At 38.7% G+C, this 144179-nt stretch overlaps 3 protein-coding genes and 1 pseudogene across 8 annotated transcripts in view; all 4 read left to right on the top strand.

Annotated features, from left to right (window-relative positions):
- Positions 1-39873: 39873 nt before the first annotated feature.
- On the top strand, positions 39874-63658 carry NMU (neuromedin U). Its single transcript, XM_040238240.1, has 9 exons — positions 39874-39928; positions 47477-47524; positions 51336-51395; positions 52794-52823; positions 52914-52964; positions 54753-54827; positions 57851-57904; positions 58647-58686; positions 63465-63658. The coding sequence occupies exons 2-8, from the start codon at positions 47507-47509 to the stop codon at positions 58680-58682; spliced, it is 324 nt and encodes a 107-aa protein (XP_040094174.1). The 5' UTR covers positions 39874-39928; positions 47477-47506; the 3' UTR covers positions 58683-58686; positions 63465-63658.
- A 6223-nt stretch (positions 63659-69881) lies between these two features.
- LOC120862137 lies at positions 69882-70360 on the top strand (annotated as a pseudogene).
- A 457-nt stretch (positions 70361-70817) lies between these two features.
- PDCL2 (phosducin like 2) lies at positions 70818-113817 on the top strand. Its single transcript, XM_040237313.1, has 6 exons — positions 70818-70880; positions 82317-82437; positions 83056-83146; positions 90471-90614; positions 99248-99456; positions 113660-113817. The coding sequence occupies exons 1-6, from the start codon at positions 70818-70820 to the stop codon at positions 113815-113817; spliced, it is 786 nt and encodes a 261-aa protein (XP_040093247.1).
- A 9110-nt stretch (positions 113818-122927) lies between these two features.
- Positions 122928-144179, top strand: part of CLOCK (clock circadian regulator) — a 125586-nt gene continuing 104334 nt past the window's right edge. For 3 of the 6 annotated variants that reach the window (XM_040238238.1, XM_040238234.1, XM_040238235.1), the window contains exons 1-2: positions 123366-123574; positions 124527-124601. The gene's annotated coding sequence lies outside the window, so the exon portion shown is untranslated. Of the gene's footprint in view, positions 123275-123365; positions 123575-124045; positions 124388-124526; positions 124602-144179 lie in introns of those variants that run through there. The other 3 variants (XM_040238237.1, XM_040238233.1, XM_040238236.1) reach the window with 2 other exon arrangements.

The following is a 144179-nucleotide window of genomic DNA, read 5'->3' as shown; positions in this document are numbered from 1 at the left end:
GTGGCTATTCAGGTTCTTAATACATTTTTCTTTTTCCCTTTGAGGTATACTCTCCTAAATCCTATCTGCTGACTTCTTTATTAACTTGATTTTTAAATGTCTTTATATTTATCTGGCTTCTCCATGACTGAAGGCCATGCTCTTCACGTGACGTTTGTGCTCATCCTGTTTTGACTAGAACATTTAAAAAATTTCTTGATGTATAGTGAATATTCACCTATTCCTTGAAGTTATAGCCTCATCTATAGTGCAAAGTCCTGGTACCAATTTATACTAGATTTTATCCGTGAGTTCAGTCTCATATTACTTTTAGGCTTCCAATCACCTATGTTCTTTAATGCTAAAGACAGGGAATTTGGGTTGTGTTTTAGGCGTTATGAAATTCTAGTATCAAGTGAGAATCACTGGAAATCTTCCAAAATTCTAACGCATATTCTTCCTCTACAAGCCTGGAGGATTCTTTTTCTTTTTAATTTTAATACTATTTTTTAAAGTTATACTCCATTTATAGTTATTGTAAAATATTGGCAATATTCCCCATGATATATACTATATCCTTGTAGCCTATCTTACATCCAATAATTTGCACCTCTCACTTCCCCCTAGTCTAGTAAACACTAGTCTGCTTTCTATATATGTGAGTCTGCTTCTTTTTCGTTATATACACTAAATTGTTTTTTTTTTAGATTCCATATATAAGTGATATATAGACTTTCTGTCTAACTTATTTCACTTAGCATAATGCCCTGCAAGTCCATCCATGTTGCAGCAAATAGAAAATTTGTTTTTATTTTAATGGCCAAGTAGTATTCCATTGGGTTTCCCTGGTGGCTCAGATAATAAAGAATCTACCTGCAATTCAGGAGCCCTGGGTTCGATCTCTGGGTCAGGAAGAGCACCTGGAGAAGAGAATAGCTCCCCACTCCAGTATTCTTGCCTGGAGAATTCCATGAGCAGAGGAGCCTGGCAGGCTACAGTCCATGGGGCCGAGAAGAGTAGGACACCCCTGAGCCACTAACACTTTCATTTTCAGTACCATTATATATATAATGGAAGATGGATCTTTATCCATTCATCTATTGATGGACACAGGTTACTTAACATGTCTTAGAAATTGTAAATGATGCTGCTAGGAACCCTGGGATGCATTTATCTTTTTGAATTTGTTTTGTTTTGGATATATACCTAGGAGTAGAATTGCTGGGTCATGTGGTACTTCTTTTAGTTTTTTGAGAAAGCTTCATACTGTTTTGCACAGCGGCTGTACTGATTTACATTCCTACCAACAGGGTACAAGAGTTCCCTTTTCTCTACGTCTCAACCCCAGAGTATTTCAGAATGGCTTCCTAGCGGATGCTGTCAGTGCCTCACCCAGATTCCTTCCTGCCACTCCAGCACGCGCCAGCCCGCTTCCAACTGCCAAGATCTGCACCTGCTTGCCTGAGGGCTTTTCCAGAGCCATGGGCTTTCCTTAGACATGAAGGGTGGGCTAGAAGGAAGGAGTGGGGAATTCATATCCCTGAGCACCCTCAACCAAGAACTGATGGGACTGTGTGCTTAGTCACTCAATTGTGTCTGACTCTTAGTGACCCCATGAACTGTAGCCCACCAGGGTGCTCTGTCCATGGGGATTCTCCAGGCCAGAATACTGGAGTGGGTTGCCATGACTTCCTCCAGGGGATTTTCCCAACCCAGGGATGGAACCCAGGTCTCCTGCATTGTGGTAGATACTTTACTATCTGAGGCACCAGGGAAGCCTGACATGGACTACAAATATCCAGCAACCCTTCCTCGAGTTTGAGATATGTTTTACACCGTTTCCCCACATTTCTAGCACACTAAGCTCCATTTGCCAATATGCCAGCAAATTCGGAAAACTCAGCAGTGGCCACAGGACTGGAAAAGATCAGTTTTCATTTCAATCCCAAAGAAAGGCAATGCCAAAGAATGCTCAAACTACCACACAATTGCACTCATCTCACATGCTAGTAAAGTCATGCTCAAAATTCTCCAAGCCAGGCTTCAGCAATACGTGAACCATGAACTTTCAGATGTTCAAGGTGGTTTTAGAAAAAGCAGAGGAACCAGAGATCAAATTGCCAGCATCTGCTGGATCATCGAAAAAGCAAGAGAGTTCCAGAAAAACATCTATTGCTGCTTTCTTGACTATGCCAAAGCCTTTGACTGTGTGGATCACAATCAACTGTGGAAAATTCCGAAAGAGATGGGAATCCCAGACCACCTGACCTGCCTCTTGAGAAGCCTGTATGCAGGTCAGGAAGCAACAGTTAGAACTGGACATGGAACAACAGACTGGTTCCAAATAGGAAAAGGAGTACATCAAGGCTGTATATTGTCACCCTGCTTATTTAACTTCTGTGCAGAGTACATCATGAGAAATGCTGGACTGGAAGAAGCACAAGCTGGAATCAAGATTGCCAGGAGAAACATCAATAATGTCAGATATGCAGATGAAACCACTCTTATGGCAGACAGTGAAGAAGAACTAAAGAGCCTCTTGATGAAAGTGAAAGAGGAGAGTGATAAGGTTGGCTTATCAGTATTCGGAAAACTAAGATCATGGCATCCAGTCCCATCACTTCATAGCAAATAGATGGGGAAACAGTGGACACAGTGGCTGAGTTTATTTTTCTGGGCTCCAAAATCACTGCAGATGGAGATTGCAGCCATGAAATTAAAAGACACTTGCTCTTTGGAAGGAAAGTTATGACCAACCTAGTTCAGTTCAGTTCAGTCGCTCAGTCGTGTCCGACTCTTTGCGACCCCATGAATTGCAGCATGCCAGGCCTCCCTGTCCATCACCAACTCCCGGAGTTCGCTCAGACTCATGTCCATCGAGTCGGTGATGCCATCTAGCCATCTCATCCTCTGTTGTCCCCTTCTCCTCCTGCCTCCAATCCCTCCCAGCAGCAGAGTCTTTTCCAGTGAGTCAACTCTTTGCATGAGGTGGACAAAGTACTGGAGTTTCAGCTTTAGCATCATTCCTTCCAAAGAAATCCCAGGGCTGATCTCCTTCAGAATGGACTGGTTGGATCTCCTTGCAGCCCAAGAGAGTCTCAAGAGACTTCTCCAGCACAACAGTCCAAAAGCATCAATTCTTCGGCACTCAGCCTTCTTCACAGTCCAACTCTCACATCCATACATGACCACTGGAAAAACCATTGTCTTGATGAGACAGACCTTAGTCAGCAAAGTAATGTCTCTGATTTTGAATATACTATCTAGGTTGGTCATAACTTTTATTCCAAGGAATAAGCGTCTTTTAATTTAATGGCTGCAGTCACCATCTCCAGTGATTTTGGAGCCCAAAAACATAAAGTCTGACACTGTTTCCACTGTTTCCCCATCTATTTCCCATGAAGTGATGGGACCGGATGCCATGATCTTCGTTTTCTGAATACTGAGCTTTAGGCCAACTTTTTCACTCTCTACTTTCACTTTCATCAAGAGGCTTTTTAGTTCCTCTTCACTTTTTGCCATAAGGGTGGTATCATCTGCATATCTGACATTATTGATGTTTCTCCTGGCAATCTTGATTCCAGCTTGTGCTTCTTCCAGTCCAGCATTTCTCATGATGTACTCTGCATAGAAGTTAAATAAGCAGGGTGACAATATACAGCCTTGACGTACTCCTTTTCCTATTTGGAACCAGTCTGTTGTTCCATGTCCAGTTCTAACTGTTGCTTCCTGACCTGCATACAGATTTCTCAAGAGGCAGGTCAAGTGGTCTGGTATTCCCATCTCTTTCAGAATTTTCCACAGTTGTGATCCACACAGTCAAAGGCTTTGGCATAGTCAAGAAAGCAGCAATAGATGTTTTTCTGGAACTCTCTTGCTTTTTCCATGACCCAGCAGATGCTGGCAATTTGATCTCTGGTTCCTCTGCTTTTTCTAAAACCAGCTTGAACATCTGGAAGTTCACGGTTCACGTATTGCTGAAGCCCTACTTGAAGAATTTTGAGCATTACTTTACTAGCATGTGAGATGAGTGCAATTGTGTGGTAGTTTGAGCATTCTTTGGCATTGCCTTTCTTTGGGATTGGAATGAAAACTGACCTTTTCCAGTCCTGTGGCCACTGCTGAGTTTTCCAAATTTGCTGGCATATTGAGTGCAGCACTTTAACAGCATCATATTTCAGGATTTTAGACAGCATATTAAAAAGCAGAGACATTACTTTGCCAACAAAGGTCCATCTAGTCAAAGGTATGGTTTTTCCAGTGGTCATGTATGGATGTGAGAGTTGGACTATAAAGAAGGCTGAGCACCCAAGAATTGATTCTTTTGAATTGTGGTGTTGGAGAAGACTCTTGAGAGTCCCTTGAACTGCATGGAGAACCAACCAGTCCATCCTAAAGGAGATCAGTCCTGGGTGTTCATTAGAAGGACTGATGTTGAAGCTGAAACTCCAATACTTTGGCCACCTGGTGAGAAGAGCTGGAGATGGGGACAACAGAGGATGAGATGGTTAGATGGCATCACCAACTCAATGGACATGAGTTTGGGTGGACTCCAGGAGTTGGTGATGGACAGGGAGGCCTGGCATGCTGTGGTTCATGGGATCGCAAAGAGTCGGACACGACTGAGTGACTAAACTGAACTGAAGCTCCATTGGCCCATGATGATGACTGGCTTGATAACTCACTCTTTATGTCTTTCTTTCTTTCCCTGCCATTTTCTCATCCCCTGCCAGTGCTTCCTATATCTCACAAATAAACTACGTTCATTGCAATCCTCAACTCATTTGTTCCTGCGCCCACGTTAAGGTGTGAGATATAATGTCAAAGAGGAAACCTCCTAGCCAAAGGATCAATCAAATCAGGATGCAGAAGTTACAGCCGATGAACTATAATGGACATAGGGCCTGATACTTAATAGTTGTTCTACAAATGCTTTTCAAATAATCATTGCTTGTGGCCCTCCTCTTAAGGAGTGCCCAATCCAATGGGAGAGGCAGGCATATAAAGCATGAGACTCTAGTATTACATAGTCAGTGGTACAGGGAGATGTGAGAAACTTCCTATGGGAGAAGATGTAAGTGGTTCAGCAGGATGGGGTTAGTAGTGAAAGAGAGGGTTCAGGAGAAGTTTTATTGATGGGGTGATAGGACGTAGGGAAGGTTGATAGGAGCACTTCAAAAGGAGAAGCACGAACACAGAGAGATTTGAAGAAGCCAGAAATACTGCCATGGTGAGGGAACAATGGGCTGGAACATGGGGTGTCGGGGAGCAGTGACTGGGATGAGATGGTGAGAAGCTTCAAATGCTAGTCTAAATAGAGTTGGCCTCATCCTACAAGTGATGAGTAACATGATCATATTTATATATTAGAAAATCTTGTTTCCAGATATGTATGGAGTAACTATGGGCTACTTGAGGCTTTCTCCGAGCTCAGTTTACAGAGATGGGGCTATAGAATGTGAACGTGTGGGGTGCCTCTATTTGAATCCCAACCCTGCCATTTACTAATTGTGTTATTAAAATAAGTAGCATTTTTTAAATTATTGAAATATATTTGGCATGGTGGTGGTAATTTAATTGCTAAACCACTGACACTTGCAGCTCCATGGACTGTAGCCCACCAGGCTCCTCTGTCCGTGGAATTCTCCAGACAAGAATACTGGAGTGGGTTGCTGTTTCCTTCTCCAGGGGATCTTCCCAACCCAAGGATTGAACCTGCCTCCTACATTGCAGGCAGATTCTTTACCAACAAAGCCACCAGGGAAACCCATATTAGGCATACAGTATTATATTAGTTTCAGCTGTACAACATAATGACATAATGATACAACATTTGTGTACATTGCAAAATGATCATCACGATAAGTCTAGTTACCATCTGTCACCATACAAAGTTCATACAATATTATTGACCGTATTACCCATGTTGTTTTACAACCGTAAGTTTGTACCTCTTGATCCCTTTCACCCATTTGTCCCCCTCCCCTCCCCTCTGCTCTAGCAATTCACCAATCTGTGTTCTGTATGAGTCTGCATTATGTTTTGTTTTTCTTTTTAGAATCCACATATAATTGAAATCAGGTGGTATTTTTCTTTCTCTGTCTGACCTATTCACTTAGCATGGTAGCCTCAAGATTTGTTCACATTGTAAATGGCAAGATTTCGTTCTTTTTTTTGACGGAGTAGAATTTTTTCTCCCTCTCCACCCCCCCATATTTTCTTTATCCATTTACCTATCAATGGATACTTCAGTTGTTTTCATATCTTGATTATAGTGCTATACTAAACATAGGATTGCGTATATCTTTTTGAACTAATGTTTTTGTTTTCTCCAAATAGATACCAAGAAATGGAATTGCTGTATTGTACAGTAGTTATGCTTTTAATTTTTTGAGGAAACTTCATGCTCTTTTTCATAGTAGTTGCACAGTTGGACCAACAGTGCATGAAGATTCCCCTTGCTCCACATCCTACCAACATTTGTGATTTTTTGTCTTTTTGATAATATCTATCCTGAAGAACATTCCATGGGCACTTGAAAAGAATGTGTATTCTGCTACTTTTGGATGGAATATTCTGCATATATCAATTAAGTTCATTTGACCTAATGTATTGTTTAAGGCCAATGTTTCCTTATTGATTTTCTGTCTAGATGATCTATCCATTGATGTAAGTGAGGTGTTAAATTCCCTACTATTATTCCTGTCAATTTAGTCCTTTAAATCTGATCATATTTGATGCTCTCATGTTGGGTGCATGTACGTTTATAAGTATTATATCTTCTTGCTGGATTGATCCCTGTGTCATTATATAATGCCCTTTGTCTTTTATTACAGTCTTTGTTTGAAAGTCTATTTTGTCTGAAATGAATATACCTACCCCAGCTCTCTGTTTATTTGCATGCGACATCTTTCTCCAGCCCTGCTCTTTCAGTCTGTGTGTGTCTTTACTTCTGAAGTCAGTCTCTTGTAGGCTGCATATAGATGTTTTGCTTGTTTGTTTTTATTCATTCAGCCACTCAATGAATTTTATTGGAGAATTTTATCTAGTTACATTTAAGGTAATTATTGATAGGTATGAACTTATTGCCATTTTATTAATTGTTTTCTGAATGTTTTTTATAATTCTTCTCTCTTCCTTCCTTCTTCCTTTCTCCCTTCTCTTGTGCTTTGGTGACTTTATTGAAAAATAGGTAAGATTTTTTGTCTGCTGTGTGACTGGCATAGTTTTAAGTGCTTTTTACATGTTCTCAATTATTAAGTCACTTGCCCTGTCATTTTACATCCAGAAGATAGTACTTTGTGACAATATTTTATGGAGCTGCCCTGAAGGATAGCTTGTATAAACGTCTTGTAATGGTGTCTTATACACAGGAGGTGGCAGGTGCTGGATAAATGCTATTGTCATCATTATCCTGTCCCTCTGCTTTCAGAAGAGCTCATATGAGGTAGAATCGATGGATTTGCCTAATTTCCGTACATCTGAGTTCAGACATTACTAAACAGCATCTCTAGAAGGCACTTGCCCTTGTTGAAGGACAGATAGGAGCTGATATGGTACAATACTCCATAACCTTCCTTTCCTTTTACAGCCTTAAGAATTTTCATCCACCGAGAAAGCTGCTCAACCAAGACCAGAGCCTGTAGAGAGCTGTCCTTTGGTGGAGGTGCTGAAGGAGTTAGGATAAGTTGTTCAGCTGTCAAGGCACCTGAGCAGTGTTCTTAGAATATAGGAGAACAAAACAAAACAAAGAGCGTAAAGCCAGCAGTGAGTTTCAGGATCGGGGCTTGGAGCAGCTCCTGTCTGATGTACCTGGCTCCCAGGAAGTTCTGCTCTCCTACCTGTAGGACTGTCTGCGGAGCCTCCAGTGAGCACAGCAGGGAGAAGGTTCACACAGCTTTGGATTGCCTGTGAAAAGGGCTGCTGAGTTTCCTTCCTGAAAGCCCTTCCTCCTGAAGCTTCAAGTTCTAGTTCTGAATGTCACAAGTGAAGCTATGACAACCTGAGGGACAGTGGGGACTGTGGAATAAAAAGTTGCTGAGCTTCTTGTCCAGGTATATGATGAAATTGCAGGTGCAGAATTGGGAATGTGGGCTATAGGCATCCATGACAATTTTGGATTAGAATTCAACTTTCATGTTTCTGGAAACAAATGAGGTCTGGAAAGAGCAGTGCACTGATATTGTGATTTAATTTTATATTAAAAAATTAAAATAATTGTAACTTTTTTTCAGAAAAGCTTTGCATGACTGTGCTGTTTGCTTCTGTGTATCCTCCCAGATTTTTGTCCTTTTCACTGAGTCTTCTACTCTGAGGCAAGCAGAAAAGGTGGAACTCAACTTTCTCAATAAAACACGATGAACTTGAGTCTTAAGAACTTCATGTTCACAAGGAACTGCTGGGCTCTTTTCCAGTTACTTTAAAACGGTAGTAGCAAGAAGACTACCTACCATTTGTTGTGCCCATGTATGACTATTGATAATCTCAGGACACATTCTTATCTCCTTCTTGTGAGTGTGTGTTTATATGTCTGTCTGTACTGTTGACATCAAATTATATATGCTGGCCTGAAAACTATTTTCCTTTGTGAATGATACATCATCTTATAAAAATGCCTTTGACATTTACCTCACTTTAAAATTTAAAAAGATAGGTGGAGATGCCATTTTTCAATTTGTGCTCCCTTGTGCATTGTAGGCACTAAATGATATTTTTGATTTACATTCTGTAGCCAACTTGTCAAACCCAAGGTTCAGCATCTTTTCAAAATAATATATATAAAACATTTTTATTGGTTGTTTCACTATGGCAGACTGCAATAAAAGAGAATTCACTTGTGTCTACAGTCTGGAAATTAAATTACTATTTTTCACTATCCATTTGGTTAATGTGTTAATTATTTTAGGTAAAATCTGAAACATCAAGCAGGTTAAGTATCAACCAAGGAAATAACATTAGTAACTGTTATTATCAGTGAGGTAAAAAAACATACTTTAGAATACCTTCATGCTAAACTTATCAGTGATACCAAATTGCAAGAGTAAAAGAAAGTTTCAGATTCTCAGCAGGGAGCATTGGAGAGCATTGACTCTCTCTTTGCCCCTCTGGGAGCATGTCTAAGTCCTACAAACAATTAGATAAGAGTAGCCTCACAGACTTTTAAAGTGAGACTGTGATTTTATGCATTTATATATATATAACATAATTATTACATATATAGAATTACATATATAATACATATATGTATGGGCTTCCCAGGTGTCACTAGTGGTAAAGAATCCACCTGCCAATCCAGGAGACATAAGAGAAGTGGGTTTGATCCCTGGGTTGGGAAGATTCCCTGGAGGAGGGCATCACAATCCACTCCAGTATTCTTGCCTGGAGAATTCCATGGACAGAGGAGCCTTGTGGGCTACATAGTCCATCACGTTGCACAGAGCACAGAGTTGAACAAAACTGAAGTGACGTAGCAGCACTTTTTTTTTTTTTTTTTGCTACTCAAAGTGTGGACCCTGGACTAGCAACATTGACATTATCTTGGAGCTTGTTAGAAATGTAAAATCTTGGGCCCTACTGTAGATATTCGGAATCAGAATCTGCATTAAAAAAATACCCTTGATTCATGTTGCATTGGAGAGAGAAAATAATGCTGAAGGAAGATTTTGAAGTCTGCATCTATGTAATCATTTGTACCCGTGGTGGATTCATGTCAATGTATGGCAAAACCAATACAGAAGTTAAAAAAAAAAAAAAAAAAGAACTAAGAAATACTCCCCAAATGAGCAAAAGACTCGAAGGGTCCCTTTCCCTTTTTGATTCTGTATTGTTTCTCCATATAGTGAGGTCTACTGCTTTGTGTTGGAGGCTGCCTTGGTTTGAATCCTGCTTTACCATTTGCATAACTTCTCTTTATCTTGGTTTCCCCACCTGTACAAAAGGAAAAATAACAGTGTATCAAATAGTTGTGAGGATTAAATGAATTAATACTTTTCAGGCTCTTAGTGCTTAGCGCATAGCATGTGTTTAAAATGATTCCTTACCATCATTATCAAGGTCTGTTTTATAAGCCATTATCTTAAAACCTCAAATCTTCCTCTAAGGCTGCTGCTGGCAGAATGGTCCAGAGACAAGGCTGGTTAACTCAGAGCACCTGGGCTGGATGGATTTGGCTAAAATTCCTTTAAAGCAGGTCTAGGCCTGGCGTGCTGCAGTCCATGAGGTCACAAAGAGTTGGACATGACTGGGCTCCTGAACAACAGCAAGGCCTGGCATAGGACTGCCATGTGGTAGCTTCTGCCCAAGTGTAATGACCATGGGCAATTTCTCTTTCCCCAAATTCCACTCATTAAAAGTCACGGTAGATTTTTAGCCAATTCCCTGAACGTTATTATTTTTACTTTGTGAAATAAGCCTCTTGAGTATAGTGGAAACCCGCTCCTAATATATCTCCTTTTTACATAAGCTGATATCATTGATGGACTAGATTCTGCCACCTTCTCATTCTTCTCTTTACCCCCTGCAGATAACTGTAAGTAAAGTTAAGATGATAGATTGAGTGATACTGAAATGGAAGGAACCTGTTTCCATCCTTCACCAACTATCCTTCTTCAACCACAGGAAGAAATGTACCAGACAGAGGAATACTTCCCAGCTAGAGGTTTCATCTCTGTTTCCAGTGTGGGGCCCTGGGAAACAAGGAGGAGTCTCGTTGCCTAGGTCAGTGCTTCTGAAATTCTAAATATTCTAGTGTTACCTATTTTATTGAAATGCAGATGCTGAGTTCATCAAGCTGAGTAGGACCTGAGATTCTGCATTTCTAACAAGCTCACAGCTAGTATCAATGTTGCTGATCCATGAACCCCAATTTTAGTGAAGCCTAGGCTGGAACCAGCCTAAGTGGGTCAGAAAGGATTCTTCTGCACCTGCTCGCCTGAGCCATCACCTGGATCTTGGCACTCTGTGCAACTGGTTCTCGGCCCTAGCTTCACGTTACAATTGCCGGGAGTTCCTGGTCCCAAACTCCAGATATTCTGATGTAATTGGTTTGGAGTTTATGGAAGAGAGCCAAAAAGAAAGGATCAGAAAGAAATGATTCTGGGAGGTCTTGGACGTTTCACTCCTCTATATTAGCAATGAAATTCCTTCTTGGCACTGTGATCCAACAAAATAAACTTGCCCTTGATCCTGATCCAGATTTGGAATAGAAAGTCAAAAAGAATGGGGATCCTTGAGCTTTTCATGGTGACAAATTAAAAAAAAATTATTTATTTATGGCTGCACTGGGTCTTTGATATGGTGCACAGGCTCCTTGTTGCTGTGAGCAAGCTTTCTCTAGTTTCGGTGAGTGGGAGCTACTCTCTTGTTGTGATGCACAGGCTTCTCATCGCGTTAGCTTCTCTAGCTGTGGAGCATGGGTGTGCAGGCCTCAGTAGCTGTGGCACATGGGCTTAGTTGACCTGTGGCATGTGGGATCCTAGTTCCCAGGCCAGGGATTGAACCTGTGTCCCTTGCATTGGCAGGTGGATCCTTAACCACTGCACTGCCAGGGTAGTACCCATGGTGGTAAATTATAATTGCATGTAATCAATGTGGGGGCTTCCCAGGTGGTGCTAGTGATAAAGAACCTGCGTGCCTGTGCAGGAGACATAGGAGACATGAGTTCGATCCCTGGGTCGGGAAGATCCCCTGGAGAGGGAAATGGCAACCCACTCCAGTATTCTTGCCTGGAGAATCCCATGGATAGAGGAGCCTGGGGTACTACAGTCCATGGGGTCACAAAGAGTCGGACACGACTGAAGCAACTGAGCATGCACACATGTTATCAACGGGTGTCAAAGCATTTTTATAGAGCAATTCCAGAGTATTTTTCAAATGTAATGCTAAAACATATTTTTAAGGGAAAGCTAAGTTCAGGAATTTTGAAATGCTGATTTCCTCTGACTTTGGCAAAGATATAGTCAAGGGGGTATTGGCTTCAGGTAAAACTGTATAAATATATGATCCTTTTCTTTGAGGACCTTATACTCTAGTTAGGAAGATAAGACCAATACAAGGGTGTGGTAAAAGGCTAACTCAGCAGGTCTGGGGTTCCTAAAACTTGTACATTCCAAAGAAAGCCTTTCACTATAGGACTGGCCTGTGGCTAGTTCCTAGGAGTTACCTCTGATCCCTTAGAATATCTTGCTTGATAAGTGTATTTTTATATGCTTGAGCCCCAGTCCTACACTGAGTCCAAACATAGCTCTCAAGATGGTGGCTGGCCACAATCTCTACAAAAGACTCAAATCAGAACAGTTAATGGAACAAGCCACAGTGCCTTACTGTTGTAAATGATCTCAAGGTTATGTTGTAGTTATTTAGTCACTAAGTCATGTCAGACTCTGTGACCCCTATGGACTGTAGCCCCCCAGGCTCCTTTGTCCATGGGAATTCTCAGGCAAGAATACTGGAGAAGGTAGCCATCCCTTCTCCAGGGGATCGTCCCGACCCATGGATTGAACCTGTATCTCCCTCATTGCAGGCAGATTCTTTACCACTGAGCCACCTGGGAATCCTCCTTCAGGCTACAGTTGATATTTATTATCTACTTCCTTTGTCACCCATTCCAGATTCCCCTCACCCTAGACCTGCTACCTAAGGCAGCAAAATGCAGTCTGTAAGAAATTAGCATCTAGAACATATAAAAGGAAACATATTAAATGTGTTGAATGTTTAATAAAACTCAAACTGATATACTATATGGGTCTGCTGGACTCCAGGTATGGGAATTATTGCTGGCTGTGTAATTGATACTTTGTGGATTGCTGTTGTGGAAGGGACTATGCTGTATTTCTGTGTTTTGAGGCAGAAAAGGAGATTGAAAACTACTGATCTAGAAAACAGCTAATATTTGAAAACTTGGTTTAAATTTAAAATTGTCTACAGAGTGAAGAAGTATCTTGATTGAATATGTACAACTGATCATCCATAATTTATGAGACAAAGAAACATTTTTTATACTAACATGAGAATTATATCCTATCATTTCCTTAGCATCTGCTGAAATCCTATTTCACAACACTGGTCACTAAACCTCTTAATTTATTACTGTGGTCAAAAACCATACAATTAAATAAAAATGTAGTGTCATTCCTCTTCAAGTAAAGTCACCAGAGAGGCTTATATTTAAGAAAAGCTTAGAAAAAAGAAACATACACACAGTAGCATTCTCTATTTCTGATTCAAATTAATTTCTGTTTCAAGAAGTCAAAAGTCAGTTTGATGTCAGGTCTCCATTTGATCAAGAGACTTCATGGCATCAAGAGTTTAGTCCTGTGTTTTCTTCCCTCTAAAGAGATAATCAGGGCAAAATTTATTCAAAGTAATTAGGAAATTTTCACATTATAATGACAAATGCAATAAATATGTATGAAATTATTTTATAAAAATTAAAGATGAGATGAACTATAAAACTCAACTTTTACTATCATTGTTATTGTTGCTGCTGTTATTCAGATTTCTTATTCCTTGCCTAAATCTCTTGGAGCTGTGTGTCAGAATTCAGGATTTTTTTTGTTTTTGAAAAATAATACCATATGTTTACTATCTATTACAAAGTACTTCCATTTTGCCTGAGGAAGAACTCTGTAATGAACAGATAAATATTTATGCCTCAAAATGTTGAATATTCAAAGTAAATGGTATAAATAAGGGCTATGAAAAGTCTTTACATTTTAGGCCAAGTTTTGCCATCAGATTAGTTCAGGTCATGTCAGACTTCACTGCCAAATGAGTTATAAAACCTAGTTTTGGTTTTTGTGATTTAAAATTGCAGTTATGTGTTTGTAGACTCTATTATTATCACTACAAAATCAAAGTTGGATGAAAAAGGGCAAATATTATCTGTACCCAGAATGTTTGCTCAATGTCACTGCTTAGAAGGTGCTATTCATGGTGGAAGGAAATAGGCTTTCTTGTTAGACAGACCTGGGTTTGAATTAAACTTGAGAAAATTACTTACTGTCCTTGAACTTTCTTTTTCTCATCTATAAAATATGTACAATAACTGTGAACTCTTGGCTTCCTCCCAGGATATATCTTGAGAGCTTATGAAGCTACAAACTTAAGTATCTCTAGATAATATAAATTTTCTCTCAAAGTTTAGTATATTTTTACTAAACCCAGTTGCTTATCCTCTAGTTAATCTGTCGGAACTCACAGTAGTGAGAAGGTCTGGATGGTAGAGCTCCCATGTATGCTGTGTTTCTCAGTAGTGTCTGACTCTTTGTGACCATTTGGACTGTAGCTCACCAGATTCCACTGTCCATGGGATTTTTCAGGCAAGAATACTACAATGGGTTGCCATGCCCTCCTCCAGGGGATCTTCCTGACCCAGGAATCGAACCCATGTCTCCTGTGTCTCCTACATTGCAGGCAGATTCTTTACCCACTGAACCATGGGGAAAGCCCATGGTGGAGTTCATAAGAAATGATTTTTCAAATAGCAGTTGTAACAAAAATGACTTGTTGGTTTGTTTGGTTGCCGCAAATACAACATCTGTTCATCACTTATATGGATACATACTTTGTTTTTTATGTGCCACTAAATCTTGCCTTGGGCATGACACATCCATGAGAAACATCCAAACATGAAAAGAGAATAGGCTTAACCTGGAATTTCTTTTATAATTATGAAAGAAAATGCTCTTTCAAGGTCTCTACTTGAAACACATGTGCAAGGAAAGTGTTGAAAAGAGTAGTCATTTACATTGGATAACTCAATAATTTGAGCTGGAAGCTTCTCCAAGAGATTGAGTAAAAATAGTAAATGTATTTTTGATAATGGGTGCTAAAGCTAAGGCACTTTAAATACTTAAATTGGCAGAAAGTTTGTTCATAAAACAAACTTTTATGAACTTCAAATTTTTACTTTTCTGTTACTTGCATGTCTATACAAAAGAAGACTTTTGGAAACAGACATTTGCTGATGTTATTTTTAATGCATGAAAGGCATATAATTTTCAGGTACTTTTGTGATGTTTAAGAATCCTTCACTTGGGACTTCCGTGGAGGTCCAGTGGTTGAGACTTTGCCTTCCAGTTCAGAGAGTGTGGGTTTGAAGCCTGGTCAGAGAGCTAGGATCCCACATGCCTTGCAGCCAAGGGACCAAAACACAGAAGCAGAAGAAATATTGTAACAGATTCAATAAAGACTTTAAAAACATGGTCCACATGAAAAAAATATTTAAAAAACAGATTCCTTCATTTGAGGAGACATGGGATTTAGAGCCATTTTACATTTACCATAATCACTTACAATCCTGTCGAGCTTAAGTATGATTCATGAATCTAGACTCGTACAGGATAAAGTTAAATAATTCAGGATGCCTGGAGTGTGTCCCTTTTTGGTATATAAGATTCAAAAGTGAGTCAAATGAATTTTAAGATTTCCCAATTAATAACAAAAAAATAACACTTCAGTTCTATCTTTGGGAATTAAAGGACTCTCATGAAATCATATCCTCACAGAGTAGGAAGTCACAGAATGAAATCATCAATCAAAACTTGGAGAAGAAAGCAGACGTTATCCACTTGATCTCTTTATAAGTTCTAAATGAGTGCTACGTGTGCTTGGAAATGAAAGTCTGGCTGTCAAAGCTACTGACAGGCAATGGGAGACTTCTTGCTCTGTCCTGAGAGAATATTAATGCTTAGGGATGATGTTTAGAATGAGCTGTTTTCTCTGAGCTGTCCTTTGACATAGAGTGATCAGTTATTTTGTGTGACTAGATCTAGATGGTATGTTTTTTTGGAATGTCTGTACTGCATTAAAAAAAAATGGCAACCTCTATAAATGAGAATGCTAATGTTTGGTGGTTTTTACATCACCAATAAATATAACAACTAACTTTTAACAAATAAGAACAAAAATAATACATTAGAAATCTATATCCAAAGATAATATCCTATCACCTGGGATAAATCATAAAGGAAAAAATGTTAAAAAAGACTGTATAAAAAATTCATGGATTAGAACATTGATAATCCATGGGCACTAAAATTATAAAAAGAACTGCAGACAGACATTAGAAATATTCTCACTAAAATGATCTTACCAAGTTTCTTGTTTAACAAGACAGAAATACAAAAGACGAGTGCTAAAAGGTATCATGAGGCTTAAGTGAGTAAAATTCAGATAATGGTAATAACTACCTGATTTGTTCAACAAAATCTTGCAAGAAAGTAAAAAATCATAGATGAGGCTAAGAATTATAGTCCGTAGCATTCATTTTATTGTATGTAAATTATATATTCATTTGAATCATAACATAATTCCCTTAATACTATAAAATATCCAGTTCTGAATCCTCTTTTTGCTGCTGCTAAGTCGCTTCAGTCGTGTCCGACTCTGTGCGACCCCACAGATGGCAGCCACCAGGCTCCCCCATCCCTGGGGATGAATACTGTATTCTAGGCAAGAATACTGGAGTGGGTTGCCATTTCCTTCTCCAATGCATGAAGGTGAAAAGTGAAAGTGAAGTCGCTCAGTCGTTTCCGACTCTTCGCGACCCCATGGACTGCAGCCTACCAGGCTCCTCCATCCATGGGATTTTCCAGGCAAGAGTACTGGAGTGGGGTGCCATTGCCTTCTCCAGAATCCTCTTTTTATTTGTGTATAATTGATTTGTTTGCATTAGTATCTAAACAAATTCCATACATTGCCCTTAATTAGTATACTTCTAAATTCTTTCTTTTCTCCTCAAAAAAATAAAATTTATAGTGTGTTTTGCATATGCATTTCCTTCACACCATTTTCCAGTACTTTTTTGAGAATATATATATAATAAAATTCAAAGTGTTCAGTATATAGCTTGATGACCTTTTGAATATGAACATATATTTCTAATTTAAAAGGGAATTTAACCACATTGTAAAACATGTGAAAATGAGAGAATATGAAAATAATCACAATCACAATTTTGGTATATTTCTTTTTATCTCTTTTGCAGCTGCCTCAATGAAACATACCTGTGAATTTATATATTGTTGTTGTTGTTCAGTCACTCAGTCATGTCTGATTCTTCGTGACCCCATGGACTGCAGAAGGCCAGGCTTCCCGTCCTTCACCATCTCCCGAAGCTTATTCAAACTCATGTCCATTGAGTCAGTGATGCCATCCAATTATCTCACCCTCTGTCATCACCTTCTCCTCCTGCCTTCAATCTTTCCCAGCATCAGGGTCTTTTCTAGTGAGTCAGCTCTTCATATCAGGTGGTCAGAGTATTGGAGCTTCAGCTTCAGCATCAGTCCTTCCAATGAATATTCAAGGTTGATTTCCTTCAGGATTGACTAGTGTGATCTCCTTGCAGTCCAAGGGACTCTCAAGAGTCTTCTCCAACACCACAATTCGAAAGCATCAATTCTTTGGTGCTCCGCCTTCTTTATGGTCCAGTTCTCACATCCATACATGACTACTGGAAAAACCATAGCCTTGACTAGACAGACTTAGTTGGCAAAGTGATATCTCTGTTTTTTAATATGCTGTCTAGTTTTGTCATAGCTTTTCTTCCAAGGAGCAAGCATCTTTAAATTTCATGGCTGCAATCACCATCTGCAGTGATTTTGGAGCCCAAGAAAATAAAGTCTGTCACTGGTTCCACTATTTCCCCATCTATTTGCCATGAAGTGATGGGACCTGATGCCATGGTCTTCTTTTTTTGAAGGCTGAGTTTTAAGCCAGCTTCTTCACTCTTTTCTTTCACCTTCATCTAGAGGTTCTTTAGTTCCTCTTCACTTTTCTGCCATAAGGGTGGTGTCATCTGCATATCTAAGGTTATTGATATTTCTCCCGGCAATCTTGATTCTGGCTTGTGCTTCATCCAGCCCAGTGTTTCTCATCATGTACTCTGCATATAAGTTAAATAAGCAGGGTGACAATATACAGCCTTGATGTACTCCTTTCCCAATTTTGAACCAGCCGGTTGTTTCATGTCTGGTTCTAACCTGTGAATAATTCATGGATTTGAGCATTGATAATCTATGGGCACTAACATTACAAAAACAAAGGAAGACAGACATTAGAAATAGTCTCACTAAAATCATTAAATATGAATCTTACCAAGTCTCTTGTTTAACAGGAGAGAAATACAGAGGAAAAATGCTAAAGGATATCATGAGGCTTAAGTGAGTAAAATTCAGATAGTGGTAGTAACAACCTGATTTAAATATAATACATGTATAGTGCTATTATTATTATTATTATTCACCATTAAATATTGCTAAGGAAGTGGTCAAGTTTGCAGCTGTAAATTTTAATAAATTAATCATATTGAATTTAAAGTCCTAAGCATATTATTGCATGTTATTCTATCATGTTCATATCTAAGCCTGGGTAGGTAAAGGACATAGGTGTGTGTAGCTGCTGCTAAGTCATGTCAGTCGTGTCCGACTCTGTGTGACCACATAGACAGCAGCCCACCAGGCTCCCCCGTCCCTGGGATTCTCCAGGCAGGAACACTGGAGTGGGTTGCCATTTCCTTCTCCAATTCATGAAAGTGACAAGTGAAAGGGAAGTCGCTCAGTGGTGTCTGACCCTCAGCAGTAGTGTGTAATTTGCCTGTCTTCTGATGGAGTGGTTTCTTTCCCTAGGGAATTCTGCACAATCCTGCACAAATTTTCCAGAGAATTGTAAATGTTCTTGTGTTGGATACAGGGAAAAAGACAGTATTATTCCATCCATTCACAGACACATACTCAATTTCCAGTATAGTTTTCAGTTGACAGAAGGGTTACACAGCACTTTCCTTTGACATTTTCAAGTTCTAAACTGTGTATATTTTCTTGAAAATGAAGTCGTGTCCCGGCATATGTTTGGATCTATACTTACCATAAACTGACTTACTCCTTACTTCCCTGGTGGCTCAAATGGTAAAGAATCTGCCTGCAGTGTGGGAGACCTGGGTTTGATCCCTGGATTGGGAAGATACCCTGGAGAAGGGAAAGGCTACCCACTCCCGTATTCTGGCCTGGGGAATTCCATGGACAGAGGAGCCTGGCAGGCTACAGTCTGTGGGGTTGAAAAGAGTCAAACACGACTGAGGGACTTTGACTTTTCAATCCTTACATGGGTTTTCTGAAAACAGTTTTTATGTAATGCTTGAGGTGTTGATTTTTCTTGCAATCTCATTAATTCCCATGTAAATGCCAAATTTTCTTGAGGAAGAAGAAACTATGTTTAATGATGGGAATGTTGGGGCCTGGATATTATTTTTATAAGCAGCATTTTTCTCTAGTCTGGAAAAGGTCACAGCTTTTCTGTTTTGGGGGGGTGGGGGTGGGGGGCTACTGTTCCCTTTCCTGAGTTGTAATGAGATGCAATGGATCTATTAGCAAAAATGGCTTCCAGAAGCTGCAGATACAGTAAAATCAAGTCAAAGCAAACAGGATTATCCTAAAGTAACTTTTTTTAAAAAATAAAAAGTGGTTATCCCACTTTCTAACTGGCTTTTAAAATAATGCCAATAGGATGAAAATGCAATCAAAGATGTTATTACTCTTAAAATTTTTTGAGAACCTTTTCAAAAAATATTGGGGTTTCCCAGGTGCTGAGTGGTAAAGAACCACCTGCCAGTGCAGGAGACATAAGAGACTTGGGTTTGATCCCTTGATCAGGAAGATCCTCTGGAGGAGGGCATGAAAACCCACCACAGTATTCTTGCTGCTGGAGCCATCAGACATTCATAGGCAACAAAAACAAATCAAAACAAAGAACCTTGAGTTATACTTTATGTAAAAATTAACTTTAAAATAATCACAGACTTGGTTACATATAAAAATGCAAACTTTTATATTTGAGAGTAAAACTTCAGAACCCAGGACTGGATGAAAAACTTCCAGACCTGACACCAAAAGCATGATTCATAAAAGGGAAATTGTGATAAATAGGATTTCATCAAAATTAAAAATTTTGCACCATATGATATCACTTGTATCTAAAGAATAAACTAGTGAATATAGCAATAACAACAACAAGACTAGACTCACAGATAGGACTAACTAGTGGTTACCAAGGGGAAAAGAAGAGGGGATGGGCAAAGTGGGGTAGGGGATTATGAGGTACAAACTACTATGTATAAAGTACATAGTACACAGATATATTGTACAGCACAGAGTAGATAGCCAATATTTTATTGTAACTCTAAGTGAGGTATAACCTTTGAAAATTGTGAACCAATAAGTTATATACCTGAACCTTATATAATATTGTCCATCAACTATAAGTCAATAACATTTTTAATAAAAATTAAAATATTCTGCGTGCGTGCTCAATCACTCAGTCATGTCCGACTCTGTGAGACCCCATGGACTGCAGCCTACCAGGCTCCTCTGTCCGTGGGATTCTCCAGGCAAAAAAAAAAAAAAAATGTTTTTGTTTGCTCTTTATGAGAAGGATGAAAAGCCAAGCTCCAAACAAAGAAAATGTTTGTGAATTATGTATTCAATGTATGGCCTTGTATCGAGAATACAAAAAGAGCTCTTAAAACTCAATCTAATTAGAAAATGGTTATGTTAAAAAAGAGAGAGAGAGAGAAAAAACCCTCATGATGCAACAAAGATTCCTATGCCACAGCTAAGACCTGAAACAGCTAAATAAATAATATTTTAAAAACCCTAAAAAAAAAAAAAGGGCATAAGACATTAACATACATTTCCTTGCCAAGAACATACAGATGGCAAATAAGCAAATGAAAAGAAACACAACGTTAATAGCTACTAAAGGAGTGCAAATTAAACCCTCAAGATATCATCATACACCCATCAGAAGGGCTAAGACTAAAAAAGTAATGATAACATCAGATGCTGAAAAGAATACAGAGAAACTGGATCACTATTTGCTGAAGGGAAAGTAATGTAGTACCACCACGCTGGGAAATAGTTTGTCAGTCTCTTATAAAATTAAATAAACACTTACCATATGACTCAGCAATTGCACTCCAAGGCATGTATCCCACAGAAGTGAAAACTTATATCAACACAAAAACTGTACACAAATATTCATAACAGCTTGTTTCACAATAGCCGACACTTGGATGCCCTTCTGCTGGTGAATGTAATATAACGAAAGGGAACAACCTACTGATGCATATGACAATTTGAATGGATCGCAAGGAAATTATGCTGAGTGGGGGGAAAAAAAGTCATTCTCAAAAGGTAACATAGTATATGATTCCATTCATGTAACATTCGTAAAGTAACAAAAGAATAGGAAAAACAGATGACTGCTGGCGTTACAGATGAGGGGGTGAATATGGATAAAAAAGGGTAGAACAGAGAGATTTGTGATGATGGAATTGTTCTGCGTCTTGACTGTGATGGTAGTTACAAGAATCTGTGCATTTGATAAAATTGCATAGAACTACACACACACACACACACACACACACAAAGGCACATAAAACTGATGAAATCTGAATAAGCTCTATGGATCGTACCAATGTCACTTGCCTGATTTTGATATTGATCTATTGGCTTCCCAGGTGGCTCAACAGTAAAGAATCCACCCGCCAATGCAAGAGATACAAGAGACATGGGTTCAATCCCTGGGTCAGGAAGATCTCCTGGAGAAGGGGATGGCAACTCACTCCAGTATTCTTGCCTGGAAAATTCCATGGACAGAGGAGCCTGGCAGGCTGTAGCCCATGGGGTCACAAAGAGTTGGATACAACTGAGCACACACACACATATACATACACTCCTACTACAAGGTACTACTTTTGGGAGAAATAAGCAAAGAACACGTAGCACTTCTCTGTAAATTGGCAACTTCTTGTGAATCTACAATTATTTCAAAATGAAAAAGTTTATGAGAGCTTGAGTTGTATGTTAAGTAAAAAGTCTGGGTGGTAAAACAAACAAACAAACAAACAAACATTGTAATGATAATAATTTGTCCTGTCTCCTCCTTCCACCTTCCTGAAAAATTGGTGGGTCTAGATCTTGGAAGTTTCACGCGTAATTCTTGTGTCTGTTCTTCCTATTCTAGTCATAGCCACTATTCATTATGGAATACACAAAAATGCATTGAAACTTGAAAGTTTTCAAAATTGTCTCTTCTATTAAGTGGTTTTTGTTTCACTTCCACTTGTTAATCATTGCCAGCATAGTAAAACTTCTTGTGCACTTATTTTGTGCCTCTCCTGTTGCAAATGTAAGAATCCCAACTTACTTAACTCCATCAAAGGCTGGACCTGGCTTCAGGCCTAGCCAAATGTCAATATGTATAATAATTTTCATCTCTCTCTCTTCCCCAGCTCTCCACTTCTCATCGCTTTTGTTGTCAGTCTCTCAGTCATGTCTGACTCTTTGAGACCCTGTAGCCTGCAGCATGCCAGGCTTCCCTGTCCTTTACTATCTCCCAGAGTTTGCTCAAACTCATGTCCATTGAGTTGGTGATGACATCCTCTGTCATCCCCTTCTCCTCCTGTTGCCCTCAGCATCAGAGTTGTTTCCAGTCAGTCGACTCTTTGCATCAGGTGGCCAAAGTATTGGAGCTACAGCTTCAGCATCAGTCCTTTCAGTGAATATTCAGGGTTGATTTCCTTTAGGATTGACTGGTTAGATCTCCTTGCAGTCCAAGGGACTCTCAAGAGTCTTCTCCAACACCACAATTCGAAAGCATCAATTCTTTGGCGCTCCACCTTCTTTATGGTCCAGTTCTCACATCCAATTCTCACATGACTACTGGAAAAACCATAGCCTTGACTAGACAGACTTTAGTTGGCAAAGTGATATCTCTGTTTTTTAATATGCTGTCTAGTTTTGTCATAGCTTTTCTTCCAAGGAGCAAGGATCTTTAAATTTCATGGCTGCAGTCACCATCTGCAGTGATTTTGGAGCCCAAGAAAATGAAGTCTGTTTCACTGTTTCCATTGTTTCCCCATCTATTTGCCATGAAGTGATGGGACCGGATGCCATGATCTTAGTTTTCTGAATCTTGAGTTTTAAGCACTCTCATCTTTCATCTTCATCTAGAGGCTCTTTAGTTCCTCTAGATTTTCTGCCATTAGGGTGGTGTCATCTGCATATCTGAGGTTATTCATATTTCTCCCGGCAATCTTGATTCCAACTTGTGCTTCATCCAGCCCAACATTTCTCATGATGTACTCATAAGTTAAATAGGCAAGGTGACAATAAATAGCCTCGACACACTTCTTTCCCAATTTGGAACCAGGCCATTGTTTCATGTCTGGTTCTAACTGTTGCTTCTTGACCTGCATACAGGTTTCTCAGGAGGCAGGTAAGATGGTCTGGTATTCCCATCTCTTGAAGAATTTTCCAGTTTGTTGTGATCCAGTCAAAGGCTTTAGCATAGTCAATGAAGCAAGAGTAGATGTTTTCCTAGAATTTCCTTCCTTTCTCTATGAGACAGCAGAATTTCTCAATTTGATCTCTGGTTCCTCTGCCTTTTCTAAATCCAACTTGTACATCTGGAAGTTCTCAGTTCATGTACTGCTGAAGTCTAACTTGAAGGATTTTGAGCATTACCTTGCTAGCATGTGAAATGAGCACAGTTGTGGGGTAGTTTGAACATTCTTTGGCATTGTCCTTCTTTGGGCTTGGAATGAAAACTGAATAGCTTCTCTGCGTGTGGTAACCCACATGATCCTCATATGTCAGACTCACAGAGAAAGACAGAGCTTTTGCCATAGCTCTGAGGCAAAGGTGGGGATAAATCCTTGAATCATGTGAGATTCTTACAGCAAAAGGAGTGGTTTTCCAAAGGAAGGGACATTATGCATAAAAAAAAATTATACACTCCTATTTTACAGATAGGCTTCCCTTGTGGCTCATCTGGTAAAGAATCTGCCTGCAATGTGGGAGACCTGAGTTCGATCCCTGGGTTGGGAAGATCCCCTGAAGAAGGGAAAGGCTACCCACTCCAGTATTCTGGCCTGGAGAATTCCATGGACTGTATAATCTATTGGGTTGCAAAGAGTCAGAAACAACTGAATGACTTTCACCGCACATTTTACAAATAATCAAAACTGAATCTTTCAAAGGCTGATAATTACCCTATCTTTCAGCTAGTAAGTGGTACTCCCTGACTCAGAGCCAGACTGTCCAGCTCCACTGCTCAAGTTCTCAATCATGAGGTCCTACGCCCCCTAAGAACTCTTGCTCTCCTCGTTAGATAATACCAGTTTTCAACAGCATTTCTATATTTTTATTTTCTACCATATATTTATTGACTCTTTTCTTTATAAATTCCAGATTCTTGAGTCTCCCACACTAACTAGGACAGAATAGGAAATACAACCCAGGAAGGGTCTAAGCAATGCCTTATGCAGAGAAAGATCGCTTTCTCACTCTGATATTGTTATAAGGGTTATCACCGTTTATACCACGTCGAGTGCTGGTAGTTAAACCATTAAACATATAGATGTCGTGATGAGAATATCAGGGTTGATTTGCTTGGGAACACACCAAGTTAAGGCAATGATTGCCCTAATTTTGTTTGGCCTAATTTTCAGTTTTCTCTAAACTTGTCTACTTCTGCGTTTTCCTTTTAAGCTGTTTAGAAGCTCAAATTTGGGCTGAAATTCAAGATTGAAAGTAGCTTACATATTTAATGAGTGAAAATATAGAAAAAAAGACCTGTGATATATTTTTGAGGAAAAGGGTATTTGATCATCTCACAGATGAACAAGGAGAATAAACTACTCAACAATGACTCATTTTATTCTTCTCAGAAATATCTTAAATTTCTCAAAATAATATAATCTAGTATTTAATTTAGAGCAACATGACATACATCCATATACAACTTTGAGAATTTCATATCTCTGTGGTCCGCTTAAAAAATCAGAGCTAAAATTATTTGAGACACTAGAGATAAAATGAGTAGTGACTACTCCTTTTATGATACTAACTGAAATGTCACTTGGTTTTATATTCAGAAACTCATTCCAGGTCTCTTTTGGTTATTTTATTTTAGCATTTTTCAGAAGATCAAATAATATCAATTTTTCTTTTCATTTTTTTCAATTACCTTTGATGAAATGTGGTAAAAAATTAACTTATCTATATAGAGAAATTATGTATTTTTCATAAATATAGATGTCTTTAGAAAATGTAATATTTTGATTCCTTTTAAAATAGATTGAAAAGCCAGTCTATGATAAGAAATGGATGTACAACTTATTGTGTAGAAATAATAAATTTTACTTTAGCTATCCTTGTATTTTTATGGCTGTCATTTACAGTTTCATTTTTATACAGCTTCATATGTCAGGAAATATTTGTTTTGCTGCCAGCTTTGCCATGCTGCGATTCATAAACACATCAAGAAAATCTAATAGATCTTTCATTAGTATGTATTAATATTTTAATTGCAATTTAAGGAACAAAGAATGATTCTGCCTTCCATGGACTGGAATTTTTTTTTAACATCATGTTTCAAATTAGCAATAATGGTGCTGCCTTTCTATAATGGCTTTCCCCTCAGAACACCTATCATGTGAAAATCTAGTCTTGTAGGTGGCAATGTAACTGCAAAAAGTTATGGACTATTTGCTTTTTAAAAAATTCTCTTATAACTTTTCTCAAAAGGAATTTATCTCTAAAGGATCTCTGAGAAAAACCTATGCTACTTTCAGTCTGCATGTCAACCTTCTCTGGCCTGTACTGAGAGAATTCACCAACTGTGTCTCCACCTACATCCTCCTAAATGTAGGAGATAGAAGATATGAAATCTAGCTCCTTTTGCAAAGACATTAGCAAGAATGTCTCTTGGACATACAAAGCTATTATTCACCACTAGTCTACATCACAGTCACTATGTGCATTGGAAGAACCTGAAAAACAACCTTGGGTGAAGGGACTTTTATTAATGTTGCCCATTATTTCTGTAAACTGTTTAAAATAAATTTTATCAAATAATTTGAGAAAAGAAGAAAAGTTTCCCTCCCCTGTAGAGGATCATGTTGTGTTTCTTAAATTTTATGATCTGCTACATCTTTATCAGGGCAAAGTTAATAATCCTACAACAGAAAGTCTTAAGAAATGTGGATGTATTTGATCTGTGGTCCTCCATTTATTGTATTCATTATTCTTTTGTTATCTTTTAGAAGCATGTTTCTTCTGGGTTGATTTCTCAGTACAGTGTTGTTCATTGAAAAGTCACTCTGAATCAGGAGATTTTCCTGAAAGCAGAGAGGTTGATAGCTACCTAGTTTGAAGACATAGATGGGAAAAAGAATAGTTGGGATTATTGGAGTTACCATAAAATCTATGAAATATTATTGTTCAAAGCAAAGGCAAATGCAGTTGTAAACTGGAACTTTCATCCAGATACCAAAGATGTTTGTAGAAAAAGCTGAAAATTGTCCTTGTCACTAAGTAATAGATACTCATCTTCAGAAGCAAACAGATCCCCAGTCCTTTGGTCTGTTTTCCTGCAGTTGCCACAAATGACTCCTCCCTTTGAACCCAAGCTCTGAAGCTCCACAATTGGCCTCTGCCCAGAATTCTACTTAAGAGACCATAGGCTGAACTGAGTCCTTGAAGTATTAATAGCTTGCTTTTCATACGGACCATTTTAAAAGTCTTTATTGAACTTGTTATAATATCGCTTATGATTTATGTTTTGGTGTTTTGGCCTCAAGGCACACAAGATCTTAGGTCCCCAACCAGGGATGGAATCAGCACCACCTATGTTGGAAGGCAAAGTCCTAACCACTGGACCTCCAGGGAAGTCCCTGGAGTAGTTTGCTTTTAACTACTATAATCTCAGCAGATCTTTCCTTTTCGGATTAGATACCCTTAAGCAAAAACTTTTCTTTAAATTTCAAATTTGGAATCAGGGTGGTATTTCTAAATAGATCATCCTGCATGCACATAAGAAATAAATAACAGAAAACTGGGAGGATGCATGACAGGGTACAGGTGGTCTTAGAAGAGCTAAAACAGGATACAGAATTTTTAATATTTTGTTAGTCTATAACTCTTACAGTGGACACTGGCTTAATAAATACTTGCTGAATGAATGAGTGAGTATCCTCCTAATCACTGAGAACAGGTCATCATTATTTCACAAATAGTATCCACTTGCCATTATTTATATAATGATGCTATTCATAGTTAACAGTTATATCAAAGTGACTATAAAGACCAACATTCTCCATCTGGGTTTTATGAAGTATTTTCTGCCCTGAAAGAAGTTATAGTTAGTGACTATAGCATGGTCATTGATACAGACATGTCTTAGGTGAATGGCTTCACAAAGTTTGAGGGGGTGGGTGTCATAGTTATCAAGAACATCCAGGTATTAAATAGCAAATTTTGGATATTTCATGCCAAAAATAGACAAATATTTCCTTTGCTAAATTGCAAAGACTGTCACCAACATTGCTTCTGACCTGGACTTCTTCCTTTTTAAAAAAAAAATTAGATGTAATTAACATACCATAAAATGCACCCTTTTAAAGTATAAATTCAGTGATTTTTAGTATATTCACATCGCCACTGTCTTACTCCAGAACATTTCCATCGTCTTTAAAAGGAAACCTCTTGCAAAAGGAATCCTCCATACTTGTTAGCAGTCCCTCTTTTCTCTCCCCAGCCCCTGGAAACTTGTCTATTTTCTGTCTGTATGGATTTACCTCTTCTGGATATTATGTATAAATGGACTCATACCGTATGTAGCCTTTTGTGTCTTTCTCCACTGAGCATATCCCACTCCAGTACTCTTGCCTGGAAAATCCCATGGATGGAAAAGCCTGGTAGGCTGCAGTCCATGGGGTCGCTAACAGTCGCACACGACTGAGCGACTTCACTTTCACTTTTCACTTTCATGCATTGGAGAAGGAAATGGCAACCCACTCCAGTGTTCTCACCTGGAGAATCCCAGGGACGATGGAGCCTGGTGGGCTGCCAGGGTCGGACACGACTGAAGTGACTTAGCAGCAGCAGCAGCAGCCACTGAGCATAATCTTTTCAGTGTCCATCCATGTTGCAGTACACATCAGAACTGCATCCAGTTTTCTGGCTCTGGTGTGGATTTCTACAGTGTTCTCCCTGCCTCTCCTGGGATCTCCTACAGCCTGTTTTCCAGGAAAGCCAGGATGATGCTCTTTAAATGTAAATCAAATCACCTCACTCCTCTACTTAGAATCCTCTAAAGGCTTTCTATTTTACTTAGAGAACAATTTGAACTCCTTCTCAAGGTCTCCAAACCTTTCACTGATCAGGACCCTACCTTACAGCCCCCCATACTGTACTTACTCTGTAACAGTTCTATACCAGTTCCATTGGCTTCCTTCTGCTCCTGGATCATTTCAGGCTTGGCTTTTCTTTCTGTTTCTGCCTTAGGGCCTTTGCGTGTGATAGTCCCTTTGCCTGGAACTCTTCTTTTCACAGATCGTTCCATGATTGGTTTCTTATCTTTCAGGCCTCCCATATCATCCCCTCAAATGGCTACCCTGTGTCAAGTGTCTTTTTCCCAGCTCCCAGTCACCGTCTATCATATCATTACTCTGTTTTAATTTCTCTGTAGCATTCGCTACCATCTGAAATTGTTTCATTTATTTATTTGCTTATTATCTGCCTCTCTTTGAAAGCCTGTAACTCCATGAAGGCAAAGACTTTAACTTAGCTACCGCTGTATCCCAAGCTTCTAAAATGGAGCCTAGAAGGTGCTCAAATAATATTTGAAGGAATGCATAGCTATTTCACCTAGAACCCCTAAATCTTCCAGATCGTTCCCCTTTTCTCAGCTCCTAAAGCTGGATCTCTTTACCTGTTACTAGACTTTGCCAGCTCCTTCCTGCCTGAGTTTCCATCTGTTGTTGATTCTCCCATTCTTTTCACATTCAGCCATTCTCCCCTTCCTAATGCTCTCCATGATGACTTTTCTAGATACCCCAGTCACAAGCTAGCAGGTCTCAGTAGTTTGTAGGGCTGTAATCTAATCAAACCTTATAGATTATAAACAAAAAGCAAAATCCAGTTGCCAATTTGCAAGAGAGAAATAGGTGAGAGGAATCAGCATGGAACCAAGAATCAAACTTTCAGTCTTGAACAGAGTAAGGAGGAATGCTTTAGATGCTGCACTATACCTGGTGTATATACTGATGTATAAGCTCAATCTAAATACAGATCAGAATGCTAAGAAAATTCTTAAGCCTCTACTGTAGAGATCTGGAATCTAGCTTCTTTGGAATAGTTGCACCAAAGGGGACCTTGGGAATCGGCTTTCTTCCATTTAGTCATTTGTGGAATGCCCCCCAGCCCCCTCCCTGTACCTTTGCTCTTAGGAAAGTGTCTGTTTTCCTTCATTCCCCCATCTATCTTCTCTTATCATCAAAGTCACACATAGCATGTTCATTTGACTACAAGACTTTGTAGTCAAAACAGCATTTCTTCAAAAATAACCAATATATACTGAGCAAAGGAAAAGTCATAAGTAGGAAAGAGTTGCCACACAATTAACCAACAAATACTCCAGATGCATAAAGCATTTCTATAATGGGTAAGAAAAACCTAACAACCCAAAGGGGAAGAATGGAAAAGAGATAAATGACATTTCACTGAAGAGAAAACAATGACAGCCAATACCTTTGTGAAAAGATATTCAACCTCATTAGTAGTGGGAATTGCAAATTAAATCCACAATGAGATGCCACGTCCACCTGTATGGCAAAGGTTTTTACAAGAATGTGCAGCAACGGAAGCTTCATGCACTACCGGTGGGGTGTTGTTCTTGTTCAGTTGCTCAGTCGTGTCCGACTCTTTGCAACCCCATCAACTGCAGCACACCAGGCTTCCCTGTCCTTCACCATCTCCCGGAGCTTGCTCAAACTCATGTCCATTGGGTCAGTGATGCCCCAACCATCTTGTCCTCTTTTGATGTATAAATTGGTACAACACATTGGAAAATAACCCATAGTTTAACTGGACCTATGACCTAATAACACTATTGCTAGGTTATTATTATTATTATTACTATAATTCAGAAATGTCTTGCATACATATACCAAGGGCCATGTATCAGAACATCCAGAGCAGCCTGATTCATGCAGAAAAAACTTGTCATACATGAGTCATTTCTTTTCCTGACCTCTAGAAGTATTGAAAAGCATCAAGCCCACTATTTCAGGCTTCTCTGTTTTCATTGACATCTCACCCACGAAGGCGGCCGAAACTAGTGATCTTTTAGTGTGCTTCCAGGAGATACCAGGAAGGCAGTGGGAAACCAGAGCCCCCTCTACCCACCCACCCACATCCTTACTTCATTTACATCCTCTGTACTCTTAATGCTTTTTCACTACTTTGGGAACAAATAAAAGCACATGCAATCTTAAATCTATTCTCATCCATCTTTGAACCTGGACCAGACCATATAATACGGCTTGCTCACATGTTTCATGGATATAAAGAACTTTAAAGTGTAGGCATTACTTTTTCACTCTATCAGGGTTACTCTCTTGCCTCTCTGTATTTATGACAGAGCATTATCCCATTGGCTTTGTAATACAGCTATTTGAGTATAGATTTGGGGTCCTTTATCAAACTGTAATTTCCTTTAGGAAGACTAGTAAATGTATCCTTAAGGACATGCCTTGCCTGTACTGGACTGTACAGTGTATGTCTGATACATTAAAATCCCTGATTTAGGGGAGAAGCATCTTTACAGAGTAGAATGACCAGTGGCTCCCTCACATGCTAATATCTTATATATATATATATATTTTAAGTCACTTGGTCGTGTCCGACTCTTTGTGACCCCATGGACTATACAGTCCATGGCATTCTCCAGGCCAGAATACTGGAGTGGGTAGCCTTTCCCCTCTCCAGGGGATTTTCCCAACCTAGGGATCGAACCCAGCTCTTCCACATTGCAGACGGATTCTTTACCAGCTGAGCCACAAGGGAAGCCTGATATCCTTGGGTGGATTGTTTAATATCTCTAAGCTCATCAAATGAGAATCATAGTAAAGAACTTTCACATCCCCGAGATGCCATGAATATTAAATGCATAGCATGGTAAGGTGCCTGACATAAAGATGTCCCTTAAGAAATGTTAGTGTATTTCCTTTTCTACCCTTCCCTCAGCGTTCCTTTCAAAAGGAGGTCAAATAAGATCCCTCTTCCTTGTTTCTGGAAGAGGAAATTAAAGCCACACCAGCTAGTGTGCTGGAGAAGGCTGTTTCATGGATATTTCCCCCTAGGAAGGAAACTGTGGAGAGGGATACTAGAAGTCAGGTCACTCTGGAAATCAGAATGCAACTGCTAGGAAGTGACAGCAGGAGAAATGCACAGAAAGGGAGGTGTTACCTTAAGGCTTGCAATTCCACAGTAGAGTCAGAGACCTTCCAGAACTGTTAGAAAGGTCTATGTAGTCAAGCCTCAGCAGTCCTTTTTTTTTTTTCAACTGTCTTTAACAGACAACTGCTTTCCCCTAAAAGATCTCAGACCTGATAGGAAGTTGGGGAACACCATCCTTGGTGCCTTAGAGGGTAAAGAATCTGCCTGCAATGTGGGAGACCTGGGTTCGATCCTTGGGTTGGAAAGATCCCCTGGAGAAGGGAATGGCAACCTACTCCAGTATTCTTGCCTGGAGAATCCCCATGGACAGAGGAGCCTGGTGAGCTACAGTCCATGGGGTCGTAAAGAGTCGTGATTGAACGACTAAGCACAGCACCACCTTCCCTGGTGGCTCAGTCAGTAAACAATCTGCCTGCAGTGCAGGAGGCCCAGTTTCGATCCCTGAGTCGGGAATATCCCCTGGAGAAGGAAATGGCAACCCACTCTAGTATTCTTGTCTGGAAAATTCCAAGGACAGAGGAGACAGGTGGGCTGCAGTCCATGAGGTCGCAAAGATCGGGCACGACTGAGCGACTAACACTATCCACCATGAGCCAGTATTGCTCTAAGATTCCCTGGGCGTGTACCAGGAGCTGGGGATGACCAGGGCAACAGAACAGAGGTGCTTGCACCGAGGTGGCTCCTGGAGCTCTGGACAAGAGGTGCCGCACAGTCGGGTGGGGCAGAGAAGGCTTTCCGGGGAGGATGCAGACGGGTCGTCTCTGGCAGAGCATCGCCACCACCAAGTGTAAAAGCCGGGATACCAGCCTCTGCTGGCCGCCTGGTTTGCATTCCCCTCCGGCTCCCCTTCAGTGCTTCCAAAGTAGGGAATGGACATGCTTCGTTTTAATTCTATTGACCCTCCATTCCAGAGACCCTAGGGCGAGGAGGGTGAAAGATGCGTGGTACCCTGAGTCAGAAACTCGTGCATGGGGTGCGGGGTGGGGCGGGTTGGGAGTGACGCGAGGAAGGCCGGGGGCGGGAGGTGACGCGCGCGCGGGGACCTAGCCGCCTCAGCTCACGTGTCCGCGAGATTTAAAAGTTGGCAGCGCGTGGGGCGGTCTGTCTGGACGCGGAGCCGGGAGAACAGCGCGCCGGGGACGCGGAAGCTCAACCGAAGCACTGATCGGAGCGCGCGGCAAGTGCAGCGCAGGGTCCCGGGATGCTGCGAGCCGCGAGCCGTCGCCCCGAGCCGCCGGCGGGGCATGTGGCCGCCGGGTCCCCGCTCCTGCTGCTGCTACTGCTGTCTTTTTGCGCGGACGACTGCGGAGGTAAGAGGACCCCGCGCCCCCTGGGACACCCGCGCCGCGTCCAGTCCAGTGCCTCTGCTCCCCGCTCCATTCCTCGATCTCTTATCTCCTTTTCCCGTCTTTACTCTTGGCTGGTGGGATTTGCCACCCCCTCGTGCCGCGGCGCACGGGTCGCCACCTCAGGGTAGCCAGGGCGCACGTGTCTGTGGCCCGGCTCGAGCCTGGACCTGGGCCTGGGGGAAACTCCCAAGCCGGGCAGCCCCCTCAGCCTCGGGATGTCCAGCCCGCTTGATTTATGGGTAACGGGAGTTAAAATAGTGAAAATTAAAATGCTTTTCCTTTGATTACAATTACTGGAGGGATTGACAATGAAGCAAAACTAGAGCGGGTGTGATGCGAGGTCAACTTGGAAAGTGCTCACCTTTCTTGGTGAGTGAGCTCCCGGACTGTTCGGGTAACCCTGAGCAGTAACAAGCCCCTTTCTAGCAGAATGGAAAGGGAGAGCGTGGGCTCTGTGCCTCATAGGTTATTCCGCACCGGATCAAGAATGTAGAACTGGAGAAGCAAGTGTGCAAGCCCGCCTTTCCGTCACTGCTGCAGCTAAAGCCATTGAAGGCAGCTACGATTCGATAGTAACAACGACTTCTGTGCCTCGCTTAGAGGAAGTGAAAGTGTTAGTTGCTCGGTCGTGTCCGACTCTTTGAGACCCCACTGAGCATAGCCCGCCAGGCTCCTCAGTCCTTGGGATTCTCCAGGCAAGAATACTGGAGTGGGTTGCCATTTCCTCCTCCAGGGGATCTTCCCAACCCAGGGATTGAACCTGGGTCTCCTGCATTGGCAGGCAGAATTCTTTACCATGTGAACCACCAGTGAAGCCGTGGCTTAGAGGAAAGATGGGGGGGAAGCAAAAGCAAGGTCTGGAAGGGGTGTCCGAAGCTTGGGACTTGGGGGTAGGGTAGATATAACCTGTTCCAGTGGAAAAAATCACTTCCCTGCTCCTTTAAGGTTACCTTTCCAAGTAGCCTGAGGGGACCATCCCTCATCTCCCAGCTTTGAGCTAGGGCCCTCCTGGGCCAGCGGTAGCCCTACTAAGATCTTGAATTTTCTAGATCCGCAAAGGGTCCCCTTAGTTTCCCTCTGCTCTCCTCTCAGTAGTGTAAGGGAGGGCCGTTTCATCAATGTCCGTAATGTTAGGACTTGAAGCGATTAGTGTGGGAACCTTCCCTAACCTGTAGCCCAGCCCCCTTTTAGAGGTGGGGGAACTGACGCATCATTCTTTTCCTAATAGAGCTATTTTTATTGCTGTCCTTTCATTGTTTTCCCCCTTTCCTTGGGGCATTTGAGATTCAGAGAGGTGGGGACTCCTCGGCTTGAAAAGCAGGGTAATTTGGTTGTGAAATGTAAGCAGTAGAAGCTAGGAGACCTAAACCTTCTCCATCGCATATTCAGCAGTGATACAGCATGCCTTTTGCAAAGTCACGTTAATCTTTTTCCGTTTTAAATTTGTTATTGGTAAAATTAGGATGGTCGCTTTTATCTACCTTATTCAGAAAGCAGATGATCACAGTTTAATTTTTTCTCTGCGAAGCAAATACACTTTCCATGCCTGTTAAGTACTATATGCTTGCAGTGAATTTTGCATCAGTGAGAGAGAACTTTTAGCAGGAGGATACAGGGGAATTTTCAGGCTCCTGGTGATTGGGCAGAAACTACAGGAAGCAGCAGCCGTTTTCTAAAAACAGCAAGTCTTGGGTGTTACTTCCAAAAGAGGTATCTGCTGGTGACCAATCATCTCGTAAATATCCCCACTGTTTCTCAAGTTAAGGGATGAGATAGCTCTTTCCCTACACAGAAATCCCCCTAGACTACCCTTTTGCGTCTTCTTTCCCCTTCAGACCTGCTGTTAATACTAAAAAATTAATTTTATCTCTCTAAAAATGTGATGAGAAGGGAATAGGGTGCATTTACCCTCATCTGATCTGCCCTGGTGATCTGCTATATTCCTGAGCCCTGACAGTTAGCACTGAAGGGGAAGCTTGACATACATAAACCAAGCTGGGAGATAATCCACCAGGGTTAATCATTATGCAAGGTGCAAGTGGATGTATCAAAAAACAAAGCAAATGCCACAAAGCCGGGGACGGGGCGGGCCTGGGGTGAGGGGTGGGCGGAACTGTGTTAATAAGTGTAGCATCCTCGGCAAAAATGAGTTAGCAGAGCTGCAATGGCAATAAAAAGGTAAAGGGCCAGCCACAGAGTTGGTGGCGGAAAACAGTTTACCATTCAAAGAACATTAAAATGAAGACAGAAATTTCCTAAAAGAGAGGTACCTTTGGATATCTGCAACAAACTATCTCTTGACACGGCCTCTGACAAGAAGTGATGAAGTGCTCAAGACTAAATTAAGAAATGTCTTTTCCTACTCATGAAATAGTTCTTGAAATTCAGTCAGCAGTAATGATTTCTGACTTCCAAATCCTACACTGGCTAAGTACTAGCAATGAGAAAAGAAAATGGACACTACTTTTAGAATAGCAGGATCTGCTTTTCTTTCTCTTACACATGGTGTATTTACAGATGCACAAGCTGTTGATCCATATTATTTGCATTAGTTATATTGCTCAGTATAAAACTAAAGATTTCCCTTTATGAGATAGTGTTAAGTATAAATATCTTGAAATTGATAAAAATAGTGCAGTTGTTAATACAACATTGTAAGTCAACTGTGTGTGTGCACTTAGTTGTGTCCAACTCTTGGTGACCCCATGGACCATAGCCCACCAGGCTCCTGTCTATGGAATTTTCCAGGCAAGAAAACTAGAGTGGGTTGCCATTTCCTACTCCAGGGGATCTTTTGGACCCAGGGATCAAACCCAACATTGGCAGGCAGATTCTTTACCACTATGCCACCTGGGAAGCTCTACTCTTAATAAAAGCCCTACTTTTAATAAAAATTAAAAGCAAAAACAAAAAAAAAAAAATCCAATGCTGTTTTCAGGATATAGAAGAGAGTGGCACTGTCCTGACAGTATTTGGGAAAGTGTCTAGCACTACTATTTGGTAAATGTAAAGCCCACATCCTGGGTATGTTGAGAGGAGAAGCACATCAACTTTAGTTAACAAATAGACAAAGGGGAATTTTTTTCCCTCTTATGTTTGGATTCAGCCATAGGATATTAATGCTTTTCTACACATTATAGGTAAACATTTAAAAATTCTGGTTTCTCTAACCTTTCTACTCTGAGACTGTGCTTATGTGTTTTGTGTAAGAGCCACAAAGTATCCCTTTTTTATTATATAAATACTTGGGACTAAATTAGACAGTGGCAGTTTTGGTGTGGCCTGGGTCGGCTTGGGGACATGGAAGGAGACAAAGTCTCAAGGGTCTTGGTAAGGCTGTAGGTAGGGGGTGCTTCCACTTTTACTGGAGGGTGGAGGATAGTCAAGCAAAGAAAGAATATGAAATTGTGTTCTTTAAACAGAAATGCCCTGTCAAACAGAGATTAACCCTGGTATGATGAGTGGAGAAATCAAAAGTATAGGCAGGTGAAGACTGCATCCAACAAGTGAAATTCCTTGTGTATTTCCTTGCATCATACTTGACTCTGGTTCTCTTCAATCAAATACTGCTCTCTCCCTTTATCTCCCTTTCTTTCACCTTCCTATTTTTCAAAGTTGTGTACGCTTAGTAACAATAGGTGAGTAATGCACTCAAGCTGTAAGGAATGGTCTGATGGCCTGTTAGATTTTTTTCATGAGAATATTTATATCCCTCTTTTGGAATTATTCAGACTTGTTAAAAAGCTTACACCTAAAACGTTTCTTTGAGCTGCCTAGTTCTGTCAAATAAGAGGCATCTTCTGTTTCTTTCTGCAATGCAGTGCTCACTGCCTCCGGCTGTTCACTGTTATCCATGGACTAGCCACATCAGTTTATCACCAGGAAGCTTGCTAGAAATGCAGACTCTTGGACTTGTACCCAAATCACTGAATCAGAATCTCATTTAGTGAGATCACCAGATGTTTTGTATAAAAATTTGAGAAGCACAGCTTTATCCGTTTCTGAAAACAGAATCAACTTAAGAGTAACAGTCACCAGACAATAGTGACTTTGAGATATACCTTTGGGCTAGGATAAGAAATATATAATTGAGAAGTGTGTAAGACTGTTTGTGTACCTAGAATAGCTGTCCCATGAAAGGGGATTCAAATAAATGAACTCTTGACTAGGGACTACATGATCCATGTTAGTTACTTCTAATGCTGGGTACAGAAAATGTAGTTAAATACTGTTACTTTTATTAGAACTTAGCTTCAATAACAGTATAAAGTTGAGTGACCTCAAAGCAAGACTTGACTGAAAAGTGGTAGAATTAGGGGGAAAAATCTGTTAGGATTTGGAATCGGTCATGCCTGATTTGAGGGCTTCCCAGGTGGCTCAAGTGGTAAAGAATCTGCCTGCCAATTCAGGAGCCACAGGAGACCCAGGTTGGATCCCTGGGTTGGAAAGATCCTCTAGAGGAGGAAATGGCAACTCACTCCAGTATTCTTGCCTGAGAAGCCCCATGTGCAGAGGAGCCTGGTGGGCTGCAGGTCATGAAAAGTCAGACATGACTGAGCCTGCACGCAGACCTGATTTGAAATCTGCTTCTGCTACGTATATATTTTGGTGACCTGAGACAAATTATTTAATCTTTCCTTCCTTCAGTTTCCTCATCTTAAAATGGGAATAAGGAGAATAGCTACCTTAAAAGGCTGGTTTAAAGGTTTAAGGACATGACATGTTTTAATGCTTAACATAGTACCTGTGCATTCCCTGGCGGCTCAAATGCTAAAGAATCCAGCTGCAACGCATGAGACCCGGGCTCCGTCCCTGGATCAGGAGGATCCCCTGGAGAAGGGAATGACAACCCACTCCAGAAGTCTTGCCTGGAGAATTCCATGGACAGAGGAGCCTGCTGGGCTACAGTCCATGGAGTTGCAAAGAGTTGGGCATGACTGAGAGACTAACACTTTCATTTTCACAAAAGGGTATTTTCTTAATTTTAGTAAGAATAAATGTATATATATATATAATAAAAATAATTACATTTAATATTTATAATTTATACAGCATGAATTAGAAAATTAAACCTGTGAAGAAAATATTACTTTAGAGGCTATAAGCTAGTTAACATTTTATTTCAACAATAATTAAGGCCTTAACAAGTAATTCTTTTTTTAAAAGACCTTTATTGAGATACAGTTTATGTACCATAAAATTCATGTTTTAATTATGTAACTCAGTGATTTTTAAGTGGACTTAAAGAGTTGGGCCAGAGAAGGCAATGGCGACCCTCTCTAGTATTCTTGCCTGGGGAATCCCACGGGTGGAGGAGCCTGATAGGCTGCAGTCCATGGGGTCACTAAGAGTTGGACACGACTGAGCGACTTCACTTTCACTCTTCACTTTCACGCATTGGAGAAGGATATGGCAACCCCCTCCAGTGTTCTTGCCTGGAGAATCCCACGGACGGAGGAGCCTGGTGGGCTGCTGTCCATGGGGTCGCACAGAGTCGGACATGACTGAAGCGACTTAGCAGTAGCAAAGAGTTGGGCAGCCATTTGCCTATTCATGTTTCCTTTTTTTCTATTGATTTGAAAGAGTTCTATCCTATAAGGATATCTGCCATCACCTTTTTTTAAATATATTTCATATATTTTGAGAGTTTTTGTTTGTTTTTTAAATTAATTTGTGATTTATAGTATAAATAAGTTTTCATAAAGGTGGTCAAAAGGTACAAACTTCCAGTTATAATAAAGTGTTAGTCACTCAATTGTGTCCAACTCTTTGTGACCCCATGGACTATATAGCCCACCAGGCTCCTCTGTCCATGGAATTCTCCAGGCAAGAATATTGGAGAGGGTAGCCATTCCCTTTTCCAAGGGACGTTCCTGACCCAGGGATTGAACCCTGATCTCCTGCATTGCAGGCAGATTCTTTATCATCTGAGCCACCAGGGAAACCCCACTAGTTATAGCAAGTACTAGTGATTTACATACAAATAAACATAAAGTTTACATAAAGTTGTGCTATAACATTGTATTCATGCATTTACATGGATTTTATGTGATACTTCATCATCTAAGTTCTCTTTCATGATCACATTAGGAATACCCTGGAGGCATTGTCTTACTTGAAAAATGTTATTTCAGTTGGTTGAATATCATTCTTTATAATATTTAGGTCAAGCCAGCATTAAACCCAAACTAAAAAAAAAACATGTGTCTGTAATAAATTTTTCTTCCTGCATTATGATACATAGTGGCATAAGTGACTCTTTAAGCATTCTGAATTAAGTAGAATTGATTTCTTACTTTTTTTGCTCTGTTTTACAAAACTTTTAGTAATTTTACTTCTCCTTAACAAATGAAGTATTGATTCATCTCTACCAAAAAGAAGAGAGAGAGAAAGAAAAGAAAGAGTTGTGTGGCTATCACAACAGAATTTTCCATCACCCTCCAAAGATCTGTTATGTCCATTTGCAGTCAGTCCCCATTCCTATCCTCAGCCCTAAGCAGCCAGTGATCTAGCGCTATAGATTTGCCTTCTCTGGATGTTCCATATTAATGGATACATTTATATGTATGAATATAATCTTTTGCATTTGCTTATTTGATTTAGCACAATCTGTTTGAGATTCATCTCTGTTGCAGCATATGTCAATAGTTCATTCTTTTCAATGGACCACAATTTTCCATTGTATGGATGTACTATATTTTGTTACTTCACCAGGTGATGGACATTTGGAGTGTTTACACTTCGGGGCTATTATGAATAATGCTACTGTGCGTGTTCATGTACAAGTTTTTGTGTGGACATATAAGTCTTTCACTCTTGAGAGTAATGTCTTTGTAATGTTGTTAAAGTTTGTTTTATAATTATGTCTCCTTGGTTGCTGGTGGTTTAGTCGCTAAGTCATGTCTGACTCTTTTGGGACTCCATGGACTGTAGCCCTCCAGGCTCCTTTGTCCATGGGATTTCCCAAGCAAGAATACTGGAGTGGATTGCCATTCTTCTCCAGAGGATCTTCCCCACTCAGGGACTGAACCCCAGTCTCCTGCATTGCAGGGGGATCTTTACCAACTGAAACACCAGGGAATCTTTATACTAAGTCAAATCCGGAGATACCTAATTGAACTAGGAGAATGATGATATACAGTGAAAAATGAGAAATATCATCCAAAAATGAATTATATATAATGTTTAGTTTTAGAAGAAATATTGTAACATTAACTTGTGAGTATAACTTTATTTTTAGGTGCTCCAGTATTGCCTCAAGGATTACAGCCTGAACAAGAATTACGGTTGTGGAATGAGGTAAAGAATTATCATTACACAAATTAGTGGAAATTTACCCTTTTTAAAACTGTCATGGTAAAGTGAAATAATGTAATTGAGCTTTGTGATTTTAGCAACATTCTGAATTCATAATTTTTTAATTAAATGAAAGAAAGAAAGATGAAAAGAAACCAAAAATACTGTAAATGGTGAAGATGGCAGAAATAAAACCTAATAATAGAATAATGAGAATAAATATGAATGTGCTAAAATACATCACTTAAAAGAGATTATCAGACCAGATGTAAAAACAGATTCAGCAATATGGTCTATGTAAAAGTCACACTTGAAGTAGAAAACTAAAAGTGGTTGAGAATGGAAAATGACACACCAAATAAATATGAACTGCACAAAAATTGGAGTAGCAGTCTTAACATCTGATAAAATAGAATTCAAGTACATGAACCATTTTAGCGGATAAACATATGTTGATAAAAGAGCAACAGAGCAAAAAGATACAGCCATCATTAATATGTATTAACAGAAGTGAAAGTGAAAGTGACCCCATGGACTGTAGTCCATGGAATTCTCCAGGTCAAAATACTGGAATGGGTAGCCTTTCCCGTCTCCAGGGGATCTTCCCAACCCAGGGGTCAAACCCAGGTCTCCTGCATTACAGGTGGATTCTTTACCAGCTGAGCTACAAGGGAAGTCCAAGAATACTGGAGTGAGTAGTCCACCCCTTCTCCTGGGATCTTCCCGACCCAGGAATCAAACCAGGGTCTCCTGCATTGCAGATAGATTCTTTACCAACTGAGCTATCAGGGAAGCCTGTATTAACAGAAGAATCTCCACACTTATTTAAGAATTGATAGAAATTCAGGGGAAAATAGATAAGTGAACATTTGTAGTTGGAGATTTTAATATACCTCTCTCAAAACTGATAGTTAAAGGAAATAGCACATAAGTAAATATGTCAAAGACCTAACAACACAATTCATAAATTTGAGCTATTAGAAATATTTTAAAAAACATGTACTAAATAGGATACACATTCTTTTTGAAGATAATAGGGGCATTTAAAAATGTAGTCTGTGTCTTAGAAGACAAGAAAGTTCCCATAAGTTAGAAAGGATCCATTTAAAATGTTTTCCAATTATAATGCAATAAAGTTAGGAACTATTAACAAAGGTATAACTTAAATATCCCATTTGCTTGGAAAATATATGGCATTGGTGAATAGCTCTATATTGAAAAGAATGATATAAAAATATTATAGGTCAAAGTTCATATGCTACAGCTAAAACAGTAGCTAGAAAGAAACTTTAACTTCATATATATTTTTCAGGACAGAATAAAATTTAAAAACAAATCTGCTTAGCATTCGGCTAAAAAATGAAGGGAAAGAACAACAGGGAAAATTCAAATAAACAGGAATGAAGTAAATAATAAAAATAAAGGCAGAAATAGATTTTTAAAAGAGAGAGGAGAAGGAGAACGACAGTAGTAACAAAACCAGTGCTTGCAGTGCTGATTTTAAAAAGGCAGAGGGAAAGATAAAGATAAAAAAGGATGAAGACTGAAAAAGAGTATATCATCAACAAAAATAGAGATTTTATAAATATTTTAAATAAGTACTGTAGGCAATTGACTGGTGAAGTTTGTGCAACTCTATAAATAACACTAAAAACAGTGTAGTGAACTGTACACTCTAAATGGATGAGTTGTATGACATGTAAATTGTGTCTCAATAAGCTGTTACCCACCCCCCCCCAAGTATTATGGACAGTTATATGGTGATAATTTTGAAAACGTAGATGAAATGGATAAATTCCTAGAAACAATACCTTATGCCCAAAAGGTGCAACATTAATACATTAAGTGAAGAAACAATTTCTTCTTTCCTTGTAAAGTGAAAGTGTTAGTCGGTCAGTTGTGTCTGACTCTTTGTGACCCTATGGACTGTAGCCCACCAAGCTCCTCTGTCCATGGAATTCTCCAGGCAAGCATACTGGAGTGGGTTGCCATTCCCTTCTCCAGGGGATCTTCCCAACCCAGCAATCAAACCCAGGTCGCCTGCATTGCAGGCAAATTCTTTACCATCTGAACCACCAGGAAAGCCTCTTCCAAGCAAAGGCCAGAGTCCTCCAGTACTATGTTTACATACAGTAAATGTAGCTAAAGGATCTCCGTAAAGTATAAATTTCCTCTAGAATTCTGTTATATAATGTTCACCTAGTTAAGGAATTTCTCTTCTCCTTTCTTAAGAGTTTTGTTAATCCTAAATAAAATGTGAACTTAATCAAATATTTTACCTGCACCAGCACTGAGATAAGCAACATGCCTATCAACCACAAATTGGCACTTGCGTGGGTGCTTGCCATCTACCTCTACAAGGTTTAAATCGTGTGCAGGTGTAGCTGCTGACCTTCAACACTTCCTGAAAAAATTCAGGGTGGAGAGCAGAAATGAAGCACTCTGTGTTTCAGGAAACTGGCAAGACAAGTCTTCAGATAGTTAGATATTCTCAGGAATTGGTTTTATGATCTGAATTTTTTTATCTCCTCTTCTCTAGAAAAGCACTAAAACCCTTCATGATGACAATTGTCTCTTGTGACTAGCAGAAGCTTCAATAGACCAGCAGAAACTCTCCTCAAAAAAATATGCACTTGATTGCATGTACTTTCTTTTTACCAAAATCACATATAAATTGTCCTTTCCCAGTACCTCTTTGGAGCAGTTTCTCAGAGCTAACTGGGGTGCTGTCTCCCAGGCTACAGTCCTCATGCTGCTGCTGCTGCTGCTGCTAAGTCGCTTCTGTCATGTCCGATGACTCTGTGCGACGACAGAGATGGCAGCCCACCAGGCTCCCCCTTCCCTGGGATTCTCCAGGCAAGCACACTGGAGTGGGTTGCCATTTCCTTCTCCAATGCATGAAAAGTGAAAAGTGAAAATGAAGTCGCTCAGTCGTGTGCGACTGTTAGCGACCCCATGGACTGCAGTCCACCGGGCTCCTCTGTCCATGGGATTTTCCAGGCAAAAGTACTGGAGTGAGTGCCATTGCCTTCTACTGCCCCAAATAAAACTTAACTTGCAGCTTTCACTTTGTGCATTTTTTTAAGTTGACATGCCTTTCTCCTTTAATCTATAATCGTGATGAATTACATTAACGAATTTCTCACTTGAAACTATTAGAGCTAGGATGGGAATTCAGCAGAGTTTTGGATATAATACCAATATACAAGAATCACTAACATTTCTTTTCACTAAGAAAAAGTAATATGAAAATACTACATGATTCACAATGGCAACAAAAGCTATAAGTATTTAGGAATTAACCAAAAATACACAATAGCTTATATGAAAAAATCAAATTTTAATAAAGGAATTAGAAGATAATGCAAATATTTGGAGAGACATTCTTTGCTGTTGGATGGAACAATTAATTTAATGTAAGAAAAATATTGATTCTCCCCAAATAGTTTATGTAAATTCCATAAAATCAATGTAACCCAAATCAGAATTCCATTTAACTTTTGTTTGGAAAATTTATAAATTTAACCTACAATTAATACAGAAAAATAAAGGTCTGCCAGTAGCTAAGGAACTTTCCCTACCAGATATCAAAAAATACTATACTGTACTAATAAAAAAAGCAAAATGAGGGTGTAAGAACAGACAAATGAACTGGTGGAAGTGAGACTAAAGCTTGGAGAGTTTAGCTGACATTGTCAGTATGCTATCATTGTCCTTTGACATTCACCATTCAAGTACACTCAACACTTAGTGTTTCTAACTGCAATCACCTGTGACTCTGCCTCTTTGACCTGTGCTCAGGACAGACCAGAAGTGCCTGGAACCACATGCCTCCAGCACTGAGAACAGCCATCTGGAAAGCCACCTAGATATCCCCATGCTCTAGAATATCCCTCTCCTGGGTATGCAGCCCAAACATATTCTCCTACAGAACCGTATATGGGGACAGACACAAGGAGGTAATGGGGTGGGTGGAGGGAACAGGCTATCCATCACTGGGAAGTAGGTAGGCAACATGAGTTGGGTGGATGTTATAAAGGAGCAACACACTAGAGGCATCCAGGAACAGAGAGTAATCTCATAGTATTAAGAAAAAAAAGTAAGAGAATATTATACACGTACACCAAACAACAGTACAGATTTTATAAGAACATAAACAAACAAAGGATACACATCAAATACATTAGAAGAGTGGCCTATGGGAGGATGGAATGAGAGTAGGCAAGGGAGATATAAAAGAATAAATAAATAAAGCATATCCAATGATGATGGCAAGCTATAAAGTGAGGAGAATATGTTTATACCTAAGCCACCCCTAACAAAATACATGATGGAAAAGGTTGATGGTAAGGACCGAGTACTAAAGAGTCTTAAATAGCATGAGTGAGTGAGTGAGTGAAGTCACTCAGTCGTGTCCAACTCTTTGCTTAAACAGCATAGAAACTCATAAAATCTCTTTTAAGGGCCTCTGCCTTGGTATATTATGATGTATGCTTGTTGTTGTTTAGTTGCTAAGTCATGTCCGACTCTTGTGACCCCATGGACTGTAGCCCACCAGGCTCCTCTGTCCCTGGGATTTCCTAGGCAGGAATACTGGAGTGGGTTGCCATTTCCTTCTCCAGGGGATCTTCCCTACCCAGGGATGGAACCCAAGTCTCCTGGCAGGCAGATTCTTTTCCACTGAGCCACCAGGGAATCCCCAATAACACATGCTAGAAACATATTAATAAGATGACAAATTAGATAATAGATATTAATGTAGAATATAAAAACATGTATTTTAGCTTGAAATTATATTTCTGTGAAAAATCTTTGAAAAAAACTTTTAGATGATAATGCTGGGGGCAAAATCAAATGGAGTTGTAAAACCTCTATAAATTCTTTTATAAAAAATATTTTAAAAAGTAAAATGTTTAGAACATATAGTTAAGCTTTCTACCAGAGGTTTTCAAAATTACAAAGCTATTCAGACACTAGAAATATGTATTTTTCAAACCAAATACAGAGACCTAACCATTTTCAAAGGGATTAATCAATGGACTCAACAGAGTTTTCAAAAGCAATTAGTGGTACTTAAAACCATCAGGCCCATAAACTGAGTAAAATGAACAAGTGCTTACCCAAAGGGAAAGACGGCCGTACAGCTCTGCCTTTTAAAGGAAGGAGTACAAAGACTGAAAAGCTTTGTAATTATCTACTAATTTGATTAACTGGAGTTTTTTCTTATTCTGATGGTTTTATTCAAGCAATATTGATGCACTGATTAGTGAACCCTGAGTTTCAAGGGTCTTTGGACTTGACTACCTCACACAGATGGGCTGCCTGGGCTGGGAGTGGACAGCTCTCTGTTGAGCAAATAACATATTCAGATACCTAAAGATCACTATTTGGGGGAGGGACTACTTCCTCCTACTCTACTAAGGTGGACTTAATTGCGTTTGGGGATGATACACTAAACATTGGTCACAATTCAAAGCTTAAAAAACCTTTTAAAGCTTAAAAACTCTTTTGGTTTTCCTCTCTCAATTAACTTCTTTTTATGTCCTACAAGCTCAATACAATTTAATTAAAGAATATTTATTGATCACTTATTTGAGCACGTTAAATAGCCCCTGACCTCAAGAAGTTTACCGTGTGTGTGTGTGTGTGAGAGAGAGAGAGAGAGAGAGAGAGAGAGAGAAAGATTCTGAAGAAAATCTTCAGAAGCAGGAGCAGGTGACAAATAGAATAAAACAATTCTCCCAATACAAGTTTTGTGAACATAAAAAGGAGACACAAACATATGCTTTTCTGTAATGTTATATGTTACCACATATACTTTCGTTATTCTCTGAGTTAGAGAAGCAGATATTTTAGTTCATGTTTTAGTTTACTTCATGTTTATTGGAAACAATAAGGAGGTTGAGAAATTATTATTGAAGGATATAATTATCCTCCCTTCAGTTAAGTGTGAGAAATTAAATTCAACAAACAATTCTAGAGTTAAAAGGCGACCCCTGAGATGTTATGTCATAAATAGGACTCAACCTAAATCATCTCAGACAGACAAGAATCAGTTCCATTTTTCCACTCCCGTTTTAAAAGGCCACTAAACCACCCTTATGGCAGAAAGTGAAGAGGAGCTAAAAAGCCTCTTGATGAAAGTGAAAGAGGAGAGTGAAAAAGTTGGCTTAAAATTCAACATTCAGAAACGAAGATCATGGCATCTGGTCCCATCACTTCATGGGAAATAGGTGGGGAAACAGTGGAAACAGTGTCAGACTTTATTGTTTGGGGGCTCCAAAATCACTGCAGATGGTGACTGAAGCCATGAAATTAAAAGACGCTTACTCCTTGGAAGGAAAGTTATGACCAACCTAGATAGCTTATTCAAAGGCAGAGACGTTACTTTGCCAACTAAGGTCCGTCTAGTCAAGGCTATGGTTTTTCCAGTGGTCATGTATGAATGTGAGAGTTGGACTGTGAAGAAGGCTGAGCGCCAAAGAATTGATGCTTTTGAACTGTGGTGTTGGAGAAGACTCTTGAGAGTCCCTTGGACTGTAAGGAGATCCAACCAGTCCATTCTGAAGGAGATCAGCCCTGGGATTTCTTTGGAAGGAATGATGCTAAAGCTGAAACTCTAGTACTTTGGCCACCTCCTGGGAAGAGTTGACTCATTGGAAAAGACCCTGATGCTGGGAGGGATTGGAGGCAGGAGGAGAAGGGGACGACAGAGGATGAGATGGCTGGATGGCATCACTGACTCGATGGACATGAGTTTGAGTAAACTCTGGGAGTTGGTGATGGACAGGAAGGCCTGGCATGCTGTGATTCATGGGGTCGCAAAGAGTCGGACACGACTGAGCAACTGAACTGAACTGAAAATAATAAATACCAGTAATTACTCTAGACACCCAGGTTAGTGCTTGACTTATCAGCACAGTTTTTAATGATTAATATAAATCTCTTATACTACAGTTTAAAATCTTTCAAAATTTAAGGATAAAAGCTGAGGACAGCTAGTTGCCAAGCATAGTCAATAAACCTTCATTGTAAAATAGAATCATTTTCTAATGCTGACTTCTTGATAGAAAACTAAAAGATGGCTCGTGTTGTGTAAAAAAAAGTTTTTACTGTATACTCTTTATTGTTTAGCACATATGCTATTTTCCTGTTAGTTTAGATGATGTGATTAGATTTATATGTAGTAAAGAACCACGTAACAGGATGCTCCTTAATTTTGAGGCCATTCTTTAGTCACTACACACATTTCTCAGGCTGAATAACACTAAAAATTTTTCCCCTCAATGTTTGAAGCATCTCTATCTCTGATGATCCCTATGACTAGAAATGGGGATGTATACCCCTGTGCCTGGGGTCAGATCTTGGGGAAATTCCAATTCCAGGACTTCTTTAGATAGTTTAAAAGGCTCCTCCCTCCCAAATCCAGAGTCCTGAATAGTCAGGACTGTTTTAATGTTTTATAGGTAACCTGACTTTATACAATCTGCTTTCTCTTTTTTGCTATCGTCTGTTTCCAGGAGGTAACTGGAATTTTCATCTCTTTTACAGATAAATGATGCTTGTTTGTCTTTGTTATCCATGCATCCACAGCCTCAGGTAATTCCAAATGGAGTTGTTTCAGAGTGATGTAAGCATTTGTGTCATGCTGAAATACTGCATTTCTCCCTCTGGACCTGTCATGATTTTATGGACTTATTAAAACATGTCAACATATTAGAAATTATTATATCATCGGCAGGTAATAATGAGTGACAAGAGTTTATGTAAGGTGCTAGGCTTTATCTCTAAGAAAAATAGATATGCAGATAAAATACCCATATTTAGAAAGTAAAATGCTAATTTCAAAATGAAATTCTGTGTTAAAATGTGTCTATTGCTATATTAAGGGACTAATATGCTGGTCCCTCAATTGAGTTTTCAACCCATGGAGAGATGAACTTACAGAGTCAGATTTAGGAGATAAAAATATCATTGTAACTGAAAAGTCAGTTTGTAAATGGGCCTTAGATACGCTGACCTTGCTAAAACTACCCCCAGAATTAAACTGAGGTTAGTCAGTGACTCAAACCTTCAGCCAGAATCAGGTTTTGTGCCACAGGTCAGTGACAAGGCAAGAACAACGGGCCAGAGAACTGGCTACCTAGGAGGAAAGGGCTGAACAGAAAGTGCCCAGTTTCTTGCTGCCAATCATCAGGTTAACTCATTTCTCTTCCCACAAGAAACACCTAAGAGAGGGCTTGGGAGAGAGGAGTATTAGTCTAGCTCCTATACCTGGAAGTGATACCACCCAGGGTTCCTGGCCTCCCCTAATAAGTAGAAATTGACTAGAGGCCAGGCAAGAAATTCAGACAAAGGTTTTTTGGGGCTCCTGTTGCAGCAGAGGGGCCAAGAACAAGTAAAGGTTCCCTTGCTCGCGCTCCCTGGGTGTTGGGGTGGGGACTGCTTCCTTATATGGAGTGGGCGTAGGGGTGTGTCCAGGGGTTGGGCTGAGGGATGGCTTAGGTGTTTTGCCCACCTCTCTGGTGGTGTCCAGTGCAGACTCAGGACTCCTGCTTTTGCTCCTGGCTCTTCAGAAGTAGCCGTTGGGTTTTTTGGTCTATTGGTATCTTTTTGTCCATAAATTGCCCCAACTGCCCAAACATCAGTTATTTTTAGTCCCATATAGTTTCTTTGTATTTGGTTGCTCAAGGAGAGCTTTGTCCAGGTGCAAGCATTACAGCAAAAGGTCCTGGGTCCCCGCCTATCTCAAAAACATGGGGAGGAGTGGGAAGTAAGTGTGTCCTTACACGTCTCTGCTGGATGCTGCTCCTTCTGTCTTCAGTTCTGTCTCTCAGTGCCGGTGTAGCAGAGTTAGCCTTAGTGTCTTACCTTTCTGAATCAGCATCACAGTCTCCTGATCAGAGGAGAGGGCTCAGCGGAGGCTGTTGGCTCAGCCTCTCTCAGTGCAGTCAGCTGTGTGCCTAGGGTGACGCCACTGCAGGGGCTGGCCAGGGTGCAGTGCCTGTCCTTTATGTAGTCCTTCCAGAATGTCATCCTGGCCGGTGTGGAGTAGCAGCCTTGTAAAGTGCTGCATTTCTGCTGCTGCACTGGTTCCTCAGCCTGCAGAGGACCACTTGCAGCAAGTTACAGGCATTAGGTGGTAAAGAGAAATCGGAATCACAATAGGTTGACGTTTACGAATATTTCAAAGTGCGTGAGGAACCTTGGTGGATATATAACATGGGATGGATATTAGTCAGCGCACAAGCTTTTGCATTATATATAAAATTCAGGAGCACCCTCAGAATTACTTTTATGTCTGCAGAATTAAAAGGATGAATTTTAAAGCACTCATCTAAAAACCATAAAAGTAAACTAGGCTTTTATTGGCTTTGGAGACCGTGTGCCTTTTGAGGAGAGCTTGGTAAATTTACTATGAAATCTTTTACACTAACTGATACCATTAAAAAAAATAATTTTCACATTAGCTATTATGTGTATGATTCTCTGAAGAGTTCTTCAAAACATTTTTACCAAATAGAAAATAAAGGTTCTTTCAAAAGGTCCATGATAGAAAAATAAAATATTAAAAATCCCATATGAGAAAAATCCTTAAACAGTTGCAGCTCAGTGAATATTGGCTTCATGTAAAAAGTTGCTGGAGGAAATATAATTTGTTTGGAAACTTTTTCTGTCAGACTTCAGTCTTGTTGCCACACCTCATCTGACTTAGAAGCTGTTTTCTAAGGAAACACCCATATATCTGAATTTATTCTTCTTTGAGCTGAGACACATGATATCACTAGACTTTTTTATTGTTTTGTATTTTGCAGCATTTCTAGATGGGCCGTAAAAAGAAGTTTCAGGAATTTATTTCTAGATTTTTCTGGGTGACCTGTATACCCAACCATGAAGGGAAAAAGTGAAAGATACATCAGTGTTCACACTCTATTTTTTCTCTCATCTAACTCCTAATCATAGGCTTATCAGTCAATACCAGTGCAAAACTAGGTCAGACAACCTAGCTGTGTGTGGTACTGGGCAAGTAAGTCACAGTCTCTTAGAACCTCACTTGCTTTATATGTGAGAATAACAATTCCCATCCTGTATATATCAAGCTGTGCTTTAAGGACAAAGTGTGGATTATGTGTTTGAAAATGTTTTATAATTTACTGAAATACTATATACATATGAACCATTTAATATAGTTAATAAATATCCCAACAATTTGCACTGGGCAAGCAAACAGAACAAAGCAGGCCTCTGACGTGCTAGGAAGGGTGTTCAGAGAAGCTGCTTCATGACTCCTCTTGTATCCCTAAGCTGTAGCCTACCCTGTTAAACATGTGTGTGCCAAGGGCAAGGGTCTTGGTGGCCCTGAACAGTCCTTCATGACACATCTTCTGAATTAGCAGTAACTGCAGCTGTAAATCAAGCTTTACAGATCACACAGTTTTTTAATGCTACTGCTGTTAACTAATTGCTCTGTCTGTGGCACTGTGCCAAGAGCTTTACCTCATGTAATCCTTCCAAGAATTCTGCATTGATGTTGCCATCCTTGATTTGTGATGGCAGGAACTGAAGTTGAGACAGGTTAGGCAACCAGCCTAAGGTTACACAACTAATAAAGAGGAGAAATGAAAGTTGCAATGCTCTTGAGTTGCAAGCTGCTCAACTCCACAGATGCACCCACCCCATTTCACCTTATTATTTCCAATACGTATTTATTAAGTAATCAATTGTTTCTGATGTGACTATGCTGAATTCTGTGCAAAGCAGGTTTCGTCCCTGCTTGTCCCTCTGTGCTCCTCCTAACCACACCCCGCTGGCTGTGAGCCACAGGAGCCCTGCCCTGCTTCTATGCTCAGATACTTTGAAAAACCTGATCCTGGGGTGTGCAGTCAGCAGCCTGGAAGGGTGGGAACTCAGCTTAGGTGCGCTGTGCATGGCCTGGGCTTCCTCCCATCTAAACTCCCATTGTTTGCAAACAATTGCAGGATTCTCAAATTAGCCAATAATGAGAAAATTCAGCAAGGTTCACAGCTTTGGCATGTAGATTCAGACTTTGCAGCAAGCTGAGAAGAATAACCCCTCTTTTTGCATTTCCCTCATCACTCTCAGTTGTAGAATTTTAGCAAATACTGAGAAGTTTTGTATCTGGACTCACAATGGAAGCCTTAATCAGTGCATATGTGCGATATATAACTTTTTTTTTCCTGGTTGGAAAGTCGGTTTTATTTTTAGGAGCCAAATTTTTTGTCATGAGAGAAGTTGAAGAATTTCAAAAGTTTCAATGGGCCACAAGAATAATTCTATTTAGGGTATTGAAATATATATCCTTATGATCCTGACATCATAATTTATGGTTATTTCTTCTGTGCAATATTGTTAAAGCAGAAGCATCGTCTGTGTATCTTATTTATATTAGGCATCCAATGCATTGGAGGAGATTTGCCTCACAATTATGCGGACTCTACCAAAGCCCCAGGTAAGGTTCAAATGGTATTTAATTTGTAGGCAAAAATAATTGCTCAGAAATATCTCGGAATTCCTCCTGGAAGAAAATACACTCAATTTAGGAAGCATGCTAAGAGAAGCTATAAGAACGAACATAAGTTGATTTTGGATAAGAAACAAATACTTCAGTTTTTTGATGCCTGAGAATTTAGAGTCATATTAGTGGAGTTTGCAATCATCCAATTGGAAAATCATATGTCCCCCTTAAGTATAAGATGTGTTCTAGTTCTGATGAGAGAAATTTGGGGTCATTTTGGCTCTTTCTCTCTCCCTGAATCATACTACAGATGGAGAACAGATGCATTTTTCTAAGCTTGGAGGTTAGGACAGTGTACTTGTCAGAGAGGACATTAATAATGAAAAAAAAAGCAAACTATATTGTCCATGTCGGTTTGAAAATTATATTCTTACTGTGATGTCTTGGTTTCTTATTAAAATTATTATCTGATTCTTCTGGGAGAACTTTTTGTCCTGAAGTGAGGCAATGGAAACTTGAAAAATGGCATAATGTGCCATACCTCAGTTGATGTTCTGTATCTTGTAGGTGAACTAATTTTAAAACTACCTTATTAAGGATAAAATCCTCAGGTTTAGAAAATATTTTTCATTAGTAGTTTAACCTATTATCGCTGGTATGTTCTGACTTCCATACCTCACACATGCAGTAATTCAAAGAAAACTTGATATTTTAGAAGCATAAATATTTTTGGAAACTAAGTGTTTACAACTGTATTTTTTTCTGATGTTTTTAATGGTGACACTTTCCAAACCAATTAATTGACTTTTTATCTAATTAACAGAAAATGTATGACAATGGTGTTTACCCATGAGTTTCTATTTATATTACAAGCAAATGAGAACAGAAAAGAACAACAAAAAGGGAATGATATGTCTCACTCTTAAATTTTTGGAATGAGAGAGGACTCTAGAAAAGTTTATGGAAGGAAGCAAAAATAACTGATAAATCTTACTATGCAGTGACAATTACAAATAATTTGATGTGATTCCTTCTAGTCTTTTTCTCTGCATATTCTATCATGTGATCAGATCAGAATTTCCCATTCCACCACTACAGAACACTCAGGATGTTTCCAATTTTTTGCTCATATGAATAATGCTGTAGTAGAGACCTTTTTTCATACTCTTATCTATAAACAGTTTTTAGTTAATTGCCCATTTATTTTTAGAACAATATGTACTTAACTAATTTCAGTCTTATATTTTATATATAACATATGTAGCACATGTTTTAAGAATTATAATTTTATAATAAATTATAAATTGTATACTCTACATTATAATATCTTATACATATTTCTTATTATTTTATAATATAATATAGTGATATTTATAAATCTCTTTTCAACAGGAAACAGATGAAAAAGATAACACCAAAAGGGTAAGGTGATTTCACAAGTATATACATTTAAAAATAATCAGGAAACCTCTGATCATTCATAGTAAAGCTCACTACTTTTTTTTTTAACAGTTCTTATTTCATTATTCGAAGACTCGAAAGTTGGGCAATTCAAATGTTGTGGTAAGTTGTAGAATTACCTATTAGTGATCACTTGTATTTTTAAAAAAAAACTGTTTTTGCAATTTATCTCATAGAGCTAGATCAAGATTCATGTTTTTTTTTTCTTTAAACATTTATATATAAGTGAACAAATGGAATTCAGTATTTATTATACATTTATTTTATATCTCAATAGCTACAAGTACTTTAAATCTATTCATTTATTCATTCAACAATTATTTACTGCGTATCTTCTATGTACCAAGCCAAGGACAGTTCTAGGTACTAGAAATAATGGCAGTAAGTGTCATGTAACTTACATTTTAGAGGCCAAAAAAAAAAGCAAATATGATTAAATAAATCATGTTGGTTTAGATGTTGATTACTTCAATGGAAAAAGACTTATGCAAAGTCATTTTAAGAAATATTTTAAAAGATGATTGTCAAAAATGTAATTATTACCTGCAATGTGGAAGACCCGGATTCGATCCCTGGGTCAGGAAGATCCCCTGGAGAAGGGAATGGTAACCCATTCCAGTATTCTTGCCTGGAGAATCCCTTGGACAGAAGAGCCAGGTGGGCTACAGTCCATGGGATTGCAAAGAGTTGGACATGACTAAGTTACCAACACTTTTACTTTTTCAGAAATATTGACTTATATTCCTAAGAGCTCCTTATTTATAACTAGGCATTTAATTTGAGAATTTACTCTCTCAGATTAGCCAGATACCAATAACTTTAGTTCATTTCACTTCTAAATTGTAGTGGTTATAGTGGTGGTTTTCTAATTGTAGTGGCTTTAGTGGTGGTTTTCTTTTTTTATGCATGGATTTATAAAGTGCTAACCAACCTATTTCAGTGTTTCAATCTAGAATACTTAAAAATTACTTGACTATAATATTCTTTCTAAGCTTGTGACTCACTATCATGGACCATTTTATGGAATGAGGAACAGAGTGTACTTTAAACATATGTTTACCTGTAGGAACGTGATTGTAAACTTAGTTTTAAATATTTATCTCATTGAATACAACTTCTCATACGTGTGAGGAGTTGAAAGTTAGGTTATATGGGCTTTAAACCAAATACGCATTGAACTGATTAACAGGTAACCATTATAGACAGCTTAAAGTAATCCGTTTGATGAATGAATTCAATGTTTGTGAGAAGGTTCCATTGAATGAAACTGTATCAGGTAGCCACATGTCTCAAATGTGCTTTCATTTTCTTCTGCTTGGCATCTTGACATCTTGGGAACGTGTATCTTAGTCACATTTTTCACTAGCAATGACACATTGTCATTTTTTGTGTCTCCTGTTGTCTTGTTCCACGTGTTCAGTTTTAAATGAAATATATATTTTATAAAGATTACTACATGTGTGTATAGTATAATCTTCCAGATGAACATGTTCATGATGGAAAACTGATTCTCACAGAGTTGGTTTCATTTATCCCAGACCATTCTTAGTAAGTCTGGAAGCAGATAGGCGGCTTTTTGCTTTTCAAAGATACAGGCAGGTGTTTCCCTTGTTGGCTGGTGGTGGAGTTCAGGCCCTCAGGAAAGAGCTTCACCAACAGAATGATTGAGATTCCCAGCACAGAACTGCCAACTTTTATTCCATCTCTTGGCTTATTATCCATGGCTCTTTGAAATGCTCACAGAGGACTGTCTTAGGTCACATCTTTCTTGCTCTTTTTTTGGCTGGAGCGAGGATAGTGGGTAAAAACAAAAACAGATAGGAAGCCGTCTTTATGCCCAATGCTGAGAAGCCTCTGTGCTCATCACGTGTGTGTGTTCGTGTCTCTCAGTCGTCTGTCCTGCATCCGCTGCTGCAGCTCGTCCCACAACTGCATGAGAGAAGAATGAAGAGGTTCAGATTGGACGTATGTAACTCACTGCACACTTGCTTCGCCACTCTGTGTGGGGCAGCCCTTTCTGCTTATTCCTAGGGGTGGTGGTTTATAAGATCTTCTCCTGGATAAGCCTCATGTAACAGCCAGGTAGCCTACAGAAGAGCACTTGTTTGCAGGAGTATTTTCACACTCAGGAAGAGGAGAACTGTCCCCCTCCCCGTAATATGTCCCTTCTAACTCAGGCTGTGGGCAGTGAGGAGAGCCTGGTTTAGACTTCCTTTCAAGGACCGGCCCCTCCCAGTGAGGAAACCTATTCATTCTTGGTTTGAGAAAGGACATGGCCGAGAAAGGACATTCCTATCGAGTCATTAGATAGGAATAGGAGAAAAGATCAAGGACCTTTACTGACCCCCCTGTGTACATGTGGCTTGAATGACAAGCTTTCTATCCAGGTAGTAAAGCATTAGTAAGAATAATGTTTATGAAGTAAATATATCAGAAATTAAATGTAGGTATTTTGTTTTTTTCCACAATTAGCAAAAATATGGCCCCAATTCAGTGTCTTATGTTTCAGGTAAATATAACTGAATTAACATATTTTTAAACTGGAAAATTTGACATTTTTACTGCCCTTTGAAAAGAATCCTAATTCTCTCAATGATGGAAGTTTGTACACATTGTTCTTATGTAATGCCTTCCATTGTTGGAATACATTATAGTTTTCAGTCTCACGGGATCTCATTTTATTCTTTTGACAAGTCTGTTGATACTTACATAAGTGTTGTTATGCCTGGTTTACAAAAAGAAAAACAACTCAGAATAGTTAAAGGAGTTTCCCAAGATCACAGTAGTGAGTGGGATTAGAGATTACAACAATTTCTTGCCTTCTAGTTTAGGGAAATATTTTTTTCCCCTATGCTGTTCCCTTGGTAGTCTAATCTTGAATATTTCTATTATTTTACGGTTAAATTTTTCTTAAGTACCATATTAATTTTATTCTTCTACTACCAAAAGTTTTCAAATACTTTAAAAAATGCATACAGTTTAGGCAAATAAATTCCTCAAAATTTATTTTTATGATCACTATCTCCTCCATAAATTCTTCACATGGTTGAACTAAGCTTCCATCATGGAAGACAATACTGCTGCCAACTTTAATGAGAAATGGAAGAGGAACTGTAGTAGCCCCTTAAAATTTTAGAATTTCCAACATGAAAAAATCAAATCAGTTGTCAACTTTCTAGAGATAATATATGCTTTTTGAATTAACTTTTACTTTCTGAAGAATCTTCTTGACTTATGAATAGTGTAAGATTGCAATTTAAAAATCCAGTTTCTTAAAATACACCAGCAAAATTATTAGTTTACTACAACATTTCAGCATTATTATTTGCAAAATCAAAACTACTCAGTAGTGTGGCCAGTGTGGTACTTTGTCTCAATGTTCCACCTTAAGTGAGACTATATTTTCACTTTCATGCATTGGAAAAGGAAATAGCAACCCACTCCAGTGTTCTTGCCTGGAGAATCCCAGGGACGGGGGAGCCTGGTGGGCTGCCATCTATGTGGTCGCACAGAGTCGGACATGGCTGAAGTGACTTAGCAGCAGCAGCTGAGAGCATGAACTCTAACTTGGTAGTAATATCTTATTGGATAAATGATAGCTCCTAAAAGTATTTCACAGCAAGCTAGGTTTCCTAGGAATCTATGAGAAAAGAAAGTAAAACACGAATTAAAAAAAAAAAATACAGTTAAGTATTTTTTCTGGGCCTAAATCACCGAATTTTAAACCATATTTTTGATAGTGAAATATTTTGGGTTCTTAAATGAATTTTCAGATTTTAGTAGAGTCAAACACTTTCCTTACATTTTCTTTGCTGGACATCCTCACCTCCATCCCAACATGGTTTTTAGCATTACCTCCCAAATTCTTTTATATACTGTTCTATCGCCAATGATAAGACTAAAAAGAACTGTGTGTTTGAGTTTGAAAACTTTAAATTTGGGCACATTTTAACTTATATGTTATCCTATCTTTCTTTTTCTCTGCTTAATATAAAATACATAGCTGTTCTTATATAACCAAATAAATATATAGTTTTTATATTTACATTTTTAAATATTAAAAATTTCCATCTTTAAAGTAATTTGAGGGGGATTTATAGTCAGGATGAGAATTAGGTATAGAATGTTCAGAATTTAAGATACATTTGTTATAAAGCAAGGATTTCAAAATTTTAATAGCTGTCAGGGACATTTCTTAAAATCTAAAAATATGATTATATTTATGGAATATTTGAAAAGGGTCTTGATGACAAATTTCATAGTGATTGCTGTCTTGATACTTATATAAGTAGTTTCTGAAAATAGGAAGCTACAAGAACCAACTCTATAGAAATCATAAAATGTTACATATTTTTCTATTAAGTTTGAAATGAAATGTTTGAAAAAAGAAACAGTTCAAAATATATCCACTGTCAATAATCAGTTTGTTCCTATTTTTTTTAAATTACCATTTCAGTGAATATAAGTATATGGGGAAAATTTCCTCTGAAGTCTCAATGAATAAATATAGTTTACCAAAGTTATCCCTCAATTTCAATTTAAATTCCTGTATTTGTGTATTTTAGCTATGACACAGTTCTGTTTTATATTTTTTGCCTGTTCATTTGTTAGCACATACAACATGTACTATAAAATTATTTTATTCTAACAAAATGCTGAAAGGAGATTATAAATATAGTTACTTATCTATGAAATGTCTTCTGCCTACTTGTTGATGAATATACATACAATTGACAAATTTCCTGAATATAGAATCTGTTAGACTGTTAAGGAAATTAGATTAAAATACAACACTCTGATCTTACTGCTAGTATCACTGAAAATTCTTCAAGTGTAAATACAAAAATTACTTAATGATATGAATTATATACCCAGATCCTTGATTCCCTCTTTATTTAATTATGGTGGTTGAAAATAACTATATCCTCAAGAAGCGTTTGCACTTACTTTTACTGTTTGATTTTTAATATCCTCATTTTCTCTTCCAGGAGGAATTCCAAGGTCCTATTGCAAGCCAAAGTAGAAGATACTTTTTATTCAGGGTATGCATATACTATAATTCTTTAAAAATTCAATCAATATCAGCATTGAAAAGTATTTTCACTGTGCATTTATTTATATTAACTTGTAAGTTTTAATTGTTTTTAAGTTTATCCCAAGATATTTGATATCAAGGTTACAGTCTGAGATTCACTTCTGTTACCACCTTATTGCTCTAATATTATGGTATCTCTGATCTCTTCTCTAATCCAGTATTCATGTTAGTAAATACCCCAAATGGCATTCACTTGTTTCATAGTTTAGTTCCATAATGTTTCATGTGCAGGAAATAAGTGTCTCAAAGGTATATTACTCCTTAAGTTTTTTTTTTTTTTGGCTGCACCATGTAGCACTCAGGATCTTAGTTCTGTGAACAGGGATTGAACCCATGCCTTCAGCTGTGGAAGCATGGAATCTTAACCACTAGGGAAGTCTCGATATTACTCCTTAAGTTCTAATGAAATATTGAGCTAAAGAAATATTAGCCAATGGAATATTTAGCTAAGGAATGTCAACATTATTATAAAGTCTAAGCAGAGCTATGTAGTAAGATTTGCATTTTGGAAACTAATTCTAACAATAAATTGGAGGAAAATGGACTGAAGGAAGGAGGAAAATAATAGATAAGGAAAACATAGATAAGGAAGAAATAATACCACTCATTGAGATCATTAGTCTGCTTTCTATGAAAATTAACTTCCCTCCTCAGTTACATTGCTTTGTTTCTAACTTACTATTTTCCAGCCACGCAATGGAAGAAGATCAGAAGGTTACATTTAAAATGGTATGTGTATCACAATTCAACTCAGTTTGAAAATGTCTGTCATTTTCACATCTTCACAAATTAACCTATGCTCAGTATATTTCTATTATTTGATTAATGTATAAGTTAATATTCTATATAAACACTGCAAAGATAGAGGCTGTGAGGACTTAATATAATGGAAAATGCTAGTATTTTAGGACCAGATTTTCTTTGCCCATGTTGTATGCACCTCACACTATGTCACAATAGTCATCATCAGTTTTGCAGACATTGACCTAATCATCATTTACTGTACAAGTAGAATATGTCAGAGGTTGTATATTTATTTTGGTAATCAGTATCCACATTAGTGGGCCAGAACTTACAGACTGAATGCCTTTCTGTCCTCCAAGTAACCTATATTCAAAAATTCTTTGTAAGAGTTGTGCTTACCATCTTTAGAGAACTAGAAAAATGTGAAAAGACAGGAGAACATGACTTCTGCTTCAGTACTCCCAGAGTTTCCATATCTGTGTCAGAGATACAGTAGACCCTTAGTAGCTATTGAATGGCCCCACACATACTTAATAAATATGTTAATCTTAATACTTATACTATAAATTTTAAAATTAAACACACACTGATAGATTTACATCAGAGATATAAAACAATATTCTACTAACTTAAGTGAAGTCACTCAGTCATGTCCAACTCCTTGTGACCCCTTGGACTGTAGCCTACCGGGCTCCTCCATCCATGGGATTCTCCAGGAAAGAATACTGGAGTAGGTTGCCATTTCCTTCTCCGGGGGAATTTCCTGACCCAGGAACTGAACCCAGGTCTCCTGCATTGTAGGCAGACGCTTTACCATCTGAGCCACAAGGGAAGCTAACTTCAGTTCAGTTCAGTTCAGTCACTCAGTCGTGTCTGACTCTTTGCAACCCCATGAATCGCAGTACGCCAGGCCTCCCTGTCCCTCACCACCTCCCGGAGTTCACTCAGACTCACGTCCATTGAGTCAGTGATGCCATCCAGCCATCTCATCCTCTGTCGTCCCCTTCTCCTCATGCCCCCAATCCCTCCCACCATCAGAGTCTTTTCCAATGAGTCAACTCTTCCCAGGAGGTGGCCAAAGTACTGGAGTTTCAGCTTTAGCATCATTCCTTCCAAAGAAACCCCAGGGTTGATCTCCTTCAGAATATACTGGTTGGATCTCCTTGCAGTCCAAGGGACTCTCAAGAGTCTTCTCCAACACCACAGTTCAAAAGCATCAATTCTTTGGTGCTCAGCTTTCTTCACAGTCCAACTCTCACATCCATACATGACCACAGGAAAAACCATAGCCTTGACTAGATGGACCTTTGTTGACAAAGTAATGTCTCTGCTTTTGAATATGCTATGTAGGTTGGTCATAACTTTTCTTCCAAGGAGTAAGTGTCTTTTAATTTCATGGCTGCAGTCACCATCTGCAGTGATTTTGGAGCCCCCCAAAATAAAGTCTGACACTGTTTTCACTGTTTCCCCATCTATTTCCCATCCTAAATGCAATTCTATGCTGAACATACATTTGCAAATATTTCATTCATATAATTTAATCTCAACCCTTGAGTACATATTTATCTTAATAATGTAAAATTCTTAATATTTTTTCATAGAAACAAAAATCCAATCATATATTTTAACTAAAAAAGATAACACAAAAGTTATAAAATTTCTAGAAAATGAAGGTAATAAAAACACATATATTAAAACTTATGGACTCTGACAGAACCAGATTTTGTGGAAAATTCAAGAGTTTAAGCACTATCAAGGAAGAAAGCCATGAAATTAAAAGACGCTTGCTCCTTGGAAGAAAAGTTATGACCAACCTAGACAGCATATTAAAAACCAGAGACATTACTTTGCCAACAAAGTTCTGTCTACTCAAAGCTTTGGTTTTTCCAGTAGTCATGTATGGATGTGAGAGTTGGACTGTAAAAAAAGCTGAGCACCGAAGAGTTGATGCTTTTGAACTGTGGTGTTGCAGAAGACTCTTGAGGGTCGCTTGGACTGCAAGGAGATCCAAAAGAATCCATCCTAAAGGAAATCAGTCCTGAATATTCATTGGAAGGACTGATGCTGGAGCTGAAACTCCAATACTTTCACCACCTGATGCAAAGAACTGATTCATTTGGAAAGATCCTGATACTGGGAAAGATTGAGAGAGGGAGGAGAAGGGGACAACAGAGGATGAAATGGTTGGATGGCATCACCAACTCAATGGACATGAGTTTGAGTAAACTCCATGAGTTGATGAAGAACAGGGAGGCCTGGCGCACTGCAGTCCATGGAGTTGGAAAGAGTCGGATACGACTGAGCGACTGAACTGAACTGAAGCAAGAAAGAGTGAGCGAATTAGGAATTTAAGTCAATAAGTCAAAAAGAACAATGAGGTAAACCTCAGGAAAGCAGAGGAAGAATTATAAAAGGGAAGATGAAATTAATTGATTATAAAATAGTAAAATACAAGAACTTGTAAATAGACCAAAAATCTGATTTTTAATAAAATGTGTAATAAACTCTCCTAATTTTCCTAGCCTGATAAATCAATGAAAAAGAAAGAACCCATAAATATACAAAAATACAAATAAAAAGAGAGAAATTAAAACAGATATAAAGGTAATGGGAATCATAAAAGTACTTTGCAAATCACTGTGGCTATCAGTTTGAAAACCTAGATAAAATGGAGGTTGTATAACAAATTATCTGCTACCAAAATTGACCTCAGAAAAAAGAAAAAAACAATCTAACTAGACTGATGACATTGTGGGGGAAAAATTGAGAACATTATCTGGGAACTCTCCCTTGAAGTTACTAGGTCAAGAAATTTTGGATTTCCCAGCTCAGAGAAGGAAGAAAAATTTCAAATACCTTCATGAAGTCAGCAAATATAATACCAAAACCTTACAAAGTTAGTATAAGAAAGGAAACTGTAGGTCAATTTCATTGATAAATATCAATGCAAACATTAAAAAATATAGAAAATAGTATTCAGCAATATATTGAAAGAATTATATAAACCCGTGAAGTGAAGTTCATTCCATCAACTAAGATGGTTTAACATTAGGAAGTGTATGAAAATATTTTCACCTTTAAAAGAAAAATTATATAATCAATTCAGTACAGGTATACCTCCATTTTATTGCACTTTGCTTTACTGCACCTCACAGATATATTTTTTACAATTTGAAGGTTTGTGGCAACTCTATGTTGAGCAAGTTTATCAGTGACATTTTTTCCAATGGCGTTTGCTCAATTCACGTGTTATGTCTCATTTTGGTAATTCTTCAAACCTTTTTCGTTGTCACTATATTTTTTAGAGTGATCTTTGATACTACTATTGTAATTGTTTTGGGGCTGCCATGATCCACATCCATGTAAGGTGGCAAAGTTAATTGATAAATGTTGGGTGTGTTCTGACTGCTCCACTGACCAGTGATTCCACTGCCACTCTCCCTCTTGTTGGGTTTCCCTATTCCCTAAGATACAATTCAGTTTTGAAAGAAGTGCTACTATGAATAAAATGCTATCAAACAGCATTGTTTGCTACAGAGAAATTGTTCCTGAAAGGAAGAGTCAATCAATGTGGCAAACTTCATTGTTATTTTAAGAAAATGCCACAGCCACCACAACCTTCAGTGACTTCAGCAGCTATCAACATGGAGGCAAGACCCTCCACCAGCAAAGAGATTATGACTCGGTGAAGGCAATAGTGGTTAGCAATTTTTAGCAATAAAGTATTTTTAAATTGAGGTATGTGCATTGGGTTTTTTTGGACATGATGCTATTGTACACTTAACTATTGTATAGTATAAACATAACTTTTAAGTGCACCAGGAGACCAAAAAATCTGTGACTTTTGTAATTGAGATAGTCACTGGAACCGAACCTGCAGTGTCTCTGAGGTATGCCTATAGATACTGTGGTAAAGTGCAACATACATTTCTTATGTTTTCAAAGAAGATCCTATAGAAAGAAATTAGGAAAGAAATTAACAATATTTATATAAGGGTTTCAAACAAAGTCAGTAGAAAGCGTGATAGTAAAACATTTTGGAGTACTTCTGTTAACCTCAGAAACGAAACAAGGATGCTCTGTCTCCTTTTATTTCATGTAGTTCTTAATGCAATAGCCAATTCAGTTAGACAAGAAAAAAATAAAAGATACAAATATTGGAAAAGTGAAGAAAAAATTTCATGTGCTCATGGGACATACTTATGAACTTGAATCAACTATATTTGGTATTAACTCATGTTTCAACAAAGGCTTATGTTACATCAAGAATATGAGTAAACATTCCTAATTTTTACTTGTTTCAAGGAACTAGAACAAAGAGTTAATGATAAAGAAATATCTTTTATAATATTATAAATATTGAGACATTATAAAATGTGAACACAAAAATTTAACACTAAGTGGGAAAAGTGTCTGCTTTTAACACCAAACTAAGTGTGAAAATGAGTGAAGTTGCTCAGTCGTGTCCGACTCTTTGCGACCCCATGAACTGTAGCCTACCAGCCTCCTTTATCCATGGAATTTTCCAGGCAAGAGTACTGGAGTGGGTTGCCATTTCCTTCCCCAGGGGATCTTCCCAATCCAGGGATCGAACTTGGGTCTCCTGCATTGCAGGCAGACACTTTACCGTGTGAGCCACCTGGGAAGCCCATTTATAGAGCTGTCTATACTATACTAAAGGAAGTATATATAGACTTGTATATGTATACATTCATATACCCATCTGTACTTAAACTTTTCTTTTCTTTTTTTTTTTTAAACAGAATGCCAGCTATATTCTGCAGAATCAACGCTATGGGATATAAAATGTAGCAACTTTTTTTTCTTTTCTTCTGAAAAGCAATCCTTGCTAAGTCTAACAAGTTTGAGAATCCCTGTGTTGTAAACATTCTTAGTAAAAGTTGACTGAGATTGTAAATGTTTAATTTATTGAAAATTAAAGAAGCATCTTAAAATATTTTTTTCTTAGTGTTTAATGATAAATAGTGTATAATAAAGCTGGAAATAATTATGTTCCCTAGATTCTTGAAGCTGTTGATGCTACTCATGTACAGTGCTCTTTAGTTATTTTTATGTAAGACACTTAGTAGAGTTGAGTTTTAAGGAGCTATTTTAATTTTTTCTGTCTGGATTTCATCAGCAACAAAATACCAGCTCTTACAAAATACCAGAATGTCAAAAATCTAGTAATCTTAGAATGTGCATGCCAACTAAAACTATTACTAGTTGGAGGGTTTGGCCATGATTAAACGTCTGAGTGAACTCTGGGAGTTGGTGATGGACAGGGAGGCCTGGCGTGCTGTGATTCATGGGGTCGCAAAGAGTCGGACACGACTGAGCCACTGAACTGAACTGAACTGAATCCAATAGCCCAATATGCAAGTTTTTATTTATATACCATAAAATAGTCTGATTGCTGCAAACATATCAAGAGCCAGCTTTTTCTACCAAGTAGTAGTATTAAGTTTATTTGTTTATTTTTTTTATTGGAATATAGTTGATATACAATGTTGTGTTAGTTTCTACTGTACAGCAAAGTAAACCAGTTATACACATATACATATATCCACTTTTGTAAAGATTCTTTTCCCATATAGGTCATTACAGAGTATTTGGTAGAGTTCTCTGTGCTATACAGTAGGTCCTTATTAGTTATCTAATTGTTTCACCCTGCAGCATCTAAAAGGCAACCAGCCTTGTCCATTACCAGAAAGAATACACTCTTATTAGTAGAGAATCATGAACACAGTGGGTGAACTTTTTACATCAAATAAGTATTTAGTGGGCACAACTAATGTCACGTGGATGCTGAGATTATCTCCCTTCAGTTTCCCCTGGGTTTCCCCTTCTGATCTGGCCTCTTGGATAAGTGTCTTCTCTACCAGCAGGTTGCTAACTGATTAGAGAAGCCTGGCTCTCTGTGTGGGTAGGATTAGGTCTTACATTCTTCAGAGTATCTAAGAAACTTTTGTCTTACTAATGATGACCACTGATTATAGCCTAAATTATGCCTTTTACTAACAGAGTCCCTGAATTTCACTTCTTGTCAATCCATGTGAAAAACATAAGAAAGAAGGAGCAGAAGAGAACAAAAAATATCTTCTTTAAAAAATGAATTGACTTGACAAGATGGGAACTTGAGACCCAGAGTGTTGCCAGAGCTGCTCTAGGTCTTTGCTCAAAACCTGCCAACCCCCACCTTTAGCAAGAGTTAATATAAATCTTTAAACTAAAGGCTCCAGAGATAATAAAGGAAGGTACAAACAAAAACCAGATGCAACCAGCTGGGACCAAGATGTTCACAGATCTGACCTCCAAGAGACTCTGCATCTCATTATACATTGATTTTACCATATTATCATATTAAATGACATGACTTCTGATGGCCAAGACCTGACATTAAGAACCAAAAAGGATAAAAAGGAGTGGCACTCCATACCCTGGAAGACTAATGCATATGCCTTCCCATCATTAGCCTCACTCCTCCTCCCTTTGTCATTACTCTTTAAAATTAAATCCCTCTCCTTATCTGGGCAAGAAGTTAATCTGTGGACTTAGTTCCCCCTTCTCCATTCTTTGGCCACTGAACAAAGCTTGTGCTCTGTCTATCTCAGCTTTGGCTTCTTTATTGGGCTGATGGAACTTGAATGGATAAAGAAACCACTCCCTGCCAAGACAGAGAACCAGTGCCTGTCTAGGGCCTGAGCAGGGTCCACAGGACTTAACTTGCTAAGGAATGAGCTCTAAAGCCCCAAATGTACAGGGCAACCTGAGCTAGTGTTATGCACAGTAATTCAACTAGCCTGGATTTGGGAGGGTCAGAATAAGAAAGGGAGTCCAGTTCAGTTCAGTCACTCAGTCGTGTCTGACTCTTTGAGACCCCATGAATCGCAGCACGCCAGGCCTCCCTGTCCATCACCAACTCCTGGAGTTCACTCAGACTCATGTCCATCGAGTCCGTGATGCCATCCAGCCATCTCATCCTGGGTCGTCCCCTTCTTCTCCTGCCCCCTATCTCTCCCAGCATCAGAGTCTTTTCCAATGAGTCAACTCTTCCCATGAGGTGTCCAAAGTACTGGAGCTTCAGCTTTAGCATCATTCCTTCCAAAGAAATCCCAGGGTTGATCTCCTTCAGAATGGACTGGTTGGATCTCCTTGCAGTCCAAGGGACTCTCAAGAGTCTTCTCCAACACCACAGTTCAAACGTATCAATTCTTTGGCGCTCAGTCCAACTCTTCACAGTCCAACTCTTACATCCATACGTGACCACAGGAAAAGCCATAACCTTGACTAGACGGACCTTAGTCGGCAAAGTCATGTCTCTGCTTTTGAATATACTATCTAGGTTGGTCATAACTTCTCTTCCGAGGAGTAAGCGTCTTTTAATTTCATGGCTGCAGTCACCATCTGCAGTGATTTTGGAGCCCCCAAAAATAAAGTCTGACACTGTTTCTACTGTTTCTCCATCTATTTCCAATGAAGTGATGGGACCAGATGCCATGATCTTCGTTTTCTGAATGTTGAGCTTTAAGCCAACTTTTTCACTCTCCTCTTTCACTTTCATCAAGAGGATTTTTAGTCCCTCTTCACTTTCTGCCAGAAGGGTGGTGTCATCTGCATATCTGAGGTTATTGATATTTCTCCCGGCAATCTTGATTCCAGCTTGTGTTTCTTCCAGTTCAGTGTTTCTCATGATGTACTCTGCATATAAGTTAAATAAGCAGGGTGACAATATACAGCCTTGACATCCTCCTTTTCCTATTTGGAACCAGTCTGTTGTTCCATGTCCAGTTCTAACTGTTGCTTCCTGACCTACATACAGATTTCTCAAGAGGCAGGTCGGGTGGTCTGGTATGCCCATCTCCTGAAGAATTTTCCACAGTTTCTTGTGATCCACACAGTCAAAGGCTTTGGCATAGTCAATAAAGCAGAAATAGATGTTTTTCTGGAACTCTCTTGCTTTTTCCATGATCCAGCGGATGTTGGCAATTTGATCTCTGGTTCCTCTGCCTTTTCTAAAACCAGCTTGAACATCAGGGAGTTCACGGTTCATGTATTGCTAAAGTCTGGCTTGGAGAATTTTGAGCATTACTTTACTAGCATGTGAGATGAGTGCAATTGTGCGGTAGTTCGAGCATTCTTTGGAGTTGATGGCTAATTCAAGCAGCTCCCAGGGCCTCTTGGAAATCTAGTCAAACTTAAGGCCACTTAATGTTTGGAGGTGCTCTCATGATAGTACAAAGAAGGAGGAGGAGAAAAAGAAGGAGGGAGGAAGGTGGGAAGAAGAGGGTGGAGAGGGGAGGAAGAGGCAGGGAATAAGAAAAAGAAGAAAATATAACAAGATACTTATGGGCCATTAGGAGTGCAGAATTTGTATTAACTGGACACTACAGATGGGAGTGGTCCAATGCTGAGCCCGAGTTTAAAACTGTCACTAAAACCATTTTTTCTTTTTCAAATCTTTTCACATCTTTGTGATTATGGGTATAACCGTGTTTGGCAATAGCATCTATTTTTCTCATGTTCCTGGCAGCTCGCAGTTCCTTTTCTTAATTGAAAGATTCCAAGGAAGCAAACTATCTGGGTTTCCCACCTAAGGACTGAGATTCCTACCTAAAAGCAATGGGTTTTTAAGAAGGAGGAGAATCAATTGAGAATCTGATGAAAGCTCTCGTCCTGAAATGCACTCCCAAAATGCACACATACAAGAAAATTATGTGTGTATTGAGGGCTTGGGCTCAAGACCTCAAGCGCTGAAGTCCACCCAAATATAAGCTATGGGTCCCGGGTTAAGAACTCTGAAGGGTTTTTCTTCCCAAGATTTTGTTACTTCCCAGTGAAGACAGGACTCAGGAATTGAAGGATGCCGGAGGCTCGGACACAACGCATTAATTTGGTGGTGGAGGAGAGAAGGGTGGGAGGAATGCCAGCACCAATATTTCGAACAGAAGAGGCACCTCGGGGAAAATGCCCAAGACCAACGGCGTCACGACCCAAAGCCACCTCCTAGGCCACGCCTCAGCGTTGCCTGGCAACAGAGCTGCGCCCGGCGCAGTGCGTCCTAGGCGCTTGTTCTCCCCGCTCGCTTCCTGTGGGCGGTGGGAACCGCCAGGCCCGCGGTGAGTTCCCTTACCGCTTTGAAGGGACGTCGGAGCCAGAAGTCCCGGCCCGAAGTTGGACGACGCCGGAGCGTGAGAGGCGAGGCGGAACACCATGCAGGTGGGAAAAGCGGACTCCGGTGACCTTGGGGCAACCCTAAAGGCTTCCCCAGCGGTGTTCCTACAGGAGTTAGGTCCTAACATTTGTTCTCAGTAAGAGCTAAATTTTGCGTCCTTCTCTGTCAGGATTGAAGAGAAATGCAAATGAGTTCTAGGAGAACGCCGTTTTTTTCAAAATTTGAGAGACTTAAGGTTTGTCGCCGAAGGAAACCTTTCACACCTAAATTCTGGAAATCTTACTGCCGCACTATTTATGACTTGAGAAACAGACCATCAGTTTTAACCCAAGTGTAATTCAATTTAAGTATCCTGCCCCATGACATTTAAAAAAAGTCAGAGAGGAGACCCTAATAATCGCATCTGTCTTGAGAAAGCCCAGGTGTCCCTGGAGTTTATTAGACTTTCCTTAATTCCTAACAGGACTTCCCTGGTGACCCATCGGTGAAGAACCCGCCTGCAAATGCAGGAGACACGTTGGATACCTGGGTCCGGAAGACCCACTGGAGAAGGAAATGGCAACCCAATTCTTGCCTGGGGAATCTCATGGACAGAGGAGTCTGGAGGGCTACAGTCCTTGGGGTTGCAAAAGAGTCCCAAACGACTTAGCGACTGAACAATTCATAAAAAGGCTGCCCCACTATTTAAAGCTACGTTATTAACAAGAAGCCTGTGCTTTTATTTCCTTTTTTAAAATCAGAGTAAAATTACCATTTTCCAACTTAGCAAATATCTTCTTTGCACCAGCTCCCCCCAATTAAAACCTTTAGGACTTTTTTGGTTTTACATATTTAATTTTGGTAATTGTGTATGCTGTGTAATTTATTAGGATGTTTTGAACACAAATTAACATAATTTTAATGGATGCTCTTTTTGGATTAATAACAGATTCCTGGAAAGTACATTTTATTCACTATGGAAAAACATTGCACATTTGTCCTGATTTGCATCTAGTCTTCAAGAAATAGGCTGAAATATAATTGAGTAAAGACAACAGCACATTAATCTTTGTTTATTTATTTACTGATTTATTCAACAGCCAGTTATTCAGTGTTATGTGTGCCTCTAAAAAGAGGTTACTATGGGGAAATAAGAGTCAGATATAACTATGTCATGATAAATACCATAATACTTTTGTCATGTGGATTGTGGTGCTTATTTCTATTTTGTTTATTATGATTTCATAGGTGATTTCTTAAAGGCAAGGGAAGATCAGAATATAGAGCATTTACTATTAAATCCCTTTGCAACTAATTCCCATATCAGTTAAGGAGAATAGTGAGAGGTATGAATAAAACCATAAGTATGGGGGCTTCCCAAGGTAGCTCAGTGGTAAAAGAAACCACCTGCCAGTGTAGGAAATGCAGGTTTGCTCCTTGGGTTGGGAACATAGCCTGGGGAAGAAAATGGAAACCTGCTCCAGTATTCTTGTGTGGAAAACCCCATAAACGGAGGAGCCTGGCAGGCTAGTCCATGGGGTGGCAAAAGAGTTGGATACGACTTAGCAGCTAAACAACAACATTGTGATATCATAAATATCAAGAAAGTGTTTTAACAAGAATGACAGCCTTTCCCAAATTCTGTTTAAGAGATCAAATATAATGAATATCCACTGAAAATGACAGCATGGAGCTCATAGGTGACTTTAGAATGGTTTTGAAAGGAGTATTGGTGGTAGAAGCCAAATTTGGACTAGGATGTAGAGTGAATGGGAGATGGAAGTGATTATAGAATATATAGGCAACTATCTTAAGTTTGAGAAGGGAGGGGAAAAAAAAGAGGGTGGTAGGGTGTGTGAAGTGCAGGGAGGGTTTTTTTTTTTTTTTTTTAAAGATGACTACTGGATTTTCTCGTAATAATGAGCTTGGTTATTTGGACCACCTCCTCTGCTGAATATAAGTAAAACTACCTCTGATTCTTAAAAGCATCAGAGGAGCTTTCGCTCAGGCCCTTGGCGCCGGCAGGATGGGCGAGTGTCACGGTCTTCGTACTGCCAGGAAGCTCCGTAGCCACTGACGAGACCAGAAGTGGCATGATAAGCAGTACAAGAAAGCCCATCTGGGCACAGCCCTGAAGGCCAACCCTTTTGGCGGCGCTTCTCACGCTAAGGGAATTGTGCTGGAAAAAGTAGGAGTTGAAGCCAAACAGCCAAATTCTGCCATCAGGAAGTGTGTCAGGGTTCAGCTAATCAAGAATGGCAAAAATTCACTGCTCTTGTACCCAATGATGGTTGCTTGAATTTTATTGAGGAAAATGATGAAGTTCTGGTTGCTGGATTTGGTCGCAAAGGTCATGCTGTTGGTGACATTCCTGGAGTCCGCTTTAAGGTTGTCAAAGTAGCCAATGTCTCTCTTTTGGCTTTATCCAAAGGCAAGAAGGAAAGACCAAGATCATAAATTTTGATGATGAAAGCACGATAGTAATAAATTTTCCTATACCAAAAATAAATAAATAAATAAAAGCATCAGAGGTAACATGATAGAAAACAATGAGATCAAAATCAAGATGAGATCAAAATCAAAGGGAAAGTAGAAAAACAGGTGAATGGATTTCTAGAGCTTCAAAGCTGCTTTTACCCCCAAGGGCATCTTAACAATCTGCAGTTTGGTTCTGGGTATAATCACAAGGTGGGAAGGAACCCAAGAGTTTGGCCTGTGAAAGCATAGGCAACTAATAGGAATATTAACCAGAGATAAACTCATATCTAGGGGAATTCAAACGTTGTCTTGATGCTTAGTGGAGCAGGGGATAAAAAGAAAAGCAATAAAACCTATCCCCACGAAGTTGTGGCTCAAGACAGCTCTCACATAGATTGCAGCCTAAAGCATATTGTCTGGGTGATCTAAAAAACTTCAAACTGTGAATTTATTATAAATTAGTAATATACTGTATTGCTTGTACATGCCTGGAAGAAACAGCAAATCCTCTGTGGATAAAGACGTCTTTATCTTAGAATTCCTGCCTGTAAGTTCTCAAGGACATCAAGCAGAAGTCAGCCAAAAGTAACCATGCACACAAGGGAACAGGGTACTATGAACATAAAACAACAAAAGTAGAGTTGCAAAGACTTCAGTTATCTGAATGATCAGAAACAGGTTATGAAACAACTATGCTTATTATGTTTAAAAAACAGAAGACAAAATAAAAATTTTCTTCAGAGAGCTCAGTTCAGTTCAGTCGCTCAGTCGTGTCCCCAACTCTTTGCGACCCCATGAATCACAGCATGCCAGGCCTTCCTGTCCATCACCAACTCCCGCAGTTCACTCAGACTCACATCCATCGAGTCAGTGATGCCATCCAGCCATCTCATCCTCTGTCGTCCCCTTCTCCTCCTGCCCCCAATCCCTCCCAGCATCAGAGTCTTTTCCAATGAGTCAACTCTTCGCATGAGGTGGCCAAAGTACTGGAGTTTCAGCTTCAGCATCATTCCCTCCAAAGAAATCCCAGGGCTGATCTCCTTCAGAATGGACTGGTGAAAACTATAAAAAGTGACATTCAAATTTGATGAAGACATTTTTATACACTACAGTGAATGCTGTAATATCAAAGGAAATTAAGAAAATAATTCCATGTATAATTACATCAAAAAGAATAAAATAGGAATAAACTGAAAACTACAAAACATTGCTGATAAGATCGGTGTCCTTGTAAGATGTGGAAGAGATACTAAAGCACGTTCTCTCTCTCTACACACACACAGCAGGAAGGTTGTGTGAGTACACAATAAGAAGGCAGCATCCTGCAAGCCAGAAGAGTTCTTACCAGTACCAACCCTGCTGGCACCTTGATTTTAGACTTCCAACCTCCAGAACTGTGAGAAAATAAATGTCTATTTAAATCACCGGGTCTGTGATATGTTATGGCTTCCCACTCAGACTAACACAGGCTGCTTTTGTGAAACAAACAAACAAACAAACATGATTTCCCCCAGAGTAAGGGATGAGAGAGACTAAGGAAAAAGCAGCAGCAGTGCCTTTTGTGACAGTCTCAGAATTCAAATAGTATTGCTTCCATCATATTTTCAGTTTATTAGAAATAAGACCACAGGTTCAACCTATACTCAATGGAAGTGGGATTCAGTTTCACTTCTCAAAAAAAGGAGTATGAAAGAATTTGTGAACATACTTTAAAACCACAATAGATTTAAAAGATTAGATACAGATGAGGGCATTTTATAGTCGTATGGCATGGGATGGCAGAAAACAACCATCTTAATAGGGGTTTTGGAGAGCAAAGTTATGGGTTGGTAGAGTGGTGGGAGAATTATGTGGAAGTCTCAGAAAGAAAAGTAGCATAGAAGGGATAATCTTTAAATTCTATGTGTAAGATTCACACAAATCCTTAGTTGTCAGCTAAACTCCATATACAGGTACGAGACCACAGGTTGCCTGGCAGAAAGCAGCCATTAGAAGACTAAAAGAACTGAGCTGATCTGAGGTTTTGGGTGCTGCCCACTTCAGTTGAAAGAGGCTGATGTTTCAGTCCAGCCAAGTTAACTGCCTGCAAGTATGAAAATCAACATACTTCAGAGGAACATAAAAAATCATGAATTTCTATGATGTGTAATCCACAGTATCTAGTATACAATAAAAATTAGACAAGAAAAAAATGAAAAGCCATATTCAAAATTAAAGCAACCAATGGAAGCAGATCCTTAGACTATCCAGAGGTTAATATTAGCAAACAAAGAATTTAAAGCAGCTATTATAAATATATTCAAGGATGTAAAGGAAATTTAATTAACAGATGGAGAATATTAACAAAGAAATAGAAACAGTAATAAAACAATCAAATGGAAATTCTTGAACTGAAAAGATCAACGACTTGAAATAAAAACTAACTGAATGGACTTAATGGCAAATTGGAGGCAGCAGAAGACTCAAGGAACTTGGATTTATCAATATGAAGTGTCCAGTTTTAAGAACAGAAAGAAAACTACTAAAAGTGAATAGCGATTCAGTGAACTGAAGGGATATTGTTAAATGGATTAACATACATCTAACTAGAATACATAGTTAGCATGTATATACATGTAGCATACTGTAAGGAATTGTAGAAGGCAGAGGAAGATAGGATGGAGAGGTTGGAAAAAAATTAAGGAAATGATGGATAAAACTGTCCAAAATTTGAGGGAAGGCATAAGCTAAAAATCTAAGAATTCAGGAAACTCCAAACAAGATAAATAAAAATAAAACTGCACCAAGCACACATAGACACCCTTCTGAAATCAAAAATAAAATCTTGAAAACATCCAGAGAAAAGACATAATATTAAGATGTGTATATTATGTATGTATAGGAGAACAGTAATATCGTTATTAGCTGACTTCTCATCAGAAACATCAGAGGCCAGAAGACCTTTCAAATGCTTTAAATGCTGGAGGGAAAGCTTTTAAGCTAAATTCTATATCCAGCTAAACTATCTATCAAAACACAGGGAAAAAATAAACATTTTCAGAAATATGAAAACAGAGTATTCATTTCCAGCAGACCTACACTGTAATAAATACTACAGGAAGTTTCTTTAGACTGAAAGGAAATTATATCAGGTGAAACACTGTATCTAAAATGGAGTGAAAAGTACACTAGATGGTAAATATATAGATAAACACTAAAAACTGAGTGTAATTTTTCTTAATTTTCTTAAACGACATTATAATTAAGGCAGAAATTGTAACATTGTATTAAAGTGATTCAAATATGTTGTAGATGTTAATATATATAACAGCAATAAAGCAAAGGATAGGATAGTGGAAAATGGAACTATACTAAGCAAGATTCCCTTATTTTATATAAAATAGTCCAGTATTAACTGTAATAATTTAAAGATAGGATTACAATTTCTAGAACAATTATTAAAACAATAATGAAAAGATGTATACCTAAAAAGCTAGTTGCAAAAAATTAAATTCTAAAAAATATTTAATTAACCTAAAGAAGGCAGGAAAGGAACAGAAGAGCAAAAAGCAAACAATACTAATTGAAAACAGGAAAACAGTGGCCCAACATCTAACATTAACATTTATTATATTAAATGAAGGAAGCATTTCAATTTAAAAGTAGAGATTATCAAAATAGTTGAAAAAGCAATATATAACAACATACTGCTAAGAGAGACACACTTTAAATACAAGGAAACAGATGGATTGAAATAAAAGAATTGAAAAAGACATGTTATTTAAACAGTACTTAGTCTTAAGCTATATAAACTATGTTAGTAACAAAATAGACGTCAAGATGGTGATTATTGTTGCTGTTCAGTTGCTCACTCCTATCTGACTCTTTGCAACCCCATGGACTGCAGCAAGTTACATTTCCCTGTCCATCACTATCTCCCAGAGCTTGCTCAGAACACATGTCCATTGAGTGGATGATGCCATCCAAGCATCTCATCCTCTGCTGTCCCCTTCTTCTCCTGCCCTCAATCTTTCCCAGCATCAGGGTATTTTTCAGAGTCAGCTCTTTGCATCAGGTGGCCAAAGTATTGGAGCTTCAGCTTCAGTATCAGCCCTTCCAATGAATATTCAGAGCTGATTTCCTTTAGGATTGACTGATTTGATCTTGCAGTTCAAGGGACTCTCAAAAGTCTTCTCCAGTGCCACAGTCTGAAAGCATCAATTTTCGGCACTCAGCGTTCTTTATGGTCCAGCTCTCATGTCCATACAATTCAGTTCAGTTTAGTCGCTTAGTCGTGTCTAACTCTTTGTGACCCCATGGACTGCATGCAGCATGCCAGGCCTTCCTGTCCATCACCAACTCCCAGAGTTTACTCAAACTCACGCCCATTGAGTTGGTGATGCCATCCAACCATCTCATCCTCTGTCGTCCCCTTCTCCTCCCGCCTTCAATCTTTCCCAGCATCAGGGTCTTTTCAAAAGATTCAGCTCTTCGCATCAGGTGGCCAAAGTATTGGAGTTTCAGTTTCAACATCAGCCCTTCCAGTGAATATTCACAACTGATTTTGTTTAGTATGGACTGGTTGGATCTCCTTGCAGTCCAAAGGACTCTTAAGAGTCTTCTCCAACACCACGGTTCAAAAGCATCAATTCTTCGGCACTCAGCTTTCTTTATAGTCCAACTCTCACATCCATACATGACTACTGGAAAAGCCATAGCCTTGACTAGATGGGCCTTTATTGGCAAAGTAATGTCTCTGCTTTTGAATATGCTATCTAGGTTGGTCATAACTTTTCTTCCATGGAGTAAGTGTCTTTTAATTTCATGGCTGCAATCACCATCTGCAGTGATTTTGGAGCCCCCCAAAATAAAACCAGGCACTGTTTCCAATGGTTCCCCATCTGTTCGCCATGAAGTGATGGAACTGCATGCCATGATTTTTGTTTTCTGAATGTTGAGCTTTAAGCCAACTTTTTCACTCTCCTCTTTCACTTTTATCAAGAGGCTCTTTAGTTCTTCTTCACTTTCTGCCATAAGGGTCGTGTCATCTGCATTTCTGAGGTTATTGATTTTTCTCCTGGCAATCTTGATTCCAGCCCTTGCTTCATCCAGCCCAACATTTTGCATGGTGTACTCTCCATGGAAGTTAAATAAGCAGGGTGACAATATATAGCCTTGACATAATCCTCTCCCATTTCAGAACCATTCCTTGTTCCATGTCCTGTTGTGTTCCTTGTTGACCTGCATACAGGTTTCTCAGGAGGCAGGTAAGGTGGTCTGGTATTCCCATCTCTTGAAGACTGTGAGCCACACAGTCAAAAGCTGTAGCCTAATCAATAAAGCAGAAGTAGATGTTTTTCTGTAATTCTCTTGCTTTTTCTGTGATCCAGTAGATGTTGGCAATTTGATCTCTGGTTCCTTTGCCTTTTCTAAATCCAGCCTGGACATCTGGAAATTCTCAGTTTAAATACTGTTGAAGCCTAGCTTGAAAGATTTTGAGCATTACCTGCTAACATGTGAAATGAGTTCAATTGTATGTAGTTTGAACATTCTCTGGCATTGCCCTTCTTTGGGATTGGAATGAAAACTGACCTTTTTCAGTCCTGTGGCCATTACTGAGTTTTCCAACTCAGCTGGCATACTGAGTGCAGCACTTTAACAGCATCATCTTTTAGGATTGCTACTAGAAATAAAAGAAAATTTTATAATGATAAGAAAAATTCACTAGGAAAATATCTTAAATACAACTGTGTATTTACATAATAAGCATCAAACATATGAAGCAAAAATTGACAGAGGGAGAGATAGACAAATCTACATTCATAATCAGAGATTTTAACATCCCTCCCCCTAGTAATTGACAGAACAACTAAAGAAAAAATCTCTATCAAAATAGAATATCTGAACAAATCTGTTGACAACATATTGATTTGTAGAGAAGTAAACCCTGATCCGTGGCAGAATATACATTCCTTTCACACTAGGTACAACATTCACTAAGATATATTAATACTGTATGCTGAGTCATGAAACAAATAAATGCATTTCAGAAAATTGAATGTTTTTCTTATCACAAAGAATGTTTCCTGACCAAGCAGAATTAAATTATAAATTATTAATAAAATTATTACCTAGAAAAGTCCAAAGTATTTGAAAATTAAGTAGCATCCTTCCAAATTAAAATGTGAGAAAAAAAATCATAAGGTTGGGAATATGTTAACTGAATACCAACAAAAATACAGCATATAAAATTTTGTAGGATGCAGATAAAGAATTTGTTGTGGATGTGTCTGGTAGTGAAGGTAAAGTCTGATGCTGTAAAAAACAGTATTGCATAAGAACCTGGAATATTAGTTCCATGAATCAAGGTAAAGTAAATGTGGTCAAGCAGGAGGTGGCAAGATGAACTAAAATGGGTGGGAATGGATGAATTTAATTCAGATGACTGCTGTATCTACTACTGTGTGGGAGAATCCTTAGAAGAAATGGAATAGCCCTTATAATCAACAAAAGAGTCTGAAGCGCAGTACTTGGGTGCAACCTCAAAAATGACAGAATGATCTCAGTTCATTTCCAAGGCAAACCATACAGCATTACAGTAATCCAAGTCTATGTCCCAACCACTGATGCTGAAGAAGCTAAAGTTGACCAGTTCCATGAAGACTTATAAGACCTTGTAGAACTAACACCAAAAAAGATATCCTTTTCATCATAGGCAATTGGAATGCAAAAGCAGGAAGTCAAGAGATACCCAGATTAACAGGCAAGTTTGGACTTGGAGTCCAAAATGAATCAGGGCAAACAAAAGAACACACTGGTCATAGCAAACACCATTTTCCAACAACTCAAGAAACGACTCAGTATTGGCCGTCTGGATATCACCAGATGGTCAATACTGAAATCGGACTAATTGCGTTCTTTGCAGCAAAAGATGGAGAAGCTCTGTATAGTCAGCAAAAATAAGACCTTGACCTGACTGTGGTTCAGATCATGAGCTCTTTATCACAAAATTCAGTCTTAAATTGAAGAAAGTAGAGAAAACCACTAGGCCATTTCAGTTCAGTTCAGTTCAGTCGCTCAGTCATGTCTGACTCTTTGTGACCCCATGGACTGCAGCATGCCAGGCTTCCCTGTCCATCACCAACTCCTGGAGTTTACTCAAATTCATGTCCATTGAGTCAGTGATGTCATCCAACCATCTCATCCTCTGTCGCCCACTTTTCCTCTCGCCTTCAGTCTTTCGCAGCATCAGGGTCTTTTCAAGTGAGTCAGCTCTTTGCATCAGGTGGCCAAAGTATTGGAGTTTCAGATTCAGCATCAGTCCTTCCAATGAATATTCATGACTGATTTCATTTAGGATGGACTCGATGTAACTGCTTGCTGTCCAAGGGACTCTGAACAGTCTTCTCCAACACCACAGTTCAAAAGCATCAATTCTTTGGCGCTCAGCTTTCTTTATAGCTCAACTCTCACATCTGTACATGACTACTGGAAAAACCATAGCCTTGACTAGGTGGACCGTTGTTGGCAAAGTAATGTCTCTGCTTTTTATTTATTTTTATATTTTTTTACTTTATTTTACTTTACATTGCTGTATTGGTTTTTCCATACATCAACATGAATCCACCATGGGTGTACATGATTTCCCAATCCTGAACCCCCCTCCCACCTCCTTCCCCATACCATCTTTCTGGGTCATCCCAGTGCACCAGCCCCTCCTGTATCCTGCATCGAACCTAGACTGGTGATTCATTTCTTACATGATATTATACATGTTTCAATGCCATTCTCCTAAATCATCCCACCGTCTCCCTCTCCAACAGAGTCCAAAAGTCTGTTCTATACATCTGTGTCTCTCTTGCTGTCTCACATACAGGGTTATCGTTACCATCTTTCTAAATTCCATATATATGTGTTAGTATGCTGTATTTGTGTTTTTCTTTCTGGCTTACTTCACTTTGTATAATCGGCTCCAGTTTCATCCACCTCATTAGAACTGATTCAGATGTATTCTTTTTAATGGCTGAGTAATACTCCATTGTGTATCTGTACCACAGCTTTTTTATCCATTCATCTGCTGATGGACATAGGTTGCTTCCATGTCCTGGCTATTATAAACAATGCTGCAATGAACATTGGGGTACACGTGTCTCTTTCAGTTCTGGTTTCCTTGGTGTGTATGCCCAGCAGTGGGATTGCTGGGTCATAAGGCAGTTCTATTTCCAGTTTTTTAAGGAATCTCCACACTGTTCTCCATAGTGGCTGTACTAGTTTGCATTCCCACCACCAGTGTAAGAGGGTTCCCTTTTCTCCACACTCTCTCCAGCATTTATTGCTTATAGACTTTTGGATCACAGCCATTCTGACTGGTGTGAAATGGTACCTCATTGTGGTTTTGATTTGCATTTCTCTGCTAATGAGTGATGTTGAGCATCTTTTCATGTGTGTGTTAGCCATCTGTATGTCTTCTTTGGAGAAATGTCTATTTAGTTATTTGGCCCATTTTTTGATTGGGTCGTTTATTTTTCTGGAGTTGAGCTGCATGAGTTGCTTGGATATTTTTGAGATTAGTTGTTTGTCAGTTGCTTCATTTGCTAATATTTTATCCCATTCTGAAGGCTGTCTTTTCACCTTGCTTATAGTTTCCTTTGTTGTGCAGAAGCTTATAATTTTAATTAGATCCCATTTGTCTACTTTTGCTTTTATTTCCAGTATTCTGGGAGGTGGGTCATAGAGGATCCTGCTGTAGTTTATGTCCGAGAGTGTTTTGCCTATGTTCTCCTCTAGGAGTTTTATAGTTTCTGGTCTCACATTTAGATCTTTAATCCATTTTGAGTTTATTTTTGTGTATGGTGTTAGAAAGTGTTCTAGTTTCATTCTTTTACAAGTGGTTGACCAGTTTTCCCAGCACCACTTGTTAAAGAGATTGTCTTTACTTCATTGTATATTCTTGCCTCCTTTGTCAAAGATAAGGTGTCCATATGTGTGTGGATTTATCTCTGGGCTTTCTATTTTGTTCCATTGATCTATATTTCTGTCTTTGTGCCAGTACCATACTGTCTTGATGACTGTGGCTTTGTAGTATACCCTGAAGTCAGGCAGGTTGATTCCTCCAGTTCCATTCTTCTTTCTCAAGATTGCTTTGGCTATTCGTGGTTTTTTGTATTTCCATACAAATCTTGAAATTATTTGTTCTAGTTCTGTGAAAAATATCGCTGGAAGCTTGATAGGGATTGCATTGAATTTGTAAATTGCTTTGGGTAGTATACTCATTTTCACTATATTGATTCTTCCAATCCATGAGCATGGTATATTTCTCCATCTATTAGTGTCCTCTTTGATTTCTTTCATCAGTGTTTTATACTTTTCTGTATATAGGTCTTTAGTTTCTTTAGGTAGATATATTCCTAAGTATTTTATTCTTTTTGTTGCAATGGTGAATGGAATTGTTTCCTTAATTTCTTTTTCTACTTTCTCATTATTAGTGTATAGGAATGCAAGGGATTTCTGAGTGTTGATTTTATATCCTGCAACTTTACTATATTCATTAATTAGCTCTAGTAATTTTCTGGTAGAGTCTTTAGGGTTTTCTATGTAGAGAATCATGTCATCTGCAAACAGTGAGAGTTTTACTTCTTCTTTTCCAATCTGGATTCCTTTTATTTCTTTTTCTGCTCTGATTGCTATGGCTAAAACTTCCAGAACTATGTTGAATAGTAGTGGTGAAAGTGGGCACCCTTGTCTTGTTCCTGACTTTAGGGGAAATGCTTTCAATTTTTCACCATTGAGGATAATGTTTGCGGTGGGTTTGTCATATATAGCTTTTATTATGTTGAGGTATGTTCCTTCTATTCCTGCTTTCTGGAGAGTTTTTATCATAAATGGATGTTGAATTTTGTCAAAGGCTTTCTCTGCATCTATTGAGATAATCATATGGCTTTTATTTTTCAATTTGTTAATGTGGTGAATTACATTGATTGATTTGCAGATATTGAAGAATCTTTGCATCCCTGGGATAAAGCCCACTTGGTCATGGTGTATGATCTTTTTAATGTGTTGTTGGAATCACTCTGCTTTTTAATATGCTATCTAGGTTGGCCATAACTTTTCTTCCAAGGAGTGAGCGTCTTTTAATTTGACTTGCAATCACCATCTGCAGTGATTTTGGAGCCCAAATCAAATTCCTTATGATCATACTGTAGAGGTGTAATCTAATCTACAAATAGTTTCAAGGGATTAGACCTGGCAGACAGAGTGTCTGAACAACTATGGATGAAGGTTTGTAACATTGTACAAGAGACAGTGACCAAAACCATTGCAAAGGAAAAGAAATGCAAGCAGGCAAAGTTGTTGCCTGAGGAGGCCTAACCAATAGCTGAGAAATGAAGAGAGGTGAAAGGCAAGGGAGAAAGGGAAAGATATAACCAACTAAATGCACAGTTCCAGAGAATAACAAGGAGAGATTAGAAGCCCTTCTTAAATGAATAATGCAAAGAAATAGAATAAAACAATAGAAAGGGAAAGGCTAGAGATCTCTTCAAGAAAATTGGAGATATCAAGGTAACATTTAATGCAAGGATGGGCACGATAAAGGACAGAAAAGGTACAGACCTAACAGAAACAGAAGAGACTAAAAAGAGATGGCAGGAATATACAGAAGACCTATACAAGAAAGGTCTCAGTGACACAGATAACCATGATGGTATGATCACTCACCTAGAGCTGGACATCCTGGAGGGTGAAGTCAAGTGGGCCTTAGGAAGCATTACTACAAACAAAGCTAGCGGAGGTGATGGAATTTCAGCTCAGCTATTTAAACTCCTAAAAGATGATGCTGTCAAAGTGCTGGACTCAATATGTCAGCAAATTTGGAAAATTCAGCAATGGCCACAAGATTAGAAAAGACCAGTTTTCAATCTAATCCCAAAGAAGGGAAGTGCTAAAGAGTGTTCCAACTACTGTAAAATTGCACTGGTTTACATGCTAGTAAGGTTATGCTCAAAATCCTTTGAACTAGGTTTTAGTAGTACATGAACCAGGAGCTTCCAGATGTACAAGCTGGATTTAGAAAAGACAGAGGAACCAGTGATCAAATTGCCAGCATTAATTAGATCTTGAAGAAAGCAAAGGAATTTCAGAAAAACATCTGCTTCTGCTTCACTGACTATACTAAAGCCTTTGTATATATGGATCACAACAAACTGTGGGAAATCTTTTAAAGTATTGTAGTAGCAAACCATACCTTTCTCCTGAGAAACCTGTATTTGGGTCAAGAAGTAGCAGTTAGAACTTGACATGGAACAACTGACTGGTTCCAAGTTGGGAAAGGAATATGTCAAGGCTGTACATGGTCACCCTGCTTATTTAGCTTAAATGCAAAGTACATTATGAGAAATGCTGGCCTGGATGAATCATAAGCTGGAATTAAGATTGCTGGGAGAAGTGTCAACAGCCTCAGATATACAGATGATACCACTCTAATGGCAGAAAGTAAAGTGGAACTAAAGAGCCTCTTGATGAATGTGAAAGAGGAGAGTGAATAAGTTCGCTTAAAAGTCAACATTCAAAAATTAAGATCATGACATCCGGTCCCATCACTTCATGGCAAATAGATGGGAGAAAAAAATGGAAACAGTGACAGACTTTATTTTCTTGGGCTCAAAAATCACTGCAGATGGTGATTGCAACCATGATGTGAATTGGTTTTGCCTATTATAGTCTTCAAATTATTTTCTGTGACTTACAAGTTTCTTCACTAATAGTGTATATATATATATATTTTTTAATTAAACATCTCAGTATAACATTGAGGGTACAGGATGTATTCTTTTTTTATCAGTGTATGTAGTTGCATTAGTACTGGGAAATCTAGTCTTTAAAACTAATTATCTAGTTTATCTGTAGAGTTCATGAATAATTGCATGGTTAGAAATGCTGCATATCAGTTTTACAAATATTGAAATGTACAACTGTTCTAATAGGTTTAAAATTTTTTTTTATATAGGATCCAAATGAAGATACAGAATGGAATGATATTTTAAGAGATTTTGGCATTCTTCCTCCAAAAGAAGAGCCAAAAGATGAAATTGAAGAAATGGTTTTACGTTTACAGAAAGAAGCAATGGGTATAGTTGTGCATTTGGTGGTCTGAGTAAAGAGAATAATACAGTTATGATAGTGATCATGTACTTGGTGAATTTAGAGGGAGATAGGATGTTAGAAATAATTTAATAGAAATCCCATTCATACTTTTGAAATTAGGATGCTGACACCTAAAATTCCTAATTCATGTATTGAAAGTTACATCCTAATATTAGAGCTGAAATGCCCTAGTATTCAACCTAATGAGTTTTTTTTTTCTATTACATTTCTCTGCCTTGTGATAACCTTCTATTTTTGTCATTCTGTATACATGTATTACTTGCCAGTATTTCCAGGTACTTTATGAGGTCTAGTTGATTTTCACATCTATTTTAAAATGTAACTTGCTGCTGCTGCTGCTGCTAAGTCGCTTCAGTTGTATTCGACTCTGATAGTTCTATGAACTCTGAGGGAGTAATAATATTCCAAACAAACTTGAAACAGTCAACCACAATATAGCTTTATATGATGAAGAAACTTTAATATCAACATTATAGATATTCTTGATTTCCATTTATCTATTGTTTTTCTAGACATGTAATTATCAAGTAAAATTGGTTTTTAAATAACTCATTTATCTACAACTTCTTATTGTGTTTCAGTTAAACCATATGAAAAGATGACTCTTGCAGAATTGAAGGAAGCAGAAGATGAATTTGATGATGAAGATATGAGAGCTATTGAAATATATAGGTACAGTGATTCATTTGGATAATTTATGAGCTTTTGAATGAAGTATTGATGAAACTAAGGAAAAATTCCTATTTTTGTGTAGAGACTATATTTTAAAAAGAACAAGACTAATTCTTAAGTTACATTTAAAAACTAACTCACTTTACATAAGATGGATTTTTCCCCTGATCTTTTTTACCTTTGCTTAAATAAAAAACGTTCCAATAATACTCAGCAGAACTTCGTCAAGTTACATATGAGTAAAGTGGAAAATGTCACTAGGAGGCTAATAAAAATAGGACCATGATTTTCCTTATAGTATGATGTCTGTTAAGGGTTTCTATCATTTAATGAATAATTAATTGCTAGTCATAAATTCTTTCAGAAGTTAGAACAAGTGCATAGATTTCCTAACTTCTCCTGGTACCAAAACCAGACAGAGAAATTGCAAAAACAGAATGCTACAGAAAAACATCTCTTATGAATGTAGGTATGAAAAATTTTATCAAAATATTACAAATTAAGTCCAATAATTTAAAAGAAGAAAAATGTATTCTGATCAAATGGGGTTGATCCCAGGAATCCAAGGTTGTTTTAATACACACAAAAAATCAGTGCATTGGGTTGGAAGCAGTAATACTCTGGAGGCAATGAACATACCTAGAATTCAGCTCTTGATGCATAATACTATTCTTCAATAAAAGGAATCAGTGTTTCTTAGAAAACTGCTTTAGTCAACAATATGAGTTGAGAAAGAACAGCATGAGTCTGGTGCATTATCAGAAAGTTAAGGAAGTGCTGAAAATTTTGAGGCACAAGAGCCAAACTGAAAGATTTTATAATGGCCAGAGTTGAAACAAGTTGAAAAACTAAATTATTATAATATTGAATTATAAAATAAGTAATAAAATGATTATCCTTAAGTGTATAGTAATACAGATAAGTAAGTGAATACATGAACAAATTCAACAAAGTAACACTTCTTCATCACTGAAGAATTCCAGTGAATAAGTGTAGATAAAATGAGGAAAATGGAAATGTCACCATCAGAACGTCACAGTAATCTACTGATAGTTGCTAAAATGAGTGGGTGAAAGTTTAAATAGAAACAAGATTTTTGTGTAATCTCAAAGTATTGCCCCAAATATTTAATAGGTATAAAGGAAGAAATAGTTAAGTTTACAGCATAGAATATTGGCAGACCCCATCTTAGCAACGTGACCAGGATTAACATCACCAATAATACACAATAATATGATGTGCTAAGGAGGACACATCAGCTCTATCACAGACGCACAATCACTGGTATTCTCAATAACGCATTGCATCAATCTGATCATAAGAATATATCAGAGAAACCCAAATTTGAGAGACTTTTCAAAAGCAACTGGTCAGTTTGACACCAGGAAAGATGGCAGAGTAAAAAGCTCCAGAAATCCATCTCTCTATCCAGGCAACGACTGTACTAGCAGAAACTGAAGTGAAGACTTTGGAACTCTGGAGTCTATTTTGAATACTTGAAACTTCCAGCATAAAGCTTGGCTGGTAAATTACAATTAGTATTGGTTGATTTCAGTCCTCAGTGTAGTAACAGCTATCCATCCCTCATTTCCACAGCCCCATGGGAGACAGCTGTATCAACAGCAACCTATGCTTCTGGCACAGCTTGCTGGAGCCAAGGTAGGCATTAAGGACTTTGTCCTCAAATATCAGGGTTCTGTGTTCTGATTGCAGATTGCTGCTTCTAAAAGCAGAGGTACAGACACAGAGCTTGGCAGCCATTGTGTCAATCCTCCTGGCTCAAGTGGCTTCCATGGTATTTTAAGGAGCCACATCTGTTTTTTTTTTGTTTTGAGGGTTTTTTTTTTTTAAACATTCAAAAGCATCCATATATATGGGGGAATTTAGAAAGCCTTGGAAAAGTGGAAGTCTCAGGAAAGACCTGAGATGTATGCTTTTACCTCAGGCTAAATCCTGTCATAGACACACCTGATGTGAAAACAAACAAAAAACATGAGTTTTGTTTTGAAGAAGAATCTGATTTCTAGGGTTATCAATTACATGAAACATTCAGTTTTCAAAAAAAAAAAAATCACAAGGCATAAAAAGAAACAGGAAAGTATGGTCCTTTCAAAAGAACAAAATAAAAAAATGCAAAATATATCTGAAGATGCCAAAGTGTCAGACTTACTAGACAAAGATTTTTAAGACACCTTAGATAAAGATGTTCAGAGAGCTAAAGAAAGACATAGGTGAAAACAGGAAAACATCATATGAACAAAATGAGGATAGCAATAAAGAGAAATTATAAAAAGAAACCAAAAAGACATTTTGAAACTAAAAAGTACAATATTGAAATATACACTAAAGTGCTTCAAAGCATATTTGAACAAGCATAAGACAGAGAAAATTTGACAATGGACAACTGGAAGTTTGAGTATGAGGAACAGGAAGAAAAAAGAATAAAGAAAAGCAAATGAGCCTAATTGGCTTTGTTTGTGGTACACTGTTAGGTAAACTAGCATGTGTGGTATGTACATGTTCCCGGCAGTACATTTGTCATACATGGAGCAGAAAGCATACCTGTAGAAATACTAGCTGGAAATGTCTCAAATTTGAGAAAAGGCATAAATCTACAGATTTATGGTGCTCAGAGGACTCCAGTTAGGATAAACTCAAAGGCCCACACAAAGACACATCTCTTAGAAAGACTATCAATCAGCCAGTTTCTCATCAGAAATCTTAGAGGATGCAAGAAAAAAAAAAAAAAAACCCTCATCAACCAAGAAGTCTATATTTGGCTAAACTATAGAGAGGTCCAGAAAAACATCTATTTCTGCTTTATTGACTATGCCAAAGCCTTTGACTGTATGGATCACAAGAAACTGTGAAAAATTCTGAAAGAGATGGGCATACCAGACCACCTAACCTGCCTCTTGAGAAATCTGTATGCAGGTCAGGAAGCAACAGTTAGAACTGGACATGGAACAACAGACTCGTTCCAAATAGGAAAAGGAGGACATCAAGGCTGTATATTGTCACCCTGCTTATTTAACTTCTATGCAGAGTACATCATGAGAAACGCTGGACTGGAAGAAGCACAAGATGGAATCAAGATTGCCAGGAGAAATATCAATAACCTCAGATATGCAGATGACACCACCCTTCTGGCAGAAAGCGAAGAGGAGCTAAAAATCCTCTTGATGAAAGTGAAAGAGGAGAGTGAAAAAGTTGGCTTAAAGCTCAACATTCAGAAAACGAAGATCATGGCATCTGGTCCCATCACTTCATGGGAAATAGATGGGGAAACAGTGGAAACAGTGTCAGAGTTTTTATTTTGGGCTCCAAAATCACTGCAGATGGTGATTGCAGCCATGAAATTAAAAGACGCTTACTCCTTGGAAGAAAAGTTATGACCAACCTAGATAGTATATTCAAAAGCAGAGACATTACTTTGCCGACTAAGGTCCGTCTAGTCAAGGCTATGGTTTTTCCTGTGGTCATGTATGGATGTGAGAGTTGGACTGTGAAGAAGGCTGAGTGCCAAAGAATTGATGCATTTGAACTGTGTTGTTGGAAAAGACTCTTGAGAGTCCCTTGGACTGCAAGGAGATCCAACCAGTCCATTCTGAAGGAGATCAGCCCTGGGATTTCTTTGGAAGGAATGATGCTAAAGCTGAAGCTCCAGTACTTTGGCCACCTCCTGGGAAGAGTTGACTCATTGGAAAAGACTCTGATGGTGGGAGGGATTGGGGGCAGGAGGAGAAGGGGACGACCCAGGATGAGATGGCTGGATGGCGTCACGGACTCGATGGACATGAGTTTGAGTGAACTCCGGGAGTTGGTGATGGGCAGGGAGGCCTGGCATGCTGTGATTCATGGGGTCGCAAGGAGTCAGACATGACTGAGCGACTGAACTGAACTGATGCTGCAGGGATATCAATAACCTCAGATATGCAGATTATACCACCCTTATGGCAGAAAGTGAAGAGGAACTAAAAAGCCTCTTGATGAAAGTGAAAGAGGAGAATGAAAAAGTTGGCTGAAAGCTCAACATTCAGAAAACGAAGATCATGGCATCCGGTCCTATCACTTCATGGTGATGGACAGGGAGTCCTGGCATGCTGCAATTCATGGGATTCCAAAGAGCTGGACACGACTGAGCAACTGAACTGAACTGATGCTACAGGGATGAAGGAGAAATTAAGAACATTTCTAGATGAAATATAAGTGATCTTGTTACTAGTAGAAGTGCCCTAAAAGTTAGCTAAAGGGGTCCTTTGGGATGAAATTAAAGTGCACTAGACAGTAACTTAAAACCATAGGAAGAATAAACAAACATAGGTAAAGGTAATTATATAGGTAAATATAAAAGCCAATATTACTATACTTTTGGCTTTTAACTCCCTTTTTTGTATATGGTTTATAAAACAATAATTATAAATCAATGTTAGTGGACATACAGTATATAACAACATTTCAGTTCAGTCACTCAATTTTGTCCTACTCTTTGCAACCCCATAGACTGCAGCACACCAGGCCTCGCTGTCCATCACCAACTCCTGGAGCTTGCTCAAAGTTATGTCCATCAAGTTGGTGATGCCATCCAACCAACTCATCCTCTGTCATTCCCTTCTCCTCCTGTTTGCAGTCTTTCCCAGCATCAGGGTCTTTTCCAATGAGTCAGTTCTTCACATCACGTGGCCAAAGTAATGGCATTTCAGCTTCAGCATTAGTCCCTCCAATGAATATTCAGGACTGATTTCCTTTAGGGTTGATCAGTTTCATCTCCTTGCAGTCCAAGGGACTCTCAAGAGTCTTCTCCAAAACCACAGTTCAAAAGCATCAATTCTTCAGTGTCCAGCTCTCACATCCATACATGACTACTGGAAAAACCAAAGCCTTGACTAGACAGACCTTTGTCAGCAGAGTAATGTTTCTGCTTTTTAATATGCTATCTAGGTTGGTCATAGCTTTTCTTCCAAGGAGCAAGCGTTTTTTTTATTTCATGGCTGCATGCACCATCTGTAGTGATTTTGCAGTCCCCAAAAATAGTCTGTCACTGTTTCCATTGTTCCATCTATTTGCCATGAAGTGATGGGACTGGCTGCTATGATCTTAGTTTTTTGAATGTTGAGTTTTAAGCCAGCTTTTTCACTCTTCTCTTTCACATTCATCAAGAGGCTTTTCAGTTCCTCTTCTCTTTCTGCCTTAAGGGTGGTGTCATCTGCATATCTGAGGTTATTGATATTTCTCCTGGCAGTCTTGATTCTGGCTTGTGCTTCATGTAGCCCGGGATTTCACATGATGCACTCCGCCTATAAGTTAAATAAGCAGAATGACAATATACAGCCTTGATATACTCCTTTCCCAGAGAAGGCAATGGCACCCCACTCTAGTACTCTTGCCTGGAAAATCCCATGGGCAGAGGAGCCTGGTAGGCTGCAGTCCATGGGGTCGCAAAGAATCGGACACAACTGAGTGACTTCACTTTACTTTTCACTTTCATGCATTGGAGAAGGAAATGGCAACCCACTCCAGTGTTCTTGCCTGGAGAATCCCAGGGACGGGGGAGCCGGGTGGACTGCTGTCTATGGGGTCACACAGAGTTGGGCACAACTGAAGCAACTTAGCAGCAGCAGCAGCATGGTACCATTCAGATTATTTCCACTACTATAAATATCCTCTGTAGTCAACCTATTCATCTCTCACCCCTGCCAACTGCTGGCAACCCCTGATCTTTTTGTTGTGTCTACAGTTTCGCCTTCTTCAGACTGCTGTACAGTGTATAGCCTTCTCAAGTTGGCGTCTTTCACTTAATGATATGCATTTAAAGTTTCTCTATGTCTTTCCATGGCTTATTGACTCCTTTGTTTTTAGCACTGAATAATATTCTATTATCTGGATATACCAGAGTTTATTTATACATTCACCTCCTAAAGGACATTTTGGTTGCTTACAACTTTTGGCAATTATGAGTAAAGCTGCTGTAAACATCTCTGTGAAGGTTTTTGTGTGGACATGTATTCAACTCTTTTGAGTGAATACCAAGGCACTTAATAAATGGATCATATGGTAAGAATATGTATAGTTTTGTAGAGAAACTGCCAAACTGTCTTCTAAAGTGGCTGTATCATTTTGCATTCTCACCAGCAGTGAATGAGAAAAAAGAAAGGGAGTAAGTACTCTCAGGTACCTTAGGTATATAGAGTCAGTAACTTTTGAGATACTTGCAGGTATGTCAGAACCATTTGGAATCGCTTCATGAATCCAAGTATTTAACAACTAAATCAAAGTGTATGCATTTGGAGAGAGTTGTTTAACAACACTTTAAGGTTCTGTATAAGATTAATAGGGCTTCCCTGGTAGGTTAGTGGTAAAGAATCTGCCTGCCAATGCAGGAGATGTGGGTTGGATTCCTGGGTCAGGAAGATCCCTTGGAGAAGGAAATGGCAACCCACTCCAATGTTCTTGCCTGGGAAATCCTGTGGACAGAGGAGCATGGCAGGCTACAGTCCTTGGGGGTCACAAAGAGTCAGACATGACCTTAATGACTAAACAACAGTAAATGAATAGTTAGGCAACATTTATTGAACACTCATTGGATGATGCTAGGTACCACCCCAAGAAATTTATATGCTTACATTTAATCTTGAACAGTCCCAGGCAAGCAGATTTTAGTTTTTTTCACATTGGAGTTAAACTGAAACTTGGAAAGATTAAAATTTGCCCAGTCCACGCTACTAGTAAGTGGGGGCTGACTCTTAAAACCAGTTTAGTCTGACCTTAGAGTTCATACTCATAATCACTGTTCTCTATCATCTGTCTACCTGCAATATACATGTTCACTAAAGACTTTGAACTGAAAGTCAGTTTATCATGAAAGCTAAGAGCTTATAATTGGAAATAATCATAGTGTTAACTTCATTAAGCTTTTGCAAGGTTAAATTAATAAACATGCTGAAAACAGTGCCTGGAAACATAGTAAACTCTCAGTAAATGTTCGTTATTATTGTTCTGCATGCTCTCCCTTTATCTAATCTGTATACAAGAATTTGTTGGTCCAATGTCTAAATAAACTCTCAATAACTATAACTGACTTAGTCAAGAACAATAAATTTAAATCAATAGCTAATTTCTTATATTTTATAATACCCATGAAGAAAGCAAATAACCATGTAAAAAGAGGAATTGCCACTGTAAAACCATTAATAATTACTCTATTATTCTTTAAAGAGGTTCATATGTACTAGCATTCCGTTCACATCCCTAGATTATTACTGTATATGGGAATAGTCTTAAGAGTATAACAATACTTTTATATAATTTAATTATTTTTAACTAGAGAAAAGCGGTTACAGGAATGGAAAGTTCTCAAGAAAAAACAAAAATTTGGGGAATTAAGAGAAATATCTGGAAATCAGTATGTGAATGAAGTCACAAATGCAGAAAAGGATGTGTGGGTTATAATTCATCTATACAGATCAAGGTAATTACTGTAGCTTTTTGTAAAAATCTAATATTCTAATGTTTTAAGATATATATTTTTCATTTTAATGTTGGATAAAGCATATAACAAAGACTTATCAAGAAAACAAGGTAAATCAGCTATACTTCAATTAAAAAAGAAAAATATATATGTAGAGTCATTGGCTTCAGGGACTAAATTATTTTAATATATTTTCAGATGTAACTTAAAGAACTTCTCATACTTATTAGAAAAACAAGTACTTTGTCAGTTAATTTGAAAAGCTTATAGAAAATTTCAAAGATAGAAAAAAATGGGAAGAATGATAAAATGAGCACCCTACATACCAGCTAGGTAGATTTCAGCAATGAACGTGTTGCCATATTTGTATCGTTTTGTTTGTATATTTATATGTGTGTGTTTGTAGAACCATTTCAAAATGAATTACATGATGCTTTACTCTTAAGTATCTCAGTGTGCATCTTCAAAATCCTAAGGGCTTTTTTCTATATAACCATAATATCATTTTCTCACCAAACAAAATGAACCATAATTCCTAATAGGGACCGAACCTGTGTCTCCAGCATTGCAGGCAGATTCTTTACCATCTGAGCTATCAGGGAAGCCCCATCTAATACCCAGCCAGTCCTTAACTCAAATTTCTCCAACTAACCTCAGAATCTCTTTCATAAATACATATATTTTTGAATAATCATAATAATATTTCTATAATACATATATTTTTGATCCCTAATCAGGGATCATGCAGTGCATTTGGATGTATCAAGTCTCTTATGCTTATTTTTTTGACCTCCCACATGCCAAAAGCATCAATTATTTGGTGCTCAAGCCTTCTTTATGGTCCAACTTTCACATCCATACATGACTACTGGAAAAACCATAGCTTTGACTGTACATACCTTTGTCAGTAAAGTGATGTCTCTGCTTTTTAATACACTGCCTAGGTTTGTCATAGCTTTTCTTCCAAGGAGCAAGTGTCTTTTAGTTTCATGGCTGCAGTCACAATCCATAATGATTTTGGAGTCGAAGAAAATAAAATCTATCATTGTTTCCACTATTTCCCCATCTAGTCACCATGAAGTGATGGGACCAGATGCCATGATGTTAGTTTTTGAATGTTGAGTTTTAAACCAGCTTTTTCACTCTCCTCTTTCACCTTATCAAGAGGTTCTTTTTTTGTTGTTCCTCTTCTCTTTCTGCCATTGGTGGCTCAGACGGTAAAGCGTCTGTGTACAATGCGGGAGACCTGGATTCGATCCCTAGGTCGGGAAGATCCCCTGGAGAAGGAAATGGCAATCCACTCCAGTACTACTGTTTGGAAAATCCCATGGACAGAGGAGCCTGGTAGGCTATAGTCCATGGGGTCGCAAAGAGTTGGACACGACTGAGCGACTTCACTTCACTTCTGCCATTAAAGTGGTATCATCTGCATATCTGAGGTTGTTGGTATTTCTTCCAGCAATCTTGATTCCAGCTTGTGCTTCATCCAGCCTGACATTTTGCATAATGTGCTCTGCATATCAGTTAAATAAGCAGGGTGACAATATACAGCCTTGATGTACTCCTTTCCCAATTTGGAACCAGTCCGTTGTGCCATGTCTGCTTCTAACTGTCACTTCTTGACCTGCATACAGGTTTCTCAGGAGACAGGTAAGGTGTTCTGGTATTCCCATCTCTTTAAGAATTTTCCACAGTTTGTTGTGATCCACACAGTCAAAGGCTTTAGTGTAGTCAATAAAGCAGAAGTGGATGCTTTTTGGGGACTTCCTTGCTCTTTCTATGATCCCGCTGCTGCTGCTGCTGCTAAGTCGCTTCAGTCATGTCCGACTCTGTGCAACCCCACAGACGTCAGGCCACCAGGCTCCCCTGTCCCTGGGATTCTCCAGGCAAGAACACTGGAGTGGGTTGCTATTTCCTTCTCCAATGCATGAAAGTGAAAAGTGAAAGTGAAGTCTCTCAGTCGTGTCCAATTCTTCCCAACCTCATGGACTGCAGCCTACCAGGCTCCTCCGTCCATGGGATTTTCCAGGCAAGAGTACCAGAGAGGGTTGCCATTGCCTTCTCCATCTATGATAGAGTGGATGTTGGAAATTTGATCTTTGGTTCCTTTGCTTTTTCTAAATCCAGCTTGTACATCTGCAAGTTCTCAGTTCATGTACTGCTGAAGCCTAGCTTGGAGAAATTTGAGCATTACTTTGCTAACATGTGAAATGAGTGCAATTGTACAGTAATTTGAACATTCTTTGGCATTGTCTTTCTTTGGTATTGGAATGAAAACTGACCTTTTCCAGTCCAGGGGCCACTGCTGAGTTTTCTAGATTTGCTGGCATACTGAGTGCAGCACCTTAACAGCATCATCTTTTAGGATTTGAAATAGTTCAGCTGGAATTCCATCACCTCCACTAGCTTTGTTTGTATATCCCATTGCCTATTTTGTACCTCAAATTTCATAACTGGGCCCATAAGTTGATATCAAAAGTCTTGCTTATTTTTTTACAGTTCTTCTGAGGTTAAATTCTGGCCCTCAAACCCCAACACCAAGTTTGAACTTTCAATCAACCATTTTCTCCCTGCACCACAATCTATAGTGCCATCGTCTCCTAATTCCATACTTTTCACTGCTACCACCGATTCCCACCTGCCTCCTGCATTAAGACCACGGCCCCATAAGTGGGGTCATACCACTGACTCAGCTCTTATTCTCACAGTAATCATAAAATTCTTCTAATTAGATATTTGTGGATTGGCTTCACCAGTTTGAGGGAAAATAAAGCTTCAGTTCAGTTCAGTTGCTCAGTTGTGTCCAACTCTTTGCAACCCCATGAATTGCAGCATGCCAGGCCTCCCTGTCCATCACCAACTCCCAGAGTTCACCCAAACTCATGTCCATAGAGTCAGTGATGCCATCCAGCCATCTCATCCTCTGTCGTCCCCTTCTCCTCCTGCCCCCAATCCCTCCCAGCATCAGAGTCTTTTCCAATGAGTCAACTCTTTGCATCAGAAGGTCAAAGTACTGGAGTTTCAGCTTTAGCATCATTCCTTCCAGAGAACACCCAGGGCTGATCTCCTTTAGAATGGACTGGTTGCATCTCCTTGCAGTCCAAGGGATTCTCCAGAGTCTTCTCCAACACCACGGTTCAAAAGCATCAATTATTTGGTGCTCAGCCTTCTTCACAGTCCAACTCTCACACCCATACATGACCACTGGAAAAACCATGGCCTTGACTAGACGGACCTTTGTTGGCAAAGTAATGTCTCTGCTTTTCAATATGCTATCTAGGTTGGTCATAACTTTTCTTCCAAGGAGTAAGCGTCTTTTAATTTCATGGCTGCAGTCACCATCTGCAGTGATTTTGGAGCCCCAAAAAATAAAGTCTGACACTGTTTCCCCATCTATTTCCCATGAACAGATTATTTCACGTGAATATTTCCCATGAATATTTCCCATGAAACTGGCTTCACCAGTTTGAGGGAAAATAAAGCTTATAAACTATTAATGTCATGGTTTTATGTGGAAAACTGATTTGAGTTAGGTAGTACATATTTCTAATATTACTTTAAGTATGCCATCCAGTAAAATAAATCAGTATCTAGATTTGTAACAAGTTGTACTTATCTGTCTATATATATATTCTGAAATATAAATTAAACTGTATGCACTTTGTTTTTCTTAGCTTTTTTTACATAACTTGATATATAACATCACTTAGTGTTAAGATGATTTCTTTTTTTAAATTAATTTTTACTAGAATTATAGGGCAGGAGGAGAAGGATAAGACAGAGGATGAGATGGTTTGATAGCATCACCAGCTCAATGGACATGAGTCTGGGCAAACTCCAGGAGATAGTGAAGGACAGGGAAGCCTGATGTGCTGCTGTCCATTGGGTTACAAAGAGTCAGATGCGATGTAGAAACTGAACAACATACTTGCTTTACGATGTAGTATTAGCTTCAATTGCACAGCAAAATGAATCATCCATACATATACCTATATGACCTGCATGTACTAAGATGATATGGAAGACAGTGCATTATTGTATAGTTTAGATGAGAAAAGCTGTAGATGAGAAGCTCCTGAGCCAATATCAAAGATTACTAAGTTAATGTATGTTTATATATGTCAGATGAAAAGAAAATATTTAAATTTAAAAAGATATTTTTGTGTGATTCTCTGCTTTGGCTTTTTAACTTTTGGTCCCCCTTTATCCACTTCTCCCACCCTCTGGCAGCCTTCTAGATTCCACATATAAGAGAAATCATATGGCATTTGTCTTTCTCTAAGTTATTTCACTTATCATAATACCCTATAGGTATATCCATGTTGTCCCAAATGAGAAAATTTCATTCTTTTTAATGGCTGAATAATATTCAATTGTATATATACTGCAGTTTGTTTGTCCATTCATCCACTGATAGACACTCAAGACTGTTTACGTATTTTGACTATTGTAAATAATGCTGCAATGAATATGGGGGTGCATATATCTTCTCAGGTTAGTGTTTTTTCACCAGCTAAATAGCCAGAGATGGAATTGCTAGACCATATGGTAGTTCTATTTGTAATTTTTTGAGGAACTTCTGTACTGTTTTCCACAGTGGATGAACCAGTTTACATTCCCAGCAAATAGTGCACAAGAATTCTCTTTTCTCCACATTCTTGCTGCATTGTTATTTCCCGTCTTTTTAATAATAGCCATTCTAACAGGTGTGAAGTGATACCTCACTGTGGTTTTTATTTGCATTTCCCTGGTGATTAATGATGTTGAGTATATTTTTATGTACCTGTTGGCTATCTGTATATCTTCTTTGGAAAAATGTCTATTCAGATCTTATGCCCATTTTTAAATCAGATTCTTTGGGTTTTTGCTATTGAGTTTCATGAGTTCTTTTATATGTTTTAGACATTAACTCTTTATCAGGTATATGATTTACAAATATTTTCTCCCATTCAGTAGGTTGCCTTCCATTTTGTTGATGGTTTTCTTTTGCTGTGCAGAAGATTTTTAGTATAATGTAGTTTCACTTATTTATTTTTGCTTTCATTGCTTTTGCTCTTGGTGTCAGAATCGAAAAATTATCACCAAGATCTATGTCATTGTTTAGGTTCTCTTTTAGGAGTTCTGTGGTTTCAGGTCTTATATTTATATCTTTAATCCTTTTTGAGTTATTTTTTGTGTGTGATGCAAGATAGCGGTCAAATTTCATTTTTATGTGTGTTGCTGTCCAGTTTTCCCAACAGTTCTTTCCCATTGTGTGTTCTTTGCCTCCTTTGTCATAAATTAAGTGACCATATAAGTACGGGTTTATTTTTGGTCTGTCTATGCTTTCCATTGAGTTTTGTGTGTGTTTTTTTTTTCTTTTTGTTTGTTTTCCTACCGGTTACATAATGTTTTAATGACTATAGCCTTATAATACAGCTTAATATCAGGAAACATGTGGCCTCCAAGTTTGTTCTTCTTTCTCAAGATTGCTTTGACTACTTGGATTTTTTTGTGATTCCTTATAAATTTTAGGATTATTTGTTCTATTTCTGTGAAAAATCCCATTGGAATTTTGATGAGGATTGTATTGAATCTGTAGATTGATTGGGGGTAATATGAATATTTCCAATCCATGAGCACAGAGTATCTTTCCATTTGTTTGTTTCCTTTTCACTTTTTTTCATTAATGTCTTGTAGTTTTCAAATGTTTTTTATCCCTGGGTATTTTATTCTTTCTGATGCAATTACAAATGGGATTGTTTTCTTTGTTTCTCTTTCTGATTCTTAGTGTGTAGAAACATAACTTAGTTCATTCTTAGTTATAGAAACATAACTGACTTTTGTGTATTGATTTTTTAGCTTACAACTTTAATGAATTCTTTTATTAGTTCTAAAGATGTTTTGATGGAGTCTTTAGGGTTCTCTATATATAATACCATGTCATAGTGACATGCTTTACTTCTTCTTTTCCTATTTAGATGCCTTTTATTTATTTATTTTTTTCTTGCTTAATTGCTCTGGCTAGGACTTCCAATATCATGTTGAATTAAAGTGGTGAGAGTGGGCATCCTTGCCTTGTTCCTCATCTTGAGGAAAGGCTTTCAGCTTTTTACTGTTGAATATGAAATTAGCTGTGGTCCTATCATATCAGGCCTTTATTATGTTGAGATATGTTCCCTCTATACTCACTTTGTTGAGTTTTTCTAATTTGTAAAACAAGGTTAGCAAAAAAAAAAAATTGATGATAAAAGCCAGAAACTGGCAAAGAGAAGACATTAAAAAATATACAAAATCTTCCCCCAATATTGATAAGACCTGGTATATTACCATTGGTTTCATTTCCAGAGTTTGTTTAAAATGGAGCAAGAACTCACAAGCATATATGAAGCAATTTGAGTGCAGAAATCTTTATTATTCCTCTGACATTTATATTTGTCTGGCTTACAATGAGCTACACAACAATTTTTTTCTAAGTGATTCACGTTTATCATGTTTCTCCAAAGCATGCATTTGATATTCTTCAGAACTACAATGACTTTTGTTGTCACACTTTTATTTATTTGTTAATTATAATAAAATATGCAGTGTGCATAAACAAATATAGAGGGGAAAAGTGGATAAAGTCCAGGAGGGTTACCACCTGCCTGCAGCATGCAGTATGTCCTGGTATGAGCCACTCACTTAAGAGAGCTTCAACTTCAACTATTCCTATGATGGTTTGCAGGAGTTGAGAATACAAATGGGAATAAGATGCTTTTATGAGACAGTACAAGAGACGAATTAAACATTTCATGTGTATATCTATCTATTTATCTATCTATATAGATGTATGTATTGAAAGGACATGTAAGGTGTAGTACAAGAGAAAGTGAAGTGAAAGTGAAGTCACTCAGTCGTGTCTGACTCTTTGCGACCCCATGGACTGTAGCCTATCAGGGTCCTCTGTCCATGGGATTCTCCAGGCAAGAATACTGGAGTGGGTTGCCATTTCTTTCTCCAAGGGATCTTCCCAACCCAGGGATCGAACCCAGGTCTCCCACATAGTGGGTAAACGATTTACCATCTGAGCCACCAGGGAAGATCTCAAGAGAAGAATGTACTAATTTTGTCTGTTAGACAAAGACATTTCTTTGATTAACATGGTTCACAGTAATCTTTCTTTCCTCTACTGAATTGTTTCAAATACCCTCCATATGAATGATGAGAAAATGTATACAAAGATGAAGGTGAGATACTGCTGCTGCTGCTGCTAAGTCACTTCGGTCGTGTCCGACTCTGTGCGACCCCATAGACGGAAGCCCACCAGGCTCCCCCATCCCTGGGATTCTCCAGGCAAGAACACTGGAGTGGGTTGCCATTTCCTTCTCCAGTGCATGAAAGTGAAAAGTGAAAGGGAAGTCGCTCAGTCGTCTCCGACTCTTATCCACCCTATGGACTGCAGCCTACCAGGCTCCTCCATCCATGGGATTTTCTAGGCAAGAGTACTGGAGTGGGGTGTCATTGCCTTCTCCCGAAGGTGAGATACACTTGTATCAAATTTAGTGTTTTGATTTTTTTTTTTTTAAGAATGCCCAGTGAATGTGTCTAGAATGAGAAGAGGGTCTAGGACATAGTTACAAGGAATATCTACATTTGAGGTATTGACATAAGGAGTAAGTCAAAGGAGTAAAAAGGAAATTCATAGAAAAAGTTATCATAGTAATCAATAAAGGAGAGCCTTTTAAGAAGTGAAGTGAATGATATAGAGATTTTTAAAATCTTTTTTCATCTGAGCTGTGACCAGGAAAGAGTAGTTATTAGAGGGAGAGAGAATGAAAAAGGACTTTTTAAAAATTTTGTAGTATTTTGAATATGTTTATGTAGAGTAGAGAAGGATAGCTTAAGAAAATAGGATAACAGAATAAAGAATGGCCCCATAGGAAATGAAAGGAGTGTGGGATAAAGCTGAGGATTAGCTTTGAAAGAATTTAATAAAGCTGTGAGTGAGTGATAGAGAAAAGTGACTAATTAAAACGAGTGTAATGAGAGTTAAGGGATAGAGCTGGAAGAATTGCTGATTTTGGTTACATTTCTGATCAATTTTAAATTTCTGATGAACAGTTCTGGGTGTTGGGGAATAGGATATGGCATGTCAAAGAAAAGAGTGGATGAAGTTTGAGTAAAAGGAATTCAAGGAAGTTTGAGATAAAAACTTCCGATGTGGAAAAAACCTATGACCAACAGTTGGGTCCCCTTGTTTCAATTCAGAACTGCTAAGGATCCCCTAGACATGTCCTGCTTTGTATTTTTTTTTTTTCTTTCTTTCTCCTCCCCTCCCCCTCAGTGTCCTATAAACTAGGAACTTACTGGTTCCTCAATTACATTGTACTCGATTACACTGCTGCCAAGTCAAATGTGGTTAGCCTTAGGCTGCAAATTCCCATGGTAGCAGGCTTCATTCCCAGGCTATAACAGTTTTTGTAATGAAAATCAGAGACTCTATAGTTTATCACTACTAAAGGTAAAAATAGAGGATTACAATTGATGCGATCTTATATTAAAAGAAAATCTAAAGATATATTTTTGTCATGGAAATGTTTTACTTATTTTATTAGATTGAGATAAGTAGCCTGTTTTTTTAAAGACATTGTGTGTATTGTCTCTCTTTTTAGCATCCCAATGTGTTTGTTGGTTAACCAGCATCTTAGTCTCCTAGCAAGAAAGTTTCCTGAAACTAAATTTGTTAAAGCCATCGTGAATAGCTGTATTGAACACTACCATGACAATTGTTTACCAACCATTTTTGTTTATAAAAATGGTCAGATAGAAGGCAAATTCATTGGAATTATAGAATGTGGAGGGATAAATCTCAAGCTCGAAGGTAATGATGTTACTTTTAAAATTTGCCTGTTAAGAAAACTTACATAACTTAACAAATATGAAAATTTATTTTCATAAAACATTAGGCTTTTCCCTTGTTTCTAGTTTCTTCTTATATGCCTTCAGATTAATTTTCCTACTATAATACTATCATAACACCCACTTGCTTAAATCCTTAGTGATTCTTTGTTTTGTTAAAAATTCAGAATCATATGCTTAAAAATTTCAGCCCATCCAGTTGTATTTCTCAATGTATTCTGCAGTATCTTCTGCAACCAAGCTGGTCTTCAACCACTATCTCAAAGACACTTAACACATTTGTGCCTTTATATTGGGTTGGCCAAAAAATTTGTTCAGCTTTTTCCATAAAATATTACAAAAATCTGGACGAACTTTTTGGCCAACCCAATACTTTGTTTCATACTCTTTCTCTGTACCCTAAATACCCTACCCTGCTTTATCCTTCCTTCCAAACCCTATTCCTTCTTAGGTCTCCATTTAATCCATTATGTGATGCTGGACCAATTAATAATCTGTTTTCATGGTTCTCTACTGAAACATATATATATGTTCTATAGCATATATTCTATACACAACTTATTTTCCATTTATCTACATATTCTCAGATTTTGTTGGTTAACCCATTGCCTTTGAGTTTTGTCTCCCTAACAGGTGCAAGGACTATGCCTTCTACTGTTTTCTTTTTCATAGTACATAGCAAAGGGCATTATAGTTTTACGTTCTCTAAAAATGTTTACTTCCAAACCTAGTTCTAAGACCTAACTCTTCAGTTAGTCATTTCTTGGAGCTGATGTAATTCTGTATTAAAATCTTTTCTCTTACCATCATATTAAAGCCACTGTGAACAGCTATTTTTAACAGTCTTTCTTTCACTCTATCATCCCCCTAAAACTGTTTTTGGCCTTAGTAAGACTTCCAGAATTCTAATTGTTCCAGAGTTTTCCTTCCCTCTTTATTTTACCATCTTACTTTTTCAGCCTGTGCCTTATCCTCTTTTTTTTTTTTTTTCAGGGCTGAAATTTATTTACTATATTTTTCTAAATTTTTATTGCAAGATATTCGCTTTATAATATTATACTGGTTTCTGCCACATATCAACATGAATCAGTCACAGGTACACATATGTCTCTTCCCTCTTGAACCTTCCTCCCATCTCCCACCCCATCCCACCCCTCTCAGCTTTCACAGAGCACTGGGTTGAGCTCCCTGCGTCATATCATAATGTACATGTTTCCGTGCTACTCTCTGAAGTCACCGCCCTCTCCCTCCCACACTGTGTCCACATGTCTGTTCTATCTGTGTCTCTACTGCTGCCCTGCAAACAGGTTCATCAGTACCATCTCACTACATTCCTTACACATGCATGAATATAAATATTTGTGTCTCTCTTTCTGACTTGCTTCACTCTGTACAGTAGGCTCTAGGTTCACCCACCTCATTAGGACTGACTTGCATTCTTTTTTAAAGCTGAGTAACATTCCATTGTATATATGTACCACAATTTCTGTACCCATTCATCTGTCAATGGACATCTAGGCTGCTTCCATGTCCTAGCTATTGTAAAAAGTGTTGCAGCAAACATTAGTGTACATGTGTCTGTCTCAGTTATGGTTTTCACAAGATATATAGCCAGTAGTGGGATTTCTGGGTCATATGGTAGTTCTGTTTCTGTTCCTAGTTTTTTAAGGTTTCTCCATACTGTTCTCCATCAGTGAGGTTCAGTCAGTCAGTTCAGTCTCTCAGTCGTGTCTGACTCTTTGCGACCCCATGAATCACAGCATGCCAGGCCTCCCTGTCCATCATGAACTCCCGGAGTTTACCCAAACTCATGTCCATCCAGTTGGTGATGCCATCCAACCATCTCATCCTCTGTCGTCCCCTTCTCCTCCTGCCCCCAATCCCTCCCAGCATCAGGGTCTTTTCCAGTGAGTCAACTCTTCGCATGAGGTGGCCAAAGTATTGGAGTTTCAGCTTCAGCATCAATCCTTCCAATGAACACTGGTTGGATCTCCTTGCAGTCCAAGGGACTCTCAAGAGTCTTCTCCAACACCACAGTTCAAAAGCATCAATTCTTCGGCGCTCAGCTTTCTTCACAGTCCAACTCTCACATCCATACATGACCACTGGAAAAACCATAGCCTTGACTAGACGGACCTTTGTTGGCAAAGTAATGTCTCTGCTTTTTAATATGCTATCTAGGTTGGTCATAACTTTCCTTCCAAGGAGTAACCATCTTTTAGTTTCATGGCTGCAGTCACCATCTGCAGTGATTTTGGAGCCCAGAAAAATAAAGTCTGACACTGTTTTCCTATCTATTTCCCACGCAGTGATGGGACCAGATGCCATGATCTTCGTTTTCTGAATGTTGAGATTTAAACCAACTTTTTCACCCCTCTTTCACTTTCATCAAGAGGCTTTTTAGTTCCTCTTCATTTTCTACCATAAGGTGGTGTCATCTGCGTATCTGAGGTTATTGATATTTCTCCCGGCAATGTTGATTCCAGCTTGTGTTTCTTCCAGCCCAGCGTTTCTCATGATGTTCTCTGCATATAAGTTAAATAAGCAGGGTGACAATATGCAGCCTTTGACATACTCCTTTTCCTGTTCGGAACCAGTCTGTTGTTCCATGGTAGTTGAATCAATTTCATTTCCACCAACATGCAAGAGGGTTCCCTTTTCTCTACATCCTCTCCAGCATTTATTGTTTGTAGATTTTTTTAATGATGGCCATTATGACTGGTGTGAGGTGATAACTCATTGTGGTTTTGATTTGCATTTTTCTAATAATGAGCATTGTTGAGCATCTATGCATTTGTTGTTTGTTGGCCAGCTGTTGTGCCTTATCCTCTTAATTTAAAAAATACATAAGTATACAAACAATAATATAGAAAATATTCACATAATCATTACCCAAAATAACAAATGTGAACATTTTTTCATGTTTCCTTCAGCTATTTGTTTATCATTGAAATAAACAGTACAGATGTTGAAGTTGCCTATATTTCCATTCCTAGTTTTGTTCCCCTCCCTGCCTCACTAAGCAGTCACTACCATGAGTAGTGTGTTTCTGGACTATACTTTTTAAAATTATAATATTTGAAAAAAAAATTAAATTATTTAAAAATACGTATAACATGAAATTCATCATTTGAATGATTAAAAATGTATAATACAGTATTATTAATTAGTGTTACCCTATAATAAATTATATATCCAGAACTCAATTTATGGATAAATAAGTTATATTATTTAATCATTTTAAAGTATATGGTTAGTGAAAGGCACTCAGTTGTGTCCGACTCTTTGCAACCCCATATACAGTCCGTGGAATTCTCCAGGCCAGAATACTGGAATGGGTAGCCTTTCCCTTCTTCAGGGGATCTTCCCAACCCAGAGATCAAACCCAGGTCTCCCACATTGTAGACGGATTCCTTACCAGCTGAACCACCAGGGAAGCCCAAGAATACTGGAGTGAGTAGCCTGTCCCTTCTCCAGTGGATCTTTCCCATCCAGGAATTGAATCAGGGTCTCCTGCATTGCAGGTGAATTCTTTATCAATTGAGCTATCAGGGAAGCCCAAAGTATATGGTTGCTGCTGCTGCTAAGTCGGTTCAGTCGTGTCCAACTCTGTCCAATCCCATGGACGGCAGCCCACCAGGCTCCCCTGTCCCCGGGATTCTCCAGGCATGAACACTGGAGTGGGTCGCCATTTCCTTCTCCAATGCGTGAAAGTGAAAAGTGAAAGTGAAGTCGCTCAGTCGTGTCTGACTCATAGCGACCCCATGGACTGCAGCCCACCAGGCTCCGCCGTCCATAGGATTTTCCAGGCAAGAGTACTAGAGTGAGGTGCCATTGCTTTCTCCGAAGTATATGGTTAAGTGATAGTAAGTATATTTTCACTCTTGTGCCATCATCACCATTATCTATCTCAAGAACTCTTTGCATCATGCAAAGTGTTGCAACTCTATATCTTTAAACAGTAACTCTTTATTCTCTGCTCCCTCCAGCCCCTGGCAACCACCATTTTATTTTCTAACTCTGAATTTGACTACTGTCAAAGACATCATATAAATGAATTATGCAGTTTTGTCCTTTTGTGACTGGCTTATTTTACTTGGCATAACGTCCTCAAGATTAATCTGTATTGAAGTACGTGTCAGCATTTCCTTCCTTTTTAAAACTTTAAGGCTGAATAATATTCCATTGTATTTTTTATAGTACATTTTAGTGTAGTGCTAGTCACTCAGTCGTTCTGACTCTTTGCAATCCCATGGACTGTAACCCGCTAGGCTCCTCTGTCCATGGGATTCTCCAGGCAAGAATACTGGAGTGGGTTGCCATTCCCTTCTCCAGAGGATCTTCCCAACCCAGGGATCGAACCTGGGTCTCCTGCGTTGCAGGCAGATTCTTTACCCTTTGAGCTACTGGGCAGACCCATTAATCTGTTGATGGACAGAATTGTTGCTTCTACCTTGTGGCTATTGTGAATAATGCTGCTAAGAACATGGATATGCAAATAATCTATTCTGGTCCCCCTTTTTAGTTCTTTTGAGTGTATAGTCAGCAGCAGCAACAGTTCTACTTTAATTTTTGAGCAAAAGCATACTGTTTCCACAGGGGCTGTACCATCTAGCACTCCCACCAACAATGCAGAGAAGTTCTAATTCTTCTACATCCTTACCAACACTTGTTCATTCCCCTTTTTTTTTTTCTTAAATAGTAACCATCTTAATGTATGTGAGATGTCTTCCCCCCACTGACTTTTGATATCTCCTTTGTGGCTCAGAGGTTAAAGCGTCTGCCTGAAATGCAGGAGATCTGGGTTCGATCCCTGGGTCGGGAAGGTCCCCTGGAGAAGAAAATGGCAACCCACTCCAGTATTCTTGCCTGGAGAATCCCATGGAGGAGCTTGATGGGCTACAGTCCATGGGGTTGCAAAGAGTTGGACACGACTGAGCGACTTCACTTCACTTCATGTCATTTTCAGGATTAAAAAAAGATGCTTCAATCTGTTTCTGAAGTTTCTACTAAGTTCCAATGGTCTGCTCTGTCTATCCCTGAATCAGTATAGTACTATGTTCATTACTGTACCTTCCTAACAGTTTAGCTGTCTGTAGTAGGGCAAGTCTTTTTCAAAATGTAATACAAATGTTGGAATTAGTCTGTGACAAATCCTGTTGGTTATTTATTAGAATCACATTTAAAGATTAATTGTTGAAGACTTGATATCCTAATAATAGCGAATATTCCTAACCGTGAATAATTAATTTTGATCTTTTTTTTTTTTTAGAGATAAGGTCTTTAAAGGAGTGATTAAGTTAAAATGAGGGTGTTAGAGTGAGGCCTAACCCAGTATGACTGGTGTCTTTTTTTTTTTTTTTTAAATTTAAATTTATTTATTTTTTATTTTACTTTACAATTCTGTATTGGTTTTGCCATAGATTGACATGAATCCACCACAGGTGTACATGCGTTCCCAAACCTGAACCCCCCTCCTACCCCCCTCCCCACAACATCTCTCTGGGTCATCCCCGCGTACTAGCCCCAAGCGTGCCATATCCTGCATCAGACAGAGACTGGCAATTCGATTCTTACATGATATTATACATGTTTCAATACCATTCTCCCAAGTCATCTCACCCTCTCCCTCTCCCACTGAGTCCAAAAGTCCGTTATACACATCTGTGTCTTTTTTGCTGTCCTGCATACAGGGTCATCATTGCCATCTTTCTAAATTCCATATATATGTGTTAGTATACTGTATTGGTGTTTTTCTTTCTGGCTTACTTCACTCTGTATAATTGGCTCCAGTTTCATCCATCTCATCAGAACTGATTCAAATGTATTCTTTTTAACGGCTGAGTGATACTCCATTGTGTATATGTACCACAGCTTTCTTATCCATTCATCTGCTGATGGACATCTAGGTTGTTTCCATGTCCTGGCTATTATAAACAATGCTGCGATGAACATTGGGGTACATGTGTCTCTTTCAATTCTGGTTTCCTTGGTGTGTATGCCCAGCAGTGGGATTGCTGGGTCATAAGGTAGTTCTATTTGCAATTTTTTAAGGAATCTCCACACTGTTCTCCATAGTGGGTGTACTAGTTTGCCTTCCCACCAACAGTGTAGGAAGGTTCCCTTCTCTCCACACCCTCTCCAGCATTTATTGCTTGCAGATTTTTGGATCGCAGACATTCTGACTGGTGTGAAGTGGTACCTCATTGTGGTTTTGATGTGCATTTCTCTAATAATGAGTGATGTTGAGCATCTTTTCATGTGTTTGTTAGCCATCCTTATGTCTTCTTTGAAGAAATGTCTATTTAGTTCTTTGGCCCATTTTTTGATTGGGTCATTTATTTTTCTGGAATTGAGCTGCAGGAGTTGCTTGTATATTTTTGAGATTAGTTGTTTGTCAGTTGCTTCATTTGCTATTATTTTCTCCCATTCGGAAGGCTGTCTTTTCACTTTGCTTATATTTTCCTTTGTTGTGCATAAGCTTTTAATTTTAATTAGGTCCCATTTGTTTATTTTTGCTTTTATTTCCAGAATTCTGGGAGGTGGATCATAGAGGATCCTGCTGTAGTTTATGTCGGAGAGTGTTTTGCCTATGTTCTCCTCTAGGAGTTTTATAGTTTCTGGCCTTACATTTAGATCTTTAATCCATTTTGAGTTTATCTTTGTGTGCGGTGTTAGAAAGTGATCTAGTTTCATTCTTTTACAAGTGGTTGACCAGTTTTCCCAGCACCACTTGTTAAAGAGATTGTCTTTACTCCATTGTATATTCTTGCCTCCTTTGTCAAAGATAAGGTGTCCATATGTGTGTGGATTTATCTCTGGGCTTTCTAATTTGTTCCATTGATCTATATTTCTGTCTTTGTGCCAATACCATACTGTCTTGATGACTGTGGCTTTGTAGTAGAGCCTGAAGTCAGGCAGGTTGATTCCTCCAGTTCCATTCTTCTTTCTCAAGATTGCTTTGGCTATTCGTGGTTTTTTGTATTTCCATACAAATCTTGAAATTATTTGTTCTAGTTCTGTGAAAAATATCGCTGGAAGCTTGATAGGGATTGCATTGAATTTGTAAATTGCTTTGGGTAGTATACTCATTTTCACTATATTGATTCTTCCAATCCATGAGCATGGTATATTTCTCCATCTATTAGTGTCCTCTTTGATTTCTTTCATCAGTGTTTTATACTTTTCTGTATATAGGTCTTTAGTTTCTTTAGGTAGATATATTCCTAAGTATTTTATTCTTTTTGTTGCAATGGTGAATGGAATTGTTTCCTTAATTTCTTTTTCTACTTTCTCATTATTAGTGTATAGGAATGCAAGGGATTTCTGAGTGTTGATTTTATATCCTGCAACTTTACTATATTCATTAATTAGCTCTAGTAATTTTCTGGTAGAGTCTTTAGGGTTTTCTATGTAGAGAATCATGTCATCTGCAAACAGTGAGAGTTTTACTTCTTCTTTTCCAATCTGGATTCCTTTTATTTCTTTTTCTGCTCTGATTGCTGTGGCTAAAACTTCCAGAACTATGTTGAATAGTAGTGGTGAAAGTGGGCACCCTTGTCTTGTTCCTGACTTTAGGGGAAATGCTTTCAATTTTTCACCATTGAGGATAATGTTTGCGGTGGGTTTGTCATATATAGCTTTTATTATGTTGAGGTATGTTCCTTCTATTCCTGCTTTCTGGAGAGTTTTTATCGTAAATGGATGTTGAATTTTGTCAAAGGCCTTCTCTGCATCTATTGAGATAATCATATGGCTTTTATTTTTCAATTTGTTAATGTGGTGAATTACATTGATTGATTTGCGGATGTTGAAGAATCCTTGCATCCCTGGGATAAAGCCCACTTGGTCATGGTGTACAATCTTTTTAATGTGTTGTTGGATTCTGATTGCTAGAATTTTGTTGAGGATTTTTGCATCTATGTTCATCAGTGATATTGGCCTGTAGTTTTCTTTTTTTGTAGTATCTTTGTCAGGTTTTGGTACTAGGGTGATGGTGGCCTCATAGAATGAGTTTGGAAGTTTCCCTTCTTCTGCAATTTCCTGGAAGAGTTTGAGTAGGATAGGTGTTAACTCTTCTCGAAATTTTGGTAGAATTCAGCTGTGAAGCCGTCTGGACCTGGGCTTTTGTTTGCTGGAAGATTTCTGATTACAGTTTCAATTTCCGTGCTTGTGATGGGTCTGTTAAGATTATCTATTTCTTCCTGGTTCAGTTTTGGAAAATTGTACTTTTCTAAGAATTTGTCCATTTCTTCCAGGTTGTCCATTTTATTGGCATATAATTGCTAGTAGTCTCTTATGATCCTTTGTATTTCTGTGTTGTCTGTTGTGATCTCTCCATTTTCATTTCTAATTTTATTGATTTGATTTTTCTCTCTTTGCTTCTTGATGAGTCTGGCTAATGGTCTGTCAATTTTATTTATCCTTTCAAAGAACCAGCTTTTGGCTTTGTTGATTTTTGCTATGGTCTCTTTTGTTTCTTTTGCATTTATTTCTGCCCTAATTTTTAAGATTTCTTTCCTTCTGCTAACTCTGGGGTTCTCCAGTTCTTCCTTTTCTAGTTGCTTTAGGTGTAGAGTTAGGTTATTTATTTGACTTTTTTCTTGTTTCTTGAGGTATGCCTGTATTGCTATGAACTTTCCTCTTAGCACTGCTTTTATCGTGTCCCACAGGTTTTGGGTTGTTGTGTTTTCATTTTCATTAGTTTCTATGCATATTTTGATTTCTTTTTTGATTTCTTCTGTGATTTGTTGGTTATTCAGAAGTGTGTTGTTCAGCCTCCATATGTTGGAATTTTTAATAGTTTTCCTCCTGTAATTGAGATCTAATCTTAGTGCATTATGGTCAGAAAAGATGCTTGGAATGATTTCGATTTTTTTGAATTTATCAAGGTTATATTTATGGCCCAGGATGTGATCTATCCTGGAGAAGGTTCCATGAGCACTTGAGAAAAAGGTGAAATTCATTGTTTTGGGGTGAAATGTCCTATAGATATCAATTAGGTCTAACTGGTCTAATGTAGCATTTAAAGTTTGCATTTCTTTGTTAATTTTCTGTTTAGTTGATCTGTCCATAGGTGTGAGTGGGGTATTAAAGTCTCCCACTATTATTGTGTTGTTGTTAATTTCCCCTCTCATACTTGTTAGCATTTGTCCTACATATTGTGGTGCTCCTATATTGGGTGCATATATATTTATAATTGTTATATCTTCTTCTTGGATTGATCCTTTGATCATTATGTAGTGGCCTTCTTTGTCTCTTTTCACAGCCTTTGTTTTAAAGTCTATTTTATCGGATATGAGTATTGCCACTCCTGCTTTCTTTTGGTCTCTATTTGCATGGAATATCTTTTTCCACCCCTTCACTTTCAGTCTGTATGTGTCCCTTGTTTTGAGGTGGGTCTCTTGTAAGCAGCATATAGAGGGTTCTTGTTTTTGTATCCATTCGGCCAGTCTTTGCCTTTTGGTTGGGGCATTCAATCCATTTACATTTAAGGTAATTATTGATAAGTATGATCCCGTTGCCATTTACTTTATTATTTTGGGTTCGGGTTTATACTCCCTTTTTGTGTTTCCTTTCTAGAGAATATCCTTTAGAATTTGTTGGAGAGTTGGTTTGGTGGTGCTGAATTCTCTCAGCTTTTGCTTGTCTGTAAAGCTTTTGATTTCTCCTTCGTATTTGAATGAGATCCTTGCTGGGTATAGTAATCTGGGCTGTAGGTTATTTTCTTTCATCACTTTAAGTATGTCTTGCCATTCCCTCCTGGTCTGAAGAGTTTCTATTGAGAGATCAGCTGTTATCCTTATGGGAATCCCCTTGTGTGTTATTTGTTGTTTTTCCCTTGCTGCTTTTAATAGTTGTTCTTTGTGTTTGATCTTTGTTAATTTGATTAATATGTGTCTTGGGGTGTTTCACCTTGGGTTTATCCTATTTGGAACTCTCTGGGTTTCTTGGACTTGGGTGATTATTTCCTTCCCCATTTTAGGGAAGTTTTCAACTATTATCTCCTCAAGGATTTTCTCATGGTCTTTCTTTTTGTCTTCTTCTTCTGGGACTCCTATAATTCGAATGTTGGAGCGTTTCATATTGTCCTGGAGGTCTCTGAGATTGTCCTCATTTCTTTTAATTTGTTTTTCTTTTTTTCTCTCTGATTCATTTATTTCTACCATTCTATCTTCTATTTCACTAATCCTATCTTCTGCCTCCGTTATTCTATTTGTTGCCTCCAGAGTGTTTCTGATCTCATTTATTGCGTTATTCATTGTATATTGACTCTTTTTTATTTCTTCCAGGTCCTTGTTAAACCTTTCTTGCATCTTCTCAATCCTTGTCTCTAGGCTATTTATCTGTGATTCCATTTTGATTTCAAGATTTTGGATCATTTTCACTATCAATATTCGGAATTCTTTCTCAGGTTGATTCCCTATCTCTTCCTCTTTTGTTTGGTTTGGTGGGCATTTCTCCTGTTCCTTTACCTGCTGAGTATTCCTCTGTCTCTTCATCTTGGTTATATTTCTGGGTTTGGGATGGCCTTTTTATATTCTGGGAATTTGTGTAGTTCTCTTTATTGTGGAGCTTCCTCACTGTTGGTGGGGTTGTATCAGTGGCTTGTCAAGGTTTCCTGGTTAGGGAGGCTTGTGTTGGAGGTCCAGTGGGTGGAGCTGGGTTTCTTCTCTCTGGAGTGCAGTGGAGTGACCAGTAATGGGTTATGAGACGTCTAAAGTTTTGGAGTAACTTTGAGCTGCCTGTATATTGAAGCTCAGGGGTGTGTTCCTGTGTTGCTGGAGAATTTGTGTGATATGTCTTGTTCTGGAACTTGTTGGCCCTTGGGTGGAGCTTTGTTTCAGTGTAGGTATGGAGGCGTTTGATGAGCTCCTATTGCTTAATGTTCCCTGAATTCAGGAGTTCTCTGATGTTCTCAAGCTTTGGACTTAAGCCTCCTGCTTCTGGTTTTCGGTTTTATTTTTACAGTGGTCTCTAGACTTCTCCATCTATACAGCACCGATGATAAAACATCTAGGTTAAAGATGAAAGGTTTCTCCACATTGAGGGACACCCAGAGAGGTTCACTGGGTTACATGGAGAAGAGAAGAGGGAGGGGGTAGTTAGAGGTGACTGGAATAAGATGCGGTGAGATCAAAAGAGGAGAGAGCAAGCTAAGTCAATAGTCACTTCCTTATGTGTGCTCCACAGTCTGGACCGCTCAGAGGTATTCACGGAGTTATACAGGGAAGAGGAGAGGGAGGAAGTAGACAGAGGTGGCCAGGAGGGTAAGAGAGAGTAATGAAAAGGAGAGACAAGTCCAGCCAGTAATCAGTTCCTTAGGTGTTCTCCACCATCTAGAACACACAGAGAATCACAGAGTTGGATATAGAAGAGATGGGGGGGTGGGGGGTGGGAAGAGACAGAGGCCACTTGGTGGAGAAAAAGGAGAGTCCAAAAGGAGGAGAGAGTGGTCAAGCCAGTAATCTCGCTGTCAGGTAAAATTGGGTTTTGAAATGTACAAAATTGACAACAAAAACCGAAAAGCAAAGATTAAAAAACCTAGAGTAGAGGTTGGATTTTCAAAAATACAATATTAAAGAGAAGAAGCAGAAGGAAGAAAGAAAAAAAGAAAAAAGAAAAAATAATAAGAAAAAAAAGAAAAAAAAACAGGATTAAAAAAGAAATACCAACAAAAACCACACAAAGACTATATATGGTGTTTGCCTTAAAAAAGTAGTGTTTTTTTTTTGAAAAGTAATAGTAAGTTATAGAAATTAAAAATTAGAGGAAAAATAGAAGACTTAACAATTAAAAAAAAAGTTAGAAAAAAGAAAAAAGAGAAAAAAAAATAAGGAATGATTGTAAAAATAGTGAAGATATATCTGGCCCTTCTCTGATGTTATGGGCCATGTGGGGTCACTTCCAAGGCAGTTCCCTCTGTTTGACTTCTTCTGTTTGCTGGTCTCTTCAGTGTCTGAGTTCCGTCCTGACACAGGGGGGCGGTGGTGGACACTTTTTTTTTTTTTTTTAGGCTCACTAGTTCAGTAGCGCTGTGGGGAGCGGGGGATGCTGCAAACAAATAGCACTGTCATGGGCACACAGCGTCTCAGCCCCGCTGGACCTGTCCCCCGCCACGGCGAACAAACTGCTCCGGCTCCACGGTGCTCAGCTGGGAAACGTCCGAGGGCGGCCCCAGGCTGCGCGCACCTCCCCGGTCCAAGCCGCTCAGGTTTGGCGCCCAGGTAGCCCTCAGAGGCACAGACTCAGTTGGGACTGCGCCCTGCGCTCCTCCCAGGTCCAAGCAGCTGAGGAGCTTGGTGAACGCGGTCGCCGCGACTTGTCCCCTTCTCTGTCTCTACTGCTCAGTTTTCTGGGTGTACTGCTGGCGCTCCTTGTGAGGCGGATGGTGACTGTCCTGCATCCCCTGAAGTCTCAGCAAAGAAGCCTGCCCGCAGTTTGTTAGGTAAAGTCTCTCCGGGGCTGCGATTGCCCCTTTCCAGTCCTTATGGCTCTGGCTGCCTGTCCCCGGCGGGGGATGGTCTGCAGCCAGCTATTTCCGTTCCGTCCTTTGTTCTGTGCGCGGTCCTGGCGGGGTCTTATGTTCCAGCTTTTCGCGTGGTAGGTATCCCCCAGTCTGGTTTGCTAGCCCAAGTTCGATCGCTCTGGTTACGCGTGGGGCGTTTCTGCCCGATTCTTGCCGAGCACGGCAGCCCGCATCTCCCGCGCTTCCCTGCCCTGCCCCCATTGCTAGCGGCGGATGCAGGCGTCTGCGCGGCTTTTCCGCTGGGGGAGTTACTGTTGGGCTTGTAATCTGTTGGTTTTAATTATTTATTTGTTTTTCCTTCCTGTTATGTTGCCCTCTGTGTTTCCAAGGCTCTCCACAGACTCGGCAGGGAGAGTGTTTGCTTGTGTTTGGAAACCTCTCTTCTTAGAATTCCCTTCCCGGGACGGGCTTCCCTTCCCGGGACGGAGCTCCCTCCCCACCTCCTTTGTCTCTTTTCTCGTCTTTTATATTTTTTCCTACCTGTTTTTGAAGACAATGATCTGCTTTTCTGGTTGCCTGATGTCCTCTGCCTGCATTCAGAGGTTGTTTTGTGGAGTTTGCTCCGCGTTGAAATGATCTTTTGAGGAATTTGTGACAGAGAAAGTGGTCTTCCCTTCCTATTCCTCCGCCATCTTAGGACTGCCCTCAATTTTGATCTTTTTTTTGTAACTTTCTTTATAAATATAATGTATATACAGTTGGCCCTTGAACAACACAAGAGTTATGAGTATTGACCCCCACGCAGCAAAAAATCCACACATAATTTTAGAGTTGGCCCTCTGTACTTGCAGTTCTACATCTGTGGATTCAAACAACTATGGATTGTGTAGTACTATAATATGCATTTACTGAAAAAATCCACATACATGCGAACCTCTGCAGTTCAAACCTGTTTGAACTGTTCAAGGGCCAATTTGTATTATATTTTGTAATTTTCCTCTTAAGTTTATTTTGTAATTTTCCTCACAAATGTTCTGTTCATTTACACAGTGCTTAGGAATAAATTTAACAAAATAAGCAGTTTGCAGGACTGGGGTTTTTTTGTTATCAGTTCAGTTTTTTTCAGTTTCACTCTTAAATATGTTTACATAATTCACATTTTTTTGTTGAAGTTTTCCCACTAAAATTTTCAAATGTATTGGCATACTTTTTTCTCATAGTAGTCTCATGGCTTTAAAATCTTTATCTTGGTTTTGCCCCATATAATTCTTTATATTGTTTAGTTTGTTTCTTTTTCTTGTGATGTTTTTTGCCTAAGGTGTGTCAAATAGTCTCTTCAAAGAACCAGCTTGTGATTTTGTTAGTCACCTCTATTGGTTTTGCTTTTCAACCTTTGCTAGTCTCTTCTTCATTATATCTCTCTTTCTGCTTTCCTTGGATTTACTTTATTTTTTTTTTCTAGCTCCTTGATTTGTACTTTCAAAGCTTTCAGTCATTTAAAAATAAATATTAGCCATAATTTCTCCCTTTAAGTATAACTCTGCTATATCCAATGTGTATTTTGACATAGTACTTTCATTGTAATTAAGTTCTAAATATATCATCATTTCCACATTAATTTTATTGGAGTCAACTTCTGTTTCATATAGATGTTCCAAGATTTTTATCTGATTTATTGATGGGTTATTTTTTGCAGAACTTGAATGGAAGCTAGCAGAAGTTGGAGCAATACAGACTGATTTGGAAGAAAACCCCAAAAGAGTCATTGTAGATGTGATGGTATCTTCGATTAGAAACACTTCTATTTATGATGACACTGATAGCTCAAACAATGATAATGAAGATACCAAATAGAAATATTTAATAAATAGCTTTAAAGTGTTTATATATGGAGTATTTTTGTCACTGCCTTTATAATCAGAGATCAGAATATTTATAAATAAATTTATTTTCATTTTCATATTAGAATTATAGCTTATATGTAATTACAAAAACTTCCAGATATTTCAGAATATTTATTGCCTCCAACAAAACTAGAATTTGTCCTGAACCCTTAATATTTTTCTGTACTTTATCCTCTTTCTGATCCTTTTTGGACAATAACAAATATATTACAAGTCCTCTGTGTTGCCTAATCACTTCCAAAGAGGCATGTGAAAAAAAACAATGAAAAAGAATCATGGAATTTAATTTACTTTAAGAAATATTAAAGTCTATTATTTAGAGGCTTTGAGTGAAAATGCTTAAATTTATGACCATATGCTTTTTCTTTGAAATCTCTTACCTATTAAAAAAATTAAGCACTCAATGGAAAAATGCAATTTAAAGATTCTAAAAAGTACTAAGAAACATCTCTACTCATTGTTATAATTTTTAATAGTTCTATTATTGTCAGAAAGTATTAGTTTACTAAGTAGGCTATTGAATCATTAGACCTGTATAACATGCAAGTTTCTAAATCATGAGAAGTGAGAAAAGTATATTGTGAAGCTTACACAGAAGAATTCATCATGGGAAAATATATATTTGGACACTGCAGAAGACCTGCAGCATGCTTTATCTTGGCTTAATAATTGACACCACTTTTAGAGAAAATGGTGTTAAATCCAGCATGTAATAGTTTAACAACATATTCTAGTCTTCTAGTTTGTTTGTATTGGTGACCCATCATTGTGATTTTGGGTATTCACTGATGTTTTTGAGAGAATTCAGACTAAGTTTAAGTGATTAGATTACAAAAATAAATTGGTGAGAACTGAGGCAATTTAGGACTTCCCAGGTGGTGCTAGTGGTAAAGAGTGCAGAAGACATGAGAGACAGTTCCTGGGTTGGGAAAATCCCCTGGAGAAGGGAATGGCAACCTACTCCAGTATTCTTGCCTGGAGAATTCCATGGACAGAGGAGCCTGGTGGGTACAGTCCAAGGGGTTGCACAGAGTCGGACATGACTGAAGCAACTTAGCAAGTATGAGGAAATTTAACATGAAGTCAGAAAAGGGTATTTGCTGTTCTTGGGGGTGGGTAGGGACCATAGTGGAGAAGGCAATGGCACCCCACTCCAGTACTCTTGCCTGGGAAATCCCATGGACAGAGGAGCCTGGTAGGCTGCAGTCCATGGGGTCGAGAAGAGTCGGACACAACTGAGTGACTTCACTTTCACTTTTCACTTTCATGCATTGGAGAAGGAAATGGCAACCCACTCCAGCATTCTTGCCTGGAGAATCCCAGGGACGGGGGAGCCTGGTGGGCTGCCGTCTATGGGGTCGCACTGAGTCGGACACGACTGAAGCGACTTAGTAGCAGCAGCCAGCAGCAGGGACCATAGAGGCAGCAGAGAATGATGAAGTGGAGGGAAAGTTAAATACAGATTGAGTTGTTGTTGTTCAGTCGCCCAGTTGTTTTCGACCTCATGGACTGCAGCACACCAGGCCTCCTTGTCCCTCACCATCTCCTAAAGTTTGCCCAAGTTTATGTCCATTGCATCAGTGATGCCATCTGGCCATCTCATCCTCTCACGCCCTCTTCTCCTCCTGCCCTCAGTCTTTCCTGGCAGTAGGGACTTTTCTAGTAGGTCAGCTGTTTGTATCAGGTGACCAAAATGCTGGAGCTTCAGCTTCAGCATCAATCCTTCCAATGAGTATTCAGGGTTGATTTCCCTTAAGATTGTCTGGTTTGATCTCCTTGCTGTCCAAGGGACTTTCAGGAGTCTTGTCTAGCACCACAGTTCGAAGGCATCGATTCATTTGTGTTCTGCCTCCTTCACGGTCCAGCTCTCACAGCTGAATGTGATAACTGGGAAGACCATAGCCTTGACTATATGAATCTTGTCAGCTTACTCTGCTTTTCAGCACACACTGAGTAATAATTTATTTTATCAGATAGGTAAAATCAAATGATCTAACTTTGTAAAGAATTAGGAAGACCCCTTCTGAGATAGCAAAGAAAGGCTTTTGAAAATATGCACATTTGGATGAAGGGAGGAAAAGTTGAGAAGCAAAGTTGGGAGTTGCACACAATGGTCTTTATTATAGTGTTAGCACACATATCAGAGAAATAATTACCTATAAGGTCCAACTTCTAAGAGTCTTTAACAAAATGGATGGAAAGATTCCTATTGAGAATAAAACAGTTGTGGAAATTAAAGGAAAAATCATATTATCATAAAGTTAAGATGTAACTTTAATGCCATCTAATGCATATAAATATAGACATTATTTCCTGACTTCCCTGGTGGCTCAGGTAGTAAAGAATCTGCCTGCAATGTGGGAGACCTGAGTTCAATTCGTGGGTCTGGAAGATCCCCTGGAGAAGGGAATGGCAATCCATTCCAGTATTCTGGCCTGAAGAATCCCACAGACGAGGAGCCTGGTGGGCTACAGTCCATGGGGGTCACAAAGAGTCAGACCCAGCTGAGTGACTAGCATTCATTATTTCCCTTCCAATTGAAACCGAATGCAAAAGGTTTCCCCAAATGTAATTTTTTTTAGTAAATCCATCATATTTACCTATTTTCTTTTTTGAGTTAAAATTAGCAGAGGAAGTAGTAATAGTATTTAAGATGTTTGAATAAAAAGATTCATTCTTCTTTTTTTAACTCAACTCAAATCCACCAGGTGGCAGTAGTTTTTATACATAAGCACAGTTCATGAAAACTTAAACATTGGTAAAATTCATAAAATTATCGCATAATAGAGATGGCTGGTTTTGATTCCAGCCTCAGCCTTTTTCAAATAATGCACACAAATACACGCTTCTAGCAAGTACTCATGCTTGCCAGTGTAGATCAGAACTACTTCATACGTATCCTACTTGATTTATACATTCTCATTTAAGTGGAGGTATAAGTATTTGTTAGAATGTGGGGAAATAATTTAATAATGTGTTTCACATTTTATTGAATGAATTTTTGTGATTTTTTTGGAAATTTTAAATATTCAAATGTTTTTGATCTATAAAAATGTGTATTTCATATAACCTTCCTAATATTTTTCTCTATTCCTTTCTGCCAACCATTGAAACTCCCTCTCCTGCTTTATAGTGCCTATTTTGTCAAAGTGTGATCCTAGAATCAGCAGCATCCCCAGGGAGCTTGTTAGAAATGCAGTCTCTGGCCTCATCCCAGCCTAGCTGAACTGCAATTTTTGTTTTAATGAGATCCTTAGGTGATTAAGCGGCACTGGTAGCAAGTCCCCTAAAGACATCTTGAGCATATTCTTTAACTCTTCTTTCACACTTTTGGTTATTAAAAGTCTGTCTAGTTTCAAGCTCCAATATCAGTTCCCAGGCAACTGTTCTCTGGCTGAACTTGTGATTCAGAAACTCAAAAGGGAAGGTGGAGTTGTTTTTAGCTAATTATTTCCTTCTCTTTTCAAGACCCATCCTCTGTAGTGTTGGGGACTGGAAGGCAGATTAGGGAAGAAAGGCATACATTTCTCTTAACTAGTTAAGTACTATCCATATTGCATCAAAGTGTTTGCTCTTTAATGGGCACATTGAGTTCTCCTAGAAACTCGGAGGCAGCCTCTCCACTGTACAATTCCTTGATGTGAGATCAGTCTGCGGCTCACTCTCTTGATCTCTCTCAGTTCCCATTCCTTGAAGTATATCCTGCCTCTTGTTGCTAGAATTTCTTTTCCCAGTAGGTGTCAAAATGGTTCAAACCTGGACAGTACTTTCTACCAGCATGGATGGACTCTGTAGAAACTTCCTTGCCATGCCAAACTGTAGGAGTACACTTTTGCCCACTTCCTCCAATTGTTTCTCCCCAAGTCTCTATCTTCCTGTTCACACAGGTAGATGCAGGGCGGATCAACAAATCTGAAAGAGAAGAGATACCAGTCTCTCCTTAGTCACTCCAGCTTCTCTAGCTGATTCTGTTGGAGCCTTGTTCGCTTAACTTGGAGTGAGCTGTGCTTAGTTGCTCAGTTGTGTCCAACTCTCTGTGACCCCATGAACACCAGGCTCCTCCATGGAATTCTCCAGGCAAGAATATTGGAGTGGGTTGCCGTGCCTTCCTCCAGGGATCGAACCCAGGTCTCTCTCATTGCAAGTGGATTCTTTACCGTCTGAGCCACCAAGGAAGCCCATCTTGGAGTGGGGTAGGGGAATAAAAAGGAAAGGAAAAGCCACAGTACTCTTTTAAGTTGTGGCTCCAATGATTCTCTCATCCTCCTCTTCCCCTGTGTCTTACTTATATGGCCTGAAAGTAGGGGTTGGAGGTTTTGACCATGTTAAGTCCAGTTTTGTCCAGCTTTTGGTCCTGACTGAAGGAATGTGCGTGTGTGTCATTTGAGTCCGACTCTTTGCAACCCCATGGACTGTAGCCTGCCAGGCTCCTCTGTCCATGGGGTTTCCCAGGCAAGAATACTGGAGAGGGTTGCCATTTCCTTCTCCAGATCTTCCCCACCCAGGGATTGAAACTATATCTCTTGCATCTCCTGCATTGCAGGCAGATTCTTTACTGTCTGAGCCACCAGGGAAGCCGGGCTAAAGGAAAATCTGCTTCAAATGTGGGCAGTGGTTTAGAGGGTGAGTGCTACATGTTCTTGTTCCCTATTGTGGACCTCACTCAGCAGTCTCATACTAGTGTTTCACTATTTTCAGTTTATCTCTCCTTTGTACTTTAAAACACGTTGCTAAGTTTACCTCCTGACAAGACTACAGTCTGCTTACGATCACAACTTGGAATATAAGAGTGATCCCCAAAATCTTCTGGCATGTTTTGCCTTTCATTTCATTCATTCTTTCATTTAACTCAAGCATTGAAATGAATGCTGCATGTACAGTGATGAAGAAAACACATAGTTCTTGACTCTTGGAATTTACCATGTGGTGGCAATGGGGTGGGGTTAGGGGGGGAAGATAATTAATAGAAAAGAAATATTAAAAAAAAACAGTAATAGAGAATAATTGTGGGTGGATGGCAGGTGAGAGGTAGGAGGGAAACATCTTAAATAGGGTAGTTAGATCTTTGAGACATGAAGACTGAAGAGGAACCAGCCAGGAGAAAAGGTAGGAGGGTGGTCCAGGTGAGTGCCTGTATCAGAGCTTGAGAATACAGAGATTAGCACGAAACTTGAGGAAGGTTCTGGGTGGAAGTGTTATGGGAAGAGAGAAAAATGGTAGGACATGAAGCTGGAGAAATAGAGGGGGCTAGATCAAAGAGGTATTATGGCCACAACTAGGAATTTAGGTATAATGAGAAATAATAAGGACTTTAAGTAGGAACATGCAGGTTCATTTATATTTTCAAAAGAATATTCTTGCTGCTTTGTGAAGAACAGATTGAAGGGAGCATCCAAAGTATTTGAGATATTCAAGAGAAGACATTGGGGAGACAATTGGACATGTGTGTTTGGAACCCAAAGGTTAGGTGTAGGCTGTAGTTACAAATTTGTGAGTCATTTCAACCATTCCTAGAGTTCCAACAACAAAGCATAAAAATCTAAAGCCACCATCCTTTTCAGCTAACCCTTCTGTAGTAGTTTATAATTTACATTTGATCATCACAATTCTGAGATGCCTTTTTTCTCACTTGACAGATAAATACCTTGATGCTCAAATAAATTATTTAACTTGCTCCGTGTGTCTTAGTCAGGATTGAAGCCTAGACCTTTGATTACAAAATCTTCAATATCACATCATACTATTGACTTACTTCTATTTTAAAGGATCTAGCAAGGATAAGAGTAATTCACTAAAACATGAAGAATTCTTAAAACAAAACAAAACAAAACCCTAACAATATATTCCCTATTATGCATACCAAGCTTCCCATGTTCCTATTTACCTGAAACTGTAGTAGTAAAAGTAGGAATGTCAAGGAAAGGGTGGATAAGAGTGGTATTACAAAAAAAACAGAAAGGACATAGGGTCCCAGAGAACTAGGGGAAGAAATTGAGCAAGAGATGTAAGAACTACACAAAAAGCAACACCATTAATAGCCATTACTAATATGGGATTTTTTATGTACCAGGTACTATCACACACACACATTCCATCTACCTGTTCTATCTTCTCTCAATTATCCTGAGACATGATTGTTATTACCCTCATTTGACAGATGAGGGAACTGAAGAACAGACTCAAAGTCATGCAGATGTTAAGTAGTGGGGCTGGGATAAATCCTGGCAGTAAGTTTCCAGTTCTGTATTTTAGCCATTATGCTATGTTGCTTCCATCAAGACAACAACTGTGGAAACCAGTTAGGAATGGAGTTGGAAATGTTCCTTTTAAATTATAGCAAGGCAGACAAGAAGAGATGAGCAGAATATTTGAGTTAGATAAATTGTGTTCAAGGAGAGGATTTAGGCTAGGAGACAAACTGTGAGGCAGGGTTTTTGTTTTAGGGAAAAGTGGAATCTGGAAGTTGGAAATGTGATTAAAAATATGTGGTACAGTTTTCTTCTTGGAGAGTATGGGGAGAAAGATAAGTTGTGAACCGGATCATGGGAAATGTTTGAGTAGTGGCAGAAGAATGAGCAGAAAAACGGGACTATCAACAGGTGTTGGTAAATGATTACAGAAAATGAGAGAGGAAGGAGTCAAAGATGAACATGATGTGTTTCTAGTGACTAAGAGGACCATGGAACCATTAAAAGGGGCAAAGGTATTTTTGAAGATACGATGCAGAATATGAGGAGAGATCACTTTCTCTAGAAAATCCAACAGCCACATCCTAGGAAAAGCATTTAAAGCCTCTTGTCTAACTGAAATCTTCCTAATCAGTATTATTAATCTTGCCTCCTCTCTTGCTACCACTGTGAGAATTCATGATGGCAAGTGACAGACAACCTCTCACTGGTTTAAGCAATGAATACATGTTAAGAATTTATTGACTGCTAAGTCGCTTCAGTCGTGTCCGACTCTGTGCGACCCCAGAGACGGCAGCCCACCAGGCTCCCCCATCCTTGGGATTCTCCAGGCAAGAACACTGGAGTGGGTTGCCATTTCCTTCTCCAATGCATGAAAGTGAAAAGTGAAAGTGAAGTCGAACTTAAATGAAATTTCCAGAGTTATCTAGTCCACAATGGATTCCATGCATCCAATGTGTCTACAAGCCAAATCTCCATTTTTGAACCTGCTTTATTCCACGTTGCCTTCTTTCTCAGAATCTGTGAGTAGGAAGATGTGTTCAGGCTTTCATTTTTGCAGACTTAACTCCATTGGAAAAGAGATCAACCTTCTTAGTTAAATCCAAACTAAGGTAGAGGGTTAACTCAAATGTGTTTTCCTCTGGAGTCCTGCCCCAGCCAAATGGTCTGAAAGTGAAGAAAGGATAGTTCTCCAAAGGAAATGATCAGAATAGGGAATGAATGCTAAGTAGGAAAAAAGAGGAGAGCGAAAAAGTTGGCTTAAAGCTCAACATTCAGAAAACGAAGATCATGGCATCCGGTCCCATCACTTCATGGGAAATAGATGGGGAAACAGTAGAAACAGTGTCAGACTTTATTTTTTTGGGCTCCAAAATCACTGCAGATGGTGACTGCAGCCATGAAATTAAAAGACGCTTACTCCTTGGAAGAAAAGTTATGACCAACCTAGATAGTATATTAAAAACCAGAGACATTACTTTGCCGACTAAGGTCCGTCTAGTCAAGGTTATGGTTTTTCCTGTGGTCATGTTTGGATGTGAGAGTTGGACTGTGAAGAAGGCTGAGCGCCAAAGAATTGATGCTTTTGAACTGTGGTGTTGGAGAAGACTCTTGAGAGTCCCTTGGACTGCAAGGAGATCCAACCAGTCCATTCTGAAGGAGATCAGCCCTGGGATTTCTTTGGAAGGAATGATGCTAAAGCTGAAGCTCCAGTACTTTGGCCACCTCGTGCGAAGAGTTGACTTATTGGAAAAGACTCTGATGGTGGGAGGGATTGGGGGCAGGAGGAGAAGGGGACGACCCAGGATGAGATGGCTGGATGGCGTCACGGACTCGATGGACGTGAGTCTGAGTGAACTCTGGGAGATGGTGATGGACAGGGAGGCCTGGCGTGCTGCGATTCATGGGGTCGCAGAGTCGGGCACGATTGAGAGACTGAACTGAAAATCTTGTCTGCTATATGATGACTCTATCACGCTCTCCCATTCCGGATAGAATCCTCTGGTGAATTATAAGGGATCGGAATAGTTTCTCAATTTCAATCGATGTTCTTTTTCTCTTGAGTACACAACAAGGATCTGAAGTGTTCACTGAGATGAATGTTACCTTTGAGGGAGGATTTTATAGTCAACAGTTTTTTTGAAAGAAGAAAAAATGGCTTCTATTTCAAATTCAAAGAACAATCATTAAAATATGAAAACTACTAGGAATTAGTGTAGACTTTTTCCCAATAATTTTTAGCTACTGAAAGGTGCTTTCCCTTGTGGACCAACTGTCTTAACCATCAAAGAAAGTAATTTCCCCCTAAGATAAGGTGGAAAACATTCACTCGTTTTTCTACAAGGGAAGGAAGGTACAAGCTAGGATCCCGGTTTATCTCCCATTTTCCTTAAGGCTAGATAAAAATCTCCAAAGGAGCACGTCCGTTATCTTCTTTGGCCTCGGCCCTCCAGCCAAGAACTCACGTCCGATATCCCCAGGCCCACTCTCCAAAAAGAAGCGACTAAAGCAGTGCACTTCCAAAAGAGAGAGGAGGCGTCTGGAGTGCCATTCACCTTCACAAACGCCCTCTTCCCGTCCCAAGAGACGAAACGCAAGTGATGCCACTGAATGAAGGGGAAAAGTCTTTTCGCCCGCCCGATTTTTTTTTTTTCCTGGCATTGACAAAGTGATTTGCTTTTCGAGAAAGAGAAGGTCCCCCTTTTTGGCTTCGGGATCCCTCGTACAAGAAACTCTCCTCTGTCCTCGCTTCCTGCATCCAGGGTAAAAGTCAAAACCACCCTGATCTAAACTCCCGGGACCGGCCGCACCCTCCGCAGCTAACCAGGCCCCGCCTCCCCTGCTTTCCAGTAACCGGTGCGAGGAACGGGGCGCCGGGGAGATCTTGGCTTTCCTGCACGCCCGGCGGCAGCCGAGGATCGCGCAGACGCGTAGCCCTAGGGAGCAGGAGTCTCCTCCGGCGCCCGGGATCCCCATCGCAGCTCCGAGCTGCCTAACGGGGCACATCGCATGCGCACCGAGACGCACCGGGGAAAGAGAGAGTGAGGGGAGGGACGAACGAAAAGCGCCGGCAGTCGGAGCCCGCAGGGGTCACTGACTACGCATGCGCCGGGAGGGAGCGCAATCACAGACTCGTCTTGCGGCTACCGGCTTAAAAAAGGAAACCCCCGAGACCGAGAGCGCGAAGGAAATCTGGCCGCCGACGCGTGCGCGCTCCCGGTGAGTGGTGCCCCGCCGGGTGGGCCTGGGGCCTGACGTCCGCCGGCAGGCTTGCCTGAGCGGCGCATGCGTGGTCCCGGTGCCGGTGGAGGAGGGGAAGGGAAGGGAGGGGGAGGAGTTGAGGGCGGCTGTAGCGGTGAATTTTTGGGGGGTGGGTTGGGGGCGCCACTCAGCCTCAGGTGCTGCTAGAGCTGGGAGCCGCAGCGCCTTCAGGACGCTGCAAGGCTAGTGGTTCCGAGTCGCCGCAGCTGGACTCCAGGGTGGGGGAGGGAAGAAGCCGGAGCCGCCGCAAACCACACGGTGAGGGCGCCGGGAAGTGGGGGGGAGCAGGAGGGCGGTGTGTGTGGGGCCGGGGGGCGGCGGCCAGGGGAGGGGCGGGCTGGCGCTGAAGCCCAAGTTTTGCTTATCGCTCGAGTGTCTTTTCTCGGGAGTTGGGGTGGAGGCCCGCCCCGTCTGAAGGGCCTTTCGGGACAGCTGGGGTTACCTGCGGGGCAGGGGTGGGATTGGGGTGCGCGGCGGGGTCGGGTGGCCGGAGCGCGCCCTTGGGTTGAGGCCGATTCGAGCGGCAGAGGGGCGCGGAGAGCCGAAGAGCCGGTGCGGAGAGGGCTTTCGCTGGGGACCCGCTAGGCCTTGTGACCCACTTTATTCCTGTCACAACTCGGGCACGTTTGGAGCGGCGCCCAATGGGGCGCCGGGACGGCCAGCTCCTCCGGGGAACCCCCGCCCTCCCGGCACCCGGCCCGCGCGCCGCGGCCCGCAGTCCGAGCGGTTCCGCCCGTGGGCTGGTTCCGTTAGTGGTCGCGGTTCCGGGGCAGGGTCCCCGGGGAACGCGCTACTCCTTGCGTCCGACTCGAGCCGCTGCGCGGGTTCGAACGCTCCCGGGGCGGCGCCGGTCTTCCTTCCTTGAGTCCACCCGCGCCCGCCCGCCCCGGGTCACCGCGGCGGCTGATTCTTATGGAAACCTTTTCGCCTGCGAAGCTGGACTCTAGCTTGTCCTGGCGTGCTGGCCCCGGGAGTGTAATTTCCGACGTGTAGCGCCGCAGAGCTTACATTCTTGAGTGCGTTTTCGCTGGTGTACAAGTCGTCCTGTTGCTAATAGCAGAATCCTGAAAGGTAAAAACCTCGGCCTCTGACTTGGGGAATGAAAGATCGAATCAGGTGGCGGTTGCTTGCTATTAGAATGCCACGCTATACGACCTGAAGGCTTTCTAACCTTAAAAAAGAAAAGCAACAATAATGTTTTCTTTTACAGTGAAAGAAAAGCACTAGAAGGAACTTTTAGTCATTGTTGATTTGGCTGTTACGCTGATGCCCCAATCAAAAAAAGGTAATTTCACTTGAAGTCTGCATTCTAATTTGTACCTTCATTTTAAGTGATAAAATTATGCGACTTTTTCCGTCTACCTGGTTGGAAAATAAACGTTCTAAAAACGATGTGATTTAAATAATGAGTTGCTTTGTCTGTTTTTAGATCTTTGGGGGAGAAACTTAACTCAGGTGTTAAGTAGTTAACTGTATAGAATGTCATTAAAGTTTAGCCTGAAGAAGATAGATGAAAGTTGTGGTAGTCATAATCAGCTGTGAAAAAGAATGAGGAAGCTTTGTGTGTAATGACATGGAAAGATCTCCAAAGTATGTTATAAAGTGAAAAAAACAAGATATAGGACAGCGTGAATAATGTGCTACTTTGTGTGATAACGAGGCACCCATGGAATAGGAATATAAATTTGTGTTTCTCTTTATAAGTATAAAGACACTGGCGGGGGAGGATAGTGGAGAATTGATAATGATTGGGTAGAGGGAGGAGTAACCTGATGAGGGCATGGTGGGAAATGACACGTACACTGTATGCCTTTATATTTTAAAGTATTCGTGACTATATTATGAACTCATAAACTAGATTAAACAGAAATCCTTCTCTCCAAAATAATTTGCTCAAAATAATTTCTTTCCTAATTTGTAGTAATTTTGGCCATTTTTAATATGGTTTCTCTTAGTGGTTTTTTTCGTTGTTGTTGTTTTTAAGGGGAAACGACCTAAACTTGACAGAAAGTTTTAAGTATGGCTATCTAGGCTCCAGTTTTTAAGATGCTCATGTTACAAATTTAACTTTTAAAAATGTTCAGTCATATTTTGTTTTGCTAAAATATATGACATTATTTACGTTTGACCATTTTGGCTTATGCTGTGTTCAGAGCATAGTTTTTCTTGCTGCTTTTTTTCCCCAGAAATCCTAGTTGTATAAAATTTTACTTTTACTTTTTTTAACCCCAAAGTTGTGATGACAAATAGTTGGAGAATATGAACTCTCCATTAAAATGACAATGGAATTGATTGTCTAGATAGTTTGTTTTTCAGATGGGGAAATACTTTCTCAAGGCGGTCAGACATGAACTGCATGTAAATTTATATGTGTGTGTGTTTAGAGAGAGATCCTGTATATAGATATAGTACTTACAGAGAATTAAAATTGAGAGTCAATGTTCTGTTGGTGCAAATGCTAAAATTTTTTTATGACTTAATGGATTGCTGAAAACAGTATGTAATTTCAGGGGGGGAGGGTACTCAAAATTCCTCTGGTGGCTAATATCGTATAATCAAGAGTAGTGAATGTTGAGTAGTGGGTGACAGTTGCTATGGGCATTTTTTGTTGCATAGCATTCCTTTTTATTTTGGAGGATAGGATAATTTTGTTATTTCTCTTTGATCTGTTGGTCTCTGGTAGTCAAATTTCTGCAAATGGCATTTAATTTTCATTTGAATTCCATATAGGTCTGTTCATTCTTTTTGAAAAACATTAGAGAAGTAAGTCAATGTTCAGGAAAAATGTAAACAATGCAATATATTTATAATAGGTGAAAACGCTTTTTACATACTTCACTTCTATCTCACATCTCTCCCCAGAGATAACTACTGTCACATTGTTATATAACCTTTGAGTTCTTTTTGAGACTTTTAATCTCAAAAATTAAGTTGTCTTGATTGTCTGCTTTGTTAGTTTGCCTCTACTGTGAGCTCTGTTACTACTCATAGGACAGGGAAATGACCTGGATTGGATATGTCAGAAAGTTAAGCAGCTGAGCCTCTCCTGGTCCTCTGACATGAACCTAAGCATGCTTGGTCTTTAACCAAGAGACATTGATTTACTTGGAAGGAATCCAGCAGGGGAAACAGGAAAAGAAGGTTTTTGGTCTGGTTTTTGCTTTAATGACAGCAGACAAGTTGTATACATACTTCTTCTCAGAACATTACCTTTCTAATAGTTCCAGAGGTGTTTTTTGGTTGTTGTTTTGTTTCATTTTGTTTTTAAACCGAGCTGAGAATAATTACTAAGACTTCATTCTTTTTAGGTGATAGAGAGTTGGCTATTAGTGAAGACTCTTTACTAACCTGTGAGATACATAGGATGCAGTACAGTTGACCCTTCCCTGAAGAGCTGGACATGACTGAGTGCACACACACCCTTAAAAGAGCATGTGTGTAATGATTGTAACACAAGTTAGGAAATGATAGATTCCAGAAGAAAAACGTACCTAAGGTTTGTAAGAGTGAGACTGTTTCCAACTTATTATTTTTGTGGGCATGGAGTTTGAATGGAGAGTAGAGATATTTTGTGACATTTAAAATAGGAAAGGATAGAGCAAATTTAGCTTGTCTTAGCTCTTAAGAGGTAAGAAAGTAAGGAGTTAAGTTGTGTCTTCATAGCAGGCACTAACTGATAGCTTATTTTTGTTTTTTATCCTCTCCCACTAGAAAGAACCATTTGATGTTTTGCTTGATAATTATAATACAGCCTCTCTTAGATTTCAGGATTTGGAGAATAGGAGATTTAATTCTGCCGGTTAACTGTTGTCTGCCATCTAATATTTCAGGCAGTGTTAGTATTAAAAGTAAATTGTGTTTTCCTATCATTTTTTTTTTCCTCAAAGCACATATTTAATGTACCTGCTCCCCCAAAGTTTTTACTTCTTGTGCTGTGTCAAATAAAACACTTATTTTCTGAAATATTTTAAACTATGAAAGCAAACAGCATTATGGTGAAAAATCTGTCAAAGTTCCTCATTACAGCAAAATTACCTTCTATTATTTGTATTTCTTTCCAGTTCCTTGCAGATGCATAAAGTAAAAAAAAAAAAGAGAAACTTTCATAGTTTCTTGTAGGCATTGTCCCAGGATTGTACTTTATATTTTATCCTTTTCTGAGTCTAAAGTTCTAGGTGGAATTGAATAAATTATAGAAAACTTTTTAGTGTCAGAACAATTTAATCTTACTAATTGACTGTAATTGTTTAAATGTCATTTATATTTATAGGTTACTTTACAACCATCTGTTAGTCATTTTTATAGCTCTGTTGGGTGTAACTTCTGTGAATTAGGTGGGTAAGAGATTCCTGTTTTTCTCTATGTTTTTGATTATATGAATATTAGATTACTTAAGCTCATCCTTGTAAGTATAATGTTATCTTTGAGTTATTACTTGTTTTAGGTGTGTATTTCACAAAGATGTAATTCTACTTACTATTTTAAGTGTTAGAAGTTTATAGAAAAATCACTTTTAAAAAATAAATTTTATGTATTATTTTTAACCTTTATAAGATACTGTTTAGAATGTGATTTACCTTTTATTTTTCAGAAATATTTCTGAAAAACAGTAGGTATCTATGAAGCAGGTTGAACATACTCCATTAAAATTTAAGCTATAATATTTTTTACAGAGAGTTTGTTTGATTGCTTCAAAACTTCCTTAAAAGGAAAATCTTAATACTAAGAAAGAATACTTTCACCCACAGAACTGACATTATCTTTTTGTAGGATTTCTGTGACATTTTATACACCTCTTAGGTATCTGTATCCTCTAGATTAAGTCAGGGAGAAAAACTGCTTAACCTATTTTCAGTAGAAAATAGATATGATATTAAAGCTCAGTGCAGTGGTTTTAATGTGTCTTCTGTTATTTTTTGGAAGTTACATGTTTACTCACGTTTCTGTGACTATTTTGATAGCAACTACTTTTTACTTTTTTCTTTTTTGTCACGAAAATAGGAAGTTTTTAGGTGTTTATTTCTTTTGTTCATTTATTTTCAGTGACATAATCAGATCATTAAAATATCTGGTTTTATGTTGAATAAAGATTATTATTACTTATTGCCTGAAATTCAATAATAGCAAACTATTTTAACAAGATCTTAATTACTTATGTTTGTAGCTTGGTATAGTGATTAAGAGTGCAAGGCTCTACAGCTAGCCTGCTTGGCATTCATATCCTGGCTTTGTTACTAGTGATTGGACAAATGTTACCTCAATTTCTCATTGCTAGTTCATAATATTATGTGAGGATTAAACAGTACATGCAAATTACTTAGAACAATGAGTATCATATAGTTAATTGTTCAATAAAAAATGTTAGCTGTTGTTATTTCTGTTGTTTTGTTACTTTCATAGTGTTTACCAGACATAGCTCTTATTTTTTGAGAGGGGAATCCTAATTTCCGTAAGTTGCTTAGAATTTTGTTTCTATGTAGAGAATTTGAGAGAGATTGTGTGTGTTAAATCACTTCAGTTGTATCTGACTCCCTGCGACCCCATGTACTGTAGCCTGCCAGACTCCTCTGTTCATGGGATTCTCCAGGCAAGAATACTGAAGTGGGTTGCCATTTCCTTCTGCAGAATTTGAGAGTACTTGACCTTTTTATGTAACTTAGAACAATGAAAATGTTATTAGAAAATGTTGCCAGGATGCTTGGTATTGCATATTTCTTTGAAATCCCTTTGCCAAGTAGAGTTTTGAAAGACTGGTGATTTGTTTTTCCTATGTTGAAACTTAAATTTTAGTTGAAATAATATTAGAGGTTACTTTGGAAAAACCCCACAAATTAAAATGCAAAATGTTAGAACTCAGATTTTATTTTATAACTTATATAGTTCTATCTCCAAGAGATCTTCCTGATCTAGGGATCAAACCCAAAGTCTCCTGCATTGCAGGCAGATTCTTTTACCACTGAGCAACCTGGGAAGGGCCTTTTTTTTTTTTTAATTTAGTTTTAGTCTTTTACTTTGTTTTCAGTTCACCTTTGAGCAACGTGGCAGTTAGGGGCGCTAACTCTCTGCATGATTGGAAAAGTAAAAAATCCACGTATAACTTATAGTTGGCCCCTTTTGTGGTTCCTCAGTATCCAGTGTTCCCCATTCTTTGATTCACGCAATCACAGTTCATGTGTTACTGAAGTATTTATTTACTATTGGGAAAAAATCTGGACCCAGGTGGACCTAGGGAGTTTAAGCCTGTGTTGTTCAGGGGTCTATTATAGTTACATTTTTGCTAATAATAGCTGAGTTTGACTTCTCTGAGTCGTTTTGCTAATAATAGCTGAGTTTGACTTCTCTTTGAGTTGTCTGTTTTACATTCCTTTTTATCACTCTTGTTTTGCTCTTTTTTGTTTGTTAATCTAATTTTTCCCCATTTTTCCTATTAATTCATTAGTTATATATTCTTTCATTATACCATTAAAGGTTATTCTTGAGGTTGCATACAATAAGCATACTTGACTTACAATGCAAATTATTTATAATACAGATAGTTCAAATTATTACTTTTACCATTCTCCAATAATGACTGTTTCTTACGCATTAACTCATATGCCAATCTTTTTGCATTATTACCATTCTGCATTTTATTTATACTTATTTTAAACAGTATGGTTTTGGACAGTCAATTTTTGTTCATATTTACTCTTTCCAGGGTTCTCCTTTCTTGCATTTTCTGTGTTTCTGTCTGGGTTGTTTTTCCTTCTGTCTGAATAGCTTCCTTTAGTAGTATGTGTTTTAATACTGGTCTACCTACTGACAGTGAATTTTACCTTTTTTGTTTGTCTGAAAACATCTTAATTTCACCTTTTTAAAATAATATTTTCACAGGGTATAGAACTCTACATTGATAGTTATTTTATTGTCTTCTTTCTCTTAAAGTCTTATTGAAGGTAGTGTATCAGTGTATGTCTTGCTAATAATAATGTCTTCTGTTTTTCTCAAAGGACTTCTCAGAATGCTTTTTCTTCTCTTATTTTTTAGCAGTTTGACTGTGATGTGTTGAGGTGTGGTTTTCTTTGTATTTTGTTTAATGTTCTTAGAGCTTTTTTGAATATGTAGCTTGGTGCCTTTTAGTTTTGGAAAGTTCTCTGTCATTACATCTTCAATTATTGCTTCTGCCTGTCTCATCCTTTGTGGATTCTAATTTAAATATTTATTATACCCTATCTTCATGTTTCAAATGTCTCTTAAAAATTTTTTTTCTCTCCGAACTTCAATTGGATATCTTATAATTAACTGTCTTACAGTACACCAAAGACTACCTTATTTTTCTCCAAGTGAAAATTTTGTGTTAATTTTACATTATAACTTTGAATTCTAAAACATCCATTTGGTCCTATTTTATAGATTTTTAATAAACATCAGTTCTCTTGAACATATTGATTATAATTGTATACATACTTGTCTATTAAATAATTTCAGTATCTGCATCATCCATTCATCTACATACATTGTTTTTCTGATGATTGTTTTTCATATAGCTGTGGGGTTCTTTCTCTCTGTATGTTGACAGGTTTTTCAAAGAACTTGCCCATTTCGTCTAAGTTGTTGAATTAGTAAAGCTGTTTATATCTTAAGTGAAGTAACTGAAGTCACTCAGTCGTGTCTGACTCTTTGTGACCCCATGGACTGTAGCCTGCCATGTTCCTCCATCCATGGGATTTTCCAGGCAAGAGTACTGGAGTGGGTTGTCCTTTAAATAGCTGTAGAATATATTGTGAGTGTAATATCAGTATAATCTACAGAGATTTGGTATCATTTCTGATGTAGATAATTTGTGTCTTCTGTCTTTTTCCCCTGATCAGTCTGGCTTGAGATTTATTAACTTTTATTAAGATTCTTGAAGAACCAGCTTTTGGTTTAACTGATTTCCTCTAGTTCTCCTGTTTTTTGTTTCCTTGTTTCTTCTCTGATCTTAATTCCTTTCTTTAACTTACTTTGAGCTTAGTTTGTTTTCTTTTTCTAGTTTCTTAAGATAGAAGCTGAGGTCATTAATTTGTGATCTTTCCCCCCTAATATATGTGTGGTATAAATTTCCCTTAAATATTGCTTACCAGGTTTAATATTTATATATTTTTTATTTTCATTCAGTTCAGAATATTTTTTATTTTACTTTTTGATGTCTTCTTTGGCCTATAGATTCTTTATATTATTTAGTTTCCAAAAATTTGAGGGTTTTCCAGAGATCTGTTATTTTTAAGTTAACTCTATTGTGATGAAAGAATATACTTTTATGACTTGGATCTTTTTAAATTTGTTGAGATTTGTTTTCTGGCCCAGAATATCATCTGGATTAGTAAATGCTAGCATTAGTAAATGCTCCATGTGTGCTTGAAAAGAATTTGTGTTCTGTTGTTGGGTGGAGTGTTCTATAAATATCAGTTAGGTCAAGTTGGTTGATTGTTTTTGTTTATGTCTTGTAATTTTTGATTGAATGCCAGACATTGTGAATTAAAAAAACAAAATAAAGCAAGCATTACCAAGTATGTTCTGCCAGAGGGTGTTTACATTTTCTTTCAGGCAGATAGAATAGGGAGTCAGTCACTTTAATTTATGTGAAGGCTGGGTTGCTATTTGAGTAGTTTGGTGATACTCTTCTTTATGTTATTTGTAGGATGTGGTTTTCTAAGACTTTCATTTCAAAGCCTGGTAGTCTTTATCCCCTTGGTAGTGCCAAAGGTGGGAAATTTCACTTTACTTCTCAAGTTTTTCAGTTATTATTTAGCTTTTTAACCCTGCATTGTTTAAAATTAAGCAAATATCCTTGAATTTGAGGTCCCTGCAGTTTCCCATTTTTGTTACTCCAGCCTTGTGTGAATACCAAAAGCTTTCCTGACTTCTTGGTTCCTTAGTAGCAGCATTTCATACAGGCCAAATCTCAAGGTTTTCAGCCTTCACCCCATCCTATAATCTGGAAATACCCCCTGGGAAAAGACAACTGCAGATGACCTAAACACCTTGAAAAAATTTCCCCTTCTTTGGAGTTGTAGACCTTCTTGTCTCCCATGCTTTAAGGACATCTCTGTACTGCCTTTAAAAATATGATTTTTATAATTTATTTAGCTTTTCTAGTTGTTCTCAAGAAGGATATTGGCCTGCTGCAGACTGTTGCATCCTACTCGGATGTAGACAACTCCTTGTTGTTGTTTTAATATTTTGGTTGTGGCTTGTGGGGTCTCAGTTCCACGACCAGGGGTCAGACTGAGGCCATGGCAGCAGTAGTGCCAAATCCCAACACTAAGCCACCAGGAAACTCTTCCCCTATTGGTTTTTAAAGCTTCACAGAACAACTCAATTTTCATGAGCGATTTTGTATTAAACATTCTTCTTCTAGGCTTTAGGTTGTGGGGTTTTAGTTTCAGACCTAGTAAAAAAAAGCCAAATTTATTTTAAGAAAAAAAAAGCAGATTTATTGGGATATAATTTTTTTATGTTAAATTTCACTCAATGTAAGTATACATGTTGAATTTTCATAGATGTATACGTTTTTGTAACCACTACCACAATCAAGATACAGAAAGTTCCAGTCAACCTGAAAAGTTTTCTCTCCCTTGTTGTTCAGTTGCTAAGTTGTGTCTGACTCTTTGTGACCCCACGAGCTGCAGCCTGCCAGGCTTCCGTGTCCTTCACTGTCTCCTGGAGTTTGCTCAAACTCATGTCCATTGGATCAGTGATGCCATCCAACTGTCTCATCCCCTGTCACCCCCTTCTCTTTTCCTCAGTCTTTCCTAGCAACCACCTCTCTCCCTGGGAACCACCAATCTGTTGTCTCTTAATACAGTTTTTCCTTTCACACAGTGTAGTATAATTGAGATTAATACAATGTATGGCCTTCTGGGTCTAGCTTGCACTTATCATAATGCCTTTGAAACTCTCCTGTGTCAGTAGTTTCTCTTTTTTTTCCTGAATACTTTTACATTGTATGAGATATGACATAATTTGTTTATAACTATTAGTTGTTGAGCTTTTAGATTGCTTCCGGTTTTTGGCTATCATGAACAAAACTGCTAAGCATTTTGGACACGTATTCTTATTTCACTTTGGCAAATGTAGGAATAGAATTGCTGGATTATGTGATAATTATATGTTTAACTTTGTAAGGCACTGAGGATCTGTTTTCTAAAGTGGTCGTACTATTTTACTTTCGCTTCAGCAATGTGAGATTTTCAGTTTCTCTACATTCTTGCTAACACTTGGTATTGTCAGCATTTTTAAATTTTTGCAGTTCTAGTGGATGTGTAATGTTATATCTCATTGTCATTTTAATTTACATTTTCCTAGTGATTAACATATTAAATACGTTTACATGTGCTTGTTGGTCATTCATATATTTTCCTTTGTGAAGTGTCACCTCACATCTTTTGCCCATTTAAAAAACTGGGTTGCTTGTTCATGACTGAGTTTTTTTGTTTTTGTTTTTTGTATTCTGATATGAGACTTTTATCAGATATTAGAATTGTGAAAGATCATCATGGCTGCCCTTTATATCTTCTTAGTGGTATCTGAAGGATAAAATTTTTAATTTTGATGAAATCTGATTTATTAATTCTTTAATGCTTCATATTTTTGTGTCCTATCTAAGAAATATGTCTATCTCAAAGATTTTCTGTCATGTTTTCTTGTAGGCATTTTATAGTTTAGCTTTTATGTTCATTTCAGTTGATTTTTACATATGAAGTGAGGAAAGTGTTGTGAGGTTCTTTTTCCAGTTTTTAAAATTTAATTTAAGAGTATCTCTTTATCTGTCTTTGGCTGTGCTGGATCTCCGTTGCTGTGTGGGTTTGTCTGCAGTTGGGTGAGTAGGGGCTGCTCTCTGGTTGCGGTGCGAGGGCTTCTCATTGCAGTTCCTTCTCCTGTTGTGGAGCACAGGCTCTAGGGTGCTCGTGCTTCTGTAGTTGTGGCACGTAGGCTCAGGAGTTGCAGCGCTAGGCTCTAGAGCACAGGCTCAGTAGTTATGGTGCACGGGCTTAGTTACTTTGCAGCATGTAGGATCTTCCCAGCCCAGGGATCGAACTGCTGAATTGTGTCCTCTGAATTGGCAGACAGATTGTTTACCACGAAGCTGCCAGTGGGGGAAGCCCTATGGTAGAGATTCTTACAAAAAATTTTTCCCCACACAGTATACAGTTTTTCTGCACCATTAATTGAGAGACTATTCTCTCTACTGAATTACTTTGTTACTTTTGTCAAAAATCAGTCACATGTGTGTGGGTCTTTTTTAAAACTATTTTATGTAATGACCATATGTCTATCCTAACATCAGCACCTTAAAGTCTTGAATTACTGTAGCTTTAAACCTGGTAATGGAAGTTCTTCAGTACCATAAGCACAGTATAATTCTGCATCTACTTAGGCCTTTACTTTTTGAATATACTTTTAGTAGTGGACTTACCCTGTTTGTTCAGCAAATACCTGGTGAGCATCTACTGTGTGCTGGGCTCTGTTTTGTTGCTGGTTATTGCAACAGAGAACAAAGAATGCAAAAAGGCTTCCCCTTGGGGAGCTTATATTACAACTAGGGTAAACCAGATGAGAAATTTATGTTAGATGGTGATTAATACTATGGAGGAAAACAAATCAGGGTGTAGGAGCTCTCAGTATGGGGATGGGGAGGGAGGGATGTGTAATTTTAAGGTGTGTGAATAGAGAAATTTCTTCAGTGAGAAATTGGTATTTGAGCAGACTTCAGCCTGCTTTTTATATCATGTTCAAAAACAATGAACAGTTTAAGAAAGAAAAAAGAAGGTAGGAGCTTGAATGTGTGCTGAGTATGCTAGTTGCCTCCTAGGAGGGCAAAGCATTTAAAATCAACAGGTGTAGTAATAGAAGTGTACCTAACAGCAGAAAGATAGACAGTAAAAAAATCATGTTTTTGGTTGAAATCTGGTGATGAGAAAGTTTATCTTAATATATTAACATAGCTTATGGTAGAGAGCTAACAGATAATGTGAATTGGAAGACTAACTTCATTACATGTGGATATGATTATAAAAGCAATTTAATAAAAACCTCATTAAAATAACAACTGTTGGTAAAGAGTAGCTTCCCTGCTGGCTGAGTGATAAAGAATCTGCCTGCCAGTGCAAGAGGTGTGAGTTTGATCCCTGGGAGGGGAAGATGCCCTGGAGAAGGGACTGACAACCTGCTCCAGTATTCTTGCCTGGGAAGTCCCATGGGCAGAGGAGCCTGGGGGGCTGTGGTCCATGGGGTCACAAAGAGCTGCACATGACTTAGCTCTAAATGGCAGCAATTGGTAAAGTGTAAATATAAAGAGAAGATGGAATTAAATAAGACAAAGATGGGTATTTTGATTGTGAAGTTTATAATTTACAATGAAGAAATACCAGATATATGTGCAAAAATAGTATAGTGTTAATATTCAAAAAGTAAAAGTGATCCTGGAAAGTTATTCAGATCAACTTTACTGGCAGACTTTATAATGACTCTTAGACTGAAGTTATCAAGTGAACAAAAAATTAAGGCTATGGAACAGCTAAATGTCCTAATTAATAAGCAAAATTTGATGGATAAGCTGAATCCTACTGTCAAAATAGAGACTATACCTTCTTTTCAAGCACTTACAGAAAGTATACAAAAATTGATTGAGTGCTAGATCATAAAGAAAACTTTTGTACATTCCTAAAGTTAGGAATAATTTAGAACTACTTATCTAGTATGATAGCCACTAGCCACATCTAGCAATTTAAATTCATTAAAGTTGAGTAAAATTTAAAATTCAGTTTCTCAGTCTTACTAATTACATCTCAAATGCTCAAATAGGATTGATTGCTCTTGTAATGAGGTGAGAAGAAGGCAGACTGAAGATAGTACATGTGAACTAAATCCTTCTCTTCTATAGCAAGGAGTCAGTAGACAAAATTTGAAGTTAATCAAGCTATAAAGACAGACATGTTATCTATAATTATTGAGATAAATATAAAAACTATAACACATAAGTGAAAGTGATTGCTTATAGGGAACAGAACTACAGTTTTTTACTATTTGTTTTAATATGCAAGTTTTAAGAGACTAATAGGATACACATACAGAATAAAAGCAGCTTATAAACTCTCTCTGCATAATAGCTTCTTATTCAATAAATGTTAAGTGCAACTTTATTCCTTTGCATAAAGTAGAAAGCACCCTTTTTTAAAATTTGATTACAGTTAATTTATACTGAACATAGTAATTTTTTTCAGACACCAGTTGCCAGTCTTCTCTTCCATTTACAAATGTGGATAGTAAGCCAAAGTATGTGACTTTGGGTGTATACTACTTATCTTTAATTGACAAAAATAGTTAATTTGATTTCAGTAGTTAGTAAAAGATTCATATACAATATTTGGAGTACTTTAAGATATTAATCTAAATAAACATCTTTCAGACAACAAAAGGGCACTTACTTAGGTCAAGAAATAAAAATCAAAGCCTGTACTCACGGAAAGTGAAGAGAAATGAAAGGTCCTCTTGATGAGGATGATGGAAGAGAGTGAAAGAGCTGGCTTAAGACTAAATGTTAGAAAAACTAAGATCATGGCATCCAGCCCATTGCTGCATGGCAAATAGAAGGGGAAGAGGTGGAAGTAGTGACAGATTTCCTCTTGTTGGGCTTCTAAATCACTGTGGACAGTGACTGCAGCCATGAAATCAGAAGACGATTGCTTCTTGGCAGTAAAGTGATGACGGACCTAGACAGTGTGTTGAAAAGCAGAAACATTACTCTGCCAACAAAGGTCTGTATAGTCAAGGCTGTGGTCTTCCCAGGGGTCAGGTATGGTTGTGAGACCTGGATTGTAAAGAAGGCAGAACGCCAAAGAATTGATGCCTTCGAACTGTGGTGCTGGAGAAGACTCCTGAAAGTCCTTTGGACAGCAAGGAGATCGAACTAGTCAATCTTAAAGGAGATCAACCCTGAATATTCACTGTAAGGGCTGATGCTGAAGCTGAAGCTCCAGTATTTTTGGTCATCTGATGCGAACAGACAACTCATTGGAAAAGTCCCTGATGCTGGGAAAGATTGAGGGCAGAAGGAGAAGAGGGCTCCAGAGGATGAGATGTCTGGATGGCATCACTGATACAATGGACATGAACTTGGGCAAACTTCAGGAGATGGTGAGGGACAGGGAGGCCTGGTGTGCTGCAGTCCACGGTGTTGCAAAGAGTCAGACACAACTGGGTGACTGGACGACAACAACAAAAGATTCATATGAAATATTTGGAGTACTTTAAGATTTTAATCTAAATAAACATCTTTCAGACAACAAAAGGAGACTTACATGGGTCAAGAAATAAAAATCAAAGCCTATACTCACAGCCCATGAGCACTGATGATATATTTCAAAGGTAATTTCTCTGTAATTTCTAGGAAATATCTTAAATGTAAGTGAAGAATGACATCTGTAACAAGGATTTATGACAAATAATTATACGAAAATTTTACTGCTTATGTAGTGAAGGTATTTACTATTATATAAGATGCCAATTAATATTGTATTATTTACTCACAACATATTGCCATAATTATCTATTTTCAGATTACTACATCTTTTTGCAGATTCACTATCAGAGAGGGACTATAGATAAGGGTTAGGGGAAAAGAGAAAAAGTTTTGCTTTTTGATTTAATGTTACTTGAAAGCCTATATTAGGCAGACTAGTTCACAGTGTCATTTGTTGAATGTGTATAATGTTTGTTCTCCAGTTTTCCAAATAGACTAGTCAAGCCAGTTTTTATAACTTGACACTCTGATACTGTCAGTAGATTGTAGTTTCATAATTCACGTAACCTTTCACATAAATAAGAAAATTAAACATAGGAATTAAATCTAAACAGTTAACTTAGAGGAACAGTATTAACGTAGCAAATCATCAAAACGAGTGAAAATAGATCCCCATCGTAGTGAAAGATTTAGAGAATATGCCATTACTAATTTATCTTTATTATAATCTAAAAGTCTTGTTCTCCAAAAGCTTTTCCAGCATTTAAAAATTCAATATTTTAGACATAATATTAGGGTTTTTTTTTTCTGCCTTGGAGTGTAGTTTAAATCATTTTAATGACTAAAGCTCTTTATGATTATACTTAAACCAATTACAAAGTGCTTGCTGAAGGTGTAGGAGATTGGGGACTTCTCTCCTGACTTTAAGACACAATCTGAAACTTTGCTTTTCAATATGTCTTTGATATTTTCTTATTTGTCTTTGTCTTAAAAAAAATTAGTGCATGTTTATAAAAATCAATAATGAAATGTTCTATGTGTTTTATTAACACATTTATAGATTGTACTACTTTGATTACTTGGTTTACAGTATGCAGCAAAAGTCTAATGGCATCACTGAAACAGTACCCAGCCTGAAACAAGTGCTTATTCTATTCTTTCAGCTGCCATCAAGCCATGTACCTGTATATGTTTGGAGGAGAGTATCTTTTCATCCTTAAGCTAGGCTCACTCTGTCTCTCACTACAGGGCTTTTGGAAAGCCTTGATATTTTAAAATTCTGTACAGATGTTGCTAGTGAATGCTTTCTGTAGATTTTATAAGAATGAAAATGAAAATATTGTGTTGCTAACATAAGCCACAGTTTTTAACGGTAGAGGCTTTGTCTTGTTCAGTCATATAGCCGTAGACTAAAATGCCCGGCCATAATATCTCCCAGTAATTTTTTTAACATAAGTAAATGCAGAAACTATGTATTTAGGGAATATGCTATTACTAATTTATCCTTAAATACTAAACTGTAAATTGGAGTATTACTTCACATTATAAATTAGTTGCCCAAATGCAGATTGTCTGGATTGTGCCAGTTGAGAGATTTCACTCATACTAGCCTACTAATGCCACTTAAAATTAATGCTCTGATAACTTTAGTTGGTCAGACATCAATTCACAAAGAAAGACAACAAAAGATGAAGAAAAGAAGCGAGGGAACTACAGAACGTGTAGAAAACGTTTAGTAAAATGTCATATCCTGGAAAGCATTGCCAAGTTCAATGTCTGGAGTTTTCCTCTATGTTTTCTTCTAGGGCTTTTATAGTTTTATATCTTATGTTTAAATCTTTAATCCATCTTGAGGTAATTTTTGTGTGAGTATCCGGTTTTTCCATCACCATTTGTTGAGGAGACTGTCCTTTTTCCCTTGTGTAGTCTTGGTACCCTTGTTGAAGATCATTTGGTCATATGTGCAACAATTTGTTTCTGGGCTCTGTATTTTGTTTCAGTGGTGTTACATATCTGTCATTATACCAACACCACACTGTCTTGATCACTATTGCTTTGTAGTATGTTTTGAAATTTGGAAGTGTGAATCTTCCAGTATTATTATTTTTTTCAACATACCTTTTGGGCTGTTTGGTATTATTTTGGAAAACTTTGAGACTCCATATGAATCATATGAGTGGTTGTTTTTTCACTCCTGCAAAAAATGCTAGTGAAATTTTAATAGAGATTATGTTGAATCTATAGAGCACTTTGTATAGTATGAACATTTTCAGTTCAGTTCCATCACTTGGTTGTGTCCAACTCTTTGTGACCCCATGGACTGCAGCATGCCAGGCTTCCCTGCCCATCATCAACTCCCAGAGCTTACTCAAACTCTGTCCATTGAGTTGGTGATGCCATCCAACCATCTCATCCTCTGCTGTCTCCTTCTCCTCCCGCCTTCAATCTTTCCCAGCATCAGGGTCTTTTCCAGTGAGTCAGTTCTTAGCACGAGGTGGCCAGAGTATTGGAGTTTCAGTTAGAGCATCAATCCTTCAAAGGACTATTCAGGACTGATTTCCTTTAGGATGGACTGGTTGGATCTCCTTGCAGTCCAAGGGACTCTCAAGAGTCTTCTCCACACCACAGTTCAAAAGCATTAATTTTTTGGCACTCAGCTTTCTTTATAGTCCAACTCTCATATCCATACGTGACCACTGGAAAAACCACAGCTTTGACCAGATGGACCTTTGTTGGCAAAGTAATGTCTCTGCTTTTTAATATGCTGTCTAGGTTTGTCATAACTTTTCTTCCAAGGAGAAAGTGTCTTTTAGTTTCATGGCTGCAGTCTCCATCTGCAGTGATTTTGGAGCTCCCAAAAATAAAGTCTGTCACTGTTTCCATTGTTTCCCCATCTATTTAGCATGAAGTGATGGGACCAGGTGCCATGATCTTAGTTTTCTGAATGTTGAGTTTTAAGCCTACTTTTTCACTCTCCTCTTTCACTTTCATCAAGAGGCTCTTTAGTTCTTCTTCGCTTTCTGCCATAACGGTGATGTCATCTGCATATCTGAGGTTATTGATATTTCTCCCAGCAATCTTGATTCCAGCTTGTGTTTCTTCCAGTCCAGTGTTTCTCATGATGTACTCTGCATATATGTTAAATAAGCATATAAATAAACAAGCCTTGACGTACTCCTTTTCCTATTTGGAACCAGTCTGTTGTTCCATATCCAGTTCTAACTGTTGCTTCTTGACCTGCATACAGATTTCTTAGGAGGCAGTTCAGGTGGTCTGGTATTACCATCTCTTTAAGAATTTTCCACATGTCTTCCAGTCCACAAACATAGATTATCTTTTGATTTCTTTTAGCTATGTTTTATAGTTTTCACTGTACATGTTTTCACCTCTCTGGTTAACTTTATTCCTACATTTTTTGGGGGGGATTGCTATTGTAAATGTAGTTGTCTACTTAAATTTCCATTTTAGATTGTTCATTATTTTTTTTTTTTTTTTCTGGAGCAAATGTATTTATTTATTGGTATGTGCAATGACAAAGTTGGTATTTTCCCATGTTGACATTATTATGTATGTTGTAGAACTTTAATGTTTGTCTAAGTACAGACCATGTATCAACAAATTAAACTTAAAACTGTTTCAACACTGCTGTGCCCTTTTTTCCCCCTATCAAAGAAAAACCATGTTTCTTACCTAGAAGTATTTTTCTACATCATTCATTCCTTCTGCCCTAAGAGCCTCAGGGGAGGGCAGGAGGGTGGTGGTAACAAGGAGATCATAGCTGGTTTGGAAACAGTCACCTGTGGGAGGAAACTGTCTTCCCTCTGGCTGTGCTCCTCAAGTTTAAAGATGGTCAGAACCCCACACGCAGAGGGCTAGGAAGGGCTGGAAGGAAGGGTAAGGACAGGAGGTACTAAGCACATCCTTTGCAGGCTCAGCTGTGCCGGCCGGAAGAGCGGGCTGCTGCTTCCTAGTAAACCCTGTGGGCCTGGCCCGGAAGAACACACACAGGGCTGTGGAGCTGAAAAAAGGCGGGGAAGGCCAAAGTGGTAGAAATAACATGAAGACCCAGCCACTGGGTTCCTCTAGCCATATTCAGAGCACCCCAACCTGTTTAAACAGAACCTGGACATGCTACACGCTTGGGAATTTTCTTTTCAGCCTGTGGCAGATGTGAAGTCAAGAGCAAGGGAGGCTGCAGTTATGCCTGACAGCTACAGGTGGGGAGGTCAAAACTGAAGTCACCCAGTGATGCAGGACCTGGGCTCTGGGCCATTCCTGGCAGGCAGGCTAGCCTTGGAGCGTCAAGTCCAGCAGCCCGGCAGCATAGGAACTTGGTGAGTGCTATGCTGTTGATGGCACTGGCCTGAGCACCCAACACAGGCTACCCTGGACAGATGCTATACATAGCCTCTCACTTCATCCCAACAGCTCTGCAAGGGGAAAGTGAAAGTGAAGTCGCCCAGTCGTGTCCGACTCTTTGCGACCCCATGGACTGTAGCCTATCAGGCTCCTCCGTCCATGGGATTTTCCAGGCAAGAGTGCTGGAGTGGATTGCCATTTCCTTCTCCAGGTAGATTGTTCATTATTAATGTTTAGCAACAGAATTTATTTTTGAGTGTTGAGTTTGTATTGGGCAACTTTGCTAAAATCATTTGTTTTAACCATCTTTTTACGTGTGAAATGTTTAGGGTTTTCTGCATATATGATCATACAATCTGTGAACAGAGGTAATTTTTTGCTTCGTCCTTCCATATTTGAATGATTTTTTGTTTCTCTTCTTGCCTAGTTGCTTTAGCTAGGATTTCCAGCTCTATGTTGGATACAAGTGATGCGAATAGGTATCCTTGCTTTGTCTATAATTTTTCAGTTTTCTTTCAGTCCAGAAGCTTTCATTTTTTATTATTGAATATGATGTTAGCTATGACTATTTCATATATGGCTGTTGTTACGTTGAGGTGGTTTGCTTCTGTTTCTAGTTTGTTTAGTGTTTTTATTGTGAAAGAATGTTTTATGTTTTCAAATGCCTTCATTACTTGACGTCATCTTCCCCACCATCTTCATTTGGTTGATGTGGTATATGACAGTGATTGATTTTCATGGTTCAAATCATCCTTGCATTCTGGATATAAATACCATGTGATCATGGTATATAATCCATTTAATGTGCTATTGATTTTGACTTGTTAGTATTTTGTCTGAGGATTTTTGCATCAGTATTTGTCAGGAATATTGGTCTATATTTTTTTTTGTGTGTCTTTTTCTGCTTTTGGTATCAGGGTAGTAGTGCTGGCATCATGAAATGAGTTGGAAACGTTCCTTCCTGTTTAATTATTTGGAAACGTTTGAGGAGGATTGGTATACTCTTTTTTAAATGTTTTGGAGAATTTTTTCCTGTGAAGCCACCTGGTTCTAGGCTTTTCTTTATTGAGATCTGCTTTTATTTGTTGAATTGTTGTCATTGTTCAGTCTCTCAGTTGTGTCCAACTCTTGGTGACCCTATGGACTGCAGCATGCCAGGCTTCCCTGTCCTTCACCATCTCCTGGAGCTTGCTCAAACTCATGTCCATTGAGTCAGTGATGCCATCCAACCATCTCATCCTCTGTCTTCCCCTTCTCCTGCCTTCAATCTTTCCCAGCATCACGGTCTTTTCTAATGAGTCAGCTCTTCACATTAGGTGGTATTGAAGCTTCAGCATTAGCATCAGTCCTTCCAATGAATATTTAGGATTGATTTCCTTTAGGATTGATTGGTTTGATCTCCTTGCTGTCCAAGATTACTGTCAAGAGTCTTCTCCAGCACCACAGTTCAAAAGCATCAATTCTTCGGCGCTCAGCTTTCTTCATGGTCCAACTCTCACGTCCATACATGACCACTGGAAAAACCATAGCTTTGACTATGCGGACCTTTGTCTGCAAAGTAATGTCTCTGCTTTTCAATATGCTGTCTAGGTGTGTCATAACCTTTCTTTCAAGGAGCAAGTGTCTTTTAATGTCATGGCTGCAGTCACCATTTGCAGTGATTTTGGAGCCCAAGAAAATAAAGTCTGTTTACATTTTTTCCCCATCTATTTGCCATGAAGTTATGGGACCAGATGCCATTATGTTAGTTTTTTGAATGTTGAGTTTTAAGCCAGCTTTTTCACTCTCCTCTTTCACCTTCATCAACAGGCCCTTTAGTCCCTCTTCACTTTCTGCCATAAGGGTGGTGTTATCTGCATACCTGAGGTTATTGATGTTTCTCCGGCAATCTTGATTCCAGCTTGCGCTTCATCCAGTCTAGCATTTCTCATGATGTACTCTGCATAGAAGTTAAATAAGCAGGGCAACAATTTATAACCTTGATGTATTCCTTTCCTAATTTTGAACTGGTCCATCGTTCCATGTCCAGTTCTAACTGTTGCTTCTTGACCTGCATATAGGTTTCTCAGGAGGCAGGTAAAGTTTATTTCTTAATTAATTCACTTTATTATTATTTTTTAAATTTTATTTTTTTACTTTACAATACTGTGTTGGTTTTGCCATACATTGACATGAATCCACCACAGGTGTACATGAGTTCCCACCCCGAACCCCCCTCCCATTACCCTCCCCATATCATCT

Source organism: Oryx dammah, unplaced genomic scaffold, assembly GCF_014754425.2.
Source record: "Oryx dammah isolate SB20612 unplaced genomic scaffold, SCBI_Odam_1.1 HiC_scaffold_3, whole genome shotgun sequence".
Taxonomy (NCBI): domain Eukaryota; kingdom Metazoa; phylum Chordata; class Mammalia; order Artiodactyla; family Bovidae; genus Oryx; species Oryx dammah.
Note: the sequence above shows the minus strand (reverse complement) of the source record. Positions and strands in the feature narration are given on the sequence as shown.

Bases quoted from the DNA above. Each gene is read 5' to 3' on its own strand.
- NMU (XM_040238240.1), top strand. The intron at 52,965-54,752 runs GTAAGTTGTAGA...CGTGTCTCTCAG, and splicing joins TGGGCAATTCAAATGTTGTG to TCGTCTGTCCTGCATCCGCT. The intron at 57,905-58,646 runs GTATGCATATAC...ACTATTTTCCAG, and splicing joins GAAGATACTTTTTATTCAGG to CCACGCAATGGAAGAAGATC.
- PDCL2 (XM_040237313.1), top strand. From the start codon at position 70,818: ATGCCTGGAAGAAACAGCAAATCCTCTGTGGATAAAGACGTCTTTATC. The intron at 90,615-99,247 runs GTAATTACTGTA...CTCTCTTTTTAG, and splicing joins ATTCATCTATACAGATCAAG to CATCCCAATGTGTTTGTTGG. The intron at 99,457-113,659 runs GTAATGATGTTA...TATTTTTTGCAG, and splicing joins GATAAATCTCAAGCTCGAAG to AACTTGAATGGAAGCTAGCA.